At 49.9% G+C, this 137106-nt stretch overlaps 4 protein-coding genes across 4 annotated transcripts; 3 read left to right on the forward strand and 1 right to left on the reverse strand.

Moving 5' to 3' along the window:
- Positions 1-9331: 9331 nt before the first annotated feature.
- On the forward strand, positions 9332-76892 carry TSPOAP1 (TSPO associated protein 1; the record flags this gene model as incomplete). Its single annotated transcript, XM_084219305.1, has 30 exons — positions 9332-9610; positions 21310-21417; positions 22999-23127; positions 25182-25358; positions 28535-28789; positions 33247-33354; positions 34173-34256; positions 34910-34999; positions 35701-35823; positions 36215-36319; positions 37051-37101; positions 43110-43293; positions 43582-43802; positions 45966-46075; positions 48508-48617; positions 49985-50800; positions 51303-51454; positions 52953-53519; positions 55627-55926; positions 56195-56374; positions 59454-60581; positions 61190-61316; positions 61462-61613; positions 62058-62220; positions 64421-64492; positions 64852-64887; positions 65770-65873; positions 67596-67667; positions 69128-69256; positions 75703-76892. The coding sequence occupies 30 exons, from the start codon at positions 9332-9334 to the stop codon at positions 75916-75918; spliced, it is 6348 nt and encodes a 2115-aa protein (XP_084075431.1). The 3' UTR covers positions 75919-76892.
- A 5403-nt stretch (positions 76893-82295) lies between these two features.
- On the forward strand, positions 82296-101559 carry LOC311161523 (eosinophil peroxidase-like; the record flags this gene model as incomplete). Its single annotated transcript, XM_084219146.1, has 13 exons — positions 82296-82368; positions 83577-83670; positions 84914-85089; positions 86997-87117; positions 89349-89478; positions 90494-90700; positions 91943-92258; positions 94200-94360; positions 95772-96018; positions 96429-96599; positions 98566-98803; positions 100408-100622; positions 101531-101559. 13 exons carry the CDS (start codon positions 82296-82298, stop codon positions 101557-101559), a joined length of 2178 nt encoding a protein of 725 aa, XP_084075272.1.
- Positions 101560-103140: 1581 nt separating this feature from the next.
- LOC311161342 (1-acyl-sn-glycerol-3-phosphate acyltransferase alpha-like) lies at positions 103141-112812 on the forward strand (the record flags this gene model as incomplete). Its single annotated transcript, XM_084218849.1, has 7 exons — positions 103141-103219; positions 107266-107500; positions 108785-108918; positions 109270-109445; positions 109684-109779; positions 110278-110350; positions 112667-112812. 7 exons carry the CDS (start codon positions 103141-103143, stop codon positions 112810-112812), a joined length of 939 nt encoding a protein of 312 aa, XP_084074975.1.
- A 434-nt stretch (positions 112813-113246) lies between these two features.
- LOC311161343 (myeloperoxidase-like) lies at positions 113247-125279 on the reverse strand (the record flags this gene model as incomplete). The annotated part of the gene is given in 11 exon segments (XM_084218850.1): positions 113247-113326; positions 116444-116661; positions 117130-117367; positions 118142-118312; positions 119428-119543; positions 119545-119705; positions 120101-120247; positions 122295-122335; positions 122338-122423; positions 124420-124543; positions 125141-125279. Coding segments are annotated over 11 exon segments (1521 nt in total).
- Positions 125280-137106: the final 11827 nt, after the last annotated feature.

Genomic DNA, 137106 nt, shown 5'->3' on the forward strand with positions numbered 1-137106 from the left:
CTACCACAGGCCCCTGGCAAGGCAGCACGATGCTCCTGGGCTCAGAGCTGCCAAAAGGGCCTTGGGAGACATCACCAACAGCACTTACATTCCTTGCCGAATTTCTCTCCAGCACAGGGAACACAGTGTCCCCAGCCCCATGACCATAAGGGATGGAGAGAGGCACAAGGCCAGGGAAGGGTGGGAGACAGGGCTGCCCTTGGTGGCCCAAGCACAGGGCTCTGATTGTTTTTTTCCACTGAAACTCCCACCAGCCTTGGTTTGGAAAGGGCTTCCTGACCAATTCCATCTCTTGTAAAGCCTCCTTTACCTGCTGCCATCAGCACATATGCAGCTCAAGTCAAATCACTTCTGCCGGTGCTGCTGCTTGGTTCTTTTTGGCTTTGCTCTTCCCCTGCCTCTTGCAAACCTCACCAGCACAGGTTTTTAACACATTTCTGTCCAGATTATCAATGTTGAGAGTGAATTGCATTGGCCTAAAAAGAAGCCTTTGGCAGAGGCACACGAAAACCAGTGCAGGGACAGACATGGCCCCATTTTTGGTCACTTTTGGGGATTTAGTTTGTAGGTTTTCATCTAGTTTAGTGTTGGGTTTACCCTGGCGATGGGATGGGGTGGTGCTAGCTGTGCAAAATCCACCTGCTCTGTGTCCCAGCACCATCCCAGTGCCGTCACCAGGGACATTGTGACCTGGATGTGCCAACCTCCAAACCCAGCTTTCAGTTTTCTTCCCGGGGCCTCACATCCCTGTTGGTCGCTGCAGCTGCCCGAGGCCAGAGGAAGTTTGGTGCGGCCGAGCCCTGAGGGGGTGAGAGGTTCCAGGAAGCCGCTTGCGCCATGCGTTTCCTAAAGCAAGGTTTAGGGACTGTGACTCGCTGGCATCTATGTCTCCACTGCTTCACCCCAACGAGCCGGCAGCCCCTGAGTCCTGCAGCCCCTGCCACGGACTGCTGGACCCTCCATGAGCAGGAACTGCCCCCATGCAGGTCCCACCACTAGGATGGAGCGAGGGGCCACAGTACAGCCGAGCAGCCGTGGGAGGTGGAATCAGTTACTGTCACCCTGTGCAAACACCTCTTTTTTTTTCCCCCTTTCTTCTTTTTTTTTTTTTTTTTTTGTACAAACATGTTTGTCGCTGTCAGCAGCAAAGCCCACGAGAGCGTAACCGGCTGGTGCTTCCTGGCCCGGTGCTGGGCCGGCTGCGGTTGGGCTGCGGGGCGGCGCTGGGTGGGACCGGCACCGTTATCTGCTTCGCAGCGACGGCTCTTCCTGTGTGGGGCCACGTGGGCAGGATGGGGTTAAAAGCAGCCCCGCTCCCCACAGGGGCCCATTGCTCCCCGGCCAGCACCCCATGACACTGGCAGCGGCGCCCAGCACGGGCCACCAGCACCTGGCTTGGGCCACCAGCACCTGGCGCTCACCTCCATCTCCGGTGTGGGCCACTGGCATCTGCGGGTCACCCACGCCCGGCGTGGGCCGTCGGCACCCAGCGAGAGCCGCCCGCAGCCCAGCCGGTAACAGGCACCGGGCGAGGCGCCGGGGCAGCGGCATGGGGGGCGCGGGCAGCCCCGGTGCCACCGCCAGGGGGGCGGGGGGTGCCGGGGGCCGATGACAGGTAAGGGGGGCGCAATGGGGTGGCAGAGGAGGAGGTGCCGTGCTGGCAGGCGGGCAGAGGCGGGAAGTGCCCAAAGCAGAAGTGGCACCCAGGGGGTTTTTGGTGGCAGCCAGGACGGGACCGGGTGGATTTGGAGGCTGATGTGGCAGGTGAGGCTCTTGGGGCTGGGTGGTCTCAAACGTGCGGGTTACCCCAGAGGACTCTGGGGGCATCTGAAGGATCTCCGTGTGTTTGGCAGATGGGGCGAGGGGGGGGCGAAGCGGAGCACCAGGATAGCGTGCTCCTGTGACCTCTGGGCAGGGATGGGTCAAAGGGGACTTCAGGAAAGGATGGGAGAACAAGGAGGGTCTCCATGAGGACATTTCAAGAGGGACCCATTGCCATGGATCTCTGTCACAGGGACAAGGCACTGCAGGGGGTCCCCGTCACGCCGATGGCATTTGCCATGGGCTTACCACCATGGGGACAAGGTAAAGGAAACCTCTGTGGCCAGGATGCCATTTAGGTGGGGTCCCCTCATGGGGACATGTCATGGTGGCCCCTCTGTGATGCAGATGGGATCTGAGGGACCAGGATGGAGTTTGAGGTGGGATCTCACCCTTGGGGTCCAAACGTGGGAGTCCTCTGAGACTGGGGTGGGGTCTGAAGGGCAGCAATGGAGCTCAAGGTGGAATCTCCCTTATGGGGACAAGGCAAGAGGGTCCTCTGGGAATGCGATGGGAGGTAGAGGTGTCCCCATGGGGTCCTCTGTGCCTAGGATGAGGTTTGAGAGGGGGGGATGGGGTTTGCAATGTGGACCCGGCATTAAAAGCAGGGACAGGGCATTTGGGTTCTCTGTGACCAAGATGGGGTCTGATGTGCGGTCCTTCCTTGTCCCCTATGACCAGGATGAGATATTAAATGGCTTCCCTGCCTTGGGGAAAAAGTTAGGGTGTCCCCTGCACCCGGGACAGGGCTCGAGGAGGGACTATGGGGTATGAGGTAGGGTCTCACCCATGGGTAAAAGGTGAGGATGTTCCCTGTGCTCAGGATGGGGTTTTTGGGGGGACAAGGGAGGGCAAGGCAGGATCTCCCTCACAGGATAAGGATGTCCCCCATGCTTGGCATGGCTCCCAGAAGGTGACACTGCCGTAGGCTCTCTGTCCCAGGGCCAGAGCAGACCTGCCATTCATGTCTGTGGCCACACCAAGGCCGGAGGTGCCCCATGGCGGGGCCACGTGGGGTGTGGCAGTGGCCCCATGTGGGGGAAGGAGCTCCACGCCGGAGGAGAGCGGCCGCCGACAGCGACTGAGAGACAGTGCAGTCACCCATAAAGTAGAAAGCACTACTAAACAGCACTGCAGGGTGTAGTGTTTCCTACTTTATGGATGAGTGTACTGTGGGCTACGGAGAAGCGAGCACGGAGCAGCGCCAGACCCACAAGCCCATCGGGAGCCGCCACGGGCCAGGAGCACCCACCCAGAGCTCCACCACCCTCCTGGAGGTGCTCTGCTTGTCCCCACGTGTCTCCCTGGCACATGGGATGGCCACGTGGGTGGGAGAGGCCAACGCAGTGTCCCATGAACACCACTGAAAGGACACATCCCTTTGGCATGAGCCTCGCACTGAGAGGCCAGGTAGGCAGCAAAGCCTCCCATGCACATTTTTTCCCCATCTTCATTTTCCACATGGGGAAGTCCTGGGAAGACCTGGGCAGTGACAGCCACATGGAGTGTGGGAGGCATTGTGGGGTTCCTGGTGATTGCTGGGTTCAGCAGGGTGAGGGACTGCTAAATAAAACTCTTGGTATTGACTTGTGGATTCTTTTATGCAATTCCTGAGAACTGGGGAAAAGCTCTTTGCTCTGCCCAGGGCCACATGCAGTGGGGTCATTCCGGATTTGGAGCTTTGGGGACCTTGGGGGACACCATGACTGGGGGTGGTAGCTGGCAAATTTCAGCCCATTGGCACAGGACTGTCTCCTTCAGTCCCTTGACGGTCACCAGCAAAGCTGCTGTGTCCCATGGCAGCACCAGCCATGGTCACAAGGCCACGTGAAGCCAAAAAATCCTTCTACATTCCCAGTCTCCCTCCATCCACATGCCCTGGCCTGTGTTTCCTGGGGGTCTAAAACCAACACAGCTTCCACAGAGGAGGTTTGCTCCTTGTTCCCAAATGTCAGCTCCCAATACCCCTTCAAGCAATGTCCCTTTGACTCCCCATGTCCTGCCTGTGGAAGAGAGCATCTAAAAATAGTAGGAAAAAATATTCAAAATACTTTTTTTTTTTAAATAACCCAAATGCCAGTGGAAAGTTTTTACATTTTGTAAAACTACTTATGCTAGTCTCAGGATCATTTGAGGGGGGGGGTTACTGAGTTTGTGGTGTTTTTCTTTCACTGAGCTGTCCAGTAATGACTGGGGTGTTTTACTTCTTGCTGTCCCAGCTTTCTCATGTTCCCTGGCTTTGTGGCTGTTCAAAGGGGATGTGGAAGGAAAAAAAATCAAATCAAAACTGTCGTCATGGTCACAAGGAGACAAGTTTTTAAACAGTAAAAATGAAAAAGGGCTAAAAAAAACCACAAGCAGCCACTGTGGACTGCCCTGAACAGCTTTCAGTTTGTGAGCACTGGGAGGAAAAAGCAAATTCACATTTTTAACATGCAAAAGCTTCGAAAATTTACTTCCTAATAATGTGCATTCAAGTATTAGGAAGGATAAATATCAAATCTTCATGCCCAAGGTCTGTTGTGGTTACAGATACTACTCAGTGATCACTACTAGGAGAGACAATTGGAAAGATGGCTCTTGCTGAGAGCAGCAAAACAGAAAATGCTACTTTTTCCCTGTTTTTTTTAAATAAAACCATCGATTTTTTGGAGGATGCCTCAATCCTGAAGGCATTTTAGCAGGTTACTGCAAGGAAATGTGTCCTGTCCCTGTTGGGGTGAGCTCCCAATCTCCACAGGACCTCGCTGTGTTCATCTGTTCCCTGGCTGATGCCACACAGGCTGACCCAGAAATGCCCCGAGCAGGGCAGGGTTTGGGGCTGAGACCCCTCTGGGGGCAGGGGGGGGTGTGGGGTGTCCAACCCAGAACTCTCAGGATGGCTCTGGAAGGGTTGTAGGGACTGACAGAGCCCAGCCAGGCTCTTGCCAGGCTCTCCCCCACAGCCCCAGTGCCTGAACTGGTGCTGCCACACCATGCTGCAGCTACCGGGGCTGGGGCTCACTGTGACCCCTGGCAGGGCTGACCCAGCACATTACTTTTCTAGGTTATTTTTAACAGGGGTTCCATCCCAGTGCTGCACCAGAGTGTGGAGCCGTTCCCTGCCAGTGTCCATGTGCTGCTGGGGTTGGCAGGATCAGGGGGAATGTGGCCATGTGCATCTTCTCCTTGGAGCTGCTCCAGGACACATCAGACCTCAGGCTCAGGAAGTGGGAACGGGAGCTGGAGGGCTCTGCTGGCAGAGGAGGTGCCCACTTGTGTCACTGCATATCCCTGCAGCCACCAGCATGGCTCATGAACAGAGACAGGAGGGATCATGTGCTGGAGCCATTCCCAGGGAACTGCTAGAAAGAGGGTGGGAATGGGTTGGCACCTGCCAATCACCTCAGCCTGGAGGTGCTCCTGGGTGCTGACGCATGTCACTGTCCTCACACCCTGGGGACCTCCCTCAGGGCTGCCTTGGCCCCTCATGCTCATTCTTGTACTTCTTTCCCAGCCAAAACCCAGCAGAGCTCACCCTGCCCACTCCAGTCCCTGCTGGAATCCCCAAAACCAGGGGAGGACTCATCAGGCACTGACTGGACTTAATTGCCTGTAGGACCTGCAGGTGCTGGGCCAGGAGCATCAGTGAGGCTCAGCCCTGGTACTTCAGGCCTTGGCTGGGATATTGTAAGTAAAGCTCTGTTGGGTCTGGTGTCCTCAGCAGGCCCTGGATCATCACTATAAGAATCTTGTCTCCAGCCACATGTGCTGGCTGGAGCCCAGACCAACCAGTTTGTCTCTGGCCCTGCACCTGGCTGGATGCACCTTTGCTGGGGCCTTATCTATAGCCCCAGCTCTGTCTCCTCCTGATCCTGGCTGGGGTCCCTGTCCTGGTTCATCTGATCTTGTTTGGGGCTGTCCAGGGATCCCACTGTCCTGCTCAGAAGCCTGGGATGGCCCCCTGGGGTTTGAGGATGCTGTGTTTTCTGGATCACATGTGGGTTCCCATTTGCTGCTCACTGTGGAGCAGCCCTATCCTTGCTGCTCTCTGATGGAGAGCACAGGGAGCACCATGCACTGGATCCCTGTCCCTGCATGACCAGGCACAGACCCGGCTCCCTGGAGACCTTTGGAGAGCAGTGGGAGCTGCTGGAGGGTTCTCCTGGGATCCTTTGTCATCTCCCCACATTTGAGCTGTTGATCTTGAGCTCTCCAGTGTCACTGTTGCTCTTAATTTTCTCTATATCATCACCTCTTTTCCCTGAGCCTGTGGTTTCCCCTGTCCTGGGGAGTTTCAAGGATCTTTCTGGGTCTCCTCTGCAGGGAGCACAGCCCCACAGCAGATCCCTGGGACCAAAGGGACCTGGAGCACCCCATCCCCATAGCCCTCACGAGAACTTCATGACTCAGAGCTCAGGGGCCTCATAACCCACTGAGTCTTCAATAGCCCAGATAAATTTTTCCTCTAACTTTTTTAAGTAGACTTAATAAGACTTTAAGGACTTATCCAGCTGTAGTCTGGCCAAGATTTGAAAGATCATCTCCAGCTTCCCAAGCTCAGGGCCTCAGGAGATATCCTCTCCCCAGGAACGGTGTGGGGTTAGGGATAGGGTTAGTTTGCGTTAGGACACCCCATCCTTCACCTCACCTAACTGGGGCTTTCACTGAAGGCTGTGGGTGGATACAGACTTGAGCCTGGGGGATCCCTGGTCCCTCTTTCTCCAGGGCAGCAGGCCCCAGCAGTGCCGTGGAGCCAGGTGGGTCTGGCACAGACTGGTGGGACAAGGGGAAAGATTCTCGGGGTCAGTGGTGGCAGCATGTTCCAGATGAGCCAAGCAGAGCCTGTGAGCAGCACAGGGCACTGGAAGCACAAACCAAGTGGGGGAGAGCCACATGAGATCTTATCAGGGTGCATTTCTCCTCCCACTGCTGCTGCCTCTGCCGAATGAAACCTGCTTGTTCTGTCTCACTGGGGAGCTGAGCAGTGCCTGGGTGTTCTTCCACACTGGTTCAGCACCTGCAGAGCTTGCCTGGTACCTTGCTAGGGGGAACAGCCATGGGCAGGAACTGAGGGGATATGAGTGGTGGGAGACTGTGAGATCTACCCTGACCTGTTCCTGCAGCAGAAGGAGCCACATAAGCTGGTGGTTTCAGGGTACATGAGTGTCGTGGTGAGGGAAGTCTTGGGACTCTTAATGTAAGAATCAGCAAGCTCCAATTTTATTGATAAGCACCAGACTTTTATACACAACAAGTAATAAGCTCATGCATATTCTGTAAGCTAAACAATCTATTGGTTATACTACAATATCAGCTCTTCCTCGTTCTTGAGAAATTAGATTTCTACTTCTCACGTCTCATCCTCATTACTGTTATCGTACTACTGCTATGCTCAAGGACACAATGTTTTTGCAGGTGCAAGGAACTCAGATAAGCTGGGTTTGGTACTTTACCAGTTTTGGGTCCGCTAATGAGAGAAGGTCAAAGTGACCTCTACCCTGTAACCATTCCTCTACACATGAGTACCAGAAGACACAGGAAGGTGGGATCAGTTTTCTGGAATCTTCCCTTTGGTCTGTTGGCTGCATTTTCTGCTCATTACAAGCTTGGGGCTTCCCTCCACCATACACAAACACCCCTTAGGAATGGGCTCGCAGATCTGGGATTCAGGTGGGATGGCAGAGTCCTCCACACTGTGAGAGGCGCCTTGTAGCCACACCCAGACGTGAGAGAGAGTGCCAGACCCAGTGAGAACTCCCTGCACACAGGAGCCATCCAAGTGGGTCTTACACCCATGGCAGTCAGCAGTGAATTTGCTGTCTTGATGGTGCCTTGCCTGTGCTGCCTGGGCTCAGGCAGACGTGACAGCTGATGGCATTGGGTTCAAGAGGTGACACATCTGCCCATGGAGATGGGCTGGAGAAGCTGCTCAAAGGAGGCGCCTACAAAGCGGTGTCTGACAGGGGCACTGGAGACCCCCCGCTGTATCTCTTCTGGAGAAGGTGGCCCCAGGCAGGTTGTCCTGGTGGCTCCACCGCCACAAAGGGAGCAGCACGTGTGAGATGCCAAACGCCCCCACCCCCCACGCCGCAGCAGGGAGGCACCAGCGGTGGGACTGAGAGGTATCACCACACACAAGGATGTGGGGAGGCAGGACCTGTCCCAGCTGCTTAGGGGTTTGGGTTTCAATCCCTCTTGGGTTTTGGGATCAGCAACCCTGGGAACCAGGGCCAGACAGATGTCCCCCAGGGTGGCCCAGTGGTTTTCCCCTGAGCATCACTAACACTGTGCAGCCCGATGTATGATGTGATCTTTATCAAAGACACAGCATGGCAAGGAGGAGGCAGGGAGAGACAGAGCACACGCCTGCCTGCTCCGTGTGCTTGGGGACGGCGGTGCCCGCTTGGCTGTGGCGTTATGCAGCGAACTCTTGTCACCAAGGATCATATCAACCACCCTCTCCCTGCCTGCCTGCACCACTGCTTTGCCACTTGTCCTGGGCGTGCTGCAGGCGGGGGCCAGCCCTTTTCAGAAGAGGATTGTTTCCAGGACGGTGTGTCTGGGAGGTATCGAGGTTTAGCTCACACGGAAGAAAGGTGTGCAAGCATGCCTGGGAAAGAGCCAGGCATCCTGGGCAGAGCTGAGGGCATCCCCAGGGCAAAGTTGGGCATCAGCCAGGGGCAGAGGTGGGCATCCTTGCAGCAAATCAGGCATCCTGGGGCAGAGCTGAGCATTCTCGAGGCAGAGATGGGCATCCCTGGGGCAGAACGGGGCATCCTGGGGTAGAGCTGAGCATCCCCGGGACAGAGTTGAGGATTCCTGGGGCACAGGTAGGTATCCTGGGGCCAGAGTCGGGTATCCAGGGCCAGAGCTGAGCATCCCGGGGCCAGAGTCGGGTATCCAGGGCCAGAGCTGAGCAGCCCTGGGGCAGAGCCGAGCAGTTGCTGTTCCCAAACCCCCATCCCGGCGGCGTGTGGGGCTCCGAGGCTCCCCGGCCCCGGTGCGGGGGGGATGCGTTGCAGGGGGATGCGGCTCAGCGCCGCCGCCTCATCAATAGGCACCAGACCCCGCTCCCGCAGCGTTGCCGTGGAAACGGGCGGAGCCGCCGCCATTGGCGGCCCGGGGCGCGGCGCGGCCCCCCGGGGTGCCCGGCCCGGCTCCGTATTGATGACTCGGCAGCGGCTGAGCCGGGGGCTGCCCGGGGCCGCGGCGAGGGGCTGGCAGCTCCCCCGGCCCCTCCGCTACGTCATGGGGCCGGGGGCGGCGGGGGCCTGAGGGCGGCGGGAGCAGCCTCCGCACGGGGAGCCGCGGATCCGGGCGGGGACGGAGCCATTCCCGGTGCGGGACGGAGCCAGCCCCGGTGCGGGGATGTTGCTGCTGCGGCCGCCCCCAACCCCGGTCCCGCCACGGAGGAGCGCGGCCCGGGCTGCTCCCGCCGCCGCTCTGATGCCTTCGGCTTTCCCTTGCCGGCTCCCGACGCCCCGGGCAGCCCTGGCCGGTGCCGAGTGAGCCCAGCCCTGCCCCAGCCATGCAAGAGCCGGAGCGCGGCGTGCCCAGCGCGGCCCCGGGGCAGAGCAGTGTCCCCGCCGCCTCCGCCCGCCCGGACCTGGACACGCGTGAAGGCGCAGGGGGTGACACGGCCGGCTGCCAGCTATCCCCAGGGTCGGAGCAGGACGGAGCACCCCAGCCCCAGGAAGAGTCCTCGGGAACCCCCTGCGTCCCTCCGCCGGACGCCCAGCGGATTCACTCCGCACCGGAGCTCGTCAGGCCGCTGCGAGCGATGGACCGGACAGACAGACCCCCCAAGGTAAGGCGGGGATCGGGCTGTGTTTGCTCATTCTGGGGGAGAGGCGGGAGGATGTCACCTCGGTACGAGACGGGAACGGGGAATTGGGAGCGCAGGGCTGCGGCTGAGCCATCCACAAAACCATCCCCGTGAGGCCGGCACCTGCCACAGCCGCTGCCACGCACCCGCGCGAGAGAAAGGAGCCTTTGCTGCCCTTCAGCAGGGATTTCCAGCTGCGTCTGCCCTGGAAGGCGCTGGAGCTAGTGCCGGGTCTTGCCGGAGCCCTAACGGAACCAGCGCTGGGCAGAGCCCACCTGGAACAGGCACAGCCCTGCACCAGCCAAGACTGAGCCATCCTTGCAGCATGTGCCCGTTCCGGCAGCATCAATGGCTCTGCAGGTAGTGGCAGGGACATGATTCACTGCCACCCTCTTCCAGAGCATCCCCTCTCCTCTCTGGGGAGCCCTGGAGGGCTTAGGGCACCTCCACTGCAGGAGGAACCGGCCCCTGCAGTCAGCATCCAGGCACCTCAGGGTAGTGCAATGTCTGGCCCCTGCAGCATCTCCTTAAAAACAGCCCAAAAGGCTTCCTCAGGATCTCACTGCCTTGATCTAGGTCACAGAAGTTCATTGGCTCACCCTGTTTAGGACAGCTTGCCACCCTTTCCCATGGGGAACATCAGCCATCTTCCTGAGGTCTCCTGGAATCTGGGGAAGCCCTGTGGTGCTTTTAAAATAGGGAAGAAAATGATTCTTGACCTTTTCTTGTTGAGCACAGGGGAAAAGAGCTGATCAGTGCTGGTTGGGGTTTAGCAGGGGTGTTTTGAGCAAGGCTGTGCTGTGCTGCTGAGCCCAGCTGGAGAGCAGCCTGGAGCAGCCTGCGGGAGAAAGGGCGCCCCTGGAAACCCTCGGAGGGAGAACGTGATTTCACGGCAGCCCAGTTTGTTAAGGGTCCGTTCTGAAGGGCTGTTTATTGTGATGCTTAGGGAAAGACCACATTGAACCTTGGTCGGACTCTGACCCCAGCCCTGGCTGTGCCAAAACACCGCAGTCAAAATATGGCACAGCAGAATGGGATGGATTTCTTCTCCCCCCCCTCTCTTGTATCCCAGGAGTCCAGTCAGTTGTGCCAGACTTACTGTCTTCAGAGAATCCTGGAATGGTTTGGGTTGGAAGGGACCTTATGGGCCATCTCATTCCAGCCCACCTTCCACTAGACCAGCTTGGCACAAGCCCTGCCCAGTGTGTCCTGGAACACTTTCCTTTGGGAGAGCTGGCTGGCAAGGGAGGGTGTGTTCGGTCCTGGTGGAGCCTGGGTGGGAAGGCTGGGATTGGAAGAAGGGCAGGTGGCTGGTTCAGAGGTGTGTTTGTGGATGCTCCAGCAGCTGAACTGCACCTGTGGGATGGGAGCAGTGCACCAGTTCTTGCTGATCCCTGCAGGGGGTCCCCCCATTGGTCTCTATGGAGGTGACTGCTGAGCACCTGCCATCCAGTTTGCCTTGGTCCTTGGGCTGCACTGAGTGTTTTCCTGCCATCCTGAGGCTCCTAGCTGGGTGGAAGCCTTCCCATGGCATTCTGGCAGCACCATAGTAGAACCATCAGAACACCATGTACTGTGGTGGGACTGGTGGGCTGGTGGTGCTTTGATGTGCTCTGGTGCCAGACTGACGGTGCTGTGGGACCGGGGTTACTTTGCTGCATCATGGCAGTGCCACAGTGGCACTGTGATGTCATTGGGGTGGTGCTGGTGGTACCATGGCAGTACAACATTGATGTTGATATTCAGAAAGATCACCTTTTGTTTTCCTAGGAAAAAAAAATCCAGCAGTTTCTCCTGGAGCCAAGTGGCTTTAGGGATGTGAAAGGCTTCCAGCTCAGCCCCAGGAGAGAGCTCAGTGCTGCTGTCCCCAGTGAGGGTGCTGCTGGGCTGTGAAGCAACACCCTCCAACCTGACGACAAGGTGCTGTGTTAGAGCTGGGGCCAACTCAGGCTTGCAGAGCTCCCTTCCAAAGCTTGGTTGCTCCTGGCCAGGCTGGGACACACCCTGTGTGTTGTGCTGCCAGAACCGAGCTTCCTTTAGGATATTTGTCCTTGGGATGTCAGAGCTGCATTATGTGAACAGGACAGCTGCCTCCAGGGAGTACTCTCCTGGTGTGGGGAAGAGCCTCCTGAGGGCTCATCGCTGACAGAGTTGATTAAAGATGTTGATTTTATGATGAAGCTCTTGCTGTGTGTCCCAGCTTCTGGCACAGCTGGGATGGAATGCTCAGCCGTTCCCTCGGGGACAGGCTGTGGAGAGGCATTAAGACTCTCTGTAGGTCAAGTTAATCTTGGCGTCCTTGCCTGTGTCTCTCCTGAGTGCAGGGTGCAGAGAGCTGTTGCCCTTCTCCCATCTGGGAGCTGGCAGAGGAGCTCTGGAGTTAGGGAGGTGGGATGAGGGGACACACCTGGAGCCTCCCATCCAGCCTCTGCCCCCAGAAGGCTCCCGAGATGGAAGAGGCTGATCATGTTCTGACCAGGCAAGTCTTGAATATCTCTAGGGGCTGGGATCCCACCAGAGAAATGTTCTCCATAGCCTGGTGGGAATTTTCCTTGTTGAGGTTTGTGCTCACATCTCTCCATCCATTTGTCACATGTCCCTACAGCCTCAAGGCACTGCAGGCTTTCCCAGCTCCTCGCAGAGCAGTGTGTCCCACCACGGCCCCACTGGATAATGCTGCCTGGGGGGTTGTTACAAGTGTATCCTTCCTCCTGGGCCCTTGGAATTGCTCTGGTCCTGCTTCCCAAAATTTCTGTGTGGACATAAGAAATTACTTTGTTGCTGGGAATCTCCAGGCACTGCAGGGGTAGGATCCCAATCCAAATAATGAATATTAGAGGAGAAAAATGTTGTCTGTGTAGGAAGAATGGGGTTAAAGTGGCACAGATACAGTCTGTCTGGAAATTGGAAAGTTCCCAGAATGCTGTCAGATGGATTTTAGAGCACTACCCACAAGAGCTCAGTTGCCTGCATCTCCCAGGGGATGCTGCTGCAGCGGTATCTGCTTTGGCCCTGGAAAATTCAGGGTGGTTTGGGAGTGGGTGGCTGAAGAGAAGGCTCCCTCCCTGTGCCCTACACTGGACAAGGGAAGAGGATCAAAGTTGTTCACTTTCTGCATATTCCCTGCATCCTTCCCTTCCAGGATTACTCATCTCCCCAAGCTCCCCAGATCACTCATGGAAGGGATGAGCTCAGCAGCTGACCATTCCCTGTTCCCATCCCAGAACCACACAGGCAAGGGGTGCAGTTAGGGTGCTCTGAGCTATTTCTTGTGACTTCTTCTCAATCACAAGAGGTTGCTCTGGACTTGAATTTCTTAAAATCCTAGCCTCAGCTTCCCTTGAGGTCATGTGGAGCTGAGAATATTCAATAAATCTGTAAACCCAACTGAAAATGCTTAACTCAAGGAGCCCTCCAGTGAGTAGGAATTTAAATAGCTGCAAAAAAAAAAACAAAACCAAAAACAAAACCAAAAAAGTGTTGGTCCCAGTGGGGCTTAATAAAACAAAGCAGAGACACAGGAAGAAGTATAAAATGCTGGTAAATATCCTCCACATCAAGTGCTCAGGCCAAGCTGCATTTAATGATAAGCTCAGTGCCTTTTGCAGGAATTTATGGTCTTTCAAGAGCTTCAAATTTTCCATTGGCAAAGCTGAAGAGCTTCATTTAGTGTCTGGGGGTGTGCAGAGCTGCACCCTTGACTGGGAAAGGTAGGTCAGCAGGATGAAAGATGGCAGTAGGACAGGGAGACCTTGGGCAATGGAGCCAGTTCTTGCCATTTCTTGCAATCCCAATTAAAAGGTTGTATTCCATCATGCTCAAAATCTGAGTAAATTAACTTTCCTTGGCTTGGCAGTGCACAGCCTCATGCAAATGCCTTAGTGCTGTTTGCTGCAGCACTATGGATGCATGGCCATCTTAGGCAGCTGCCTGCCAGGAAGAGCCAGTGCCTCTCTATTTGTAGGAATGAATGGAAAACAATGCTAAGTGAGACTAGGAAGGGGAAGGCAATGCTCATTTTAGCTCCTTTTTTTGATTAAGCTCATGCCTTCTGTGCAAGGACACGTCCAAATGGTTTGGCCAGATCACTTGTGTGGGACGTGGAAGGTGAGGGACACCAAGCAGTGCCTCCTCACCGTGTCCTCGGCTCCTCTGGGCTGGTGGAGATAAACTGGATTTGGGACAGGGCTGTCACACCATCTTGCTGTTGGCCATTGCCATGACCAAGATGAGCAAGAACATTGATCCCAACCTCGAATCACAAAATCTCAAAGTGGTTTGGTTTGACCCTTAAAGCTTATCCAGTCCCACCCCACTGTCCCAGGCTGCTCCCAGCCCTGTCCAGCCTGGCCTTGGGCACTGCCAGGGATCCAGGGGCAGCCCCAGCTGCTCTGGGCACCCTGTGCCAGCCCCTGCCCACCCTGCCAGGGAACAATTCCTTCCTATCTAATCACGCCAAAGCCTGGGCAACTAGAGCAGGATTTTAGTCAATGTGACCCAAAATAAAATATGTTCTTGGCCCCTGGGAAGCTGCCAGTGATTTGGAAAACAGGAAGAAGTGGGTGAGAAACTGCAGTGCAGATTTCTGGGCAAAAACTGACTTGTACATACCAAATCTGCCCCTCAGCTCCCTGATGTACTCTGTGAGGTGGAAGAGCAAATATGCCTCTTCAGAGCTGAATATGTTGAGGAATCAAGTATTTCCACTTAATCAAAGCACACCTGTGATTGGGATGTTGCTGCAGAGGCTCTGTGGTGAGGAGAGTTAGTGTTGACTTTGCAAGCCATGATCCCCTTAGAGGGCTGTGGCTCTTCTGTATGGGCAGGGGATTTACTGAGCTGCAGCTCAGTGGCTTCCCAGGGTGAAGGCAGAAGTCTCATGCCTTTCTTGGGAGTGTTTCTCTGGATTAGAGTTTCTGTTACAGGAAAGATGAGATATCAGAAAACAATCATCCCTACTCCAGCCATCAAATACCAAACTTGGAAAGAAAAAAAATTTATCATTCTTCACCAGGGGTTTTTAGGGTATTTTGCCTGTTCACAAAATATAATTATCTGACCCATGGCATCCAAGAAGAGTCCAGATGCTCCACAAAGGCCTCAGGGTGGTCTGGGCCTGAGCCTGCCATTCTGGGAGCTGCAGACTGACCTCTGCTTAGAGCTAAGCAACAAAAAACTCCAGAAATGTCTTATAGTAAGCCAGTATCCATGTTTTACCTCAAATAATTTGAAATGTGCATGAGTACACAGCAGCAGAGGTTGTGAAGTCTTTCTGTGTTTGCACTGAAGTTTTTCACACATTGCTTCCCACATCTTCTACATTTTGCATTTTTTTAATATGGTGGAAATAGTGTTGCATGAGCTACTTCTCTGTAGATTCAATGATTTATTCAGCAGCACCCAGAAAATTCTGCAGTGGGGGAAAAAGACAGCTTGTCTGTCTTGGCTTCAGAATGTTACAGCCTAACCAGGTTTTCTGGTGCACAGCCTGTCTTCCACACATTCCCCAGGTGGGCAGTGAAACAGCAACGTCCCCTGAGTGCAGTGGGGATGAGCACAGTCCTGCTTTACCAAGATTGGAGCTCGGCCAAATCTTTCTGGAAGCTGGTTAGAGACAAGGGAGATACTTGTACACCAGTGTTCAAAGGGTGGTTGGGAGAACAGGCTTTGTACCTTTTTTTTCACCTTACAGAATGCAGATATCTTTCTTACAAGGTGTGTAGGGGGCAAAGACCCTGCAGGGGACACAGGGGTGGCCAGGGGTCACACAGTGGCCCAAGAGTAGGAGGGTGATGTTCCTGTACTTGAGGAGTGTTGCACAACCTTGTGCTGCTGCAGGTTATCTGATAGATCAGCTGCAGTGTGTGGCTGCACACAACCTGGGATTGCGAAACACTCTGTGCTTAACACGGAGGGAGCTGGGTCACAGCTGGGGAAAGCCCGTCCAGGGCCACACAGACCTTGTCCTGCCTTTGCTTCAGGCGGGTCGTGGCCATCTGGAAGCAGGGCCACGTCTCCATAGCCCACTGGGGAGCAGGGCCAGGAGCAAACTGGCCACACAAAAGAACTGGTGACACCAGCATTGTCTAACCAGATGAGAACCTGCACCCTGAGCAGCACCTGTCCCTTGCCAGAGTTGCCCATGGCTTCTCCAAACCCTCCATTCCTCACAATTCCCTGCCCTATTTTCTGTCTGATGGTGAAGGATGAAGAATGTGCAGCACCTCAGGGGCATTTCAGAACCACCTTCCCAGCAGCCATGAGGTATTTCAGTGTCATTTTCTCTCATCTCCTTGCAAATCCTCATGTCTTTTGGATTGGCTGTCAAATGTGAGGAATTGTGTCGCATTGCACCCTGACCCAGCTGCAGCCTTGGATTTTGGAGAGCTGATCCTCTGCCTTGGGAGTTTATTTTCCACTCACATTCCTCCCTGTCTCAGTTTTGCAGGAACATTAATTTCTCCCTGGTTGGGAGGCTGGAGAAGCTGAGCTCATCAAAGGACAGTGAGCCAGGTCCATCAGGGCTATTGAGCTGATTATTCTTCTCCTGGAATAGCTCTGTTTGTGTTCCTGGGATTCATAATAGTGCTTCCACAGAGGGTTTTAAGATAGAGAGAACCTGGTTTTGCAAGACTCCAGTTTTAGCTGCATCTCATTTTAAACACCCAGTCAGGAGCATATGAAGAGCTGGCAGTGGTCAGAGGGTGTGCAGGAGAGGATGCCTGGGGAAATGCAGAGAAACAGCAAATGTATAGTGACTGCTCCCCTGAATATCTTCCTCAATATCTTCCAATTCATGGCTCCAGCACTCCTCATGCTGGAGGCAGGATTTTTGAAGTTAATAGCCTTGGATGGATTTTTTCTTCCATGAATTTGTTACATGGGGTGATAAAAATCAGATAAATGAGGAAATCACATAAAAAAGGGCAAGTAGTAGGCTGGAAGAGGGATGGGCAGCAGGAGAAAATGCTGACTGATGGAAAGGGGAGTTGGCAGCACACAGGGCTGTGGGGAAGTGCCCTAAAGGCAAAGGCACAACAGAGATGTTTGTGTCTGAAACCAGGAACGGTGTAAAATGCAGGAAGGGAGCAGGACAAGCACAGTGGGACACACTGCCTGTCAGAGGAGTAGCAGGACAATCAAGCTTCATCCCAGGCATGTCTCTTCTCCCATACTTTGGCAGCTCTGTCCCTGTTCTCTGGGTGGGGATGTGCTGGCTGCTCGCTGTGCCGGCAGCACTTGGGCTGACTCTGTTCACTGACCCAACAGGAGGTGAGGCTATTTTTGTCTTGCTTTTGACATGCAGTGAGGGCACTGCAAAAGAGCAGCCTATGGAAAATAATTTTGTCCTGTGAGGCGCCTGATTCCCTTGAAACTGTCTGGAAGAGAAGAAAATAGATTGGCAATGACAAGCTACATTTCCAAGTGAAGAGGATTGAGAAGTTAAGGGAACTAATTACTAAAGTCAGGTGGAATGCACAACTAAAGGCCTTTGGCATGGTGGAGGCTTGGGGACAATGATTTCAAATGAAGGAGCGGTGGTTGATATATCCAAGACATCAGGAGAGCTGGGATAGCTTCACCTGGGTCACTCTGCAAGGTGTCTGCAGAGGGGGGTTGTATTCAGAGATGGCTCCTGCAAAGCAAACCCAGGAACTGGACCCTGGATCAGCTACAGATGAAGAAATCAGGACATCTTCAGATTGTCATTGGTTTATACACCTTTAAATTGTGTGTGGTTTCTACACCCTCAAATTAGGTATGTTTTCAAATCAGCTGTGTGCCTGCCTGTTTCCAAAGGCTACCTGAGACCTCCTGTTCATGGGGCCACCTGGTAAATTCCTTCTCCCTGTCTGGCTTTCAGAAGGGATTTCAAAGCAAGGCCGGGTTTAGACTTTGGCTGTTCCCCGGGGCTGGCTGGGGGAGCCCCGGGCCCGTGGGTGCCAGGCCGTGCTGCGGTGCCGGCACAGCCCCAGCCGCATTGCAGAGCACGGCCGCAGGCAGTGCCTGGCTGATTTACTGTCCCCCGATGGCCTCCTACAAGTTTTCTGCAGGATTTTAAGGACTGTGCTGAATGCTGGGTGCTCCAGAGGGATTTTTCCTGCATGACCCATTTAACAGCCTGGCTGGGCACCTCTCTCTGCAAAAGCCGCTGCAGCTCTCCGGTGCATTTGAAGCTTTCAGGTGAAAAAGCAGCAGTTTTCTGGCAGCTGCCATGCTGAGGCTTCTCTTTCTTTGCTGTTTTCTATGCACCTTGGAGAAACTTTGGGCTCTACCTGCCAAAAGAGATGACAGATGAAACAGAGGCTTCAAAGCCACATGCCTGCTGCTCTCCTCCCTCAGCATCCCTGCTGTTCTGCTCCTGCCTTCCTCTCATTTTAGAAACTTTCCCTGTGGCAAAAGACCATGTCACTTGTGTTAATTTTTAGGTTAATTTTTTAGTGGCCAAGGATGCTTCTAATCCGGGAAATGTGGCTGCCCGGAGACCCTCTCTGCTGCCCCATGGTGTCAGCTCTGCCTCTGCTCACAGAAGACCTCCTTGACCAAGGAATGCATTTGGATTCCAGCTCCTGCTGACACTTCTGTATGTCTTCATCTGGATGAGTCACTTTGGGGAGAGCCTCTGTGTCTCTCCTACCTAACGATTTCTTCCAGGTCCCCATGAAAAGCACCATGGGAGCCCTGAGTGCAGGCAGCAGCGAGGCTGCGCCGTGCAGTGCAGGATCCTTAAGGAACTGCAGAGCGGTTGATAAATTAAAAGCCATTTCATTATAGGAAATGAATGTTTAATGAGCGTGGGATGACGTCTAGACAGCCCTTCGGTTCCAGGCTCTCTGTGGTCTTGGAGGAGGGCTCAGCTGATGCAGCCAGCACTGGCTCAGAGCCAACAGGAAGGTTTGGCAAAGCTTTTGTAGCAATGAGGTCCCGGTGTGGGACAGACAAGATCCTGGCACGGCAAGGATCTCCTGCCTCCACGTCTTCTCGCTGCTGCTGTCCCTTGTGCCTCTCTGGGCAAAGCCCCAAGGAGCTGCGGCCGCAGAGGGACGTGCTGGCACAGGGGACACTTGGCCCCATGCCTGGCCCCAGCCTGGAGCACACTCCCCTGCTCCATGGCACTTTGCCTGGGGAGGCTGCCACATCCACAGAATGGGAAGGGACATGCCAGCCTTTGCCATGTCATGGGCTCTGGAGTCATGACAAGAAACCTGGGCTGAGCTGGGGACAGCCTGGCATGGTGGGGGTGAGGGGTTATGAGCCTTTGCATCTTGCTCTAATGAAATGGTTTATGGTTACAGAAATGGGGTTTCAAATGCAGAAATTTCAATGTAGGTCCCCAAAATATCCCCATGCTGTGCTGGAGGTGCTGATTGTCCACTACTGAAACCCCATGCTGCTGATGTCAGAAGTCCTGGCTGGCTGGTGGGGGAGGCAGGAGCACATCAGCTCCTCCTCAAAAGCTCTCCTGCTCCCATCCTAGCACAGAGGCTGCTGGCTCATGGTGCTCGCCCTGTCTCAGGGCAACCACAGGCAAGAATTTTGAGACCTCTTGGCAGTGGCAAGGAGATGGAAATAATGCATTTTGACTTCATTGCAGGGCTGCCTGCTTGGCTCTGGGGGTGGCAGCAGGGGATCAGCCTGAGGTGCTGCCATGCAGAGGACAGGAGATGCTTGTAGGCCCCCTCTCTTCATGAACCTGGCCCCTCTTTGTCACCTGTAGTGTTCCCTATGTGGATTTCCAGGCCGAGAAAGTGCTTTGTTGTTCCTGGAGCTGGTGATGAGGGAAGTGGTCTCTGGGACACCTCACTGTACCTGTAAAGCTACAGGGATAAGACTAATGCTGCAGGAGCTGGTACTGGGTACAGAGCTGTTGAACATGGCTCCCAGGGGAACTTCCTGGCATCCCTGCAATGCTGGGTTCAGGGATTTCCTTTGTTCCTGGGCCTAACCATCCCTGGAAGTGGCCCAAAGTTGTTGGAGAGTGGGAGAGGGAGCTCAGGTGCTGCAGTGTGATGTCCCCAGGAACAGTGGCCTGGAGTGCCTAGGAGGGAAGAAAAATAGAGGGAGATGTATTCTTGCTTTGCAAGGTGTGGTAGCAGTAGTCTCCTTCTATGGGGCATTTCACAAGCCCTGAGATATCTGTGGGGAGGGTGGGTGTCTACAAACCACTCTGTCAAAAGTCTGTCAGCTTGTGGCATGTCATATCCTGGTGTCTCAAGGGGTTGATGGGACTGGGGACACCACATGAGGCTGATGGGAAGGGCTGGGTGTCATTTTCTGGGTGGGTGGGTTTGTTGTTGTTGTTGTTGTTGTTGTTGTTTTTGTTTTGTTGTTGTTGTTGTTGTTTGTTTTTTTAGTTGCTGTTTTCAGCCTCCTTCAGCTGTGTTTTCCCTCCCTGCTTTGTCAAGGCATTTCCACACAGGTGTGAGAGGTTGGGAGAGCCATGAACATGGCACCACGCTGGGGAATTCAGTGGGAAGAGACTTTGTGGCACTGGTCTCCTGCCCTATCTCTACAATGGACACGATGGAGAAACCAGAATTGTTCCAAAGTGTAATGAGTTTTAGCCAGTCTCAGACCTCCTAGAGCTGAACTCCTGTCTGAGCTCTTGCTACCCAGAAAGCTTGGGCAGCATTCCTTTGGGAGTGAGATATGTTTCCCCAGTAGCTTTGGCTGGAAAACTGCAGGGCAGAGCTGTGCACACTGAGAAGGTCATGGCCATTCAGCGGAGAGTTGTTGGGCTCTTGAAGTGGGTCTCTCAAGACCTGCCTGGTTGCTGGGAAAACCTGCTAGACCTTCCTAAGGTACTGCCATATGGCAGCTGTGAAGCAGCAGCTCAGCTACGAGCTTTGCTTATGCCCAGAAATCTTTGCTGGGAGCTGGTTCCGGTAGAGAGCCTGCGGCGAGCTGCTCTGGGCAGGAAGCAGCAACCACAAAATTCTATATACAGGTCCTGGCAGAGCTGCTGCTGCTGCTGCTGCTGCTTTTGAGGTGGCAAAATGAAAGTGGTGTTTGCAAAGAATTTTGCACGTCACCTTCTTTTGGAGCCAAGGCTGACACGAGAGGATGATCTGGAGTCTGGCTGCTGGGCCAAACACGAGTGCTGGTGTGGGGAAGAGGGCGAGGAAGTCTGGTTGCCTCCAAAGCCATGTGGTACTGGAGGCCACTGTGTCCTTTAGCCATGGGGAGAAGCACACATGCCTGGGGTGCCAGGGCTTGTATTCTGCCTGCCTGGGTCTTGTTGGCTCTGCCTGTGTTTCACCTGAGCCAGTTTGGATGGGGCCATGGCTCCGGACAACAGAAGGGTCTGGGCTTTTTTCTTGAGTAGAAGCTGAAAGAATTCTTAAAGCTATGGAGATGGCAGCTGTCACCCTGAGAGTGGCCTCAAGGCCAGTTCTCCCCCAGTGGACATGCAGCACCCTGCCTCCTCTTAAAATCAGCCCCCACATCCCACCCTTTGCCACCAGCACCCTGACCCTGCCAGCCACTGGCACAGCCAGGACAGGCTCACCACAGGGCTGGGGCTGCTGTGAGGCTGCGGCCCCTCTGCCACTGCCCCTGCTGAATGCCTGTGGTCCTGCAGGACCCGCAGTCCCTGCCCCAGGCAGGTGAAGCCCTGTTGCCCTGCAGGACGTGCCTCAGGCAGGTGAAGCCCTGCCTTGCCTCTCCATACTGTTTTGCAGAGTGGGGCTGACTACAGCTTCCTGGTGAGCCAGAACACAAAGCTCCTGAGTGCACTGGAGGACCTGCGGCACCGCTGCTCCAGCCTGGCCGAGGAGAACAGCTTGCTGGTGAGCAGGAGTTGCTGCCATGGGATGCTGTGTGGGGAGGGAGTCCTGGACACAGAGAGCTGCTGTCTGCTGCCAACTCTAAGAGATCACAGAATCACAGAACATACTGAGTGGGAAGGCACCCACAAGAATCATCGAGTCCAGCTCCTGGCCCTGCACAGACCATCCCCACGAGTCACACCATGTGCAGGACTATTGTCCAAATGCTTCTTGAGCTCACAGGATAATCTAGACAGGGCCAGAGGACAAAGGTGGTCTGGTGCTATGAGTCCTCTGCGTGCCTTCATGCTGCAGCCATTAGCTGAAGCTGGACCCTTCCCTGCAGTGCTGAGCAGGGCTGGGCAGGGGAGGGGAAGTCGCTCTTGTTTCCTCTTTAACTGGAAAAGCAGAAACACTGATTCACAGCCTTGGCTGTGGGTGACAGTGCAGAACTGCCTCCTGCTCCCATGAGAGCCCAGCACCAAGATCCTCCCCAGCTCCACCCCAAAGCCGAGCCAGGCTGCCACAGCCTGGGCCATCTGCCTTCTGCCCCCTCCCTCATCCCTGACTCCCCAGGTGGGATAGCCAGGACTCTCAGGAAAGAGGGGATACTCCCCTCCTGCATACTCCCTGGAGAGTATCACCCCTTACCAGTTCTGCAGTGTGGGGGTACAGCCCAGCCATGCTGGGCAAATTTGATTGCTCAGCATTTCAGATTCCTATCACCCCATTCAAAATGCATATTTTATATAATTTTCTTACACTAAAAGCATAAATTCAGCATGACCTGCACCCCGAGGAGTTACCCCTTATCAATCATCTGGATTTTAGTGATTTTTGACTCTCAAAAATCAGCCTCAGCCTTCCAGCCCTTGCACTCATGGTGCACTCTTACAGGGGCAGGGAGGGAAATAATCGTGAGGATCAGTCAACCTGACATTTCTGCTGATGTGAAAAGACAGCATAACACATCTAGGTTCGACCTTGGGAGAAGGAGCCATTGGCAAGAGGCAGCTTATTGGAACAGACAGATAACAAATAAAAGGGGATTAAGAGTAAAGAGAATCAATAGGAAGAAAAGGGAAATTTGCTTTGCAAATATCATAAAGTCCTTTGTCGCCTTTTCCTGCTCATGCTTTGGTGTCAAGACAATAAGGACACAGATAAGCTTGCTGTGATGGTGCAGTACAAATCCTCAGGGATGTGTTGAGTCCTGTAATCCTGGGGAAATAAACTGGGAAGACTCTGGAAGAGAAAGCCGAAAGGGTGGGCAGCCAGGATACCCTGATGCTGGAGACATGTTGAATCCTAGCAGAGCCTGCAACAGGCATGTGGATGGAGAGGGACCATGTGGGATGGTCTGGGGTGGGATGAAGGGCATCTTATGGGGACCAAGAGGTTACATGAACAAAAATACCAGGAAAACACAGTTTTCATGGACTGGAGAGGCAACAGAGATTGGTGTTCAATGGCTGGGATAGTTCCAGGAGAACAGGCCAAGCCCTGGCCAGGAAAAGGCCTCTGTGCCCTCTGTAGGCCAGAGGCCGAGATGTTGGCTCCTGAGCAAAGGCTTCACCTCCAACTTCTCCTTCTGCTCTCCAGCGCAGGAGCTGCTTCCCCCAGACAGAGGAGAAGGTGAAGCACCTGAAGAGGAAGAATGCAGAGCTGGCAGTGATCGCCAAGCGCCTGGAGGAGAGGGCCCGGAAGCTGCAGGAGGCAAACCTCAAAGTGGTGGGTGCTGGGCCCTGCCGTGGCTGGGCAGCTGGGCTGGGAGAGCATCTCACCACCAGGATCTTTGGTTTTCTGCTTCCATTGAGCTAGAAAGGCCTTTCCTTTGCCTTTTTCTTAAACCTACAGCAAACATGCTTTGCACGTCATAGCAGAGCAAGAATCACCAACCCCAGCTATTGCCAGCTTCTCTAGTCCTCTTGGGGGCTGGTTTGAGGAATTTCTTCCTGCTTGTTTTCTTATTGTAAGATCATAGTTTAAAGTAATTAACTCAGCTTTCTTTGGGCAAGTCATGAAAATAATTCATCTGACTTCAACAAAAAGAAACAGGAAGGATTTGTATAAGAAAAGGAGTGCGGTGAAGCAAAACAGGAAGGGGTGAGAGGCAGCTCTGTCCCATCCACACCTCACTGGAAATGCTGTGCAAGCCACAGGGCTTCTGCCTTTTCCAACCCAACAGCAGCTTGTTGTGAACCCTGGAGTGTGTGACATGGCGCAGCAGCAGTGGGAGGTGGCTGTAGGGTATGGGATCTTGGCCACACCTTCCTGAAGGAAAGCAGGGATTGTGATGGGGAATTCAAGCTATTTAGGGTAGAAAGGAGGAAGTGAAAGCTGTGCTGGAGAAAAGGTAGGGGGATTTCCTGGCACTGCTGCCCTCTCTGTCCCCAGGCACTGTGTCACTTGTCTGTCACAGGGTTTTGGTACTTGCAGGGCAACAGATGGACTTGTCATATACTATGTTGAGAGAAACCATTTGACATACTGTGCAGATCCTCCAGCACCTATACAAATACTGTTTTATTTGTTTCCCCAGTGAATGTTTGGGGTGAGGACAGTTTAGGGCCTGTGCAAGTCCTGGAGAACTGACTGCTGGGCTCCTGTGCTGGCCCATGTGTCCTGACAGCAGCAAGTGCTGGGGTGGCTGCACCTTTTGGAGAGTGGGCTGGAGGTACAACCAGAGAAGGGGCCCTGAGGAGCTGGGGTTGATTTGGCACTAGGTCCCTCCTGTGCTCGCTACCCAGGTCCTGTGGAGCCATGGTCACACAGCTTCTGCACATATATGAGATGCTTGGAAGGACCTGGGGAAGAAAACTTTGCACAGAGGATTCTGTGTGCCTGGTCTGGCACCAGAGGATCCCTTCCCAGATTGTCAGGCTTTGTGCAGATGAAAATAGCTGGGCAGAGAGAGGCAGAGTTGGATAAACCCAGGGACTGGATGTATCCTCACTGCCCACAGGGCTGGGATGAACAGAGGGTTTGAGCTGCCCCTTCATCGAAGTCTGTGGTGCTGATACCCAGTGGGAGAGCAAACTCCAGGGATGGGGACATCCCAGGAACTCTGCACCGGGCAGCCTCAGCTCCTGCCTGGGCAGAGCCTATACTCAGCCATCTGCCTGTCCCTGCCTGCCCCACTGCCCCTAAACACACTGCCATCCCCATCTTATGTTTTCCTCCCTCTCAGGGAGCATGTGAACCTAAACTACTTTTCCTCCAGTCCTGCTTTTCTCCCAGTCCTCCCTGGCTGCACTGGCCCTGGATGGTCTCTCCTTAGCCTCTGCCTTTGCCTCTATCTTCTGCCCACCCATGCAGAAGCTCATTCCTACTAGAAACCCATGGAATCTCTGTTTCTCTTCCTGGTTTGGCCATCTCTACCCTTGAGCCCATGCTCATCTTTCCTACCATTCTCCCCTCCTCTCTGCTGTCTTCTCTTGTCTTTTTTACCTCATCCTGGTTTTCTCTCCTTCCCCTACCCACTTCTGCCCTGCCTGCAGCCCTGTGCTGGCTGTACCTATTGAGTACCTTGTCCTTCCCACCTATTCTTTGAGCCACTTTTCCATCCAGCCTTTCCTTTTCTACTTTTCCATAGGTCGGTCCTGCTTCTCTATCTGTCTGTCCTATGGGGCCAGGCTGCATTTTTTGACAGTGCTCCCTGTGCTGGGTGATGGGGTGGTGGTTAAGGAACACCAAAGGGTGATGGGGTGGTGGTTGTTGAACACCAAGGGGTGATGAGGTGGTGGTTATCACACACGAACACACCTCACTGCTCTCTGGTGTAGGTAACTGCTCCGATGCCTCTGAAGGGCTCCAGCCTGGAACTGTGCAAAAAAGCATTTGCCCGCCAGCGTGCCAAGGACCTGACAGAGCAAGCCAGTGCTCTCCTGGCAAAAGACAAGCAGATTGAAGCTCTGCAGCAGGAATGCCGGGAACTGCAGGCTAAACTCCTGGCAGGGAAGGTGAGACACTTTGTGGGACATAACTCTGGGGCTGGGGACAAGCACAACAGCGGTGATGGAAACCAGGCTCTGGGAAGTGATGGGAGGGAATTAGTCTCAAGTGGAAGCTGAAAACGGGAGGGGATTTGATGTGTGAGCTGAGTGGGGACACTTGGGGGAGTGTGTGGCACAGGCTGTCCATATCTCTCCAGAAGAGTGCGCTGGGGGACACCGTGCTTGTCCCTCGATCAGTTCATGGATCTGAGCTGCCATTTCCAGCAGTCACTAAAACTCCTTCCCTGGAAACCCCCAAGAAGCCACAGGCACAGGGTGACTTTTCAAAGGGCTGAACTGCAAGCAAGCTGTAGAAGCAGGGCTTCCTTTTGAAGTATTTCTTTGAAAAGCATATTACCAAAAACCAGTCTAGATCCCAAGCTTTGAGCTGCAGCTTTCTGAGGAGTCACAGCCACCATGAGACTGGGGATAACTCAGTGCCACCTGGCAGGTTTATTATGATGGCTACAAATCACCAGGCTGGGCTGGGTGTTCATGAAACCATCCACAGTGCTGGTGTCTGCTCCTGGGCTGGTGATCTGCATTCCCCTCAGTACCAGCACAGGCCGTGCCAATATAAATGGTGGGATAAAGTGGTAATTCAGCTCATCCCAAGATCTAGGACTAGTCAGATGTGTTGCTCCTGCAAAGCTCTTCTCTGTGGTGGTTCTGAAAGGAGCCTCTGCCAGCTGGGGCTGGGTGAGATGGTTCCCACTCAAGGTGACTAAAGCAACCTGTTCTGGGCATCTAAGTTGCATCTTTGATTCCCAGACTGGATGCTTGCAGTTTAGGTCAGTTCAAATCTCCAAAGGATCTCAGTAACACTTGGGCCTATGCTGGTTTCCCCTTGTTTTGCTAATGCAAATGTAGTCAAGTGACACCCTACCTCCCTGCCCGCAGATGAGCTGAACACTTGCACTTCTACCTGTCCTACTTAAGTGGTATTTAGGTGACAAACACTTCCTCACTGAAAATAGCTTTATTTTTGTCCCTGAGCTCCCCATATGTTTAGTTTCACTACAGATTTGAAGGTGGATTTTCAGTCTTTCCCTAATATAGATCTATTTGGGATTAGAACAATGGGGTGTATTGGGTGTTTGCACAGAGCTGCCCTATTGATATTTCCTGGCATTAAACCTATCCAGGTCTTTCTGTGCTCTACAGTGTCAGCAAGAAGTTTCCCTCACATTTCCTTTGATTTCAGGCCCCCACAGAAAGGGGAACAGACCCTCTCCAAAGCACTCTGATTTTCCTAGCAGAGTGTGCTGGGCAACCTGAACCTGCTAGGGACAGGTGTGACAGATTGCAAAGGAATGTGACAGAAGTGGGTGAGCAAGATTCATTCCCGGCCAAGGAAAAGCACATGGGTGCAACTCCCAGGGCTGACAAATTCAGTCACTGCCTTCCTAGGCTGACCTGGGTGAACACCCTGTCCCTGGTGACTCTGTCTATGGCACCAGCAACCAGGACATTGATGCCTGAGCAGGGAGTCCACAGAAAAGAGAGCAATATAGATCATTCTGTCTGATCTTGTTTTTCCCATTTCTCTTCCAAGCAAACTGCTCATTAAATTTTAATTTCCAGCTATTTAAAATTCCAAATTCCCCTAATCTGTCTGCAGCATGCAAAATGCATTATGCCAATGAAGGGTGTTTTATGCAGAGATATGATGTACACACTCAAGAGTTTGTAACCAAATCAATTTTAATCTTGACTATTTAAATCAGTAGAAATTTTTCAGTAGCTATGAAACAGATACACTCAGTTCCCTGGCAGTAGCAGAGCTCACAACCTGCACCCTGGGCTGCAAATGCATTGGCCTTGTTTTGCAAAGCAGGGGCTCTTAGGATGGAATAAAATAATTTCCTGAGATCATACTCCAGTGATCTGCTTCCAAACAAACCCCAGCTCCAGCTAAATCCAGGCTGCAATTTCTTGCAGCATGGATTCTTGGAAGTAGAGGACTGGGAGGAACAGATGCAGGGGATTGGTATAATAGAAACTGAGGGGAGGACTCAGCTTTTTTCTACTCCCTTATTCCCCCAGGCTTCAGAGGCTGTCTGTTGGGATAGCTGCCTTTTTGTGGTGGGGGAGGGGAGATTTTATACACAGCCCCAGCCAACTTTGTTTAAAGAACTACTACCCTGATAGCCTGAATGTGGAGGTGGCAGAGAGGAGGCCCAGCTGCTCACTTCTTGAATCTATAATCAGTTCCCATTAATGCTGCCTCAGTTTCCCCCTTGCAGCGTGAGAGTAACCATGGTTCTCTCCACAAATTGTATTTATAAAGCATACACTATTTTAGGGCAAAGAAGAAGTAAACGGGGAAGGAGATTAAATTTTTTCTGGATATCAGCTATGTCTTGAATTCTCTGGCTTAGGAGCTTTCCAGGGGAATGAACAATGTCTCCTCCAGCAGCAGATTTTTAAAGACCCTTTTCATAACCTGATTTTGTACATATGGACATGCAGGTACATGTTTCTTCAGCTTCCTGAAATCTGGAAACCTTTGAAGAATCAAACAAGCTGGTAACATATTCTCCCCAGTTTTGTAAGAGTCAGATTTTGCTGGTTTCCTTCAAAAGTTGCTGTGTTTGAGTCGTGTGTGGATAGGAGTGACCCCTTGTGCTATAGATGGGTGTCCATCACACATACTGTCTTGAGAGGAGAGAAATCAAGAATGTTAGGAAACCAAATATTATCCTGAGAAAGAACTGACCAAATTCCAGATGTTCTTCATTCCTGCAACCTATCAAAGCCCAGTGCTTGCCAGCACCCACACCGAGGAGTAAAGAAAGCAGTGAGAACTCTGGTTTGGCTGGGCTGTGAAATGACATTGTCCTGCCACGCTCTCTACTGGCATGTGCTGAGATGGCCCATGCTTGGAAAAGCCCTGCACATCATGCTGGGAGAGTTGCAGGAGCATTGCAGGCCGGGTTTCATCCTCACAAGGAATAATGTTTTTGCATAAAGGATGTAAAGCAAGTTTTGTGGCTTTGGAGACCCAGGAATCAGCCATGCGTGTGTGTCACACTACCTGGGTTTTCCCAGCCTCTCCTCTTTCAGAGTTTGTGTGTTAAATGTGAGATGTCCGACCTTTTGGAGCTTGTCAGTGCCATGGTGCCATGGTTGGTTTCCCACAGGATGACCCTCGCTGCCTGAACGTCATCGAGTTCGACCGCCTGCTGCGGGAATCCCAGCGAGAGGTGCTGCGGCTCCAGAGGCAGATCGCGCTCAAGAATTTCAAGGAGTGTCTGCGTTCCTCCAAAATGAGCTCAGGCAGTGCCATGCCCAGTGCTGCTGCATGTCCAGGACCAACCAATTCCTGCCTCAAAGGTGCACCTCAACCAAAGGAGGCCTTGGGAGACCCAGTGCTGGGAGGGAGAGCTCGCAGGGAGGTGAGACAAGTGGGTCAGCGATCAGAAAGTTTGGCTATTTAATTACTCAGTTAATTGCTGTTCTTAGGGAACTTCATTTGGAGAAGGTGAGGGCTGTGGTTCACATCCACTGCAAATACGTGCAGTGCTGGTTTCCATAGGGACACATTCCAGCGCCAAGTCTCAGGGTGAGGAGGGATGCGGATGCTGCTGACAGCCCACACCAGCACAGGGACGCTGAGCCGTGCCAGGAGCTCAGTCCTGCTTGTTTTCCCTAGCACAGGGCTCCCATGCTGTGTTTTTCAGCCTAGGAAAGCAGGTAATGTTTCTTATTTATAGAATCATGTAACGGTTTGGATTGGAGGGATCTTAAAAGCACATCTCATTCCACTCCCTGCCATGGGCAGGGACACCTTCCACTATCCCAAGTGGCTCCAAGCCCTGTCCAACCTGGCCTTGGACGCTTTCTGGGATGGGGCAGCCACAGCTTCTCTGGGCAACAAAATGTGCTAGGGCCTCCCAACCCTCCCAAGCGGGAATTCCTAATTCCCAGTATCCCATCCATCCCTGCCCTCTGGCAGTGGGAAGCCATTCTCTGTGTCCTATCTCTACATCCTTTGTCCCCAGTCCTTCTCCAGCTCTACTGGAGCTCCTTTAGGCCCTGGAAGCGGCTCAGAGCTCTCCCAGAGCCTTCTCCAGGTGAGCACCCTCAGCTCTCCCAGCCTGGCTCCAGAGCCGAGGGGCTCCAGCCCTGGGAGCAGTTCCGGAGCCTCCTCTGGCCTCGGTCCAGCATCGGAGGCAGCTCCAGGGGGTGTCACCACAGCACAGGGCCTCCGCCGGTGCCGCCGCGCTCGGAGCCGCCGGGCCCCGCCAACCCCTCCGCCCGCAGTGGTTCAGCCCGGCAGATCCGGGGCCGCCTGAGGGCGCCGCCCCCGCCGCGGCCGCGCAGCCGCCAGGTAAGGCCGGGCCGGGCGCCGGTGGGGCTGCGCTGGGCCCGGGGTGCCGCGGGGCCTCGGACGGGGCTTCGCCGCCGCCAGGTAAGGCCGGGCTGCGCCGGGCGGCTCCGAGGCCCCGCCGGGGAGCGGCCTCGCCGAGCGCGGCCGTGTCGGGCCGGGCCCTCTACGGGCCGGGCCGCGGGTGCCCCGCAGCCCTCGGGGAGGCGGGTCAGGGTGTCCGAGCCCGGGCTCCGGAGGATGTGGCTCCCAGCGGCTCTGCCGGTTTCTACCCGTGTTTTCAGTATGATTAAACCCCACATCCCCCGGTGGGAGATTGGGCTATGCATCTTCCCCCCACCTTCCCGCCAGCTGCTCTCGTTTATTGCCCCCCGGCTCTTCCAGCAGATGCATTGAATATTCATTCCTTGTCCGTCTCCTCCAAGTCACTCCTGGGTTTATAAATCCCTCTCCTTCATCCGTTTTTGTGGGTTTTTGTTTTGTTGGTGGTTTTGTGTTGTTTTTTTTTTTTTTTTTTAGGTTGGTTTTTTCCAACCTCTTCCATTATTCAGTGTTCATCATCTTTGTCTCCCTCCTTTGTGTGTTTTCTCTGTCAGTTTTGTGTTGGGGAAGCAGTGTGCGGCAGCATCCTGGACGCTGTGGCATTGATTTATATGACAGCATAATGAAGTTTTCTCTCCCTTTCCCAGAAGATCTCTTTACCTTTTTGTCTAAGCACTCTTTATTAAACCATCATTAGTCTCTGTAATCACTCAGTGTCATAGGGCCCTCATCAGTGTCTCTGCTGCATCAGTGCTTGCAGAGCACAGTTCCTGCTTCCTCATATTCCACCCGCTTATTTTTATGGAATATTTAGCCAAGAGAAAACCCTCCCCTCACCCTGTGATGGCTGAGTGTCTGCAGGCACCTGTTAAAGGACTGCGGCTGAATGTCTTCTGAGCGCCCAAGCAGGTTCCTACTGGGTCTCCCTCACCCACTTACTTACTGACATCTTAAAACTCTTTATACATCGTGAATATGTTTCTCCCTGCCACGATGTAAGTTTGTTTGGATTGTTTAAAGTATTTAAGTTTTATGCAGTTTCTATCAGTTTGCCCAGAAATGGTGCCAAATGTACTCATCTGTCTTTCTACAGATGTCTACTGGAATATGCTTGAAACTCTGGAAAACTCTTTAAGCATGGCATTTGCCATCTTCCAGGTGTTTTGTGTTAAGGCAGTGTTGGAGAAGTGACTTCCTGCATGGACTGATTCAGTTCATGCCAAATGGGGTTTTAAACCCTGGGGTGAATGCTACATAATCTTTATTGTTGCTCTTTATTTTCTTAGCTTTCACAGTTCTTATACACAGTTCAGTTTCAGAGAGGTTCTCAGCCTTATTCTTCATAGTTTGATATTTCAGCCCCCATTTCCTGCCCCCCCCAAATTCGGCTGTGGTGAAGAGGGATGCACAGATGGTTTTTTCCCTCTGCCCTGCCCTTACCTTCCTTGAATGACCCTTCCATACCTTGAGTTCCACCTGATCCTGCAGGTTTTGTCAGACAAGATGGCTTTTCTCGTGCATGTGCTTTGTTTCTCTGACTCAGGAGAGCCTGTCCTCACTGCCAGAAGATTTTCTGGCTGACAAATAAGTCAGCAAGGCTAAATCTGACAGCACTGGTGAAGGGAGGAGGCTGTTGCCAGTCCCTTGGCTGAACTTGTAATATGGAGCATCCTGGGCTGGAGCCCTGGGAGCAGCTGAGGGAGCTGGGAAGCGGCTCAGCCTGGAGAAAAGGAGTCTCAGGAGGGACCTTCTGGCTCTGCACAGCTCCTGCCAGGAGGGGACAGCTGGTGAGGTCAGGCTCTGCTCCCAAGGGAACAGGGACAGGAGGGGAGGGAACAGCCTCAGGCTCGGCCAGGGGAGCCTCAGGGTGGAATTTCAGCAGGTATTTCTTCCTGGAAGGGGTCCTCAGGCCTTGGTAAGCCTTTCTGGGGAGGCTTGGAGTCCCTGTCCTCGGAGAAGTTCAAGGAAGGGGTGGACATAACTCAGTGCTCTGGGCTGGGGACAAGGTAGGGATTGGCCACAGCTTGTAGTGGATGGGCTTGGAGGTCCTTTTCAAATCCAGTTATTCTGGTATTCTCTGAAATACCAGTTTGGTATTTAGTATGAGAAGGTGATTGAAAAGGAAAAAAGTCTCAGAAATATTTCCACAGGGCTATTCCACAGTTAAATATGGGTTTCACAGCAGACCTGAAAGCTTCCAAGCACTGGGGCCCTTGAGGTTCCATGGGTTAGGTGGAGGATCCCAAGATTTCCATGTGCTGGTCGATGCACAGACTGTTGGACTCTGCAGTGAACCTTATTCCATGGATGATAGGGAGCAAGGTTCACATGGAAGGCAATTACAGACTTTTTTTTTGTTGTTTTTTTTTTGAAGCAAGAAATGGTAGCCTGGGCTTGAGTGTGAGCTCTTGAAGCTCTCAGGCTTTCAGCATAAGAGCCATGAATATAGATGTAGATAAAACCTATGTTTTCCAAGCCAAAAATAAGTTAAAAATCACATCCTAGGTATAGTACTTAGACACTGCCCTAATGGCTGGCTGTACAGGGAGTTCAGACCTCATCCCATGGATCTCTCAGCACTGAAGGTGTTCAGAGTGAAACGAGAAACCCCATGTCTGAGGAGAGGTCAGCTAAAGCTAAGGCTGAGATGGATTCATAAAATCCTGCTGCTTCCTCACAGTACAGGTTTGCTTTGATGATCTTAAAGATCTGTCCCTAAAATCTGTTTATCAAAAATAATTTCACAGTTAATGTTTAAAACCTTATCAAGACCCTTTTCCTTCTGTGTGTCTCAGTCCTTGCCCTGCAGTCAGGGCTTATTCTGGGGAGACAATGTCAAGTCAAGTATCAGCCAAGAGCAAAAATTCAGAGGATTAATGTGTGTTTGTCTGCTACCCAAATGAAAAAGCATTTTGTTAGAAACTTGTGTACAAATGTGTATAAAGTGTCTCCTTTCATCTGATTTGGTGGTGCACAAAAGCCATGGCACTGCTGCCATTTTAGCCCTTCCCAGCTACCAGCAGAGGTGGGATGCTGCATTTGTTGGTGGTGTTTGTCTGCTCTTCCCTGCCCTTAGATTCTGACATCTTCACTTATTTCTGCCTTTTTGGGCTGTGTTCTCCCTTCTCCCCCCTGTGTTGCTTTGGGGAGGGCCATGAAAGGTGTTGCTGCTGCCTCTCATTGGGTCATTAGGTGAGGCACAAATGGGAGCTTGCATCTGAGAGCTTCCCGGAGCCCGTTGTTTCTCGGAGATGCTTCAGTCGAGCTGGGCTGGTTGGCACTAGGCTCCAGGAGATTCCCAGCACAGAGATCCTTGGTGAGCTGTTCAGCTTTCTCCATGCCAAGTGGTGCAGCTCAGAAATCAGGAGTTCCCTGTGGAGTGCTGCTCTCCTGGGTGGTACTGCCAGGAAAGTCCCTCTTCCCTTGGTGTGCCCTATAGTGTCAGGATGTCCCTGAGCTCTCCGGCATCTCTTCTGCTTTCAGGTGGAACCAGGTGTGCAGCCACTGGGACCTGCATCTGAAGGACATGAAAATTTTCCTCCCAAAAATGCAGTAACAAGCCAGGAGAGCAGCAAACAGATACAGCAGCTGGTGAGTTGGGAACCTGGTTTGGGGGAAGGAGTGTGCCACTTTCTTATTTTTGTTGGGGGTTTCATATGTGCAGTCCAGGTAGAGATTTTGGGGATTGAAGTCTTTTTAGGTGCAGCTGCCCTGCAAAAGTGGGAAGCTTGGGGAATTGGTAGAAAAACACAGGCCATCTGCATGCAGAGTGTTGCTGGGTAGCAGGTCCAGGTGCTGGGCTGGCAGCGGAATATGTCACACTCAGATGAGAGGGAAGCATGTCAGTAGGTTCTGTGCTGTGTTTGGTTTATACTTATTTGAACTGGGGACAGTGTGGATGAGGAATGTGCCCCTTGTGAATTATTCCAGCAATTAAGACACTGCACAGGGAGATTTAGCAGCTCCTGTCGATCTGAAGGGTAGTGAGTAGCTGCAGATCAGGAGGATGTCTGTGCTCTGTTAGGTGCCACTGGAATTAGAATAGGAGCGAAAATAGCACAGCTGGTGTTTAAAGATGAAAATTTTATACAGAAAATCTGTTGTTTTGTTGCCCACACTTTGTTCTCTCTAGTGGTCTGTATAAATAGGAACAGTCCATCCATGTGGGAGCAGAATTCTTTCCAGACAGAAGGCTCATGGAAGAGAGGAATAGTTGGGGTTTTTTTTGATTTACCTTACTTTCAGAAAAATCTCCCTTGGTTTCTGCATTGTTTAACTTTGTCCCAAAGAGATTTTCATAAGAAAATAAAAATAACTAATGCAGCACTGGGTCTCAGAGGCTGGGGTTGAATTTCATATGCATTGTAAGAGTGTGGGCTTCCTGATCTACTTCTGCTTGTTTTGTGCAGGAAGTTGAACTCAAGAAAAAGCGCAAAAAATGTGAAAACCTTGAGCATGAAGTGAGGAAAAAGCATAAAAGATGCAAAGAACTAGTAAGTGTTCTTGTTGCCTACTTTATGAGCATAATGAGAGAAGAGGAGCCAAGTTGTTGTATGCCTCTCTTGGATTCTCTTCAGTTCATCTGAATAAGGAATCACCAGTGTTTCTGTTCATATGAACAGGTTCACAAATTTGGGGCTCCAGCCCTTAAGGTTGGGATTGTTTATTTAGTCTTTCAGCTACCTCTGGGCTGAATACAACTACACAAATCACTGGATGAAATTCCATGGCCTTTGCTAATTTGGGGAAATACTTAACAATTTTCACAGGCACTCCAGATAGGTATTGAAATGGTAATAACACCATCCCACTGTCTTTTTCTTGGCTGAAATCCTGTTTAATTCCAGGGAAGTTTTGGAGCTTGTAGCAGAACATCTGAATTTCTCCCTTCTGTTTCTGCTTTGCTTTGTTCAAGATATCAAAGACTGGTTTGAGTTGGAAGAGACCTTAAAGGTCATCCGGGTCCAGCCCCGTCGGCTGGCCCTGCGTTCTGTTTGGCAAGTGCCGCTCACTGTTGCTTCCCAGACTTCGAGCAGCATCCCACCAGCATCCTGCACCATCAGGAAGCAGGAGCAATGGAGCTGCTCTGCAGGATAATCTGGGGGAATTAGAGGGTCTTGGTGTAATTCCTGCTCTTTCTGGACAGGAGATCCAGCTGCAGGAGGTGCAGAGTGAAAATGCACGACTGGCTGAAGAGAACTTGCAGCTGAATGAGAAGGCTGGGTGGGCAGGACAGGTAAAAGCAGTATCTTTGTCAGGTTGGCAGCACTGGCTTCTGACAAACTCTGCTGAGAAGAACATGCTGTTCTTAAGTTTCCAGCTCAGTAATGGTCATGTGCTGGTCTGGGCTTCTGTTCTCACCTTCTTCTCTGGACAAATCTAATGCACAAGAGTTAGAAAGTAATTTGTCAGTCCCATGTGTCAATTTGCCACCATGAATAAGGCTTCCTACATATTTAATAACAGCTGTAAGTGGAAATGATTGTCTTTGCATTGCTGGTAGTTGTCAAGCCCTAGTGCATCCTGCAACCAAAAATTCCTTGTTGTAAGTGAAGGAGGCAAAGATGATTTCAGCAGGCTACTGAATTTTCTGTCCTGTTTTCTGTGTTTCATCCTACAATGTAGGATTAAAAATGCTTATAGACCTTGTGCTTGTTTTTTTATCTGTTCACTATGTAGCCTGTTCCTATCCCAGTCTCTTCCTCCTTGCAAAAGGGGAGGGGAGATGAATCTAGAGAGAGAAGCAGTGTGCAAATAAATTGTTACACATTGAGGTCTGATACAAATGCTCATATATTTAAGTGAAAACCTGAGGCAGAGGAGGTTCCTGATTTTGGCATCGTTGCCAGCAGAAAGCACAGAAATAAACTGGTCTCTGTTGTTTTTACAAGGAACACCTATGGCTGCTTGTGCTCTCTGAAAATCCTTTCTCTTCAGGTTGAATCTGAGAATGCTGACCTGAAACTGCAGGTTGTTTTAGTGACTAAGGAACGGGATTCAGTAATTCAGACGAATCAAGGACTCCAAACCAAACTGGAGAATCTAGAGCAGGTGCTGAAGGTCAGTAGGATCCACATGGCTTGAAGGACTTTCAAAATACCTACTGCTTCCTTTGAATGGCATAGGTTGTCTGTTTGCTTTTTCTGACCATTCTTTGACTCTGTGCTTTCACTGGGAATTCTGCTTCTGCAGGATCCTGGAACGTGGCTTTCCAAAGTGGACAGAGGTGCTTTGGAAAGGCTGCTTCGGGGATTTGGGTGGGAGATAAGGTGGACATCACTGATTTGAGGGTTTTCTCTGACAACGTTGCTCTGCCTTGTGATGGGAATTTCCTTTTTTGTGCAATGATGACATGAAATACAGGCCCTGGTTTGGCTTTGTGGCCATTGGTAGAGCACAGGGCAGGGTTTCAGTAGTGTCACCCCTCAGCTATGTGTGCCTTCTCCTGCAGCACATGAGAAATGTGGCAGAGCGGAGGCAGCAGCTGGAAGTGGAGCACAAGGAAGCACTGCTAGTCCTGCAGGAGAAGCAGGAGGAGGTCCAGCGGTTGCAGCAGGTGTGTGGTGTGTGACAGGGACGTTTTCCTCTCTGAATGGACTCCTGCACCTTGTTTCCTAGGGAGGTGTGCATGGGGGAGGTAGATGTGAGTTTACAGGGTAAGAGTGTCTGAGTCCAGGTGAACTCTGGTACCTGAGCAAAGCGAAGGACTTTGCTTGTGAATGTCAGTTCTGACCTCTCACTGCTGTGTGTCCAGAGCCCAGAGATGTTTCCAGACTGTACATGATTTCAATCATAAAATCATGGAATCATTAAGTTTGGAAAAGCCCTCCAGGATCGAGTCCATCCGCTCCCCCAGCACTGGAAGGCAGCTACTGACTCATGTCCCCAAGAGCCACATCTACCCAGCTGTTAAACTGCACCAGGGATGGTGACTTCACCAGTGTGCTGGGTGGTCTGTGCCAGGGACTGTGAAGAATTTTCTCAGTATTTGACCTGACCCTGCCCTGGAACAGCTTGATGCCATTTCTCCTTGTCCCTTGCTCCCTTGGGAGCAGAGCCCAGCTGCCCCCCCTCAGCTGTCCCCTCCTGTGAGGGAGTTTTGCAGAGCCAGAAGGTCCCCCTGAGCCTCTTTTCCTTCAGGCTGAGCCCCTTTCCCAGCTCCCTCAGCTGCACCTGGGGCACCAGACCGGTACTCCAGTCTGCAATGGACTACCAAGATAGGATGACAGTAGAAGTGAACTCAGGTTGGCTGCTCTCTGATTTACTCCCTTCCTTATTTTTCCTTAGGCGCAGGCAGAGGCAAGAAGGGAACATGAGGGAGCAGTACAGCTTCTAGAGGTAAGACAAAAGAAACAAGAGGGATTAGTGGCTCCAGATTTGGTACTTTTTATTTATAACATCGGTTTGGATGCTCTGGGTTTTGTTGGTTCTTCTGCAAAATGCTGTAGTGCCTTGCTCGGATGCAACAGATTGCTGCAGTGAAAGTAATATTTGGGTCAAAGTTCGGGGAATTATATCCTAGCCTGCTCAGTCATTAGATTGGTTACTTCATTCAGATCATGCCCAAAAACTCTTTTAGGCGTGCATCTAGTAATCAAACTCAGATCTGCCTGTTCCATTTTCCAGCATCATGTGAAAGGAGAATACTTCTGTCCGTGGGATTGTAAATTTCTCTTGTGTATGTGTGCTCTATTTATTTTCTAAGGGAAAAATAAGAAAAGTTTATTAGGTAAAAGCAGGAAACTCTGAGCATAAGGAGTGGTGAAGCTTGAGGTAGCTGCCTTGTTCCATTTGCTCTGACTTGCACACAGGGAATGTGCTTTGGCTGATGGCTGACAGTGTACTGGTGTAGCCTGGCAGATGTGCTGAGCACTGCTCTGGGGTTGATTGGCATGAGCTCAGTGTCTGTCAGGGTGACCTTGGAGAAAACATTGGATTCCTGGAGCTGCAAAAACACAGTGCCAAACCCTGAGCTTGATGTGACAATTTAGTGACTGACAGAGGGTTGGGTTGATTGTAGTGGCAAGGGGAGCATCTTCTGCTCTCTCAGAGGTTTTCTGAGCATTGAAACATCTGATATGAGCAGGTTGTCTTGCTGTACCCCCCTACAGTAGGATCTCTTGGGGCCATGCTCCTGTCTCCAGTGGTGACAAACAGTCAGGGCTGTCAGAATGAACTCCCTGTGCCCACTGCTGGGCACCTCTGTGGCTTTTGGGAGCCCAGGACTGTTGATGCAGGTGGGAAGTGTCCTTGATGGAGATTGCTCCATGATTGCAAATAGCACCAGCTATGGATGGGGCCTGGCCAGTAGAGCCCAAGAGTGCTGGGCTCCTGCTGAACAGGATTGAAATGTTGTAGGTTGGGTGAGTACTGGGGGATGTGACATTATGTCTTGTGCCCTTGCCACACCCCTTTGGGGACCTCTGCATTTGGCTGCAAAGATGGGATCAGCTGGTACAGGTGCTGCTCTACATGACCTGGTGTTTAAGTGGGTTCTGAGCAGCTTTTAGGGGGAGGGAGGGTTGCTATGGTTCTGTTTCAAGGCCATTGGAGCAACCTGGTATAGTGAGAAGTGTCCCTGCCCATAGAGTGAGATGAACTTTAAGGTCCCTTCCAGTCCAAGCCATTCTGGGATTTGATGATTCTATGTTTGCCACACGTTTTCTCAACTAACTCAATGGGGGGTTGGAGAAGCTACTTAGGTTTAAACAAGACATCTCCCTCCCTGTTCAAAGGAAGAAAGAGACAGTCCTCTTGTTCTGTGTTTGAAGGTAATGTTCTTCTGGAAGGGCCTTACCAGTTAAATATTCTTGCTTTCATGTTACTGGTACAGAGATCACAGAATCGTCGAATGGTTTGGGTTGGAAGGGACCTTGAAGTTCATCCAGTTCTACCTCCTGCCATAGGCAGGGACACCTTCAACTAAACCAGGTTTCTGAGAGTCTGATTCAACCTGACCCTGAATTTTATAAAGTAGAACAAAGAAAGAGGAACTGTCATTAAAAGCCAGTTTAATGCAGAGCAACAGTAATTTAAATTACTTAACTATAATCATAGTCATTCCAGAATGTCAATGTATGGCATAATTAGGGAGTTTGAGATGCCTTTGCTATGTATTGTCATTTTCACATGTGCTTGAATTGCTTTTTGATGTGGTAGAAGTGAAGAATGTGTGTAGTCCATTTCCCTGTTTGAAGAGTTCTGTCCCATGATTGTCATAAGTGGAGTTTCTCCTGGAGATGTTCAGAACTGGACAGAGCTCTCAGCAGCCAACCCTGCTCTGAGCTAAGGCCTTGGATCAGGTGATCCCAGTGCTCCAGGTGATCTCCTTCAGCCTTATGTGTTCTGTAGTTCTGAGATAAGGCAGTGACAGGTCTGAGGAGAGTGTGCAATGGGGTGTGTGCAGAAATGCCATGGAGAGAAGCACCCTCTCAGCTTAGGAAGAAAAGCTTGAGAGTTAAGGTAATGGGAATGAGGGAGTTCAGTGGTTCCAAAGTACATGAGACAAGATTTCAGCTGCCTTTGGCACTGCATAGATACAAAAGGAGACAGCCTCCTTCCAGGAATCCAGTTTTGTTGTGAAATGAGGGGACCAGAGCTCAACTTTGCTTGCTTTCCCTGACCTAGGAGCAGGATGCAGGACTGAGCAGGCAGTCAGCTCTTAAGAGCCTGTCACAGCCAGGCTCTGAGCTGTGCTTTGATTTACAGAACTCCATGATCTCAGACCTGGGGAAAGATCTGAGCACAAAATGTCCATTCCATTCATTTTTGAGTGGCTGCAATGTGCTGGGAAAATGGGGCTTGAAATTTAGCAGCCACTCTAAGTATATTGTCATTTATCTCAAAGCACACTGGGATTTGGAGGCCCTCAAAAAGTGCCTGGTTATCTTATTCAAGCGTTTGGTGTGTAGGATTTAGCTTTTGTTTGGCAAGCAGATAGTTCTGGGAATGAGGTGGGAATCTCAGTATGGAACAAGGCAGACACTGTAATTTGGTGAGAAAACAATTTCATTCAGACTGAGGGTTGGATTATCTTCGTCAGTGTGTTGTAGTGTAACTGCTGATGTGGTTTGATATCTCTTTTTGCTTTTCTTCTTGCTCCCAGAGTACTTTGGATTGCATGCAGGTACTGCTCTAATGCTGTCAAACAGGACATTTTTCCCTCTGTTCTGACTTTGACAGTTGCCTGGCATTCTTGTTTTTAACTATACTCTGGAAAAGATTGCAAGAGTGTTACTGCCAAGAAATACGTGTAATTAAAGGAGCTCCCACCATGAGTTTGATGGAGCAACTACGTTTCTCTTTAAGTGCCTTGCTTTCTTGACCAACTACAATTAGGAGCTTACTTTTTTTGGCACTTCCAGATTTTTAGAATTGTCCAACGGTGTTCCTTCTCCACATTTAAGTGTCTTTGCAGTCCAAGAGTGAAGTGTTTCCTTCAAACTCCAAAAGCAGTGGTGACAACATTGCAAATGAGTGTCATGGAGAAGACGGGTCCTGCTGGCTTTGTAATTGAGTGGAAGATGGGAAGCAGAGATTGTGGATAATAGTTTTTCCAGAAGAGGTGATACTAATGAAGTTCCAGCTTGGGAGCTGTGCTAGCTGGCCTGTTCATAGGTGGTTTGGAAAGAAGGCTGGTATAGAAGTGCTAGGGTTTGTAGCTAAAAGAAAACTTCTTTAAAACCTTCCAATCTGGCAGAAATCTCAGGAGGAATGGGGAGATAAAATGCAGGTGACGTTGGCTGTGCTAAGGCACGTGGAGCAGAAAGAGCAGAGACTTAACATGCCCAGTGGTGGGCTCAGAATTCCCTGCTGGCACAGGAGGTGCAGGGTTGGAGGTAGGGGATTTTTTAAAAAAAAGTCAGCCACAAGTTGGTCAAAAAAGCAGCAAAGTGGTGGGAATTCTCAGGAAAGGACTTTATTGGGGTATGCTCACATCCTGTAGAAGTTGCACCCACACTGATGTGGAGTTGTGGATGTTCCTTTAATTCCTTTGGTGTCAGCCCTGCTTTTAAAGCAAGAGCTTGGACTGCACAACGGCAGAATTCCCTTCTAGCAAAATGGGGATTCTCTGATCTGAAAAGTACATAGCAGAAGATATGGAGATGGGGAGCAAGGGACATCTGAAAAGAGAGGATGAGCTGGAGAAGTGGAACAGATCAGCCATGAATGAGAGTGTCTTAGAGAATGGGGCTGAAGTGGTGGTGGTTGGGAGTGGAGAATCAGTTCCTGAGTTGGTGGTTAAACTGACCCCACCAAGCTCTGTTCCTGCTCTTGCAGCCTCTTCTGGAAGTCCAGTCCCTGTTGTAGGAGACTCCTCTTTCTCCCCATTTTGGGTTGGGCACAGACACAGAAGTCTTCTCTGTGTCTGGAGCTTGAGTCCTGCTGGTTCCCTGAACCTCCTGGCCACATCCTTGGGCCTCGTCTTCCTTATCCTCCTGTCTCCCAGCACTGCCCTGGAAACCTGCTGCTCCCCAGCTGTCTGCAGTCCCCTACAAAGTAGCTGCTAGAAGTACACCTTGTGTCTGATGTGGCAGTAGTACTTAAGGCATGTTTGTGTGTTGTTTGGAATAATAGATTGAAAAGACACTTGACTAGTTAGGTGTCTTAGAATTAAACTGTGAATTATCTGGGTTATTGGCTTGGCCACCAGTATAAATGGATTTAAACTGTGGTTTATGAATTTACAGGACAAGGTACTATTATGATGCTATTAAACACAATATCCAGATGGCATCTGTTGGCTCATGTCTCCAGAGAAGACAGGAAATCCCCCTCTGGTCCTGCAGTCATTCTGAACCTGTCTGTTGTTGTAGGCTCTGTCCCAAGGTGGGATCAGGGATGAATGTCAGGCTTGAGGATGCCCTCCTTTGATCCAGTGCAACTGTTCTTACTGTTGACGGTTTCTTTTCTCTGTTGAGATGTAATGTTGTAGGGGAGAAGTCTTTATGGGAAAAATCCAAACTGTAAGTAAATTCAGACACTCATATTGGCAGAGGAATCCTGTGCACCGTGGCTTAGTAAACAAGGAGTTGACTCTGAGCAAGTGGATGACACAGACACTTCTGGAAGTTGGTCCTGGCATCTGAATTCAGTTCAGAGATAGCTCTTGCCAAACTTGAGACACTTCACCAGACTTTCCTTAGAGCATGAGAGCACCTTTGGACTTGTGGAGGGAACAAGTAATAAACTGAAATGCCTAAAACAGATATGTCGCAGTCAAATAAAAATGTATGACCATCCTAAATCCATAAGGAGCGTCTGCAGAGGTTTTGTGTTACTCTGAGACCACAGAGAGAGCTTTTTCCAGGTCAGAAATGTTATTTTTAGAGCTGCTTAAAATTTTGGGCTTTCTGTCTCACATAATATTTCAAGGCATCATTTATTTTTTGAGTTGGAAGGAGAAAAAACACTTGAAATACATTTGATAGAATGGAAAATTTTGAAGAGTGCAGTCATCTGTTTTGGTGCATCTTACCTACAAGAAACAGTGAGGAGGGAAAGGAGCAGTTGCAGTCCCCTGGGAATTCATCTGCCTACAACCTGGGGGAATGTGGGGATGTGTAAAGACAGCCAGGAATCAGCAGTGTTTTGTAAGGGGAAGCTCTAGAGATGGTGAAAAGAGAATATGGGAAAATACAAATGGTTCTCTAGCAGGAATGTGTCCTTCCCTCTCCGTAGTGTTTCCCAAGGCTCTTTGGCACCTCATCTTGCTGAGTTGTAGCTTTCTTGTCCTCAGCATCCATTTGCCTGGAGTAAATCATCCCTGTAGGACCAGGGGGAAAAGTGTGTGTGCTTCCCATGTCAAGGGAGAGTTCTGCAACATGGGCCCATGTGCTCTCTGCCCTTCCTAGTGCCAAGCTCCAGAGGGACAGTTGGCAGTCCTGCCTGGAATAGTGGGGAGTTCAGATTAAGATTTTAGGAGCTTGCTGGGGCCTCTGGAGTGCTGGACAAAATTGGGAGAGCAGTTCCTTTTGGAGACATGATTTTAATGCTCCAAAAACCATGAAAAGCCTTTTGAATCTTTTTAAGGCTTACTTATCTCTGACCTATCTCATCTGGTCTTGTGCAGGGCTGAGAGAGGATATTGAAGTTCAAACCCAGAATTTTAGGGATAAGTCCTAATGGAGTTTGTAGTCAGTGTCCTCAGAGATGATGAGCCTCAGCTTTTCTAAGATAAGTAGAGGTGTGAGGCTGCCAGTTTCCAATGACTGTTCCTAGGCAGGGCTTTTAAAAGCATCCTTTAACTCCTTGGAGTCTGGGAGAAGATGCAGCAAAGGCAAATCCTGTTTGGAACCACAATGTTTTGTCAGGGGTTTGTTCCTAACCTTGTTCTCTCCTGGCAGGCCCGGGTGAAGGATCTGGAAGATCAGTGTCGCAGTCAAACAGAGCAATTCAGCCTCCTGTCACAGGAACTCCAACAATTCCGGCTTCAAACAGGAAAAATCGACCTTCTCACCTCCACTCTGGTGACTTCAGAGCTGCCCCTTGCTCTGTGCAGCTCTGCCCCACAGCCCTGCTGGGAGAAGGGTAATTACTGGATGTGTCTGAGAGGGGCTTTGCCAAATGGGTTGATATTTCTGTAAATGAAAAGAGCTAAAGGAGTTAATGCAAATGTTTAGTGCAATTTTGGCATCTCTGTTCCTATTGTTCATTTTGTATAGAGAAGTTGGCATGTCTGTGGCCAGGGAGAGCTCAGGTGTCCAGTCTGTTGATCGAGGCTCATTTGTAGAGACTTGGGCTGCTCCCTGGGATGCTCGTTGCTGACCCTGTATCCTGCCTGTGGCTGCAACTAATGGACAGCTGATTTTATTGCAGAGTCGGCTGTTCCTGGGTTGCTCCCCCATCAGAGCACAAAGAAGGTTCACAATGACGGGAGTGATGAGCTGGAGCTGTCGCAGCGAGGGCCAAATGCCACCGTGGGCTCCCCAGCTGCTCCCACCAGTGCTCAGAAACAATCCAAGAAAGGGGAGTCTCAGTCCAGCTCTTCAAAATCTGAATCCATGCAGAACAGCCCAAAATCCTGCCCAACTCCAGAGGTCAGTATGGGAGTCCCCTCTGCTGCCTGTGCTTTCCAGCCAGAAGGGAATAAATGCATTGCTGAGAGCACCAGTAAGGTTGCATTCGTTCCCTTCTAGCTGCCTGAAGAAAATGGAATAAACAAGAGAAAAACCGTAGGAAAATACTGAAATTACTTCGGATGCCATGTCTGTAATGCTCTTTTGAATATATTGCTGTGTTCCATGAAGGAAACAACTGGGTAGACAGTGCCTGGGGACTTGGAGGAGTGGGATGGGATGTGTGAGGTAGCTCTTGCTAAGCTTCCTTGTGGCATCTCAGCTGCCACTAAGACACATAAAGGCTACAAACTAGAATTTTTAGCATGGGGAGAAACTGTGTCCAGACTATTTTTTGCCTTGAGCTATGAATGAGGAACTCAAACTTCTTGTGCAGTGTTTTTAGTTACTAAGATATTACTTGGTGAAAGAAACCATGAGAAGGTACCAAGTTTGTGCTAAGAGGGAAGGAGCTAACAGGCTTTGCATGTTTGTGTCACCAAGATCTCCTTGATGGTTGTTACTGCTTCTCCCCAGGAACCCTTTTGTGGTGCCACATGTGGGGTTCACTTGAGCAGGGGTGATGCTCTTTCCTATGCGTCTCTGGAGGGGACAGGCTTTAGGGCAGAGTACTGTGAGCAGGGCTGGGTGTGGTGGCCTGAGGGGCACCTTTTGCTCTTTTGGGGTTTCCTGAGCACTAAAGCTACTGAAGTGCTGAGGTGCCCAGGTCATTACAGCCACAACAAAGGGCTGCTTAAGTGCCAGGCAGAGCCTCCCACTGTGTAAGAGCTCAGGGAAGTGCCATGTTCAGAGGCAAAGTGAAGGTCACACCTGGGGAGGAACAGGTATGGAACTGTTAGCAATGCTGTTGTAGGAAAAAAGCCTAATTTTTAGTTCAAGAAAAAGCTTGGAAGCCACCCTGCCTCCCTGGAGAAATAGATGCCTGCAGAGATCAGTGTAGGACCCTTGGAAAAGAGCCAGCGCCTGGAGTATTTGGCTTCCACAGCACATAACTGTGGGAACATTCCAGGCTAAACCCCTTTGTTTGGGTGTTACAGATTTTTATTCTCCAAGGACATGGGGTAGGATTGCATTACAAGGAGAACCTTGAAAAGATGCTCTGAACTCTTCCTGAGATTGGCTCTTCATGTATTAAAAAAATTACTTTGTGTTCTGGTGCCTGCAATGGGTCTTCATCAAAAATGCATTTGCCTTGAGGTCTGCTTTAAAAAGGCAGCTTGATTTGGTTCATTTGCGCAAGTTCAGACACACCCCAGGGAGTGCATTGCCTCAAGAAGAAGGGTTGCATTACATAACTCATTGCCACTGGATGTAAAATCCCAGCATTTCACCAGGATCAAAACAGTGGAGAGAAGTTTCTCAAAGGTGCTTTGACAGTAGGCACCAAATGCCTTGAAGGTGCAGCTTCAGCTTAGGAAGTGCAGAAGGAGCTGCTGGCTAGATAGGGAGAGGTTGTAACAGGAGTGGAGGCTTCCTGCCCTGACTTTCATTCAGCATGTGCTGTTAGCAGAGCCAGAGCTAAAACCAAAAGTTCCAATCAAAGCTCTGTCTAAAGCACATAGACATCCTACAGAAAATTTACAGGTGTTGGCGAGGTCAGAAGCAGTTAAAGACCCCAACATCCAACAGAGCTCCTTTGTTCAGATTGACATTTCTGTTGCATACAGGCACAGCTACCACTGAGAGGTAGCAAGAAACCAACATAGTGAATTATGGATGTGTGGGGTGGAAGAGGTTTCCAGATCCTCTAATCAAATCTCCTGCTCCAGTGGGACTGTCACCAGCTTTAGATCAGTGTGGCCATGGCTCTGCTGAGCTCAGGCTACAGGTTCTTCAAGAATAGAGCTTCCCCCTGGCTCTGGGAACTGTTCCCAAGGCTGTATCACCCACCTGGGCAATGAGTTTTTGCTGATGTCTGACTGGAAGCTCTGAAGCTCCTACTTGGGGCTGTTTCCTCTTATTACTACTTCCTCACCTAAAATGTCATTCTTAAAGATGGTCCTTAGCCCAGGAGCCAGACTGACACCAGCCATGAGTTTAGAGAATGTCTATGTTCAAACTCAAACTTTCACTATGTACAAACACTCTGAGTATTCCTTTACTCCTTATCTTCAACATTTTTAGGTGGACACTGCGAGTGAAATGGAAGAACTGGATGTTGACAGCATCTCCCTCATGCCAGAGCCAGGCAGCCAAGGCCCTGCAAAGCTCCAGGTGTTCTTAGCTCGATACAGGTACTGAGTGCTCATTGCTTGTGCTCTGTGAAGTTACACACATCATCCACTGTGTCTGTCCCTCTGGGAGCCTCTCAGGAACCCCCAGCCAGCCCCAAGTCAGCAGATACTGAGGAAGCAACCCCGACACAGCCGACTGCGGGGAGACACTCTCTGTGCCCCGAGGGTGCTGAGGGCAGCTAGGCCAGTCACCTTTGCAGCAGATGAGACGCTAGAGACATTGGTGGAAGAAAGGGGCCGACTCTTAGCAGGGGTAAATCCAAGGTTTTATTCAGGAGCCAGAGGAGCTCCTGCACCTTAGGGGGCCTCCTGCCGAGAGCCCGGGGAGATGTGCCAAGGTTACATTTAAAGGGAGGTGGAAACCAAAAGTAGATAACATTTTACCAACCAATAGATGACCCTAAGGGATGGGTACTGGGGGATAGACATTTAGGACAGTGTACAAAGCAAAGTCTTGGGGGGCTGACCCCGAGACTTGCTCATCACTTGATGTCTTGAACCGAAGCTTCTAGATTGAGGGGATGGGATGCTGAGTGATTGACAGAGAGCCAGGGTGGGGATTTGGGGATGATCTCATCAAGGGAGAGGAATTACATAGGTAAAGGGAAAGGGGTACAATCTGGGGTAAACTATTTGGGAAAACTACAGGGATACAAAACCCAAACTACTTCAAAGTATTACAAAGTATAAAAACACACTCCAACAATCCACAGTTCCCTACTTTGCAATCTTCTCTAGGATTCACCACTGTTAGGAGTGGATAATAATAGGTTAGACCTTTTATCTTATTTCTCCATGGGATTTTCACACTGGGAAAGCTGGGTGTCTAGCCTGAGGAAGAGAAGGTTCTGGGGGGACCTTAGAGCTCTTTCCAGTGCCTAAAGGAGCTCCAGAGGAGCTGGAGAGAGGGGATAAATACTTGGAATGACAGGACAAAGAAATGGCTTCCCACTGCCACAGGGCAGGGATGGATGGGATATTGGGAAGGAATTGTTCCCTGTGAGGGTCGTGAGGTCCTGGCACAGGATGCTCAGAGCAGCCGTGGCTGCCCCTGGATCCCTGGCAGTGCCCAAGGCCAGGCTGGACACTGGGGCTTGGAGCAGCCTGGGACAGTGGACACTCCATGGCAGGGAGTGGAATGAGGTGAGCTTTAGGGTGCCTTCCAGCTCAAACCATTCCATGATTGAGTGATTTGAGACCTGTTACTTCCTGCACAATCCAGGCTTAGCTCAACAAAAGCACATTAAGCTCAGTAGCTGTTCAGTGAACAGCTCTGTGTGAAACTTCAAATATTGGTCTCTGTTGAAAATTAGTTCAACCTGACATATTCATTGAATTGTCTGCTTTTTTCAGAACAGTAAGAAGTTTTCCCTAAGAAATCTTATTCCAACGATTAAGAAAATTTTAGCTTAGAATTCCTGAAATTTTTGGCCAAAATGCTTCTGGCTGTAATTTTAAAGGGGAAAAAAAAAAAAAAAGCCAGATGTTTTGATAATTGTTGGCATTCACTGTGCCATCATGGTCGAGCCCAAGTTGCTACAATTCAGTGTATTACCTGTCCTTCAGCTTTTCCATTGGGAAGAAGAGAACGGGGATGATTCTGTGCTTGTGAGGAGCATGTCAGATGTGGTCTGTGCCTTCATGTCAGTCTTAGGCCCACAAGGTCTCAGTCAGATCACAGAGAGATAAACATTGCTTTAGCATGATTAAATCCCTTTTAAGGGGTAAAGAGCAGGAATTGGCAGTAGGTGTTCGTAAAGATAAAGGTTTTTCATGAGGCATTTTCCTGTGAAATAAGACCCTTGGATTAGTTTGAGTATCCCTGGGTAGGCAGGTTAGAGCTGCCTGGAGTTCAAGCCATATCACCAATGTATGTCTAATTTTCTTGCTGGTGCAGTTTTTGGAGTGCTGTTTAAAATGTGGGGTTAGAGCAGGAGGAGACATCACAACCTCTCTGTGCAGCCTCTTCCAGTGTTTGCTCAACCTCAAAGAAGTTTTTCCTCAGGGTCTGGTGGAATTTCCTGTTTGTTTGTGCCCACTGCCCTTTGTCCTGTTGCTGGGCACCAGTGGAAAGCATCTGGCCCCCTCCTCTTGACACCCACCCTAAATATACCTGTGCATTGATAAAATCCCCTTTCTGTTGACTTTTCTCCAGGCTAAATAGGCCCAGCTCCCTCAGCCTGTCCTCAGAGAGATGCTTCAGTCCCTTCAGCATCCTTATATCCCTTTTCCTTTGGATGTCACAAGGCATCTGTTAATAAATATTTTTATCTGTAAACTACAGTTTACATGTAAACCTTTGTCTGTGGAATTTGCTGCTTGCCAAAGTGGATGCATTCCCAGTGAATTGAAAGCTTATCAGCATCACAGCTGCAATGTGTTGCTGGGAAAGTTCCTATGCAAATTAAGTCTTCCAATTGTAAATATTTCAGCTACAATCCTTTCGATGGACCTAATGAAAATCCAGAGGCAGAGCTTCCGCTGACTGCTGGAGAATATATTTACATCTATGGGGACATGGATGAAGATGGCTTCTTTGAAGGTGTGTTTTAGTAAAATGAAATGTGACTGAACTGCTGTGGAGAGTTGATTTCTCTCCAGAAAATGAGAGAGAAATTTAGTGAATCTTGAAACCTCAAGGTAAAGGGTTTCTGCCCAAAGTTAGTTTGTTAGACGGATGAGCAGATCCTGTTGGAAACTGCTTTATTAATGTTATGAATAAATTAAGTCTAAGCTATGAAATCCTTGTCTAGTGATTTCAGTGGAAATTTTGCCACTACTTTCAGCAAGTTCCAGGTTTCATCCCAAATGGTTTCAACTCCCATATGGTTCCTCCCTCACCATGGAGAGGAACATGTTCAGCCCCTTTTGCAGATGGGCTGTTTCCCTCTTTCCAGTGCCTGTAGTGAGCCAGGGACTGCAGCAGGTGATGGGCTCCATTGCCTTGTGCTCTTTTGGCAAAGAGGGGACGCAATAATCAATTGTGTCCCTTGCTGGTGTTACACAGTGTTGCTGTTTTGGTCCCTTTGCAAACATGATCCTGGTTGACTAAAAGGTGGATGGAATTGAAACCAAGATTTGTGGCCTGTAAGTTTGTGCTGAGGTTTTTTTTGTGGAGCCACTTGCTTAAGGGGTGATAAATTCCTGATTTCCTGAGGTGCTTTGCAAGAGCTGAGACAAATGCATGTGTGTTGCACTGCTTGCTTTGTGACTGCTCTGCCTCATTTTTCTTTCTTTCTATTCCCAAGCTTATCATTTATTTGTTTGTTTATTGTTTAGAAAGATTATTCTTTACTAACCTTTTCTGCTTTCCCTGCTTTCAGTTGGTTTGCCGTAGGTAGAGTTTGGAAGGGAGAAGGCAGTCAGTCCCTGTGTGCTGCTCATCTGTGGTTTGATGGGTCTGCACAGACCAAGTTCTGTTTATCTGTTGTCCCCCCAAAAGAAAGAAGGGAGCTAAAAGGAAGGCCAGAGCTAACTACAGAGCTGGGAAGATGGACTTTTTTGAGGAAGTACTGCAAACCCCAAATCTGTATGGCTGGGAGAAGACGTAAAATCATCCAACTGCATAGTTTGGGAAGGCTAAAAAAGTTAGTGAAAGAGCTGTGATGAGGAAGAATGGGATAATGAAGAAGGAGAAAGCCTTTAGCTAGTTACACAACCCAACTTTTTACTTAGTTGGCTTTGAAATGTGTGAAGCAGTGAGTTTCCCCACTGTGTCCTTTGGGACCTAACAAGGGAAGCCCTAGGAAATCAGGAAACATTGCCAGGAATAACCTCCCTGAGATCTTTTCCGCTCTTGACTGCAGAGCAGTTGTACCCTGGCAAAGATGATGTCCCATAGTCCTGACAGCTGAGCTGGAAGGCTCAATGGCAGGAGCAGTGGTAACAGGTGTCCTGTTTTTTGTTTAGGGGAGCTGATGGATGGCCGGCGAGGGCTGGTCCCCTCCAATTTTGTTGAGAGAGTTTCAGATGATGACCTCATGATGTTTCTGCCTCCGGAGCTGAATGATCTCACCCATAGCTCATACCAGGAGAAAAGTTTGGTCAGTACAAGCACCAGCAGTGGAGATAAGAGTGAGTTTTCCATTGAAGAGAGTAGCATCAGTCCGTTGGCCAGCAGAGCAGAAGGAGACCAGGAGGAGCCTATTAGTCACACAGCAGTGCCTTACCCAAGAAAACTGACTCTTATCAAGCAGCTTGCCAGAAGCATAGTTGTAGGCTGGGAACCACCTCTTTTGCCAGCTGGCTGCCCAGACATACAAAGCTACAACATCTATGTGGATGAAGAGCTACGTCAGAACGTGAAGAGTGGTCTTCAGACCAAAGCAGTGATAGAAAAGCTGGATTTACACAGCAGGGCTTACCGCGTGTCCGTGCAGACGGTGACGGAGCACGGTAGCTCTGATAAACTGCGCTGCACTTTCTTTGTGGGGCAGGATTTTGGTGTGGCACCGACAATGCTGAAAGTCAGAAGCGTCACAGCCACGTCAGCAGAGGTCACGTGGCTTCCCTGCAACAGCAACTACAGCCATGGGGTGTATCTCAATGGGCAGGAGTGTGATGTGACCAAGCCAGGCGTGTACTGGTACACCTTCCGCAACCTGCAGCCCAGCACCCAGTATGTGGCCAAGCTGGAGGCCCGGCCCATGAAAACTCCTTGGGAAGAGGTGCCCAAGGGGCAGGAGCAGGACTCAGCCGTGATACACTTCACTACCCCTCTAGCAGGTACTGCAGGCCTGTGCACATGGAGAGGCTGTGCTTAGCTGGCCCTTTGCTGGGAAGCCATAGGGCAGAGGGAAGCAAGGTTGATTAGGTCCCCAAAGCCTGAGATGCTGCACTGTTTTGTCTTAATGTTTTTCTTACTTTATTTTAAAATTTGATTAGCCCTTTTGCTTTCATTTGCTCTGGGATGACATCCTCTGTGCTGGTTGGAGCAGCTGGTTGGGCAGGGAAGAGATGGTTTACCATGACTTTGTTCCAAGGATTGCTGCATCTTGGCCTCAGCTACTTTTGCAAAGTTCTGTTTTCTGTGCATTAAAGCTTTCACAGAACAAGAGCACCTTATTTTCTCTGGTTCTGTCTGACATTTCCCAATACTGGCCTGGCTGTTGTAGTTCAGTTCTGCAGGGGCAAGTCTGGTTGGGAGTTTGCTCTTTAGTTCTAACCAGGGTTGAGCTTTATGCTGTAGCCAGATAAGCAAGAGGAAATTGTGTTTGGTCTCTCACAGGCACACCTGATGCTCCTTTGGATGTCCAGGTAGAAGCTGGTCCCTCCCCAGGTATCCTGGTTATCAGCTGGTTACCTGTCACCATTGATGCTGAAGGATCTTCCAACGGGGTGCGGGTCACTGGATATGCCGTATACGCGGATGGACAGAAGGTACTGGCTGTGCAGGGGGCTGGGGCTGCTGCAGGGGGGCACGAAGTATCAGACCTTAAGACATGGAAAGCTGCATCCAGGAAGGTGTCCTGAAGAGGCAGTGACTGTCCTCAGCCCAGAAGGGAGTGACATCAGAGAAGGGACATTGCTTGGGCTGTGTGGTGCACACTGCAAAGGACATCTGTCTGGATTTTGGAGGCACTCCTGGAGCAGGACCCCCCAGCAGCAAAACAGCGTCCTCTGCTCAGCCCAGGCACTGGCCTGATCCTTTGGCAGACAGTCCTCAGGGTGTGGACAGAGTACAAGGACAAGTACACAGCCACCACCAGGGCTTTCTCGTGCATGTGAGGACTGACGTGTAGTGGTCCAGCATAAAGTTGGCATCCCCACAGCGTGGGCAGAAGAGTGGGGGGGGAATCTGCCTTTCTGCCATGCTTAGGTGAGACCCCACCTGCAGAGTGGCCTCCAGCTCTGGGGCCCCCTACATCAGAGGGGTGTGGAGCTGCTGGAGCGAGTCAGACCGAGGCCATGGAGATGCTTCAAGGGTTGGAGCCTCTCTACTCTGGAGCCAGGCTGAGAGAGTTGAGGGTGTTCACCTGGAGAAGAGAAGGCTCCAGGAGGATCTCAGAGCCCCTTCTAGGGCCTAAAGGGCTTCAGGAGAGCTGGAGGGGGACTGAGGACAAGGGATGGAGGGACAGGACACAGGGAATGGCTCCCACTGCCAGAAGTCAGGGTTAGGTGGGATACTGGGAAGAAATTGTTCCCTGTGAGGGTAGTGAGGCCCAGGCACATATTGTCCAGAGAAGCTTTGGCTTCCCCAGCCCTGGCGGTGTCCAAGGCCAGGTTGGATGGGGCTTGGAGCAAGCTGGGGTGCTCCAAGTGGAAGGTGTCCCTGCCCATGGTGGAGGCTGGAATGAGATGGTTTTTAAGGTCTCTTCCAACCCAAACCATTCCATTGTTTTAACATACAAACACCCCAGTGTTCTGTTTGTTCAGTACTGTTACTGATATGAAACATCCAAGGACATTCTGTATTGAAAATGTCCTGTGGTCTTATGCACACATGATGCTGCTTGAGGAGCACAGTGCAAAACAGAATGATGCTGTGGTTGATAGTTTGAGGAGCACAGTGCAAAAGAGAATGATGCTGTGGTTGGTAGTTGCTCTTTTGTCATGAAAATGCTTTTTCCTCTTCACAGGTGAAAAAAAGGAGTCTGGGAAAGTAGTTGAAAGAGCAGCCTAAAAAAGGGAAAATCTCTTTAAGGCTTAGGAAACGAGGCTTAAAATCTGGAGTAAGAGTGAATATATTCATATTTTGTAGACTGTTCAGTTTCTCAAATTTCTCTTTAACATTCATTCTTCCCAGATAGTGTGCAGAAGGGTGGGAATTCTGCACAGCTGCTCTCCAGAGCTTTGGGTTCTATCTGAACTTTGGGTTGGGAATTGAAGGGCTGAGCTGTGCACAGTAAATAATTCCTTCCTGCTCTTTTGCTTACAGGTGATAGAAGTTACTTCTCCAACCGCTGGGAGCGTCCTCGTGGACTTGTCCCAGCTTCAGATGTTCCAGGTGTGCCGTGAGGTTTCCGTGAGGACGATGTCTCAGTATGGGGAGTCCGTGGATTCAGTTCCAGCCCAGATTTCTTCGGTCCTGCTGCAGTCCTCCCACTGCACTTCCCCTGTGTGCACCACTGTCCCCTCCAGACTGCCCCGGGGGGGCCCCAGGGCCTTGCTGCCTACCCGCAGCCCACAGCACACGCTCCCGCTCCGACAGAAAATTCCTGCTGAGAGCTCAGATGCCAAATTGACTGATCCCTCCTCCAGCCCTGTTGGCTCAGCGCGGCCTGTGACAGAAAAAGCCTCTTCCCCACCACACCTCCCCTCCCCTAGTGCTTCCTGGGCGCAGGCTTCAGGCACTTCCCCGCAGGGGTCGGGCGCTGAAGGAGACAAGAAATGCCTGAGTGTGCCTCCCCAACAGGCTGGCACAGTGCTCCCAGGGCAGGGCACGGAGCCTGGGCCTTCCCAGAAACCGGGAATGCAACAGCCGGGTGAAGGGACAGAGGTGCAGGTAAGTGCTTACATCTCCTGCCCAGTGCCAGGTGTGCAGGGAAGGGCAATGGATCCTTTCTGGGGAGTGGGATAAGATGCCACTGAGCACCTTTCTGTGACACAGTGTTGCCTCTGGGCTATCATCCAGCAGTAGCAAACTGTCAGAGTTTTGGCTCCTGTTGTGTACCTGGAAGATGCAGCTCACCTCTTGATTCTGCTTGCTAGCATATGAGGAACAGAGTGAGAAAAGGAAGAATTTGCAGAGTTAAAAGGATGTTCCCATGTTAATCTGGCATTCCTGTGCTCTCTGACTTGAAGGGACTTTCTCCAGTCTGGTGGGTTTGTACAAGACAGTGGTAGAGCACCTTAGTGGATGGCAGAGCAAGGCAGCCGTGACTGCAGAACTGGCAGAGTGTTCTGACACTGGCTAGAGTTCCCAGTGGTTGAGTGAAATTCCCAGTGGTACTTCCAGTAGGGTGGGTGAGTGCTTTCAGAGTTCTTTTAGGACAGTGGTGAGGATGTCTGAGAGCTGTATAATGATGGTGAATGATTGTTCTGTGACGATGGGGAAGTGGGCCCTCCTGTTGTAGGATGTATTACATCAGAGAAAAAGGTCTATTTCCCATTCTGACTTCTGACATCAGAACTCATAGGAGTGCTTCAAACTGTTAAATTTAGCACAACTTTATTAATCATGGCAGTGTGACCTTGTGAAGAGTCAGAGTTAGGCTGAGACTTCTGAAAATTCCTGAAGCAAGAGCACCATGGTGGGCCCAAGCCCAAAGGCCAGCTCAATACCCAGAAGAACTGAGATGTTGAGTCCAAAATTTCAGTGATCAGCACCTGGTCATTTGCAGCTCACAGTACCTTGGGTCAGCTGCTGGATTCCTTTGCCCACATTTCATAGAATCATGGAATAGTTGGGGTTTCAAGGCACATTAAAGATCATCTGGTGCATGACAGGGACACCTTCCACTAAGCCAGGCTGCTCCAAGCCTCATCCAACCTGGCCTTGAGCACTTCCAGGGATGAGGAGTGTTGTGGTGGATTTGTTGCAGCTTCAGATGTTTGTGATGTGCCAGAAGGTTTCTGTGAGAGTGATGTCTCAGCCAGTGGATTCAGTTCCAGCCCAGATTTCCTTGTTTTCCTGTGAGACTCTTAGTGCACTGCACCTGTACCCAGCAATGTTGCCTCTGGACATTCAGGTGTCTGGTGTAGATGGCTGCACTTGTGGTGGTTGCTTTGCCTCCTTTGTGGAGAGGAGTGAAATGAGTGCTTCCAGGATGCAAACCATCCTTCTCACTTGAGGTGTGTCTCTTCACTTGGCTGTCAGCAAAGGGAATCAGGGCAGGAAATCTGAGCTGTGAGATCAGGACTTGCCTGGCTTTTGTCCAGGGGACATTGAGAAGCTTGACGCTGCAATACCTCAATGTCCCTGGGGTCTGATCCTTCAGTGTTTTCAAAGTGCCTGGTACATAAGGACAGGGTTGTGCTCCATTGCAAAATGCAGGGAGGCTCCCTTGGTTAGAGTAAGAGAAAGAGCTGGTTGATAAGGCCCACCTGCCTTACCCTTCTTGTTTCTGGAACTCCACTCCTCCATCTCCCAGAGGTTTTCTTGGACTGGTTGGAATACAGATGAAGATTCTCTTTAATTCTCACTAGGTGATCTAATCAGGAGCTTGTTGCACTCTCTGTATTTATTGTTCTTCATTAATTCTCCTTTTCTTCACACTCCAGGAAGTCCTGGAGTAGTATCCTCCAGCTCAGCCCAACGTTCTGGGTGATGTCTAGGCCATTCCTCTGGCAGATGACAGTGGGAAATAACATTGTTGTATAGTTTGGGCTCTTCTTGCAGCCCTGAAACTTGATACTGTCCATGCCTTTGTGGGCCTGTGCTGAGCTGCAGCACTGGGGGCATCGTGTGTCTCCTGGGACCTGAGGACAGGGAGGGCTTTGTCCCAGGGCTGGCCAAGATTCCCAGCTACAAGTTGCCTGCCAAAATACTCATATGCCTAGAGCAAAGAACATATCAGAGGGTCAAAGAGTTTGGGGTGATAAGACTCCATTTTGGTGCATAAGTAGTCTGAGACACCTCCCCTTGATTTTCCTGTTGGTTTGTTTCCCAGACGGAGCAACCAAGAACCAAAGCAGCGGAGCTGGGAAGCGCGATGGACAGCGGGGTGAAAGTCCAAACAGAAACCTGCCACGTGTGCTCTGTGCACGAGGCACCCAAAGGTCCCAGTGCTGACATGGAGAGAAAGGCAGAGAAGCACCTGAGCCCAGAGCCTCCATCCTCCCCCAGCCAGGATGGGGGGATGCAGGACACCTTCCAAGATGGAAACGCTAGTGGGAGCAGCTGCCAGGACTTCCTGAGGTTGTCTCCTGGCAAGGAGGTGATGAAAGAAATGTCCAGAATGAAAAGAGAGGTTTGTTTAACCCTGACTGAATATTTGTGTTGATCGAGGAATGTGAACTGTACTTGACCTCCTGAGTTTTCCAGCCTTAGACAGGGCTGTTCAGCAGGCTGTGAAGTGAGGCTGATGGTTGTGTGTGTCCATTCACTCCATTGGGTGCTGCCTGCTTCCTTTCCTACCATACCTGAGCTGTGTATGTGCTCAGAGAAAGGAAAAATACTCCTTTGTTGCTGATATAGAGTCTGGGGGAACTGAGAAAATGTGTTTTGCTTTTCAGCAGCAAGAAGAAAAACTGTCGGAAATGGGCCGCCGACAGTTGACCCTTTTCACTGAGCACAACCGGAGTTCTGACCTTTCAGATATTTTGGAAGAGGAGGAAGAAGATGAGCTGTCTTCAGAAGCTCTGGAAGAGAAGAAATGGGACCAGAGAGAGCTGTGTTCCCAGGAGAATGGGGAAAAGGTAACTTGTTCTGAGTGCTGCTTGTGGGGACCGCTGGTGCAGCCATCCCATGCCATCAACTCACAGGAGGAGGGGCTGGCCTGAGCCTTTCCCAAGGTCCTGCTGCTCTGCTTTTACTCCCACTGTTGGCTCAAGGTAGTAAAAACACAGGTTTTTTGGGAGAGGGAAGCGTGTGTGTTTGTTTGTTTGTTTGTTTGTTTGTTTGTTTGTTTGTAACAAATGGAGCCAGGGTTTAATTAGTTGGAAAAACACACAGTGTGATGTGGTGTTTAAAATCATAGAGGGTGATTGAGTTCTTAACACAGACAGCAAACAGGGAACAGTCAACGCTCTCAAGCACAGGGTGTGATTGTTGGGGTGTCCTATGCAGGGCCAGGAGTTGGCCTCGATCCTTGTGCGTCCCTTCTAGCTCAGGATATTCCCTGATTCTCTGATTATTTGGCTTAGGCCTTGATGCTTTCTGTTGCCAAGGATGGCATGTAGGAGGAGAGTTGTGGCTTTGTAGTTCAAATGCTGCAAGGGATGAAATCCTGCCTGAGGTAAGCTGTGACCAGCTTAATTCATGCTCAAAGAGTTAAATCTGATCTGAATGCACCTATGGAATTGTGAATCCAACTGCATGGCCTGGAGCTGGTGTGTAACCATACAGATTACAGCAGTTGGGATGAATATCCATGAGGGAAAGCACTGAGGGTGAGAAACTGGAAAATTAAAAAGCTTTGCAGGAAATGCAATATGCCTGGATGGCAAGAAAGCACCCTCTCTTTAATTTTTCACGTAACTGAAGAACATCTGTAGTTGATGGCCCCCTGTGTGCCTGCTGGTCTGTAGGGATGAGGCTGGTGAGCACTAAATGGTAGCAGACAATGTAGTGACTCTGGAGCAAATTTCCTTTTCTCCTTCTGAAGGGTCTTCTGCTTATCAGATGAGGGATTGGACCTGCAGGAACCCCAGGAGAGCCTGGTGGCTGGAGGGGCTGGGGCTACCTCTGAAGGTTTTGGAAGGGCTTCCAGTTGTTGGGATTGGACTGGGAAAAAATGGAAGAAAAACAAGTTTCCTGGAAAGAGAAAGGAGGAAATAAGAGAAATCAATAATGCTATTCTTTGTTTGGTTTTTTTTTTTTTCCCCTGGGTATTTTATTTGCCTAATGTTTTTATTTGGTTGGGCTTTTTCCTGAAAGGAAACATCAAAATCCTGCTCATGTGCTGTTGAGCTGAACAAACTGGTGTTTCTTGACTGGATAAAGTGGTTGTTTTCTGTGCTGGCAGTAACAGAGTGAGGGTGACAAGATGCTGGATTGGGAGAGGATGTGAGGGGCAGGAGGCTTTAGGGCACAGAACTCCCATTACTGCCTTATGCGGACTGAAGGGGATTGGACTGGCTGTTTTCTAGGATTCTGCATATTTAACTACATTTTCTGTTACCTCAAGACTCCTCAGCCAACTCTTCCAGGATCCAGAGGATGAAACCACGGAGGGGTGGTGCTTTGAAAATGTTTATCCTCAAACAAGTTGTTAAATCACTGAAACCATTTATTATATTAAAACTCAAAAGCAGAAGCCACAACTTTGCAAACAGCTAAAAGAAGTCTTACTGAACTTTTTTTGTATTTATGAATTCTCCATATTCCTAATTGGTGCTAACAAGGTAGGAGCCTTGAGCATGTGTTTTTGTAAGGAGAGTTTGAGAAAATTGAGGGGTTTTCGGTCTAGAGGAGTTGAGGGGGAGATTTGTCACTGCCTATTTGCGTGATGGTTAAAAGGATGAGAGCCAAAGTAGTCTTGTTTCTGGGAGATGGTACATTAAAAGAGGCAGAAATCATGAGCTGCTGTTTGGGATGTTCCTGTTGGACATGCGTTCAAACCTCTTACCCAGGAGGACAGTGCAGCCTTGGGACCGGTCCCCAGAGGGTTCAGGATCTCCATTCTTTGGTGTTTTCAAACCTCATCTAAGCAAAGACATGGATTTATTGCTGGCAGCAGTCCTGCTGTAATTAGGAGACTGAACTGGAGACCTCTGGAGGCCCCTTCAACCAATTCTAAATATAATTCAAGGCCTAGTTTTGCTTGGAAAAAGCTGTAGAGGTTGGAACTATCAGCAGACAGCTTGCAACTGCCTTTGTTTCTCACCCATTCTGGTTCAGTTTTTAATTATCTCTGAACAGGCCTGCATCTGGCTGTAGTATAAAGTAGCTACACATGCTTTGTAATCTATTTATAAGTGCCTTCAGAACGCATTAATAGTGTCACTTGTCAGGGAAGTTGAACAAGAGACCTCCAGAGGTATCTTCATACCAAAATGACACTATGTACCTGGGGATTTTACCTTTTATGTTACTGTTAATGTGATGAGAAATAAACCCATAAATTCTACAGTTGGTCTGCAACAAATTTTAAAATTCAGCAGTGTTGTCCCCAAAATTTTCTGTAACGTGGTAGGCTCTCATGGATCTGCAAGTGAAAATCATGTCTGTGTGGCCCTTTGAGGTAAAGGGTTTTCCTTTGTTTTTGTGGGAACTCTGCTCTGGATTTGCAGACAGGAACCTGCAGTAGGGCTGCACTTTGCTTGGAGATGGGAAGGGCCCAGGCAGCAACATCTCCAAGGGGTGTCCTACAGCACAGGGCCATTGCCTGTGCTCCAGGGAGAGGACATAGCTGAGGGGGACCCATGGCTCTGTGGGTGAGCCCTGTGGACAGAGGAGCCCACTCAGCTCTGCTGTGGAGGGACAGTGCCTCTCCTGCCCCCATCCCACCCCAAGGGTGTGAAGCCAAGAGGAATCATTGCTGTGGGAGGATGAGAGGTGCTGCAGGTAGCTGTGCCTGTACAGGAGAGGCTGGGAGGGAGCTCTTCCATGCATTTGCCTTCCTCACTTCCTGCTGCATTGCTGGTTCATCCGATTGCTTTTGCCAGAAGATCCATCGCTCCCTCTACCCCCTCCCCTTGCTTTGCTGCAGCCACAGCTCCATCCTGCTCTGCTGGGAGGGAATCAGGGTCACTTTGCCTCTTGTTTTAATGTTTATTTCCTCTCTTTTTTCCTTTGCTTGTCCTGGCTGTGGCTTTTCTCGGGGTCTGGGTACAGATGGATCTTTGTGATACTGACAGCGATGAGGAGATTCTGGAGAGGATCCTGGAGCTCCCGCTTCAGAAGAACCACAGCAAGAAGTTGTTCAGCATCCCTGAAGTGACTGAGGATGAGGATGAAGACGAGGATGAGAAGGGTGTTATAGAAGAAAAGACAGACCCTCAAGACTCCTTGGAAACACAAACCTACCATTCAGGAAGAACAGAGAAACCACCCAACGGCAAGGAGCCATTTCTAAAAGAAGATGGGAGTAACACCTCCATGGATGTCTCTGCTCAGACTCCTCAGGGGGAGCACAGTGCTAAGGAGAGCAGTGCAGAGGCTGACTGTGCGAATCCTGCCTTTGGCCAGGTGTCTTGCAGTCAAAAGAAGGCACACTGGAACTGGGGCTACCAGGAGAGTGATCCAAAGTCTGGGTGTGGGACAAGTCCCTCTTGGAACAAGAAGAAGGGAAATAATTATCGGGAGAGAATCCGGAGTCGGCCTGAGATAAGTAGGAAGAGACAGAGTGATCTAACAGAGCACTGCAGTCGTCTGCTGGGCAACTGCAGCCAGATGGGGAGTGGGTTATACAGAGCTCCCAGTCTCAGGGAGGAGTTGAATGTTGTCAGCAGTGCTGGTGGGAAGGACGGGTTGGATATGTACAGCCGGGCCAGACAAGGCACCTTACGGAAAAAAGCCCCAAGAGCTGTGGGATCAGGGGGGGCAGAACCAGCCGTGATAGCAACACACTGCCCCAGCCCCAGGAGCCTGGAAATAGACATCGAGTATGACTCCGAAGATGATCAGGATTCAACCTGTGCATCCTCCCTGGAGAGCAGGCTGTGGCCAGAGAGGTCCCAGAGCTGCCAGGGGGACTGGAGTGATTGCTCCAGTCAGTCTGAGGTTGCCCACCTGGGTGGCAGAAGGGACCTGACCAGGCTGGAGATGATGGAAGAGCAGGGTATGGAGTGGGCCGGGTCTCCGAGCCGGCACCTACGATTCTTCTGCCGGGAGAAGGAAGCCCCGAGGTGTGAGAGCAGTTCTGAGGAGCAGGGCTGGGAGCTGGACTGTAAGTCACCTGGCTGGAGAAGGAGGCTCGAACATTCTTCGAAGGGGATACGTAGCACCTCCTTGCACAAAAGGGTTGGGTGACTTTTCCTATTCTGGCTTTGAAGCAGCTTGCAGTGGTGCTGGCTTCCCTCTGCTTTCCTGGCCTGCCTGTATCTTGCTATGTTCAGTGTTGTCCAGAGAAAGGACCCTCCTCTAGGATTGTCTGGAAGAATATCTGAGAGATTCTGTAGTTCTGTGCTGCTCCATGGCTTTTCTTGTAGTAGCTGCTTCTGCTTTTCCTGCTCCCTGACCGAGTGTCACCGATGCAGTATTCCTTTTCACTCTGGTTCTTCCTCCCCGTGGCAGGAGGCTGTGGGACCCAAGCGAAAATCCCTGGTGCAATAAGCTGATTGGTGAAAGCTTTGTGTAGATGCTGACTGTAATGTCATTGTCTCCCCTCGAAATGCCCTTTCCTGCATCTTCACCCTCACCAAGGGGATCGTCACTGGTTCCTGGCAGAGTGCCTGCCTGTCCTCAGTTCTGTTTTCCGATTCCCTTGGTCTTTCCAGCTCTAGAGTGTTCCTGAAGAGGAATGTTGCATTTGGATGCACTGCTCTTTGTGGAGTGCGTTTGGGCTGAGCGCTGTTCAGGGAGTTGGAAGGCAGAGGCTGCTACTAATTCTCTGCTGGTTCCAATTGCAGGCATCCAGTCATAAAGATTCCAGGGGCCCGGAGCCGCCTGGCACAGCCGCCTGGCAGGCTCCTAGCAGGAGACGGAGCAGGAGCGAAAGAAGAAGCCAAATGCAGAAACCTTTGCTCTCTAGTCCAGGTGAGCAGGAACGGGGAGCGAGGTGGGCTGCAGGAGAGATGGAAGCTCCTGGAAATGGCTGGGGAGAGGCTGGCAGGCAGTGCCTGGCCCATGCAGTGCTGGGGCAGGGCTGATGTTCTCTCTGCTATGTTCCCCCTGTGCACAGGCCTTCCGAGGAGCACTGCTCCCGAGAGCTCTGGCAAAGATGATGGCATTCGGCTCTTTGTGGCTCTCTTTGACTATGATCCTGTCTCCATGTCCCCTAACCCTGATGCAGCAGAAGAGGAGCTCCCATTTAAGGAGGGGCAGATCTTGAAAGTAAGGATTTAGTGAACATCTCCAACTCTATGGATCTGTCTGGTGTTCCAGGGGAGCATAAACCTTGGGAGGTCTGGAGTTTCCTCACCAGGGAAGTAGAGGGGCACACGCTCATATCTTCTCTCTGGTGACCTTACGGAATGACTGGAGCTGTGTCAGGGAGGGTTAGGTTGGATATCAGGGAAAGGTTCTTCCCCCTGAGGGTGCTGGGCACTGCCAGGCTCCCGAGGGAATGGGCAGGGCCCCGAGGCTGCCAGAGCTCCAGGAGCATTTGGACACGGCTCCCAGGGATGCCCAGGGTGGGATTGTTGGGGTGTCTGTGCAGGGACAGGGGCTGGACTGGATGGATGATCCTTGTGGGTCCCTTCCAACTCAGGATATTCCATGATTCTTTCTCTGTGCAGCTCAGTCCCTGCGGCATAAACAGTCTATTTCCTTTTGCAGGTTTGTGGAGACAAGGATGCTGATGGTTTTTACAGGGGGGAATGTGCTGGAAGGGAGGGATACATTCCGTGCAACATGGTGTCAGAAGTCCCTGTGGAGAGTAGTGAGCTCAAGCAGCAGCTCCTAAAGCAGGGGTTCCTGCCTGCGGACATGGAGAGCCCAGGTACTGTGTGTGTGTGTGTGTGCCCTGCTCCTGTGGCTCTTTGCTGGAATGTTGGAAGCTCGGTCCTGCTATCGTGTGTGGCCAGTGCAGCCACCAAACCCATCTGGAGGGCTGTCCCTGGATCTGCAGCCTGATTTAGTGGCTGCTCCTTAGCAGGGGCATCTGGCTGGATGTGGGTGTTCCGAGCTCTCAGTTCCTCCCTGACTCCACTGCAGCATTTGCAGATGCTCCTGGGCTTGAGGTGTGTGAATTCAGCACAAAGTGAGGCTGAACCTTGCTAGGGACAGGGAAACAGAAGCATTTGAAGAGCAGCTGAAGTATGTGAACAAGAGTTTTCACTCTGTTCCCTCCTTTGCTTTGAAAGCCTGTGAACTGAACTCTTGGGATGACTCTGCTCTTGGGTGAGAGAACCTGTGACTTGGGAATGGAAGTGTGAAAGGGGGAGAAAAGGTGTGAGACAGCAAGGTAGACAGACAGGAATGTACAAGGAGCAGATATGGTGGTTGGGTTCCTCCTTACTTACTCCCTGAAGTATGTGGTCAGTGCCTTGTACACTGCAGTGGCTTTCCTGTTCCCTCCCTCTCATGTACTCAGAGAGGAGAGGGAGCAGCCCTGGGATGTGCAGCCAGCACAGCTCAGGCTGAGTCAGGCTCAGTGGCTGTGAGCTGCCCCTGCTGTGAATATTGGGGTCCCTGTACCTCTGACCCTCATGCCTCCCATCTCTAATCCTGCACTCCTCTGTGCACCCTCTATTGCCAGTGCCAATTGTTGAATCTGCTCCACTTGTTAAAACACCAGGATATTCCTGGTTTGGCTGGTTTCCCTGCCAGTTCAGCAATGAAAAATAGCACAAGTGTTGGTCATGGCAAAGGTAAGCCCTGACATTGCCTGAACTGGGAAAAAAGCCCAAATCAACTTAAAAATAAGAAAACCCAGGTTAAAAAAAAAAAAAAAGAGAAATCCAAATTCTTCCTATTTTTGTGGAGGGAGACTCTTAACAGACCTTTAAGGTCCTTTCTCACCCAAACCATTCTATGATTCTGAGGGACTGACAGTGCTCAGCTCCTAAATGTTAGTCCCTAGAAACTTGATCCTGAGGAGCACAGGGACTGAAGGAGCCTGATGTTTTCACTGTGCGATTTCTTGAATACGTTTTTAAAGGACAAAAATTCGGCCTCTCCTGTGTCTGAGGAGAGGAGATTTGAGTAAGGTGTTTTTCACATCCATACTCTTTCTCTTGTGTGTATGCCAGAGATGGCTGGATGTCTGTGGTGGCCTGTATCCCTCAGTGGATACACAAGGGGTACTCTGCCCTGCCCCACTGCATAGTCTTGGAAGAGTAAAGGATTTTAATAGCTCTGGGACTTCATTAAACATGATGGGTTTGAAAGTTTTGAGGAAGGTGGTGGTAGTCAATAATGTGTGTGTGCAGGGAGGGACTGTAGGTTTGGCACTGGTGGGGACACACCTCAAATCCTAGGGGCAGTTCTGTGCTCCTCTTGGTAAGGACACTGAGGGGCTGGAGCATGTCCAGGGAAGGGACCAGAGAGCCCCAGGAGCAGCTGAGGGAGCTGGGAAAGGGGCTCAGGTGCGGGAAAAGGAGGCTCAAGGGGACCTTCTGGCTCTGCACAACTCCCTGACAGGAGGGGGCAGTGCGTGCAGGTTGGACCTGATGGTCTTTTTATAACTGTAGTGATTCTTTGATTCCTTGGCAGTCGGGCTGGCTGTACCTCTGCGGTTTTCCTCCTGCCATAAACCCCTGTCACAGCCTTGTAACTAAGGAAATGCTTTGGAGGGGTTGGTCTGGGCACTCCTCAGGTTCATTTGGGATTTCATCCAGTCCTGACCCTGCTCAGTGCAGAAGCTTTAGCTAGGTGTTAATGGTACAAGGTTTTATTTTGTCCTTATGGTGCTGCTTCTGAAAGCTAAGGAGCAGCAAGGTCTGTCTGCTCTGAGCTGTGGAATGCCTAAAAGGTGTAAGTACAGTGTGGATTTCTCTGTGTATTTGGGATGTGGATCAGAGCTCATCTGAGTCCACATATGAGGCCCAGAGGGCTTTGCCCACAGAAATCCTGTTGTCAGCCTCCCAGGGGAGGCATGTCATCTCTGTCCCCTGTTCACTATTCAAGATGCTTCTCACTTTCCATTCACTGTCTGTTTCTCTTGTCTATTTATTTGCTTTTTTGGTGTTTTTATTAAGGAAATGGCACATTTTCTCCACCTCCACGCCGCCAAACCGTCCCTCCTCCAAAACCCAGACGCTCCAAGAAAGGTCTGTGTCACCCACTGCTTCCTCTTTGGTTTTTGCTATAGGATTACAGACTGCATTGAATTTTTACTACTCGCTTTCAGGACCCTCAGATGTTTATATGACTGCTAGGAAGTGGAAAGAGAGCCCATCCCTGTGCTGGTGTTAAGTTTTTAACAACAGTGATGTCTTTTATAGTCTGGAGCTTGACCTGTGCTTCTTGTTATATTCCTGAGTCCTGGTTACTGGTGTAGACTTTGAGTTGCATGAACAGTTTGCTTCTGTTGTTTGCTGTCTTGGTGTTCTTTTTGCTGTTTATCAGTTGTGTCATGTGGTCACTGTTGGAGATGAGCTCTTACTGATGAGGTATTTTCTTCCCCCAGCAGGACTGGACAAACAGGAGTGCAAGTCTCAGCCAGGTGAGAAGTGCTTTTACTGGGGAGTAGGTAATGCATGATCGAATTACAGATGTGTTTTGTGGTCAAGGCCCAGTGTGACACCCTGTGGTGCTGCTTCTAAGCACTGTCACAAAAGGTTTTAGTTCTTTTTGTTTAGTGGTGGGTGCAGAATGGTTTGGGTGAGCAAGGGATGCTTGCAGGGGGAGTGCATCATTGTTTTGCTGTAGGAGGAGCAGGGCAGTCTCTCACTCATCACATGCTGTGGTCCTTGTGATCCAAGGGACACTGAGAGGGTGCTCCCTCTGCTGAGGTGCATCATCTGTTGATATCTAGAGGCCAAGTGTGGAAATTCTTTGCCAACCCATCCAGTGCTGACCCAAAGGAGGGTTTAAGTCCATGAAGGTGTGTTTTCTGTAGCACCAGACTTGGCTTTTGTAGGCTCAGGGTGGGTCTGTAGGTAATGGGTTTGAGCAGGCAGGAGATTGTGGATGGCAAGGCCTGGACTTCCCTGTGTGCTGGTCCCTGGCTCTTGGAGGATAAATTTTGTAGCTTAATAGCAGAACATTGTGTAGTGGGAGGAGAAATGTCCTTTCAAGACACTCTAAAGAGACAGCTGTTCTCTGTGTGTGTGTGAGTAAATAGGAAAAGTAAAATAAAACATTCCTGTACATACACACAGAGCACCAGGATGAGGGGATGGGGGGATGTCCCCACTTTGGTGCTTATGAGGTGATGAAGAAGATCAGAAAACTGCTTTACCAAATGCCTCCAAAGTCTCTCTTCACTCAGTTCCCCCCAGTATTCTTTTTGTTCAGACCACTTTGAGAATGGTGAAGGAATTGCTGTGATGTGGGATTTTGTCCTAGTATTTCCATCTAAGAATATTTTATTTTTCTCCTGCAGGACAGAAACATAAAGACATTGAAGCAGAGCTGCTGACTCCTCGCAGGATGGTGGCTGCCTTTGACTACAACCCAAAGGAGAGCTCTCCGAACACAGATGTGGAGGTAACCACCAGCTGCTCCCCCCTTTTCAGAGGTTTCTCCTTCCTATCTCTTTTTCCTTCTCTTTCAAGACATTCAGCACTTTGGTCCAACCAGAGTCTCGGGGAAACTGTGTGAGTATTCATTGCATCCTTTAGTGATCAGACAGGACTGAGCAGATCTGGGGCCAGAGGAAGCAGCTCCTACTGGTAGCAACTGATCCAGGAAACACTCTGGGAAAAGGAAAAACCTGCTTAAGGGTTTGAAAGCACTTTTGACACTTAATTTGAGCATGACTTTAGTGTTAAGTATCTGCGTAGGTCTTTGTTCAAGCAAAAAGATTTAGCTCCAGTTTAATACACTAGTTTGCAAAGTTCTTGTTTTCAAGCAATTTCTACATATAGAATCACAGAATCATGGAATGGAATCATTGGAGGAGATCTTAAAGCCCATCTCATCCCACCCCCTGCCATGAGCAGGGACACCTTCCAGTAGACCAGGTTGCTCCTTCTGGCCTGCTCTGGACACGTCCAGGGATGGGAAGGGGTATAAACTAAGCAGGGAAGGATACAATCCAAACAGTAATTTTGTGGATAAATCTGTTCCAGGTAGGAAGGTGGCAATGCAGAATCCTTTCTGCAAAAAGAGATGAGCACAAGCTCTGTTCTCTGTTTCTCCAAGCTGTGTTAGCTCTCTGAGCAAACATAAACATGGGGTTTGGATTCCCATTGTTTCCCTTCACCCACCAAGGTGTGTCTGGCCAACAGAGGGCACAGTTCAGGGAATGCTTGCCTCCCAAGCTGTGTCTCCTGCCCAGACAGACACAGCTGAGGACAGAGTATTTTAGCATGGTGGAATATCTTGGGAGAGACACAATGTGAGCATGTATCCAGCCACTGAACACTTTTGAACCCTGGTCACTGAGGAGGTGACTGTGCTTTTTGCAGTGATTTGCTCTTGTAGAACTTTTTTGGACAAGAGCTTAAATTACTGAAACAAGCTGGTAGAGTTCTGTGGGAGATGCTCCACAGGAGCAACCTGCAGCCTCAAGAGATTAAATTGAGGACTAGGGATATATTATGGTAAATACATTGGAAGTAGATCCCTTCCAGCTGACACCTGTGAAGTGCCAGAGTGTCTTAAGTGGGACTCAGCCTATTTGGAGCCTCCACTGGGCAGCTTTTTCCATTAAAAGAGACTGGTGACACCTTTGTCTTTAGCCTTATGCCCCATGGAGCATGTGCTGGTGTGTCTGACAGAACAGAGGGTGTGACAACGAAGGGTCACTGTGTGCTGTGCTCCTGTTCTGTGTCCAGGTTAAACCACCCTGTTTGTATGCATTCCTGCTAGTGAGTAATCCCTAAGTACTGCATACAGAACAGGCTCATCCAAGGGAGCAGCATTTGTAATTATATTTAAAGAAATTGAAGGTATTTCTGGTGCTTGCTGAGCTGGTCCTCAGTGCACCTTTCCAGAGCAGGTGGTAGATACTATTTTGAAACCTTATTAAAATTGGTTTTAAAATGGGCTTTGCTCTTGTCTTAATTTATGAAACGCTTCCCTAGCAATGAATTACAGAGTTATCCACTTCAGCTCCCCTCATGCATCTTGGTCCTGCAAGGCCAAACATAGTGGGCTCCCTCCCCTGGAGCAAGACTGGGCAAGAAGCCGAGGGGAGCCTGTGTTCCTGGTGAGTAATCCCAGGCACTGCTTTTCCTGTCACCTCTGTTCTCTGGCTCTTTGCAGGCTGAACTGACCTTCAGTGCTGGGGACGTTATCACTGTCTTTGGGTCCATGGATGATGATGGATTCTACTATGTAAGTGCAGGGCTTGGGAAGGTCCTGTGGTTACACTGGAAATCACTGGAGTTCATGGAGTGGCAGGGAAGCAGAAATCAGGGCACAGTGTATCCTGCTTTTGAGAAAAACATAAACTCCTCTCTACTTAGTGCAGGGCAGCCTGTTTGTGGAGCTCATTTCTCCTGCTGTAAATCCAATGTTACAGAGTCTTGGAATGGCGACCTTAAAGCTCATCCTGTTCCACCCCCTGCCAGGGGCAGGGACACCTTCCACTGTCCCAAGCCCTGTCCAGCCTGGCCTTGGATGTTTCCAGGGATCCGGGGGTTGCCGCAGCTTCTCTGGGCAGCTTGTGGCAGGGCCTCAGCACACTCACAGCCAGGAATTCCTTCCCAATATCCCATCTATCCCTGCCCTCTGGCAGTGGGAAGCCATTGTCCCTTGTCCTGTCCCTCCATCCCTTTTCCCCAGTCCCTCTCCAGCTCTCCTGGAGCTCCTTTAGGCCCTGGAAGGGGCTCTGAGGTCTCCCTTGGAACCTTTTCTCCTCCAGGTGAGCCCTGGGGTATCCCAGCCTGTCTCCAGAGCAGAGGGGCTCCAGCCCTGGGAGCATCTCTGTGGTCTTTAAACATCCCAGTGGTTCTGAGTTTATTTTTTGGTATCAATTGCCTGCAGGTTTCCCAAAGCCTTGCCTGCATTTTTCCATGCACACACCAGCTGAACCAGCACCTGCTCCGAACTCACATTTCACCAGGCACTTGGACACTTGGGTCAGAGGCTGGAATAGTGATCCAAGTAAACAGACACATTCCTGGGGCTGTGCCTGCCCTCCAGCTGTGTGCCCAACTTGAGCCTTGGCCCTTGGATCATCCACCCTTTCCTGCATGGGAAACAGTGTGCCTTCACACATCTGACTTGAGGTTGAGCTCCAGGTTAAGTCTGAAGGCATCACTGAGAATGTTTTGTTTGATCCTTTTATAGTGTTGGACAAGCAGCATTGGTGGGGTGGGTTTTGTCTCACCCAAGCACCTCCTGTTGAGCTGGATAAATATTTGTAGGAGTACAATACTGCAGCTCTGGGTCTCTGTGATCATGGCTGCAGTGCCTACAGGACATTGTACCAGTACTGCCTCATTCTTTAAAGACATCACTAAATACCAGGGCAAATCAAAGGCCTCTAGGGCACCTATGGCACAGTCATATTGCAGTATGGTAGGGGAGATTTTGAGTTTGTAGAAGTCACCTTTGTCACAACTTGCTGTCATCTCTTCTTCCTTTACTCTCTTCGGTGTTTCTGTGCTCTGAATTGTTCCACAACTAAGCAAGGATGTGAGTTCTGGAATTTTCTGAGGTTCCTCCCTATGTGGGTGTGTTCTCGACTTGTCTCAGCCTACAGCCCAACCTTCTCTGCAGGGCACTGCACCTCAAGTTGTTACTTATGTCTCCAGGAAAGCTGATGTGAGAATTGAATGTTGATCTTGCAGGGAGAGCTGAACCAACAGAGAGGGCTTGTCCCATCCAACTTCCTGGAAGCTGTCCCTTTGGATGGCAGCACGGCCAAGGAATTCCATTCAAAAGAGAAAGAAGCTTCTCCACTTAGTGCTGAGAGCCAGGTGAGATGTGTGACTGCATGGCACTGCCACCCAGGCTGGGATGTGGCTGGAGCCTGGGCATTGCACGGCATGCAGCACCCATGGGATCACTGAACTTACTGCATGCAGCCTGTTCATCCCAAGGGAGTGCCAGGAGCTCTTCCCTAAGACTTACTTGTAGTGCAGAAAGTGGCACAAGACAACACCTGCTGGGGCCTCAGTGTGGTCAGGGAGGCAGGGAGTATTCAAATCCTACCAGCAAATTGTTTAGATCCACTGAAAGGTCAGTGGGAAAATCGTACTGGAAGGAAAGGTTCAAACAGCTCCCCAGGCAGGTGAAATTCCTTAAATATTATTATATCCATGCCAAGGAGTTCTGGAATTAGCAACACCCAAACACCCAAGTTCTTCCATCCACCCCAAGTTAGATATATCTTAATCCAGGCTGAGGTGCTTCTGGATAAATTCAAAACACACCGAGGAGTTTCCCAAACAGATCTGGGAGATGTATCCTATGGTTTCAAAAGCATTCCCAGAGTCAAGGAATTCAAAGGTTTAATTAACCTCTTGCATTGTATTGCTGAGACTCTTGGAATAAAGGCTTAAGTGGGAGTCTGGGGTCATGTCAGGGGCTGAGGCTAAAAGTGCACCAGCTCCTTTGTCATTCCTGGATCCCCAGTGCTGTCTCACTGTGGAGACGGAGGCAGAGTCACCCAGCTTGGTCCCACCTCACATGGGCTCAACCTTCAGTCCTTCTTGGGAGGTTGTTGGCACTGTCATGTGGGGTCAGACCCACATGAGTCAGAGCAGGTTGGCTTTGAGCCATCCTTAGGGAAGTAGGTGGCCCTGAATCCCTGAATCCTGCTGTGTTGAACTCCCCACTGGTGCCATCCCAGCTTTTTACTCTCTGCAGCATTTCTTGGCCTTTTTTCATGCTCAGCTCTTCCTGTTCTCTGTATCTCTATCTCTGTCTTCAAATGCTGCCTGGACTTCCTTCACCTCAGCCCTATCCCTTGCTTCCAGGCTTTGTGGGTACAGGATTTGCACTCCAGCCTTGAAATCTTCTCAGGCAGAGCAGCCTGGCTCACATGATGAGGTTTGTGGGCAGTTTGTTGGATCATCTGCTGACCTCAGCAGCTCTCTGGGGTCCTTGTACTCCCCTGTTGGGGATACTGGTCCTTGCTGGGGAATCACAGGTTAATCAGCTGTTACTGCCAGAGTTTAAGAGCCCAGAGGTCACCCAAGTCTAACCTCCCTGGGACAAGGATGCAGAGTGGGGTTCTTTCTTCAGTTTCCCTCTCAAAATTATTTACTCTTACCAAATGACTCATCTGTTGAAATAGAGGGTGCCAAAGGACACCTCAAGCAGTAAATTAAAAGTGGAATTCTAAGTGTAATTTAGTGCAGATCTTCCCCTTCCCTCTGGCATCAACTGGCAGCCACAGGGCCTGTTTCAGATTCCAGGCATTGTTATTCTAGCCCCAGCCCACATCCTCCCAGGGACCAGGGAGAGTTCAGGTAACTTTGTCTGCCACTGGCAGGTGTGAAGGGTTTGCAAAGCCAAACCCACTTTCCTCTCTGTTCTCTGCTGCTGAGTTCAGCAGGTGACTGATGCCCTGTGCAGCCCTTTGGCCCGCATACCCCTGCATGCTGAAGGTTGGAAGCTCTTTTCCTATGTTTCATGACATTTTTTTAAACAGAAGTGCCTTTCAGGTGTGTTAAAGACAGCCCACATAAAACAGACACGTTTCAGGTTTGCCTACCCTTCAAGACCTTTCCATTTGTTTCTAGTCCTCTGTGCCTGAGATCCAAGGGAGCCTCCCCTTTCACTGGCTCTGGCTTTTGGGTGTGCAGAGCAGGAACCTGTTGGTTTTGGTAGTTTTGCTACTTTCCTGATCCATGAACTGCTGTTCTCTGTCCGTAGTTGGAGGACTGGAAAATTCAGATAATGATGATTAAACCAATTTTATTTCAGTGGGAATCAGCTTGAGCTCCCTAGGCATGACTGTGGCTGCTTCTGCATTGTGCCAGCCTGGCTCCTGTCCTGCTGCCTCCCTGCTTCTCCTGGACACCCATCCCAGGGGATTCTGGCTCAGCACCCCCAGCACTCTTCCCATTTGCGCTTTGCAATCCAGACTTGTCTATAAAGCTTCCAGACAGGAAGGGCACGTTTCCCCTCTGTTAAAAGTGGTATATTTACCCTGCTCAGAGACAGAGTGGGATTAATTAGCTGCATTTAAGTGTGTTTAATGATTCCTGAAGAGACAGAACCTGACCCCACAGTGGTTTTGGCTGTCAGCAATCACAGCATCCCACCCTGTGGGCAGAAAACCTCATGGGAAAGGCAGAAGAAAGAAATACCTGCTGTAAAACAGACATATTCCATATCCATCCCTGAGCTGTAATGAACTCCCCCAGTGATACAGTCATGCCTGAGGCTTTCCAAATTCCTGTTGCACTTTCACCCTGCAGAATTAAGGAAAACTTGCTTGTTCAACTTGCTGTTAGCAGAGCAGGCTCCCTGCAAATTTCCAGTCCCAGCTTGAGCCCTGGCACCTCGGGAGGGATGTGTGTGTACCGTGGCAGAGCTTTGGACTTGGTTACAGCTTGTTCCAGTTGCAACAGAAGCTTCTCCATGAGTGATTTTTAAATCACTTGTAATTTCTTGGATGTGATGTTCTTACCTTGCCTGTTCTTCACACTTCCCTTCTCCCTGCTGCCCTTCCAAAGGCCTGAGAATAAGGACAATTTATTTCCAAATTGAACTGGGGAAGGTGGATCATTTTTAATTATTTCTGAGTAAATCTTAAAATGCTGGCAACTGAAAAGGCAAAGTAATTGAACTTACAAACTGACAACATTTTGGGGTTAGAATAAACAAACAAAAACAGCATAAAGGGGAGAATCCAAGAAGTTCTGGTCACAGAACCAGGGCCCAAAACACTCATGCTTACCAACTCAGAGCAGCTGCTTTAACACTGTTCCTGTTGATGGAATATTTTTCCATTACTAACACATGGTTTCTGTCAAAGACTGATTGTAATGCACCTTCAGAAAGTGTTTGATTCTAACTGATTTCATGTATTTATTTCTGCCTGTGTTATGCACCCGGGACGGTTCTTTTCTTCAGAGAATGAGGAAGAGAAGAGTCCAGTGATAGATATGAATGATACATAGAGAGAGCAACCATGTAAGTGTGTGAGACCTTCAACCTCCCACCCAGCCCAGCACTCAAAGGCTCCTGCACCTGGAGTTGGCTCCTATTCTTGCTTGTAGTTTGACAGGCTGGTTTGGGGCTGTGGTGGCAAATCCACCTTCAGGTCTGATGTCAGACCTTTCACTGCCACCTGGGTTCTGTGGTAAAGACAAAGCATTCAGCACATGAATGCTGTAACAGTTATCTGGTGGTTTGGGGACTGGGATGGGACTCTGCTGGATACTGAGGTTTGAGAAGGACCTGCTTTGTAATTCAGCTTGGGTCTTCTGTTTGCATCAACAGCCAAAGCATCATTTGGCCTTTGCACGGTCCTCCTCAGTCTGAGCACACTTCATGTTCAGCCTGGGGTTTTTTCCCTCTGGATTTTACTCCTTCCTGAGAATAGACCTGAAAAACTCCTACACACCATCCGTTTAAGAAAATAGTAACATTTAGGCCCTAAACCCAACCTTGTGTGGATAATTGTTCTGGGGCTGGGTGGGTGAGAACCCTGGTTTTGGGGGCCAGTGGGTGCAGTCTTTGTTTTCCTTAGTTTCAAATGTTTGTTTTTCAGAAATTGTGTAAATCAGTAACACCTGAGTGAGTACTAAAACCATTCCTGAAAACTGACATCACTCTTGTGTTTATCACTCTCATAACTTGTATGAGGATTTTGACAGAGCAGTTTTTCCTTTGTTTCTCTTAGAGAAGAAGGCCCAATTTTTGTATGATTTTTCTCTGATCACATGAATCTGTGAGCTGGTTCTGTTGCTTTCCTGCCACATAGAGACCTCTGAGAAGAGGAGAAATTATTTGTGGGGCCACTTCAGGTCTGTCCTGAAACTGTTTCACCTTTACCAAAAAAGTGTTTTCCAATGGTGCATGGACAGAGCCTCCACTGCCCTGGCTGCACAGGGGCCTTTACATCCCTCCTACATCACTCCCTGAGTGTTGGTGAGCCCCTTCTGGTGCTAGCCCACTGCTTTTGGACATTTTATCCAAGGATTCTTTGTTGCACAAATCATAGCTTCTGGAGCAGAACTTGGGGATTCTTTCTTTTATTCCCAGCTAAGAGAGTGGGCTCCAATTTACCCCTCCCCTGGCTTTCTTTGTCTCTTTGCCTCCATAAATCTTGAATTTCTGGCTGCAGATGGTTCATCTGGATTTATTTGGGTTTACTCCCGTACTCCTCTGACTCCCTGACTAACACTGGGCTTATCAGCACTGAGTGCTGTTCTTTGCTCAGTGGAGCTGCCAGGATAGACAGAGGTTGCAGCTGTTGCTGCAGCATTGGTTGGAGTGGACCATCCAGGCAGAATGTGGCTTTCCCAAGGGCCAGCCTGGGCTGTCCATCAGCATGTGTGACATCCTGCAGCATGTCCTGAGCAGCAGCTGGCCTTAGGGCACAGTGCTGCACACCTGGAGTGTTGCTGGAGTGCCTTGAAAAGCAGCATTTTCAGGTGAACAGAGAGGGTGAGCTCAGGAAAAGTCAGCTGTGGGATTGGTTATTTACTATCATGGGGAGAGGCAGAGAGGAGTTCCAGCTCTGTCCTATAGTTCAGGTAAGTGGGAGTCTGATGGCACTGGCACAGCTCAGTGATTGCTGTGAGGCAGAAGTTAACTCAGCTTTGTGGAGTTGGGAGAGGTCACAAATTCACTCCAAATGGAGCTCCCTGTGCTCCTGCCCACTCAGGACTGACTCCATGGGTATTGTAGGTGCTGAGTCTGACACAGAGCAGAGGTTTGTGCTCATCCTGGGCCAGAAGTGTTTCATGCCTGCAGCAGCCTGGACCAGCACAGCTTCCACCTGTGAGGGGAGGAGAGGTCACAGCCACTAGGTGCTCCTGGTCCCAAAGGAGGTGGGTGCTGAACCAGCATTAGGGTGGCAGAGCAGGGCTGCTTTGATTTTCCACCCAGGGAGACTTAAATTATTTAAGGTCCCCACAGGGCATGAGCATGGCTGGGCTGGAGTGAAGCAGCAGTGCTTCGGCTCTGCTTCTGCCTTATTCAGCTGCTTGCCCATGACACAGAGCGGGACCAGTCCTGCCTAGGGGCTGCTGCTGAGATCTTCACAGAGTTCCCAGCTGGAGTCTGATCTTCAGGAGTGCTTCCATTCAGGCAGAGAGTCCTGCTGGCACTGTCACCATCTCACATCCCCACTCACATTGGCTCCTGCAGACCTGTGAGTGACTCAGTGGGGCCCAGGTACAGTGATGCTGAGGGTGTGATGTTCCAGTGTCAAAGGACGCTTCCCTGGCACAGGTCCAGCCACTCTCACCTTGTATTTTGGGGAATGCCAAGACAGGGTGTACAGCTGGAGTTTGGAAGCTGTTGCTTTGTGAAAGCTGTCTGGAAGAGAAGGCAGTGAGACTAAGGCTCTCCTAGGCCTCAGAAACCCAGAGCCTCTTCCCTGAGGAGCTTCACAGCCTGTTGGGAAAGCTTGACCTGCCAGACTGGTAATTGTCACTGTCTGCACAGCTAAGCCTAGTGAGAGGAGGTTGTGGAAGGAAGGCTGCTGATAGGAACTGATCTCTCAGTGCTTTGTGAAGAGCAAACTGAGCCCAGGACTAGGGCACATTCTTATTTCCAGAGGGAACAGCACTATTTGAGACTGGTGGGTCCCAATTAACCATCTCAAGCACTGAGGAACATTCCTGTGTGCCACTTGATCCAAGATTTCTCCATGTCCTGCTCCATTGGTGCCACTGCAGAGCAGCAGACTTGGCTTTCTACCCCTCGTCCCTCTGGATCTGCTGGATGCTGAGCAGCCTTGCAGGACCCCCAGTTCCTCTTCCTACCATGGCTACTGTTGAGAAGCCTCAGGGCTTGGCCAGTCTCCTTGATCTTCTGGAGGTCTTGCAGAGCACTTGTTCTTAGGAAATGTGGTTTTGTTAATGTCTTGGCTTCTGTCCCAGAGCATGCTGAGAGCCCAGCGTGCTCCGTGGCTGAGGCATCCATGGACCATCAGTACCTGTCCCCATCCATGCTCTCAGGAGCTGCTTCACTTACTTAGCTGTGGAGCAGCATCTTTCACCATGTACTTAGTGGGTCTTTTGTGCTGTCCTGTTCTTAGCCCAAAGTTCAGGAATTTCAGGAATTCTTAGCTAAGGAAGGGTCTGGGTTGTAAGTACAAAATTTAAATCCACTGGAAACTTCCTAAGTGGAACTGCATAGAGGGGAGAAGGCCAGGTTCTCTGGCTGAGGTTTATGTTGGTGTGATCTCCTTCAGCAGCTCTAACTTGTGCTTTTGTCTTCTCTCTTTCCCACCCAGCTAAATCCAGAAAGGTCTGTTGATCAGAGCGACTCCTCTCCATCTCCTCCTCTGCCAGCACCTTCCTGCCTTGTCCCAGGCGAGCAGAGTCCAGAGCAGGCATCACTGGCCCTCCTCACCTGCAGTGATGCACCTGGGCAGAGGAAAAAGAAGAGAGGCTTCTTCTTCAAAGGGAAAAACCTCTTCAAAAGACTTGGGTCCAATAAGAAAAACTAACAAGGGATTTGTTTATTCCATCCAGGCTGCCAACACAGCCCCAGAGACTGAGAGTTAAGGAGAAGCCCTCTGCAATAAGCTGATTATTTTCATAGGGAAGAAGTATATGTTGAATAGAGAACTCTGGAGGGTGTGGGAGCTGAGAGCCCCTGGGGAAAAAGTGTGAGGTGTGAGGGCTCAGCTCTGGGATCCAGCATGTCCTGCTCCATGCAGCCCTCGGTGCACTGGTTCCCTGTAAATATTTTAATTTAATGATTATATTCTGGCTGTAAGTTAGCTAACTGGCTTTTCCCAGCAAAGCCCCAGCCCCTTAGGAGAGATCCCTTGTACTCCATACCTTGGTATTTCTCTGCTCCAAAGGAGATCACGTGAACTCCTTCACTTCCTGCAAAGAAAATTTGCACTTTTCTGTTCCCTTCGCTGTCTCTGGGCTGATGAGTGAGTTCTTATTTGTACTGTAACCCTGTAAATATGCAGCTGTGCCTCGGAGCATCCCACACTGCCTCAGTCAGCTTCCAGCACGAGGATCCCCGGGGAGGAAGGAGCGATGCCCCGGGTGGGCTGCTATCAGCTGCTCTTGCCTGGTTCACCTTGACCATGCACTGGCTGGGGACTCCGCCTTATGATTTATTTATCAATTTATTTATCAATTTATTTATTTATCTACCTACCTATTTATTTATTTATTTATTTGTCCATCTGCCTCTCCATGGTTCTGTTCAGCTGTGTCTGTGAGCTGCTCCCTAGCCAGAGTGTTGGGAGAGCAGCGCTGGGGCTGGGCAGCTTGCACTGGTTTTGTAGGAGACAATGTGTTCCTGCAGTTGAGATGCTGCCCTGTCCAAGCATGGAGGGTTTTGTATGCCATGGTTTCTGTCCCTCCCTGTGTTTCTTTCTCTGCATGTTCCAGTGGGTCCTTGTTCTGAGCAGGGCATTTCCGTGAGCTCCGTGAGTGGTGCCAGCACAGCGGCCATGAGTGGTGGTGGTATGGTATGTTTTTATTTAATATCAAATTTTATTATAATAAAGTCTATTTTCACAAAAATACATTTTCCTTAAAAAAGCCAAAGATTCAGTGATGCTTCTTCGGGGGGATGGGTGAGTAAATGATACCAACCCCATGCACTTAGAGAGTGTTCTGCACCTTCTGTGTCCCCTGCTCAGAGGGACACATGTGGCTGTGGATACTCCAGGTGTGAGGTGAGGGCAAGGGCTGAGGTGGCAGCCCTGGGGATGCAGGACACCAGGGAGGGCTGTGGCATGAGGCTGCCCAGAGTGCCTGGGCTGGATCCCTGCACTCCCAGCTCCACTGGTGCGTGAGCATTGGGTCAGGGGTGGGGTCCTGCACCTGGAGCCTCTGGGAATCCAGCCAAGGGGCCAGAAGTCACTCTGGGATTTTGGGGGGATTCTGCAGGATTCCCCGGACAGGAAGGACTTGTTTGGGAAGCTGCTGCTCCCTAGAGAGAAATACTCCATGAGGATCTTCATACCATAGTAAGGCACAGTGTCCTGTGGTGGATGGGAGTCAGGGCAAGGACAGACCAGAGGCTTTGAAAGGATGAAGTGCTGCAGCTCTGCTGGAGTTTACATGGCTTCTGGAGCAGCCTCAGTGATGAAACTCATCAGCAACCCTGAGCTTTATCTGCAGCCTGTCCTCCCATGGAGGAAGTCGTTGCTGTTCTAACTGAATTTACCAACTGGAGTTTCTTAAGTGAGTTGTTGAAGGTCTTTTGAAAGAAACTGTCATTGCTTTTATCAGTTCCTCAGGGGATGAATTGAAGAGCAAAACTTTTAGGACGAAAAGCAGCTGCTGGAACATTCTGGGGTGTGCCCAGTGCCAGAGGCCCTGTGAAGCCAGTGCCTTCCTGGCTCCCTTGCTCCTGGTGCTTCCATCCTCCCGACCCAGCTGAGCATCTGGGACCACAAGGTGTGTGTTGTGTCTCTACCTCCCGTAAATTTTGCTGGGATAGACCCAGACCCATTATTTATCAGTCTCCCTAGTTCAGCTGGTTCCCCAACACCAGACAGGCTGTACAGTAAAGCTCAGAGAAGTCTCCATGAAAAAGATTTAAGATTAAGAGCTTTAAGCTGATATAGATAAACATGAAAAACTACGTGAAACAAAAAAAAAGGGCAAAATAAGGATGTAATCCAGATGTTCTGTTTTGCATCCTCTGCTTCTAATCGCTGTGCCACAGCCCAGGTGTGGATGGTGCCTCTCTGCTTGGGGGAACTGCTGGTGGCATCAATATATTCCTGTTTCCATTCTCCAGATAAGCAGCATGTAGTCTCCGAGTGCAAGGGTTTGGTGCTTGTGTTGGTGCTCACTGGAAGCTCAGCCAGGCCCATGGCCTTTCCCATTCATCCTGATCTGGGAGCAGGGTCACAGTCTCCAAGGAAAGTAAACATTTGAGAGACAAAGCATCTCGCAACCCCCCACTTCCATGGGTTCTGAAGCAGTTGGAGAACAATTTTTTTTTGAGAGAGAGTTTGCTGTGGTGTCTTTCAGGGGTTGATGTAGGAGTTTGTGTGTTTAACATCTTTCCCAGTGACAAAGACGCTCATGGGCACCTTGGGCAGTGTCCTGGTGGCACCAAGCTGTGTTGGTGGGAGGTGCCCTCCTCACACACGGGAGGGCCGGGATGGGGCATCCATGAAAACAATCTGGACTGCCTGGAGAAGTGGAGCTGTGCAAAACTCATGACACTTAACCAGGCCAAGTAAAAGGTCCTGCATGGAGTTGGGGCAATCTCAAGCACAAGTACAGGCTGGGAAGAGGATGGATGGATAGATGGAAGGAAAGCTGCCTTGAGAAGGACTTGGACATGCTGGTGGATGAGAAGCTCAACACAGAATCACAGAATGGCCAGGGCTGGGAGGGACATTAAGGTCATCTGGTTCCAAACCCCTGCCATGGATGTGCCCCAGCCATGTGTGTCAGAAACACCCCATGCCCTGGGCTGATGTCCCTCTATGGGCAGAAGAGGAAGGGGAAATTCTGCCCCTCTGCCTTGCTCAGGTGAGACCCCACCTGCAGAGCTGCCCCTGCCCTGTGGCCAACTGCAGAAGGACCTGGAGCTGCTGGAACCAGTCCATAGAAGGCCATGGACCTGCTCCTGACCTGGAGCCCCTCTGCTCTGGAGCCAGGCTGGAGAGCTGGGGGTGTTCACCTGGAGAAGAGAAGGCTCCAGGGAGAGGTCAGAGCCCCTTGCCGGGCCTGAAGGGGCTCCAGGAGATTGAAGAGGGACTTTGGATAGGGGTGTGGAGTGACAGGACAAGGGGGAATAGCTTCCCACTGCCAGGGGGCAGGGATGGATGGGATACTGGGGAGAAATTGTTCCCTGTGAGGAAGAAATGGCTTCCCTGGCACGAGGTGCCCAGAGAAGCTTTGGCTGCTCGAGCCCTGGCAGTGTCCAAGGCTAGGTTGGACAGGGCTTGGAGCAGCCTGGAATGGTGCAAGGTTTCCCTACCAAAGGCAGGGAGTAGAACAAGATGGTCTGTAAGGTCCATCCCAAGCCCAACCCTTCTGTGATTCTCTGAATTAAGTTCCTCATTGTGAAACACATTTCCCAGCCCTGACATGCACTAACTGTCCATAGCCTTTGAAACATCCTCATCCTCCTCCTCTGTTCCCCCCCAGCAAAGGAGGGACTCAGAGCTTTGCAAATCCACCAGCTCTGCCCCTTTGCACAAGAGCCGTGCTGTGGTCTCTGTTGTGCAAGCTGCTGGTTCTGGAGCTGCTGCTGGATCTGTTTCTGGTACTGGAGCTGGTTCAGGTGCTGGAGCTGGAGTTGGTGCTGAAGCTGGGACCTCAGGCAGACGTTCTGCTTCTGTCTCACACTCTGAAAGGGGTGGGCTGGAGACCTCTTGAGTCTCTTGGGTTAGGGTCACCCTGAAGGCTCAGGGTGTCGTTCAAGGAAGCATTATCCTCAGGGATGCAGGCCCCACCTCTGCTCTGGGTCCTGTCCTAGCACTTCACCACTGTCCTGGGTGTTTTCGTACATCTGTTGGGAATTTTCTTGGCAGTACCACTTGCCATTGCCTCTTGTCCCATCCCTGCACGCTCTGAACAGCTCTGTCTGCTCTGCAGCCCTTCCGTGAGACAATCAAAGTCAAGAGTAAGGCTTCCAGAGCCTTCTTCCCGTCAGGCTGACCAAACCCAGCTTTCTCCTGGGCTCAGGTGGACTCCCTCCAGGTTGTCAAAAACCAGTCTGCAAACAGGACCAGCCTCACTGGGCCTCACTGCAAGATTTGTAATTTGTTTCGTGATTTTTTTTTTAAATATTAAAGCACCAGGACCGTCATCCGTTCATGGTTCCACTTACAAGGAGTCAGCTTTGGGTATGGGGATGGTGGATCCCAGCTTTGGGGATGAGCACACCTGTGGAGTCACTGCCAGAGGCACTGCAGCACCTGTCCCATTCTACAGCCACTGTGGGCCTGGGGTGTCCATGCAGGACAGTCAAGGTGAAGATCTTCATCCAAGCAGCCCTGGGGAGCCCTGGCAGGAACTCGGTTGCTCCGAGTCTGTGCTGCTGATCCAAGGGGTTCTGATCCAGGAGGGCAAACACAATTGCAATGTGCAGTGAGGGGGAGCTGAGGGGCAGTTCCTCTGCTCCCCGTGCGCTTCCATGCTCACACACATCCCTCACTGATCCCCCAGTATCCCTCTGCCCTGTCAGCATTTGTCCATCAGATGCTCTTGCTCTGGGACAGGGAGAGGAGCTTTGGCCCGTGGGAGAGGAGATGCTTTGCCAGCTGAGCTCCTGGTGCACCAGCACTTTGGGCAGACCAGATGCTCCAGACCAGCAGCTGGAGTGTGATGTCTGTTCAAACCATCGACCCGGTGCCTTCTCCTGTGCAGGAAGAAGGAGCAGCTCCTGTGGACCCCCAGGGGATGTGGGGCAGAGCACGTCAGGAGGTGGGATGGGGAGTGCTGGGCACTGCAGGTGTCTCCGGGGGTAGATGTAAAAGCCTTGCTTTGGCCTTTAAAAGTGGCAGAGGATGAAGAGCACCACGGGGGAAGGAACCTTGTCCCTGGAAGACACCCCCAAAAGAGCTCAAGACTCTTAAGCCACCATGAAGTGGTCAAATCTCCACCTTCAAAAAATCCCGGGAAAGCTCTGGTGAAGCATCAGGCGTGCAAAGGAGCCTCCCCGGCGGGCACAGGGTGGGAGGTGAGGTGAGCGCGGGCCTGGCCTGGCCCCAGGCCGGGGGAGTGCCCGGGGCAGCCCCGCTGATAACGCCGGGCAGATAAAAGCGGGCGCGAAGGGGCCGCGGGCCGGGAAGAGGCGGCGATCGCAGGTGAGAGCCTGGCCCGGGCACAGGCGCTTTTCTCTTGCGGAGAGTTTGTTTCTGTGCCGGGGGTGGGACTGGGGAGCTGGGGCTGAGTTTGGGGCTGAGCACCGCGGGTCCCGCTGCTTCCCCCTCCGGCTGGCGCCGGGCGCGGCCGGAGCGCAGCGAGGGAAGCGCCCGGAGCGGAGCGCGGTGCTGCTGCTGCCGGGGCTGCCCCGCAGGCAGGGGCTGAGCCGGGTATTGTGGGTGCCTTTGAGGCAGCTTCACGGTGGGTACTCAGCCCACAGCTCTGGGCTCATTCTGGGAGCTGATTGCTTGGAGCAGTCTTGGGAGGTGAGTGAGTCAGCTTTGGGGAAAACATCCCAAACATCTGTTAAATGGCTATTCAATACTTCCCACTCTTTCCGCAGCCCATGTTAAAGGAACAGCTAGGTAATAACTGAATAAATTCCCATTAGAACACAAATACAAATGCCGTATTTTATAATTATGGGGATAGAGTGATACCCAGCTCATGGTTGGCTTCACTCTGGCTCTATTGAGGAACACAAACAGTTCACTCGTAGTGATTTTGTAGCAACATTTCCTCCAAATTTTTGGTGTAACTTTTAATCTGAATATCCTCAATCCCAGGCTAATCAGGAATAAAGAGAATACAGTCCTTATATGTTTTTATGTAACATTGTATGTGGCCTGACTACTTGCAAGGAGGACTCTTGGAATTTAAAGGCAGAGAAACAGAGGTGTAGAGGACCTGCTGTGCTATCCTGGCTCTTCCCTCTTCCCCAGCAGCTCTCCCTTGCACACTCTGGGTGCTGTGCTGGCAGCAGGTTTTGGTCCTTTTGTGTTATCCCCAAAGTCCCAAGCAGGCACGTTCCCAGTTCCCACCAGTGCTGGCAGTCCCTGGGACAGGAGACTGCTCCTTTTCCACTGACAGGAGCTCTGAGGCAGTGCACTCCCTCCTGGAAGCGTTGCATTGGGCAGGGGATGCTCCATGCACTCCCTTCCCATCTTCCACCTTGGCATGGACCTTCCTGATGCATCCATATGTTCTTGGTCGTCTTCACATACATTTCTTTGCAGGCATGAAGGCAGAAACCTTCCTGGGGCTGCTGGTGATCCTCAGCCTGTACCAGGCATCTGTATCCTCTTCCTACGGTACTGTCCTTCCCTCAGGCTTTGCAGATCAGGGGATTTTCTGAGGGGGAAAGATCAAGCTATGTCTGGAAGAGACTGTCATTCTACAGCACAGCCCTGAAAAGGTGCCAGAAGGGGCACAGTTTGTACCTCCTATGGCACCAATCTTGGCTCTCTCAGGTTTTTACTACTTCACATCCTGTCTGATTCCTTAAAATCAGGTAAGGGAGATCAGTTCCCAGCACTGGTCCATGCCCATGGAACCAGGATCTCCCTCCCTGTGCCAGCACCTGAGAGAGCTACCAGAGCCTGTGGGGTGTAGGGATGGGGCAGTCACTCCGCCTCTTCCAGCCCTGAATCACTGCTCCAAAATAATGGAGACCTCCATCTGTTCATTTACAATGTCAAATCCTTATGAAAAGCACATGCCTGGCTTTTCATTTGTCTCAAAAGGTGGTCCAGGCAATAATTTTTCTCATCAGGATTGTCCAAGAGGTGAGCTCTGGGTTGATCTGGGAAGATATTTAAAAGAAACTGGGGAGAGTTGGGAGATACGTATCCCTTTGTGCTATTTTCTGAAGTTTTTCTCTTTCCCAGAAACTGTAGGAAAGTGCTGTCACTCAGAGAAGCCCTCAGGGCCTGTCCCCTTCCTTTCTGTGACCCCCAGACAGCAGATGATGGAGATGAAATTCATTTTGGGAGCTCCCTCCAGGGCAGGAAGGGGAGCAGTGAAAATGGCAGGAGGTTGCAGAAAGGACTGGGGAAAGACGTGGGGAAATCAGGCTGCTTATGGAATCAGAGAACCACAGAACAGTTTGAGTTGGAAGGGAGCTTAGAGTTCATCCCATTCCACCCCCTGCCATGGGCAGGGACACTTTGCACTATTCCAGGTTGCTCCAAGTCCATCCATCCTGGCCTTGGACACTGCCAGGGATGGGACAGCCACAGCTGCTCTGGGCACCCTGTTCAAATTCTCTGCTGTGAAAGCAGCACAGATGGTGCCTACACCTCTCACTGTTTGGGGCTGTTTGAAGCCTCCACTGATGGAGGGATTCTCTTCACGCACAGGAGAGACTCTCAAACTCCCCTGAGGAATATATCTGTATGCAGACCTCTGGAGAGTGAGCAGCACTTGCCTCCAGCACTGCCGTGTCCAATTCCCGGGTGGGGAGGTGCAGGGATGCTCCCTGCCGGCGCCCTCACCTCGGCCCCTCCCTTTCCCTGCCCAGATGTGCCGCTGCAGCTGTCGGACACGTCCCTGCTGAGCAGCGTGGCCGAGGCCCGGCAGATGGTGGATGCCGCCTACAAGCGCACACGGGAGCGGTGAGACCGGGCTGGGTGTGGCGCGTCCCCTGTCCCTGGCCCCTGTCCCTGTCCTTGTCCCCTGTCCCCTGTCCCCTGTCCCTGTCCCTGTCCCTGTCCCCTGTCTCTGTGTCTGTCCCTGTCCCCTGTCCCCTGTCCCCTGTCCCTAGTCCCTGTACTCCATCCCTGTCCCCTGTCCCTGTCCCCTGTCTCTGTGTCTGTCCCTGTCCCCTGTCCCTGTCCCCTGTCCCTAGTCCCTATACTCTATCTCTGTCCCCTGTCTCTGTGTCTGTCCCTATTCCTGTCCCTGTCCCTGTCCCTGTCCCTGTCCTCTCCTGCAGCTTCCCCTGCCTCTCCTCCTCCCCGCAGCGCAGGGACAGCGGTGTGGGGAGCTCTGGGAGCACAGGGGCTCCCATCCAACTTTTGGCTGCCCCCCCCGATTTTACACCAGTCTGTGGGGTCACCGGGAGCTGTGGCTCCTCTGCCTCGGTTTTCAAAGAATCACAGAATCCTGGACTGGTTTGGGTTGGAAGAGATCTTAAAGCTCATCTCGTTCCAGCCCCTGCCATGGGCAGGGACACCTTCCACTATCTCAGGGTGCTCCAAGCCCCATCCAGCCTGGCCTTGGACACTTCCAGCTCCTCTTGGCATCATGTGCCAGGGCCTCCCACCTTCACAGCTACACCTGGTGCTATTGCTGGGCTATGTTGCACCCCTCAGGGTGCTCTGAGCAGGAGCCCTGACTTGAGAACAGCACAGGCTCCTGCTTATTTCCAGTGCTTCCCTCCACTGGATGCTGCAGTGAGGACATTTTGTGGTACTCCCAGCCAAGCTTTGGGAGCATCCAGCTTCCTACCAGCCCATACCTGTCCTCCACCAGCAGCCACACTCTGAATCCCCTCCCTGGCTTGGGGACTCCTCCACCTGAGAGGAGGCTCCAGCAACTTTAGGACAGGGTGGCCTGGAGACATTTGAGGCCTCTGGACAGTGAGAGATACTGATGATCTGGATACGAGCTGAGCGAGGTTTGGTGCCTCATGGATGTTATTTGCCTTCTGGCAGGTGGAGTTGGGCAGTTTCAGGGACTCCCTTCCTGCAAGTGTCTCTGCTGCTGTGTGCAGGGTGCTCGGAGCAGCCCTGGCCTCTCGCAGTGACTCTCTCCAGCAGCCCAGACTTAGGACATGCTGTGCCTGATACTCAGGTGTGCAACTGCAGTATCCCTGCCCCTGCTCCATTTCAGATTGTGGTTTCCTGTCCCTTGCAGCATAAAGAAGAACCTGCAGAACAATATCTTGACCCCAGCAGAGCTCCTGAGATATTTCAAGCAGCCAGTGGGGGGGACACGAGAGGCTGTCCGGGCAGCGGATTATCTGCAGACCACCCTGAGCCTGCTCAAAGAGAGGCTGAGATGGGCTGTGAGGGGGGACTTCAACGTCACAGGTAGGATCCCCCTTTGCTGGGAGGAAGGCAGAGGAGGAAGACACAGGGCTTGGTCAATGGGGCTTGGGAGGAGCCAAGGAAAGGGGGTTGTGGTGGGCTGTGACAAATCTTTCCCATGTGGCTGCAGTGAAGCAAAGCTGAGTTATTTTTCTGTGCTCTTTTTCCATCTTAAATATTATTTGGGGGTTTTTCAGTTAGTGAAAGTGCTTTGTGCACTTCCCTGATTCCTTCTGCTGTATGGAGGTTCAAGATCCAATGGGTCAAAGCTTGGAAGGCTTTGGTAGATATTCTGCTGCTTGAGTAGGGAATGAGCAAACCCAGAGGTGACTCGCAGCAGCTTGGCCCCAAGGAGGGCAGTTCTTCAGCCAGACCTCAGACAGCACTGCAGTCACACCACAGACAGGACACTGTCCAAATAGAGAATGGGGAGATGTGAGAGGACATTTCAGTGTGTGTCTGGAAGAGGAACATCCTCTGTGAGATGGAGCCAGGCTGCTGAGAGGAGGCAAATCAGGGCCCGTGAAAGGAACAGCTCAGGGACACATGGGGATATGAACTCATGGGGATCATGGAAAGGTTTGGCTGGGAAGGGAACTTAAAACCCATCCAGTGCCACCCCTGCCATGGGCAGGGATATTTCCAGTATCCCAGGCTGCTCCAAGCCTTGTCTAGCCTGGCCTCAAACACTTTACCAACATTACAGTAAAGCACTGGCAGGATAAGGCACATCAGGGGGTGCTCTGGCTTTGCTCAGGGACAGGATGAGTTGGAAGGTGATGGCAGAACTGGCTGTGCAGAGCTCCAGCCTCTCCATCCAGGAGGATGCTCCAGTACCACTACAGACCCTGTGAGGGCCACCTGGCTGCCACCTCTCACCCACCTGCCAGGGGCTTTTTAAACCATGCTGTGACCCAGACTGTTGGTGGCAGCAGTGACCAGGAAACCTCAGAGGGCTGGGACAGGGAGTGAGCAGCAAGAGCCAAGAAGGAGCATCTTCCCTGTGGAGATACACTGGGAGAGCTGGGGGTTAGCCTGGAGAAGAGAAAGCTCTGGGGAGACATTAGAGCCCCTTCCAGCGCCTAAAGGGGCTTATAAAAAAAGAGGGAGGGACTTTTTACATGGGTAGATAGTGACAGGAAAAGAAGGAGTGGTTTTAAACTATAAGAGGAGAGATTTGGATTATATGTTAGAAAGAATTGCTGGCTGGGAGTGTGCTGAGGCCTTGGCACAGGTTGTCCAGAGAAGCTGTGGCTGCTCCTTGGAAGTGTCCAAGGCCAGGCTGGAGCAACTTGGGAAAGTGTCCCTACCCTTCCCAAGGGAAGGGGGGTGGAGCAAGATGGTCTTTAGGGTCTCTCCAACCCAAACCATTCCATGGTTCTGTGATTCTGTAAGACTTTTCTTGCTAAACTCTGCCACTTAACTTCCCTTCAAAGGGAAATGTGCACAGCAAAACACAATGCCCTCGCTGAGCCTAGCCATAGGATGGTTCTTTCCCAGGCATCTCTGAGCAGGGGCAACACACACTGGGAGCTTCTTCCAAGGGGAAAAACTTGTAACAGCTCCTAGGATAGCTGTGACTGCATTTTATGGTGGAGATGAAAAGGGAGAGGAGAGGAAATGCCAATACTAGAAAACCATTCTGCTGCTGCATGAGCCTAACATGTGATTATAAATAAGATCTGACCATAGCTTTGCTTGGTTTGGTGCTTTCCAAACCAGCAAAAGCATCTGCTGCTCAAAGAACATCCTTGGCATGTCTTAGAGCAGGAAGAGTTAAATGACAGCACATTGTGGTTGTGCAGATGATGCTAGGTTCAGGTACTAGGTACAGGAAAACCTTTTCCTGAGCAAACCCAGCAGGGCCAGTGTGTTTCTGCATGGTTTTTTTCTCCCTTATTCCTTGCCAGACTTGCTGACTCCAGCTCAGGTGGAGGTGATTTTCAAGGCCACTGGATGTGACCAGCAGGATAAGAAAATAAATTGTGCATCTTCTGGCTACAGAACCATTACTGGAGAGTGCAATAACAGGTGAGGGGCTGTGTCAGCAGGAGGATGGAAGGATGGATGGATGGATGGATGGATGGATGGATGGATGGATGGATGGATGGATGGGACAGGAGGAGAAGAAATGGACTCAAGTTGCACCACGGGAGGCTCAGGTTGGACATCAAGAGGAATTTCTTCCTGAAAAGGGTGGTCAGGTATTGGAATTGCCCAGGGGACTGGTGGAGTCCCCATTCCTGGAGGTGTCCAAGGAAGGACTGCATGTGGCACTCAGTGATCTGGGCTGGTGGTTAACCTAAATTATTCTATGGATGGATGTCAAGCATCCTCCATAAGTAGAACTAGGCCCTCTTCCCCAGGGAAGATTCACACAGGCACCTTGTTTTAGAGTTTCCCACAGTATTTCCCAGTAATGTGTGGAGCTGTTAATTCCAGTCCTGTTTGGAAGGCTCCTGGTGTTGTACCTGAACCAGCTCTTTGCCAAAAGAGGAGGAGCTCCATGATGGGGACAGACTCTTTGTCTGGCCCTGCCCCTTGGCAGGGTCTCCAAGGGTTTCCTGACCTAAATCCATACTGGGCACAATCCAGCCACGTCTTTGTCCCACACTGTGTGGGAGGAAATCTGGGCTTGTAGGCTGGGAGAGCACCTCCTGCACCTCCCATGGCTGGAATGGGGAATGTGGGAGACATGGGAAATTGCTGAGCATGGGGCGTTTTATAGGGACATTTCAGAAACATTCCCTGTAAAAACAGAGCTGGGAAGCTCCTGGGAGCAGCTGAGGCAGAGGAAGGAGCTCAGCCAGCTCTTCCTGCTGCAGGGTGCTTTAGCCTTCAGGGGATTGTATAAGAACAAAGGAGAGACCTTCCTGCCTCCTTCCACTTTAGGGGAGGATGTGGGCTCTGGATAAGGACAGGTCCATTAGACATGATCCAGACCTGGGCCCTGGGGAAGGTGGTCTCAGCTGTGCTCTGTTTCTCCACTGCCTGGGGCAGTGCTACACCCCCTGGGAGTGAGAGGCCACCACAGAGCACACTTTGGACATGCACTCTAAAGAAGGTATGTTAGTACTCTGATTAAGGATTTAATGGTGTATTTGTCCTGGTTTAGGGCAAATTTGGGAGAGAACCTCTGAAGGGGTTCCTCTAGAAAGTAGATTCAAGCTGCCCCTCCCCCAGCCAGTTTGGGAAAATATTTCCTTGGAGAAAAGTGGAAAAAAACTTAATTTAACAGGCAAAGCATTCACCAGCACAAAAAATGAACAATATTAAACAATAAACCCCCTTGCTGCTCCAAAAGAGATGACAAAATGAGAAAGTCCCCTTCCTGGATGGCAGGTTCAGCTCAGTCAGTCTCTTATCAGTCCCTGGAAATGTGGCCTGGCCTGGTGAGCCACAGGTGCGAGCTGCTGCTGCTCTGCTGGGTGTTCAGTCCAGAGCAGGTTTAAAGAGGTCCAAAGAAAAGGGAAAAACACCCACAGTCCAGGGAACTTCTTTGCCTCAGCCAGCTAAAGCTAACTAAAAGCAGAGGAGAGCTCTGTCCCGCTGTCTGTTCATCCGCAGACAGTCCAGGAGCAGGAATGTGGAGGAGTGAGTGCAGGGTCTGAAAACAAACTGCACGCTTCTCTCTCCACCACTTCGCTCTCAGAACCAATCTTAAAGGTGCAAAACTTATTTCTGGGCTAAACAGACTAATGGGGATACGAGCATCATGAAGTCACTCTAGGACAGCTAATCAAACTACAGTCATAGAGTCACAGAATTGTTTACTTGGGAAGTGATTTTGAAAAGATCCAAATCCCCTGCAATGGGCAGGGACATCTTCATTAATGACCTTCAAAAAAATCACCCAGCACAGTAACCTCACAATCCAAATCCCCCAATTTATGTTCAAGACCATAGGTAATTCCATTCCAAGGCTCTTCTCCTTTTCCATGGTGTTCAGCTTCCAACTTTGTTTTCCAACCACAGTCTGAGGGCCTTTTTTCAGGCTGGATGACATCAGGGGCACTTGAGTTCTTGCCTGGGAGAAGCTGAGAATTGGGGCAGATTATTGAAGGTCTTTTCCAAGCTAAACAATTCTATGATTATTGTTGTTGTTGTTGTTATGAATCCTGAGGTTTACTGAGGTTTACTCAAACCCATAGAGCTGCAGCAGCTCCCCAACCATGGCGTGCTCCCATTCCAAGGTCCATGTTTCTCCATATCCACGAGCTCCCAGCTCCAACTGTTTGCTGTTTTTCCATTGCCTCTGACAGGAGGAACCCATCCCTAGGAGCTTCCAACAGAGCCCTGGCCAGGTGGCTGCCCGCGGAATATGAGGATGGCGTGTCCGTGCCCCGTGGGTGGACGGCAGGAAAGCGTTTCTCTGGATTCCCCCTCCCACTGGTAACGTTTGTAGCAGAACACAGTGTCAGGCCTAGGGATTGCCAGTTCTAGGACAGACTGCAGGCATCAAAGGGCTCATCCACCAGCTGGAATAGTGGATCTGGTTAGAGGGACTTAAATTTACCAGCTGCAGGGTGATGGTCTGAGAATATCCAGGGGGTCTATCAGGAATGCTTTCTAAGTCCCATGCCTTCAGGAAAAGCAAAGGAAAATTAATATGATTGCTGCAGAGTCACAGGAGGAATATAGAATTATACAATATGTTCTTTTAAATTGAGTGCATTTAAGCGAAATTATTTTACTTACCTTTTTAATTTGGTCTGTGGCAGTTGTTTCCCAAAAAGCAATTATGCCAGAGGATAAAGTGAGCCAGGGAATCCCCAGAACAAAAAATGTATGACCAGAAATGCTATGTGGGGTTCCTGGGTGGGTGAAGAGCAGGGGTTGTGGCTCTTGTGGCACCTGGATGTGAGCAGGGACACTCTGAGGTGGCTTCTGGTCACTTGAGCTTGGTGGAACAACAGCTCTGATGAGGAGGAGCTGAGGTTGTGTTCATGGATTTCTTGTACTTCCTAACCTTCCTCCATAACACTGTGTCCACTTTTTCTGTAGTAATACATGGAGGTGGGAGAGCTATGATTGCTGAGGAAGGGATGAGAAGGGAGGAGAACTTCAAGATAATTTTCAGAAATTCCCTGGGGCTATTTTTTCTACACTTCTATTTAAAAAAAAAGATCTTTTAGTCTCCCTTTCCCAGGCTTGCTTGCTATTTCCCTAAGTCCATCCAGAGACAGTCTTGGCCTGGAGGCTCAGAATCCTGCCTAGAGCCAGAGCAGCACCGTGCTCAGTGAAGGGCACTTGGTGGTGGCGACACCTTCCTGCACAGACAGATTTGGGTTTTTTTGTCTGCAAAGCACAAGAAGTACCCTGGGAATTTTTGCTGATGACCTCACAACAGGGTGCACCCATTCACACACCCATTTCCCACCGATGTGTTCTGCCCCCACCCCTGCAGGTCCGGCAAGTGTCCAACGAGATTGTCCGCTTCCCCCCGGAGCAGCTGCGCATGGACCAGCAGAGATCCCTCATGTTCATGCAGTGGGGCCAGTTTATTGACCACGACCTGGACTTCAGCCCAGAAACCCCAGCCAGATTCCCCTTCAGTGGTGGGGCAGACTGTGACACCAGCTGTGCCAAGGAGCCTCCCTGCTTTCCCATCCAGGTACAGGCAGACTCCTTCTTCCAGGGGAGGAAGGGAGAGGGCATCTGCTTTCCAACCAGGAGATGCTGGCGGCTCTCACGCTCCTTGGCCATGGAAGAATATCCTCCCAGAACGGGCCAAGGAGGTCAGAGCACTCTGTGTGGTGGCAGTGCTGTGTTCCAGGGGCAGTCCCTGGGTTCAGGCACAGGCACAGACTTTGCCAGGTTTCCAGGCATTTGGCCATCTCCCTCAGAAATGTGATTTTTCTTTGGAGCTGTTGTGCAAAGGTAGCACGGGTGATGCCTGGAAAACAGGAAATGTCACAGAGAGGCACTAGGGAGTGTCAATACCCCAGAAAATCCACGGGACTTTCGTGCTCTTTGCACGGGACAAGGGAGTGCTGAGATCTCCCAGCACTGCCTGTGGCATTTTCAGGAGTCACATCCTGGTCCCTGCTCCAGTAGATCAAAGAATCACAGAATCATTGGGGTTGGAAAAGCCATCCAGGATCCCCCAGTCCAAACTGTGCCTGATCCCCACCTTGTCCCCAGCCCAGAGCACTGAGTGCCACGTCCAGTCCTTCCTTGGACTCCTCCAGGGATGGGCACTCCAGACCTCCCTGGGCAGCCCCTGCCAGTGCTGAGCCCCCTTTCCATGGGGAAATTCCTCCTGATGTCCAACCTGAGCCCAGCCTGGGGCCGTTCCCTCTCCTCCTGTCCCTGTTCCCTGGAGCACAGCCCGACCCCCCCGGCTGTCCCCTCCTGGCAGGAGCTGTGCAGAGCCACAAGGGCTCCCTGAGCCTCCTTTGCTCCAAATCCTGTCCATGTCCCTCCAGCAGCCCTGCTCTCCCACCTTTGAAGTTCTGCTGCAGCTCTGGCTTCCACATGTCTTCCTAATTCCTCTCAAGGAAAACTATGATGGGATGGAACATCACTGAGTGTTTCCCTGACATACATTTGAGTGTTGCTGGAAGGAAGGGTCACAAATTCTGGATGGCAATTCTCTATGGTGTAGATATGGAGATAAGAAAGCTGAGTGTTCAAGATGCAATCCAATATATTTATTTTCAGGGGAAAGACTTTAGTAATCTATAGGACTTTAGGCTCCAGGCTGTTTGGGACTTGGGCTCCTAGAGCAGCACCTCTGCTGTCAATCTGACTCTTCATTTCAAGATTTATGCTGAAGGTTTATGCCCTGTGAGAGGGCTCCTGCCTGGCTCCATCTCCTGAGCCACTGATGAATTTTCCCTTTCTGTCTCTGCAGATCCCACCCAACGACCCCCGAATCACCAACAGGAGGGATTGCCTCCCTTTTTTCCGCTCAGCTGCCGCCTGCCCGCGGGGCCGGGCGGTGCGGGAGCAGATCAACGCGCTCAGCTCCTTCCTGGACGGCAGCGTGGTGTACGGCAGCGAGGCGGCCGTGGCCGAGCGGCTGCGGGACCGGAGCCGCCGGAGGGGGCTCCTGGCCGTGAACCGCAACTTCACCGACAGGGGCAGGGCGTACCTGCCCTTCGGGCCCATGAGGAAGGAGCCCTGCCTCAAGGCCAGCGGGGCAGCTCGAATCCCTTGCTTTCTTGCAGGTGAGTTGGGTGCTTGCACCCCAAACCTGGAATCTGGAGCAGACAATGCCACCAGCTCCAGCTCACTTCTTCAGTTGTTTGTTTCTCTTATTTAAATAGAAAATGGGATGGAGCAAATAATGAAGGACTGAGGTTGTGCTAGGTAGGAGGAAGGTCTTCACCCTCTCCAAGTCTTGTTTGTGAGGATAAGCCTGGAGTGAGGTGTCTCATCTGTGCTCAGCAGCTCTGGCGTAGGGCCAGAGTGACCGAGGAACCCGTGCCGGGATGGAGCCAAGCAGGCACAGCAATGGCAGCCTGGCCTGGAGGCAATGGCTGCTCTGTACTTGTCCTTCCGTGGCTGTCTCCACCCCAGCAGGATGGGAACAGATGTGCAACTACTGTGCTGGGTGACAGCAGGAAACATTTGCATGTCCCTGCAGCAATTTGAGAGGAGATTAGATCCCAGCTGGAATGAGGATGAGGCCAATACCAGTCCAAGGTGGCTTTTTAAGGTGTGTTCCCACCACTGTGAAGGCTGAGGGAGTACTGGGAGTACTTTCCCCAAACCTGTGGGACCCCAGAGAGGGATGCTTCTGATATAACTCATGAATTAGTGTCTCCCTGGCCTATTTCTTTTGGAGAGCAGGACTTCCCAGCTGACTCCTGCTGGTTCTGGCCACACCAGGCTGCTTGAGGCAGTGCTGGAGAAAGCTTCAGGGCACAACAGATCTTGTCAGCTGTGGAGCTGCTTTCTATTCCCTCGGCCCCTCTCACATCTGGCCAAAGTTCCTCTGAACATCCCCATGGTCCTTGGAATCTATCAGCTCTCTCCATTAAAGCTCATGGTGTTTCACACTCCCTCCTGCTCCCCCAGTTCTGTGCAGGTCTCTCCTTGGTGAGGACCACGCAGGACCTGTGGCCAAAGGCAGGTACCCAGTGAGAAGCAGAGTGGGAAGGAGCATCAGGTACTTCCCAGGAGGGGCTGTTGGCCCCTGCAGACTCTCAGCAAGGAGCAGTTCCTGTTCCATGGCTGGAACAGACCCATCAGTTCTTTTATGGGAAAGTTTATCAGTTCAGGCTGCTTCAGAAGCGCCTTTGAAAATTCAAGTGTCTTGTTTGTGACTTTTCCGGTCCCTGAGAACTGGGGGAGTTTTACATGTGCAGTTGCCTCCCAGGGCTCTGTTGGAAGCTCTGGCTGGATGCATTCTGCTCAGGGAAACCTCACAGTGCTGCATTTGTTCCTCCTTCCGCAGTCCCTCACAGGCAGCCTTTGAGAGTGGATGAAGAGGGCTCTGTGCCAAGTGCAGGAGCAAATGCCTCTATTTGCTGTGGGACAAGGGGACTAAATACGACATATTTACTTTTCTCTGAGTGCTTGCCTATGCTCTCATCACCTGCTTGCTCTTGCGTTTCCTGCCCCAGTTGTTTGAAGAAGAATTTGTTCTTTTACTGTGATGCTGTTTGTTATTTATTCCTCCAAGTTGACTCATTTTGCTTTTCTTTTTACTCCCCAGAGAGCCTGTTTGTGACTGTCACCTTGCTTTGGCCACAATTTCAGCCGGTTTGAAGGAGACCTGCTGAGTTGCAGAGCTTCCTTGGCCATTTTGACTTCCCTTTGCCCATTTGCATTTCTCTCTCGAGCTGTGAGACCAAACATCTCTGATATGGGAGCCTGGAAAACACCTACTTGTATTTAACATTTTAAGTTAATGCTCCCAGCCCTTCACTGAAACTTTCCCCACTTCTCTGTAGATCTCAGAACACCCAGAACAGCACCTGGCTTTTGTTGCCTCAGCAGAAATTCAGCATTTGCCTGGCGCTGTCCAATCCTTGGTTCCCTCTCCTCCTCTGCGTTTCTTACCCACTTTCTTCACAACACAAATATTGAGACATCTAAAAATTCCTCCGTGTGTGCTTCCCAACGTGACTTTGCCACTCCAGTGCCGTGTGTGCCCCTCCCAGGTGACACCCGTGCCAGTGAGATGCTGGATCTGGCCTGCATGCACACGCTCTTCCTGCGGGAGCACAACCGCCTGGCTGGGAAGCTGAGGAGCCTCAATCCCCACTGGAACGATGAGAGGCTCTACCAGGAGGCACGAAAGATCCTGGGAGCCATGATCCAGGTACCAGCCATCATCCCACCTGTTCCTGGCTCTGCCTGCAGTCTCACAGGGTTCACGTGTTAGATTTTGCTAGTGCAGGGTGACCAAAGGGTGCAGCATTCTGGGGTGAAAGGACCAAATTCTTTCCTCCAGCCCCTTTTGACCAAAGCAAAATCACACAGAGATACCTGAAATGACAAGCACAGAGGGGTCCCCCTGAATGTTTGATGTACCTCTACTGTTAAATTTACAAAGTGCTTGATGAGGTTTTTAATGGCACATTTTTGTTTGAGGAACAGATGGAAAAGTCAGAGGGAAAGCTTTTCTAACCGGCGTTTTGTACCTGGTAAAAATGGTCCTGGAAATTTGGATTAAAATTCCTCGGGCTGTGACTCCTCTCATCTCAATGATTCCCTGCCCATGGCAGGGAATGATCTTAAAGGTCCTTTCCAACCCAAACCATTCTGGGATTCTATGACAAAGCGCCATGTGCTGGTGGAGCCAGTCATGGTGTCTCCTTGAGATGGGGCTGCACCCTTTGGCACCCCACACAAGCTTGACTAGCTTGACACACTACCCCATCCCTGAATGGGATCCTGGGGTCACACAAGCACCTCTGTGCTTGGGAGGAACCTCCCAAAGTCTCTTGTCCAGCCTCCAGTTTCGAGCAGGAGGGGCCTCAAAGCCAGATGTGGTTTTACAGCTGGCAGGAAAGCCTGGATCCTATGAGAGAAAGGGACATTGGGTTTCCAAAGGCACTGCACCTCCTTTGAGGTGGTTAGCTGGTTCAACAAAAATAAAAAGCAGGAATATCAAAATGTTTATGTTTTTATGCTGTTCATTTAAATACTATTGTATTGTTGAAAAAAATAAACAAAACATGTTGGGCAAGGCAAACACTTAAAGGATTGTCTAAAAGCATCATCTCCATCATTGTGTTTACATCAATGGTTTCATCTTCATGCAGTATTCAGACAATTAATCCATTTTCTCCTACTGACACAGAATTTGATTTTTCTTTTTTAAATTATATTGGGCTGCCTCCTCAATATCCCAGAGAGACATGAGAGCAGGACTGAAAATCTCTGCTGTGGGAGGACTCAGGGAGCTGCCTGTGGGTGGTGCTACCCCCGTTATCTGTGATGTTATCTTTGCTATCTGAGGCACGAAGGGTGCAGTTCTGCCTGCCTGATGGGAGTGGTGCAGTTACAAGGAGCCAATATTTGGGAGGATTTGGCAGGCTTTTATCTTCACAAAATCACAGAACCAATTAGATTAGAAAAGACTTCTGAGATCATTGAGTCCAACCTATTATTATGTTGCTCCGACCTGCCAGAGTGTTGTGGCAGAGAGAACATGAAAATCAACTTTGCTTCCACAGAAACTGATGGCCAAGACATTAACAGTTCACCCTTTCCTTGTTTCCCCCTAGATCATAACCTACAGGGACTACCTGCCTCTCCTGCTGGGGTGCAGGTTCCACAGGCTCATTCCTCGCTACCGGGGCTACAACGAGTCTGCGGATCCTCGGATATCCAATGTCTTCACCTTGGCTTTTCGCTTTGCTCACGCCTCAGTCCCTCCAACTGTTGGCCGCTTAGATGAATATTACAGACGCATAACTCCTGAAATTCAGCTCAGAACCTCCTTCTTTGCTGTCTGGAGAATCATTCATGAAGGTAAATCCTTTTCTGCAGTGTGGGTTTATTTCATTCATCCTTTCTGCCCTCTCTGGATGAGCTCCTGCTTCAGCCAAATTCAAAAGCGTTTTGTGTTCAATGTATTAAATGGCCTTTACTACCAGCCAGAGCTGTCCCAACTGAGCTGTCCCCTGTAGATGAGGGCAGCCCATCGTGTTCCAAAGTGGTCTGATCACTGCTGTTGTGGCCTCCAAGAACATTATTCAAAGTATTTTCTTCTTAATTCTTTAAGTGCAGGGAAATTGATTCTCATGTAGTAGAAGCTTATAATTAAATACGAGCTGTGCTCCCCTCTCTGGGGCCTCAACCACACATTGTCCTCCCTGCACTGCTCACATGTCCCTGCTTCAGGTGGAATTGATGCCAGTTTCCCTGTGCCTCCTCTGCAGGTGGGATTGATCCCTATCTCCGGAGCCTCATGGCCAGCCCGGCCAAGCTGATGACGCAGCAGCAGATGGTGGTGGGCGAGCTCCGGGACCGGCTCTTCGAGCAGGTGGAGAGGATCGGGTTTGATTTGGCTGCACTCAACATGCAGCGCAGCCGGGATCACGGCCTTCCAGGTAAGCCAGCTGTGGGAGCAGAGCCTACAAAGAAAAACAAGTGGAAATCAGGCATTTTTGTGATCAAACCTTGGGAAGCTTCTCCAGCCCATGGTTGGCTGAAATTACTCAGGAGTTGGATTCAGTGATCCTTATGTATCTCTCCCAATGCAGGATATTCAGTGATGCTCTTTCCCAAACTTTTTCCTTGTTTCTGAACAACCACAGGTAAGTGGGTGGAGGTGGAGCACTGAAGGCAAAGCTTGGCTGAAGCTGCATGAGAGACGTGGAGGCAGAAGAACACGGGGCATTGCACAGATCAGAGCTTGGTGTTCAGTGACTGACTTGTTTCTATTGTCCAAGTGAAAAAAATGGTAAAATAGTTCAGCAACAAGTTTGCAGGAGTGGAATTAGGGCTGTAAGTCCTCTGTAACTTCTCTGCAATCATCTGTAGGGTCCAGCCCAGCCATGCATTACTGGAAGAGCAGATTCCAATATGTAAAGAAAATCTCATCATAATTTCTTTACTAAATCTGTGTCCCAGAGAAAAAAAAACCAGCCAAGCATGTCAGAACCACTCTCAGGGCTCTTCAAGGTGCAAAACCATTGTAATGGCATTGCAAGATGGTCTTGAGAAATACATTGTTGATAGCACTTCAGAGCTGGCTCCTGAGTGGGTCCTTGCACAACAGTGTCATTATACTGAGGTAAGAGCCCAGAGCTGCTGTGTCAGCAACATCCTGAGAGATGCAATAGGGTTCTGTTTGAAACTGGGTTGAAAACTGAGCTGGATCCATGGGTTTTAAGCTCAGTCAGAGGCTTTGCAGTACATGCAGGGGCATCATCAACTCGCAGGATTGCTCCGCCTCGGCCACAACATAAAGTTGTGATTTTTCCAGGCTTTATTGAAGAACACCATCATGCAGACCTGATCAGAACTGCAAATCCTGGGTTTTCAGACCGGACATGGTGGGAGTGACATATATTTCTAGTGAATTTGGGTTTAGCTTTCCGTCTCAACCCACCTATGAGTGCTGTACTCCCTTATATTAGACATCCACAAAGGTGTTGATGGCATAGCAAGGTCAAAAACCCTCCCTAACTATTTTTCTGATTAAGCAAATTCTCAGTGTCTTGGAATTGTGTGATAGTGGTGTCATCTAGGCACCATATGCTGTGTCTTTTGCTTCCAATGCTCCCTGTTTTTTAGACATAAGCCAGTAGGTTTGGAATGGATATCAGGAAAAAATTTTCCTATGAGGTTGGTGAGGCCCTGGTACAGGTTGCCCAGAGAAGCCATGGCTGCCCTCAAGTGCTCAAGGCCAGGCTGAACGGGGCTTGGAGCACCCTAGGATAGTGGAAGGTGTCCCTGCTCATGGAAGTGGGTGGAATGAGATGAACTTTATTATCCCTTCCAATCCAAATTGTTCCATGATTCCATAACATCCTGCTTACAGCAGAGGTGTTTGCTGCAGCATCATCTCATCTCCCCCACCAAGATACAGAATTAAGCCCCAGTTATGGTACAGTGGATTTTTGGCTGTTTAAAGTCCAGACAAATTAGTCCAGCTGGCAAAGTCTGGTGGCTGAAGTAACTTGGGCTGTGGGCAGTGGGTGGCTTGTCCCCACGGCTCGACAGGGACCAGCTGTGGAGAAGGACTTGGTCATTCTCCTGTTGTGCAGAGAGAGGGGCCATCAACATCTCATCCTGGTTTGCTTTCAGGGAAGGCAGCATTGTTTGCATCCCTGCAAACAGAACACTGCTGGAAGGTGGTGGTACAACTCCCACCTGCACATACATGGCTCTCCAAAAACAGGCTGGGGGAGCTGACTCTGGAGGAGTGGGAAGGCAGCAGCATTAACAGAAATATAGAAAAATGTTTTAAACATTTCTGTGCCCTACTGGTGTCCCAGCTTTGGGAAGGAGAGAGGAAAATCTTTCCAGCACATCACTGCTCTGTCTGCTCTGACATTCGACTACTTGCAGGTTACAACTCCTGGAGGAAATTCTGTGGGCTCTCACAGCCCTCTGGAGTGAAGTCACTTGGGCACGTGTTGAGGAATCGGAACCTGGCAAGGAAATTCCTGAAGCTCTATGGGACACCAAAGAATATTGACATCTGGATTGGGGCCCTTGCAGAGCCCTTTGTGAAAGGAGGCCGAGTGGGGCCTCTCATGGCTTGTCTCATTGGCACCCAGTTCAGGAACATTCGTGATGGGGACAGGTAGGAGGGGAGCTGGGTATCCCAACCCCAGAGCACAGGGAGTCTGGAGTTTATGCAGATTTCTTCACACAGATCTGAAAACTACAGATCCAACTCCAGTTGTTTGTTGCTTTTTTTTTTCAGTACTCCTTCAAAAGTTTCATTCTCTCCGTAGTCATGTTCTTATTCCCTGTCTGATGGTTGAGATCCTGGGCTGAGATCCTTCCCAGCAAAGTGATGTCTCACTCTTTCTTCTTCCCTCTCCCAGTTCTGAACTGGAACCCTCTGCTCTGACATGTGGCAGTGTTTGATCTTTGCTTGTGATGGATATGGTAGGTTGGGGTTTTCTTGTCAGCCAAAATCACTTCAGCAGTGCTGAGATTTCAACACACCTGAATTCCTGAATTCCTCCTCCTCCTCCTTGAGGTTGCTCAGGGGCTTCAGGTTCAGCGATGAGTTACATTCCCCATTTTAAGCTGGATTTCTGAAGCAAGATCCCTGTAGCTGCCAGCAATATTGCCTGAAAATGGGATCACAACCCAAGTTTCTGGGAAACAGTTCTCCTGAGAAAGACTCAGGATGAGCTCAAACTCCAGGATGAGTACCTTAGGGTCAACCCGTCTGTTGCACATCTAGAAATCCTGTTCTTATGGCAGGAAACAAACCCTTTTCTAAAAAATTGAGTAATTACAGGGCTTGTTCCAACATGGCACTCATTTGGCTGTAACCACAGCCTGTGCACAGTCTGTGCAGTCTTTCCTATTTGAAAGAGGGTACCTGTGCCTCACCTGAGGACAATCAATTCAATTGCAGCTTTGTCACCTGTCCATGGCCAAAAGAAAAGCAAGGTAATCGTGGGAATCCTTCAAAACAGAGGGTTTTGGGAAAGCTGCAGAAGGCAGGCCTCAGAGACAGCAGAACTGTGATCAGAGCTAAGTAGTAGCCATAAGATTTGTCAGCAGAAAAATTATAGAAGTAGAAAAGTAAGGACAAATAGAACAATGGTCTGGGTATTAACGTTTGTCTAGAATAACTCCCTAAGCTGCAGAAAAGTTTGTCTAGTGAGATGTTAGGAAGTTCTAAGCTCAGTAATGGAGCTCTGTGTGTTGTGTTTTAAGGCTTACAAGCAGGTCTTTTATTCAAAATAAGTAAGCATTGTTTTCACCAAAGGTACGTGTGCTTACAGTGATTGGCTAGTACTACTGTTAATGTGCTTTTGCTTTGTGTGATTGGTCAAAAAACTTTTAAAGTAAATTGTAACATTAAGTTCTTTGTCTGCTGCTGGGGACGTGAGCTGCTGGCATCTTCCCATTGTCATAACCATGGAATGAGACTGATGCTGGAAAATACAACAGCTTGAGACTCCTTTCCCTCAGTCCTGTTCTGTTGGTGATTTGTACACAGACCCCGGCCGGCCATAAATGTGTGAGGATCAAACTCAGAACCTTCAGAGTGTGAGACTGACAATTATCCAGTCCTCAAGTCAGGGCTCTTGATTTAAATAATAGAAATTCAAATTTGTTCTTTGCAGAAGAAGTTAGTGTTAATGGGAATTAATATTGTGGGAGTTGTCAATTTGAAGAAGGCAGAAGGCAAAAATCTGGTGTGTCTTCTTTCTCCTTCAGGTTTTGGTGGCAGAACCCTGGGGTTTTCACTCCTCGCCAGCGCTGCTCACTGGCCAAAATCTCCTTGTCACGAATAATATGTGACAATACCCACATCACTAAAGTATCAAGGAATATTTTCCAGGCTAACAGATACCCCCGTGGCTTTGTGAGCTGCAGTCAGATCCCAAAGCTGGACCTCAGACCCTGGAAGTCAAAGAGGACCGAGGAGCAAGGTATGGTCTGCAGACTGCAGCAGGTCCTGCGAAAGCCAGACCCTGGAGTTTAAAACTGAGCTGCCAACATGGAGCTGGACCTGTGTGCCAGCTACAGCTTTAGATGCTCCAGTTCACTAGGTGTAGTTTGAGTGGCTCCTACAAAATGTGGATTTTCTGGCAGAGCAAGCCATGTGCCCTATTCTGGGAATTTTTTCTAACAAGGAAAAGCTGAGGGAGCTGGGGCTGCTCAGCCTGGAGAGGAGCCCCAGTTGAGAGGGGCCCTCAGCCCTGGGTGTCCCTGAATGTCCCTGTGTGTCCCTGGGTGCCCCTGTGTGCAGGGAGGGGCATAGCCTGAACAATTCTGCAATTCTGGGATTTTTTCTCATTAATAGACTTTCCATTTAGTTCTTTAGTATTGATGCCAGGGTTTACTCCATGGGAAGCAATGCCCAGACTGGGAAGGGTGCTCTCTCTCTCTCTGTCCAGATGCTGTTTATCAGCACATCCTTGTAAGGCCAAAAGCAACTCAGCATTTGAAAATTAATTCCCAGTCTATGGAAGGGTTTCTGGTTTTGATCTCTGCTTGTACAGAGACACACCTGAATCTATTTTGACACTATTTCTCTCACCTGCCTTCAAGATTTGTAAAATTCTTAAGATCTAACTCCTTCCAAAATGCTCCCTGAAATCCCTGGGAAGTAGATGTAGGGAAGAGTGGCTGTCCCTGGAGAAGGGCAAGATGTTCCCGTGTATTTTCCAAACAAAACATCCTTCCTTTCCCCTGACAGTCAGGTCCTGCCACACTCTCATAACAGCAGGTTTTGATCCCTCCTTTCCAGCCTAACCTGTGGAAATAAAGTCCACAAAGTATCAGGGAGATATGGCAGCTTCTTATCTATTAACACAATACTTTTTATCTCCTCTAGAAAAAGATTCTGGCGACTTAAAATGCTGAATGTTGAGGATTTCCCAGATGTTCAGACTTGGGAAGCTGCTGAGGTGGATGATTAATTTTTACTGTGTTTATGCTTTCACTGCCTGCAATGTTTGGGCTTGGTTCTGTCATTTGCTCAGCTTGAAGCCTGCATAGTGGGATGCAAGCCAGGAATAAAAGAACTTAATGAAGATGTATCCCAGATCTGTGAAATCACTCAGTATCACAAAGCCAAGTGAAATGACTTGACCAGAGGCTGCTCCCAAATCACACCAGCTGCTGGCTTAGGCCATGGAACCTCACAATGCTTCACCAAGATTTACCGTCAAACACGTTTTGGACCTTTCTTTTAAAATTTTCAACCCTCAAAGAATGATCAAGGCATTGCAATAACAGTAGATTTTTGTTCTCTGATTTTTTTGTTTGAAAAAAATAAATTCATCAATTTTCACAGAAAATGTACTAATGGCAGGATGCCTCTGAGAGAAGAAGAAATAGTTGTCCTGCACCCCAAACACCCTGTCCTAAAATGCCCTGTGTCAGGTTTTGCTCCAATATGGAAGGAAGAAATTTGGGTGAGAGTTTTCTCACGATTATTTCCCATAGTCCAGAATGCCCAGAACACCCTCTGATGTGACAGAAACCTGTGACAAGTTTTTCCTGAGGCCTGAGCTGGTGGGATGTGGCCTGGCAAAGATAAAAGCAATCTGAACATACAAGAAAGTAATAACTATTCTGGTTCCAATCCAGCTTTTTCCCTTTTCCTGAAAGGGATCAAACCCACTTTCTCCTCCCTCTGCAGTCTGCTATATTCATGTTATTGCTTAATAAATTGCAGTTTTGGGTTGAGGCCAAAATGTTTTTTACATTTCATAAAAGGTGCAGCAAGCACACGTGAGAGGAGGATGGTGGTAGGTTTTTGTGGGAATGTTGGGAAAGGGCAGTTCCAGAAGCTGTGTGTTCTTAATGAAAGAAGGTATTTCCTGCTGAAGCCTCTGACCCCAACTCCTGTGTGAAAGTCAGCACTGATGGGTGGGAGGTGTTGACTGGGGTGTCCCAGTCTCTCCAGCTCTGGCTTGCCCCTCCTGGTTGTCTGATTGTGACACGGCCCTGTGTCTGCTCAGCCCATCTGGGACAGCACAGCATTCCTTACCTGGGGGAGGATGTGACTGGCTCAAAATCTCCCACAACCCCTCTGTGTGCACTGAGCACAGATAGCTGATTTTTTCTTTTTAGCCAAGCTGAAATTTGGACAATTTGACTTACTTTATCAACTTAATCAAACATGCAATGCTGGTACAGCAACCTGGGGACTGTCCTCAGGGTGCCTGGCGTGCGCCTGCCTTGGCCAGTGGAGCTCCTGAGATGGGAGCTGCCTCCTGCAGGAGCTGGGGTGGGATGGTTTGTCCTGATCAGCCTCTGCTGCTGGTTTCAGAAGGGCAGCTCTCCCTCACAGCTCTGTTGAGGCCTCATTCACTTTCTTTCTCTCTACCAGCAGCCTCCCCCAGCTGTTTCAGCTCAGAACTGCATGTCCATCCCAAGTTCATCCTGGCAGGTCCTTCTACCAGTGCCAACTACATTTTTCCTCAGTGGATGCCCACCATGGTGGTCACTGGGGTGCAGCACATGGAGTGCAGGGACAGGTTGAGAAAGCTGGATCTGCTCAGTCTGAAGAATGAGAGTGGGAATGATTTATGTCTCTCTAAGGAGCAGCTGTGAAGGTGGACACTTCCCAGAGGCTCACAGGGAAAGAACAAGAGGTAATAGATGCAGGTTACAACAAAGGAAGTAACCTTCAGACAAAGACAATTTATTCCCTGTAATAGTAGTATGATGCAGACACAGGGATGAGACAAATCTTGGGATCTCCAATCTTGGGTATTCTTTCAAACTGTCTAGGCCTTGAGCAAGCTCTCTGGATTTTTCAGTTAACCCTGCTGTGAGTAGCTGGTTGACCTACAAACCTCCTGGTGTCCTTCTCCACTTCAATTTTCCTGTGATTTACAGTGATAAACTGTTGTACTTCCTAGCCAGAGCTCACCTGGCTGGGCTCTAAGCTAGCCCATGTATGCAAGTCCTGCAGCCCAGGCTGTTGGATTCTTTTCTCTCAGGCCTGTCTTGATACCACAGAAATCTTGATGAGCCAGAACACCTTTTCTTGTATAACCTCCTTTCTTGTCATTACAAGCACTTCCAGACATGCCTTTGCTCATAAATTGGTCTCTGAAGGAAATATGTGCCCTGTAAAACTGAGGGCTATGTAGATTCATTGTGGAGCTGCAGCCAGAGCATCATAAACAGTTTCCTCAGTCTTGATGACCTTTCTCTAATATCTTTACCCTGGAATCCCCCTGAAGGTTTTAGTATCAATGTTAATGCCTCTAAGTGAGGAGTAAGGGATGAATTCCCTTTTCACCTGTTCACCATTTGGAGGCTGGTGACTGATTCTGTCCTTGGCCAGACCCAACACTGCCCTTTGATAACTTATCATAGAAACATGGAATATCCTGAGTTGGAAAGTCCCACTTCTGGCCCTGCACAGACTCCCCAGCAGTCCCACCCTGTGCCTGAGGGCATTGCCCAAATGGTCCTGGAGCTCTGGCAGCCTTGGGGCCATGTCCATTCCCTGAGGAGCCTGTTCAGCACCCTCTGGGGGAAGAACCTTTCCTGATATCCAGCTAAAACCCCCCAACACAGCTCCAGCTGCTCCCTCGGGTCCTGTCCCTGGTTACCAGAGAGAAGAGGTTGGTATCTGCCCCTCTGCTTGTTCCAATCTGTTTCAGAGTAGATATTTATGCCAGCAATTTTCAGTGGGAATCACTTCCATCTAAAAATCCAGTCCTCATATTTTGTGTTGGAACCACTTCTTTGCATTTGGAAGTCAGTGTAATCTTCAGCCTCACCAACTCCTCTCTCTCACACATCGCCGTGCTGACAACAGTCCATCCTCTTCTGAGCCTTCCTAGGGTGAACAAGACAATTTTCTTGGCCTTTCCCACCACATTGTCCCACAAAGGATCACTTGCCCTGCCTCCCCTCTCTCTTCTGGCCAATGTGTGGCTGAGCAGATCTGGGGAGTGGGAGAGTCATTAAAACTTGGGGACAAAAGCTCACGCTGTGAGCAAGTCCCCATCTCCCTATCTCAGAGTCACTTAAATTAAGCCAGGTTCTGGAAAAGGTGCAAAGACCCAGGGGCAGAAGGGAGTCAGCTGGGCATGGACACACTTGGTCTGGAGATTGGGATCTTCATTAGAGCTGCAGTTTCTGAAAACACCTTGCAGGTTAGGCAAGAGCTGACTGCTTCTGAAATCGGAGCAGGATGGGTCCAGATGCTGGGGATCCTTGTAACGGGAGAAAATCACAGCTGCAGACTTTGCTGTCTGTGGGTTTGGAGCCTGAATGTTGTGTTAGATCAGAGCTGCCTGTCTGTCCATGGTGAATTGGGGATGTCCTTGGCTTTCTCCATACTCATCAGAGACACTTACCAGCTGTTGGAATCAAAAACCTCCCTACTCTGCACAACTCCCTGACAGGAGGGGGCAGCCAGGGGGAATGTGGGCTCTGCTCCCAGGGAACAGGGACAGGAGGAGAGGGAACGGCCTCAAGTTACACCAGGGGAGGTTCAGGTCGGACATCAGGAGGAATTTCTTCTTGGAAAGAGTTGTCAGACACTGGAAGGGGCTGCCCAGGGCAGTGGTGGAGTCCCTCTCCCTGGAGATGTCCAAGGAAGGACTGGACCTGGCACTCAGTGCACTGGGCTGGTGACAGGGTGGGGGGATCAGTCACAGGTTGGACTCAATGATCCTGGAGGTATTTTCCAACCTCAGTGTTTCTGTGAAGTCATTGAAAGTTGCTGACTGTGACTTAAAATAAACCTTTTCAGTGGTCTGTGAACTGTTGTGAACTTGCAGACTTCCTTGTACCTGACATTCTGGGTGGGTGCAGAGTTGTGTCCAAGGTTTCTTCTGCAGCAGGAGCCTCACAGCAGCACCCTGGTTTGGAAACCACTGCCATTAGTGCAGGACAGCCATTCCACTCCTTCCTTTCACTGGCTTTACATTTTAGGAACCTCTTTCTGGTAGGTCAGGATGAACCAGTTGTTCATCAAATCAACCTCCTCCCAGTTGCAAAAGGCCACAATTTTGTGCAGATGAGATACAGGAAAGGTTGGCAGACACAGAAAGGGAACTGTTTGCTGGATCAAACCTTGGAGAAGCAGAAAGAAGCCTTGGTTTGTCTCTAAGCACTGGCTCCCCCAGGGACCTGGTCTCTGCAAGCACCAGTTCAGAGGGTCCCCGTGTGCACACATGGGGCTCTTGTAGTGTCTATGTGCTGGTGCAGGGACAGTTCAGAAGCTGTGGAGAAACTCTTTGCTTTGGCTGCCTCTCCTGTGGTTGCTGGGAAGCCTTGGGAGAGCTGAGAGGTGAGGCTGCAGTCACCTCTCTTCAGTTTTCCAATGAAAATCAGGAGAAGAAGGGTCCATGGCTAAGCCAGAGGAGCAGGGAGCACAGGCAGTGTCTTTCTGTATTATTATGTCTTTCCTCAGTTTCTTCAGGAAATATCACTGAGTTTTGCCCATTTTACTGTTTTAAGGATTTGACTTTGTTCTTTAGGTTTTAGGTGATGGTCATTGTGGTTTTATGGGTCCTTGGGCTATTGCCTTTTGAGAATCTGCAGCTCTCAGACCTGGCTGGAATTGAGAATCATTGCTCCTTTGAAGTGCCAGCTGCTAGAGCAAGGGCTGGTGTGCAGATGATGAATCATGAAACATTTGTTTTTCAGCCCAGTCATTCTGGCTATTGCAAAATTCCTTTTCACGCAGTTGTTTTAGGAGATGAAACGCAGTTGGAGCAATCCAGGTTATACCTGCATTTTCCTGATTTACTCCTTGCTTATGCAGATGCTGTCTGAACATGCATGTGCCTCTTGCCAGGAAAACATTGGGAGTCACTGCTCTTGCTTTTTTTTTTTTTTTTTTTTCCCTAGACTTGTGTCACTTTTCCCACTTTTCCCCCTTTTCCCACTTTTCCCACTGTGTATGTGGAATGCCCAGCTGCTCAGCTTGGTCCCTCCAGTGCCTGGATGTGTACAGCAGGGTCTGACTGCTCAAATCACTGTTTTTCTCTTTCTCCCCTGAAAATACTGATTTCTGATTTCCTGACATCTCGCGGCCACCTTGCTTGGTGAAGATCAATGTTTGCACAAACTGAGACAACCTGGGGTCACACAATCATGGAATCACGGAATGGTTTGGGCTGGAATTGACTTTAATATCATCCAATTCCACCCCTGCCATGGGCAGGGATACCTTCCACTATCCCAGGTTGCTCCATGCCCCAACCTGGTCTTGGACGTTTCCAGAGGTGAGGCAGCCACAGCTTCTCTGGGCAGGCTTTGTGCTGTCCAATACATCCTGCTCTTCCCCACTAAAGATTTTCTTAAAATTCCTCAGGGTTCCTATTCCCAGAGTCCCCTGAAGGGGCTCTCCAAGCACTGCCAGCCCTACAGCCCCTGCACACAGACAGTTTTGCTGCTGTGTTTGCCCTGTTGCCATCCAGCCGTCCCAGAGCTCTTGCAGTGCAGTTGCTAAACCAGCTTCCCACGGTGAGTGCAGCTCCCAGCAGAGAGCACAGCCTGGCTGAGGCCTCACTCCCAAACCTCATTCCAGCTTTGCACCACCCACACACAGCTGATGGAGGGAGTCTCACCTCTGCTCTACATCACCAGCTGCTTGTGACTCGCTCACTGCTCTGCTCAACACGCTCTGGGCTGGCAGGATGGAGCTTTTCCTCCTTCACTACCCCTTTACCTGTCTGCTCATTGCCTTTCTAGTCCTCTACCAGGTGAAACCTGCATTCAGATTCTTCTGCAAGATGACCTTCTATAAGTTATGGCTCTTCACCATAAGCATTGGGGTTGCCATCCTGAGTATTCCTCGTGGACGTAACGTGGACAACATGATGTAAGTTGTCTGTGGCTCCTTTCTGCCCTGAGCATGGATGGAGTCCACTCTCTCCAGTGCTTTGATCCAGTGCTTGGGGGTGTGCTGTGCAGGGAGGGATTGGTTTTATATTGATCTGGGGAGATGACAGATGCTGTAATTCAGATAAGGGGTGTGGGTTTTAATACTGGTTTGGGGTTGATAAAAATAATAACAAATTAGGGAAAGAAAGGATGTAAAAGGTGGCATATATTTGTCAAAGCAGGTAACAGCAACTTGGATGTAATACATATTGCTATTTTTACTAGAGCTCTTTCATCTGGTCTTTGGAGTTTTATTTCCCTCTTCCCCATGGCTAAGCACTTTATTACTAACTTGTGTTGAGAAAGCCACTCCAGGGGCTCTTCCCATTCTCTACTCTGAGCCAGTGCCCACCTGGGACATCACCACAGTGCAGTGCTGGCCCCTGCACAGGGCCTGGTATTCCCAGCAGCTCAGTGACAGCCTGGTGTCCCAAGTCTGGCAGTCCCCCAGCCCATCCCATAGCTGCCCATCCTATCTCTCCAAGTTCTATTCAGACTCTCCAAGACGTGGTCTCACCTGGAGGCTGCACGGGCTGTTCAGGAGTGATCAGTGGTGGCAATCAGGAACCTGGGCTGAGTGGGGATAAAAAGATGACTCTGCTACACGGTAGCACAGTGCTTGAACCCTCCTGAAGTGCTGCAGAAGCAGGACTTACTATTCCATTTTATGCTTCAGTGGGAATTCATATCTCCTAACTGAGCATCAGCCTTTTGTTTTGAGAAATTTTGTTCACCTCTTAACTTTGGTGCCTGATATTTTTTTTTTCTGGATGTTATTTTAGCAATATCTCTTCAAATAGGATTCTCAGCCTTGCAGCCTAATGTCACTAAAGGCAAATCCCTCTCTTTCCACAGCCAGCAGGGTTAGGCACAGGCTTACTGCAGCCCGTATTCCCAACCCTGCAAGGTGGGGAGAAAAGCAGAGTACAAAGGTGTGCTGTGAATCTGGTAGTATTAGCTAATATTTGGTTGATCTGTGGAACTTCTGAAGCGGTGGTTGCTGGGTCATTGGTCATGTATGGCTTGAGGGAAACCTGCAAGGTATATTTTTCTTCTGTAATTACATAATTAGCTGTAGAGGGACACTAATTGTTCTCCAAGTCATGGTCAAAGCTGTGTCCGTGGGAAACCAGAAGCAGAATGTGAGGTGGGCTGGTTTGGATGCAAAGTTTGGTCCCAGATTTCAACATCTCTTTGGCTAATTTCCACTCCTCTTTTCTAGATTTTTGCGCATATTGACCATGCCACTCAAATACATCTTTGGCATTCAGATAGCGGTGAAGGGCAAGGAGAACCTCAGGACTAAGAAACCTTTTGTCCTGGTGCTGAATCACCAGACCTCCCTTGACATCATAGGTATGTGGTGATCCTGCCTCCTCCAGGCAGGCAGGAGGGCAGGAGGGGCTGCTACACAGCCCCAAGCCAGGGCTGGTCTCCAGGGCATCAGAGGCATTTCCAAGCTACATCAGCTTCACCCTCTCCAAGGGAATGGGGACAAGGCTCTCAGCTGACCACAGCCCTCTCATAGCTGCTGCATAGCTGCTTCAGTGCCAATCCTGAGTGGGTGATCAGGAGACCCCCAAAATTCCCCAGGGATTCTACGAAGCTTCAGGCATGGCACCCCTAGAGCAGAGGGCTGTTGCCCAGAATCTAGAGGGACCCTGAGTGCAGATGACCATTTGTTCTGGCCTTGCTGTTGCCTTGCAGTGATGATGGAGATATTGCCAAGACGCTGTGTGCCCATTGCAAAGAAGGAGATCCTGTACATGGGCACGTTCGGCCTGGCCTGCTGGCTGGCAGGGGTCATCTTCATCGACCGCAAGAGGAGGGAGGAGTCCATTGGCACCCTGACAGAGGTGGCACACTCCCTGCACAAGGACAATGTGAGTGGGGAGGAGTCCAGTGAGGAGCTGCTGGAAAACAGGAATCTGAATGTGGGTGGAAAGAGATCTTTGTCTCTGGGCTGGGCAGTGAGCAGAACAGAGTGAGAGCATCAGTGTGTTCTGTGCCCATGAATGGAGGTCAGGGGTACAGAGATGAGCCCCAGAGCACCATCCCTCTGCAGTGGCTTAGAATTGTACCTGGAGGTCCTTCCTCCCTAATGTCTCCTCCTTCCTGCAGCTGCGTGTCTTGATCTTCCCTGAAGGAACTCGCAACCATGGTGGCTCCATGTTGCCCTTCAAACGTGGGGCCTTCCAGCTGGCTGTGAAAGCCCAGGTGAGACCCACCTTCCTTCTGCCCCTGGAGTGGGATTTGCCTCCTGTGGTCCACCAGCAAACCAGGGTACTCCTCCCTGGCTTCCCTATGGATTGTGTGCATATCCAGGAGCCCTCGGGGTTTGCAGGTGGCACAGGAGGGGTCTGTCTCAGAAACAGAGAGACAAGTGGAACACCTTTGTTACAGCTTGGGATAAAAGTGGGGGGATCTTGACAAGAGCCCTGGACCTCCACAGGGAAGTTTCTGCTGAGCTGGCCTCTGTAGTTCAAAATTTGACAATCCACTGTTGTTGGCCTAAATACAAAGATGAAAATACAAAATCCAATGGCGAGGACATGGGGCGATACAGTTAAATGATCTAAATATTCAAATAATCCTCCGAGTGTCTGCTATGACACTGATGGTGGTAATTATCAACAAGGTGCAGAATTCATTACTTGAATTTTGGAGAAAGGATAAGGAGATGTGCATATTCACTGCAGATTGCTTTTCCTCCAGGTCCCCATTATTCCTGTAGTGTTGTCATCCTACAACAACTTCTACAACCAGAAGGAGAAGAAATTTACACCAGGTGAGAATGACCTGGAGCAAAGAATGGTCCAGGTGGTGGTGCAAGCTCAAGTCCTCGGAGCCATGACTGGGGTGGGCAGAGGAGCATGTGTAATATGGAGATGGCACCCAGAAAACAGCAGTTTCTATCTTCTTGGGAAGAAATGGGACATTTCAGGCATCACTTTTTCCTCTCCCCTTGGATTTCTCACTGCTCGTCCAATACCTGTCCAAGAGAACTTGGAGAAGCAGCAGAGTCCTGGGGCAGGTCCTGCCCCTGACTCCCCCTCCCTGCCCTTGGATCTGCAGGTGCATGGAGAGCTAGGAAAGATTTATAGTAACAAAAATTTCTATGATAAAATTTTAGGGGAAAAAATAACACAGGTCTTGGACTTCAGAAGGAAAATGCAGGAAAAAAAATGGCACAAATGCCAATAGAGAAAAGTAACCCATCATGTTCCTTCTCTCCCTTAGCTGCCACCCACCTTAGAATGGACTTCTGCCACTTGCCACTCTTTCCCAGGCCATCCCTGGTGCTCCCTGAGGAGACAATCTGCATCTGAAATTCTCATTCCTCCCATTGTTGTGCCTGGGCGTAGTCATTCCCTTGCAGGCAGACACCTGGAAGGAGAGAGTGGTGCAAATATGGAATTGCTTTTCCAGTCATCTTTCACCTGCGGGGTTTATCCTCTCCCTGTTCACACACAAAAGTTTTTTGGATCTGGAAGTGGTCCCCCACTTGAGGGTCTATAGGAGCATGACCAGGGATTCTGACAGACTGTTCCTCTCCCTTCACATCCGTGTTCTGGGAAATCTGAGAATAACCTCATGGGGAGGGATCTTGGAAGAGGCTGAACATTTTGCTTTAAGAGAGCCAGGTCTAAAGACAGATGAGTTAGCTTTGTGACCAGTTCACAAAATGTTGTATTAACTGCAAGGATGGAGATTCCAAGAATTCCCTGAGCTATTTAGAAAAGACTTTTTGCAGTCACATGTATATTTGCCTCTATACAACTTCAGTCACCCTGGGAATTCATGGTTAGCTAATTCCATGCTCAGCAGGTCTCGGAGCCATTTTCCAAGTGGCTGTTAAACAGCCAGGACCTGAACTGCTGACAAAAGAACCCTGGTTAGCTTTCCTTGTACTCTCCCATTTTGCCCACCTGGAAGTTTTGCCAGAGCTGATTCTGGAGATGGTGGTCAAGATTCCTGCACACCGAGCAGCTCCATGGGTCAGGGCAGCTCCCTGTGTCCGCAGGGCTCTGGCTGTGCTGAGGAGCCTCTTGCAAGCCTGGCTTGGTGCCGGGTGTCGGACACTGTCATTCATGGAACATGTCTGGTGCTTGCTGGAGGTCTGTTCCCAAGAGACCTGAATTTTCAGCACAGCCTTGTCATCACTCTGCTCTTTTAGTAGGAGCAAGTGAAGTGAGGTACCAGCCTGGCTTTGGATGTAAGATGTGCTGGCAGATAAAACAGAATCATGGAATCACAGAAGGGTTTAGCTTGGTAGGGACTTGAAGCTCATTTCATTCCACCCCTTATCATGGGCAAGGACATCTTCCACTAGACCAGATTGCTCCAAGCCCCATCCAGCGTCACAAACCCTTTTCTTTTGTGAAGTTCTTCTCTAAAGCTTGTTTTGCCTCCTTCCCACAGCTCTGCTGCCAGGACTGCTGGATTTCTTTCCAGGCACATGTGTTAAACCATGTGATTATAACACATCACAGACTCCCCCCAGATCCCCAGGTTCCTGTCTGTGCAGGCACTGTCTTGGCTCCACTGGCCCAAAACAGGGAACTCTTGGTGCCAGAACAGAAGAGCATGATGGCAGCTCCCCAGTATGTTCTTCCAGTTCACACCAGTCCAATTGCTCAGATGCTTCCCCAGAGAGATCTAACATACCAGGGAATCCTGGCCACAATTTCTCTCATCCCAAAGTGTGTTTCTGGAAGGAGGGACCATGCTAAATTTGGTATTCATAGACAGACCACAGCCAGTTTGGATGTGTTGTATTAAACATCTTTTTGCCCGTGATCTAGACAGACCCTGCGCGACCTTTCCACTGTGAAAACCCATCCTATATGAAACCCATCCTATATTGCATTGTGTTGGAGGAGAGATTCACCTCTTTCCATATTTATGATTCATATGTTCCCAGTGGATGGGAAAAGCCCAGGCTGGGTTTTTGCTGTGTACATTTGGGATGTGACTGGGCTCCCACACCACCGGTGTGGGAATGAGAGCATTTCCTTGGCTGGCACCAGCCCTCCTGCTGTACTGCCTCTGGCTCTTCTATACCACTCATGAGGGTTTTCTTCCCCATCTCACCTTCTTCCAGGAAAGATGATCATCCAGATCCTGCCAGAAGTGGAGACGCTGGGCCTGGGCCCAGAGGATGTTCCCAAGCTGACGGAGCAGGTCCGAGACTCCATGCTCGCTGCCTACCAGGGGATATCGGGAATGACGAATGGAGCTTCCCATTAGCCATCCCATCTTCCAGCTCCAGCCGTGTGTGCCACAGTGCAGGGGAGGCCACAACAACCACAGGAAGGTCTGGCAGCAGAGACAACTCTGGACTGCAACACTGACAAACCAGAGACAGGCAAAACATCCACCAAGAAGAGAAGCTTCCAATGGGAATGTTCTTGTGTTCCTCCTAGAGAACTGTGCCACCCAGCCAGACAGACACACAATGGACAGCTGGACATTTCTGTGTAATCATATTGCTGAGAATGTCCCACCAGCTGGACCTCAGGCAGAGCTGGCCCCTTCCTGTGATCATTGCTGCCTGCTTCTAACCACCTTTTCCTGTTCAGATCCACCAAGGTGGAGGCATTGATCCCAAGCCTGTGACCATGCTGCCTGGGAAGTGGCTGTCTTGGGGTTTGAGGGTTGCCCACAATTCTACTGGAATACACTCAGGAGAAGGTGCTGTTGTCTTCCTCTTCCATGGAGGATTTGGGAGGTACCTCTGCCATGAGAGACAGAACCAAGGCAGCTTTGGGAGAGGGGAATTAAAGACCTTACAGGTGTCTACAGGGCTTGGTGGTTTCTTTGGCATATTTAGCCTTCCTTTTAAGCTGTGGAAGATTTTACTTTCAGGGCTGAGCTCTTCAAAGTGCAAGAGAGACATGTCTGGGGGCTCAGAAACCAGAGGCAAATCACAGGAGTATGCTGCCTAATATCCTTGCTATGCCCAGATGGAATCATCATCCCTGGAACTGTTCAAAAGATATGTGTATCTGGTGCTTAGGGACATGGTTTAGTTGTTGACCTGGCTGTGCTGGGTTAATGGACTCGATGATTTTGGAGTGCTTTTCCAGCCTTACTGGTTCTGCAGTTCTGTGATGATTCTATGATAACCTCATGATTTTTAGCACAACCTTCATATCTTTCAACTCACACACTGGGAGCTGCAGCTCCTGATTTCTGAGTCCAGCCTTCTGTCTTCTCTGTCAGAGGATGCACACCAGCCACGATGTGATTTGCTTTTTTGTGCTGGTATGTTTAGCTATGAACCATAGCCAAAGACTGTTTTGAACACAGGTCTGACTTACACAGAATCACACACAGATTCACAGAATCCTTTAGGTTGGAAAAGCCCTCTAGGATCATAGAGTCCAACATGTGACTGATCCTCACCTTCTCAACCAGCTCAGAGCACTGAGTGCCACATCCAGTCCTTCCTTGGGCACCTCCAGGGATGGGGACCCTACCACCTCCCTGGGCCCCTTCCAGGGCTTGACCATCCTTTCCAAGAAGAAATTCCTCCTGGTGTCCCCCCTGCCCCTCCCCTGGCCCAGCCTGGGGCCGTTCCCTCTCCTCCTGTCCCTGTTCCCTGGAGCACAGCCCGACCCCCCCGGCTGTCCCCTCCTGGCAGGAGCTGTGCAGAGCCACAAGGGCCCCCTGAGCCTCCTTTGCTCCAGGCTGAGCCCCTGCCCAGCTCCCTCAGCCCCTCCTGGGGCTCCAGACCCTTCCCAGCTCCATCACCTTCTCTGGACACGCTCCAGCCATTCAGTGTCTTTCTTGCAGTGAGAGGCCCAAAACTGAATGCAGAATTTGAGGTGGGGCCTCAGCAGATGGGGACAGGCACTGCCCTGGTCGTGCTGGTCACAGTGTTCTGGCACAGCCCAGGGACCATTGGACTCTTGCCCACCTGGACACACTTGGGATCTTGTTCAGCCACTGTCAGCTAGCTCCCCCAGGCCCTTTTCTGATGGAAAGATTTCCAACCTCACTGCCCTCAGCCTGTCATTGATGCCAGCTGTAGGTGAGTGCACAAGGATGTGTTTTATTACTGCCCAGAATACCCAAACCACACAGATTCACTGTAGGATTTAAATAAAACCTGTTTCAAGGCTTCAAGATGCAGCTGCCATGCTTCAGTGACTTCAAAGGCTGAAATCTCACTGCTGATTAGAAGCAGCCTAAACAGCTCCTTCTCTTGTGCAAAACCAGAAGATTGGGAATGTTTGGTGAAGATTACAGAAATGTGCTAATTTCTGAGCAGGTAAAAGGATAAGGAGTTTGATTTTGCAATGCAAGTATGCCAGCCTGCAGGTTTGGCACCCATTCAGGATGAGACGTAAAAAATCTTGTCATAATTACACTTTTAGAGAGTCAGAAAGCCTCTGATCAATTCTTTAGGGCAACAGAAAATAAAATATCGTTGCCCTTTCATCTGAAGACTTACATTGCTGGAAGTTTTTTTGAAAGAATTTTTTTTTTTTTAAAATCGCATTACAGGAAGTAAAACAGATTACATAGTCTTGAGCTCCCCTCTGGGAAACCATGTGCTGATGTTCAGTCAACAGCAGCCAGTGGAGCCTGATGTCCAGGCAGGAGTTTCCCAGGAGCAGCTCAGTGCCACCATTAGGGGTTTCCAACTCCAGTCTGATGAGTAGGATTAGAAACTCAATAAAGCAAGAAAAAGCTGCTGAGAAGCACAAAGTCTTTCCTGGACACACCATTTTTGTCCACCTTTTTATCATCCCTGTATCCTTGCACCTCTGAGACACCGTGGTGCTTCCAGCCTTAGGATGAATGGTTTGGGGAAAATTCCTTGACATTTCAAAAGGTTAAACCTCTAACAACTGCTTTTAGCCCTGGAATTTAACTCTCTCTGGGTTACACAAACACTTTGACTTCCCCCAAACCTGATGAGAAAAAAGCCACAGGAAGCAGCTCAGCACATTTTAGTGACCATAAGAATATGATTTAAAAAAGAGATGAAAAACCCTCTGTTGTATAGAGAGAAGGTAAGCTGGACTCAGGTTCTAAAGAATGGGGTGAAGCCACCATAATTTAGCCTTTAAGTGCAAATATCTGTCTTAAACAACAGAGTTTCCCTCAAATAGTTACTCAAACTCAATACAGGAACTGCATGGAGATGCTTTGTTGTCTGTACCTTGCAGAAGGACAATGTAGGTGATCCCCAGGTATTGTGATCATCTATAAATTGGTTGTCAGAAGGAAAAATAATCCAGTCTGGTCCATTCTTCAAGTCTCTGTTCTCCCACATCATTTCAGTTGGGAGACCCCTAGTCAAAAGTGGTTTAGTAGGACACTGAGTGTCCACATCTCTGATAAAGACATTGTTTTACCGTGGCACACCATAACCTTGGATCATGTGTGTTCAGCTGTTGGTGTGTGAGGCCATACAGTGTCAAAACTACTCCAGATATACCATAAACTGATTTAAAGCTTCGGGGAAGATGAGGAGAGAACAGGAGCTTGGAGCAGCACAGTAAGACTTTGGAGCAGGCTGGTTAATTCTAGTTGCTTTTTCATCAACATCTTTCCTGTCAGAAAAGACTATGGAATAAGGTCTTTAGAGGACACATTCCCAAGGTCCAGAACAGGCTGGATTTTGAGGAATTTCCTATCTGCTTGAAAGGAAGAGGCAGGGAATAAGGTATGATGAAAGTGATGGATTGCCTGGAAACCCAGTGAACAGCACCTCTGCCTCCAGTGCTGTCTGAGTGTAGCTAAATGGACAATCGTTGTCTTTTGGGGGTAGAATCACTGTGGAAACCTTAATTCTTTCAATTTTTTAGGTGTGGAAAAGACCTATTAGTGCATTGATTATTTTTGACAGATCTTAGACCACTGGTACCTTTTGTGGCACTCTCAGGCTCATCTTTCCAGGATGAGAGGTCAAGCACATCAATCTCTTGGCAATCAGTGAAGTCCTCAGGATAAGTGTTGATCTTGAACACATCCCTGGGTATCTTTTTGATATGAGTATTGTCACAGATCACCCTTGACACTGAGATTTTTCTCAATGCTTGCAACTGTTGTGGAGTGAAAACTCCCGGGTTTTCCCACCAGAATCTGCAATAAAATTTTCAGAAGCAGTTTTTAATCTCTGGTTACTTGCTGAGAGGGGAACCTGACCAAGGTGAGTCTGAATGGTGCTTAATCCACTCTCCCTAGGATCACCCCTTTAGAAAGAGGTGTCTCCAGTGTGGCCAGATCTGGGTTTGGCCAGTGCAGAGCCTGCCTCTTCCACACAGCATCAGCAGGCTGCTGGGATGCAGGGATTTATGCCCTGAGAGCAAAAGTCACGTCAGGCAGAGGCCACAGCAGATCCCCCACGGTCTGGAGCTGGTACTCCTCAGCCACATTAATCTAGAGAAACAGGCTGACAAAAACAGTCCTTTGGCAACTGGGCTAAAATGAAGGGATGAGCGCTGCCGGGAGCACTCACTGGAGTGCTGTAAATGGGTTGGATTAGTGTGTCACAGGAAATGTCAGCATTTCCCCCCTAAAAAATGCCACCACAGAGAATGTATCTCTCACCTGTCCCCATCACACAGGTTCCTGAACTGGGTGCCAATAGTGCAGGACAGGAGGGGCCCAACTCTGCCCTGGGGAACCACGGGCTCTGCAGCTGCCCCAGTCCAGAGGTCAGTATTGTACAGTGTCCCATACACATCCATGAACTTCTTGGCCACTTTGGGATTGCCCAGCACCTCAGATAATTCTTCAATAGTTTGGGGTTGGGAGAGCCCACAGAAGCCCCTCCAGGCACTGTAACCTGCAAAAGCAGGAGCAGTAGATGACCAGGACCCACCACCACATCCCCACAGCACCTTTCTTGGACCATGAGAACTGCCTGCTTCTTCTCATGATATTAAAGGATCTGGAAGGCACTATTGTCTGGGCAGTCCCAACAAATGTCACATTTTCAAAGGTCCTTCTCATGTGTACACTAAACAAACAGTTTGGGTCATCTTTGTGACTACACCTCATGCTGGTGGTTAAATCTTTCTACTCCTGTGGGTGAATGCATCAGTCCTGGCAGCTTTGGGAGGCAAAATTTCTAGAATCAGATTCTTACAAAAGAGTAAATTTGGTTGTGTTTAACCCAAGAGCACTCGTTCTTCTCTAGCACCTGGGGCAGTCCCACCTGTGGGTGCAAGTCACTTCTGCTCAGAACTCTGGCTTGTCTGGGACGTAAGACAAGATTGATGGGCAAAGAACAAAGCCCAGGGCATGTGTCCAAGCCCATGTGAAAGCTTCATTTGGTCACTTGTGCCTACCTTCAGTCTCTCATCCACTTTCTTACATTATCCCCAATATCATATTTGATTTCTAAGCCTTTTGTCCTTGTCGTACACATCTCACAAAAAGGTTTTTATCATACAGAAGCCTCTTATTCCCTGAGCTTAACTGTCTGTCCATCCTTCACCCTCAAATCAGGGTGCTGGTTCTTCCCATTAGTATAGAAAAAGCTTAGTTCATTCATGGAATAAGCAGAAGAAAGAAAAAAGGTCTTATTCAAAGGAGGTGTGGACTTGTGTCTCCTTACCTGGAAGGCCGTGGTCTCTTCCCCGCTGCATGTTCACGGTTCCTAGATCCAGACCCATCACCTCTGTCTGTTCAAAGAGGTGGTTCTGGAGGTCCTCAATGAGCATCTGGCTCTGTTTCATGAGTTTTGCATGGTCCACAACCATGCCCCAGATCAGGGGGTCGATGCCTCCTGCAGCCATGGCAAATCAAGGAAAGATTTTTGTGCCAAGGTGCAGCTTCGACGGTCCCTTTCATGCGGCTGAAACAGTCTGCTATGGGCTGGGTGGGGCTTTCATCTTCATATTTTCATTTCACCATGTCTGTATGGAATCATAGAATCACAGAGTGGTTTGGGTTGGAAAGGACCTTAAAGCCCTCTCATTCCACCCCTGCCATGGCAGGGACAACTTCCACTGTCCCAGGTGCTCCCAGCCCTGTCCAGCCTGGCCTTGGGCACTGCCAGGGATCCAGGGGCAGCCACAGCTGCTCTGGGCACCCTGTGCCAGGGCCTGCCCACCCTCACAGTGGTACCTCTATGAACCTGTACATGTCTGAGGGTGCCAGTAAATAAAGTCTCACATAATTCTTTATCCTTCCCCATCCCTTAGCTTTCCCTTCCACACCCCTGAATTCCCTTGCCATGCACCAGTCCCTTTCCAAGTCTGCTCCTCAGCCTGCCAGGCTCCATTACATGCTGGTGCTTGGGAATCTGTCCAAGGTTTTAGATTTTACAACAGATTTTGCTTGTAATTCACTATTAATTGACAGATATTTATTAAAACATTAAATGTAGTGATAGCATTAATTAATGTCTGACTGTCCACATCTTTTTGATAGCAATTAAGGAGACAGTATGAGCAAAACCAGGAAAATTGGCTGCACAACTGTAATTATATTTCTCATAATTAGTTAACCCATTTTGGAAGAGATATTTGTCTTCCTCAGAAGGACTTATCTGGAGATCTCAGCTGTGTAGTAGCAGGACCCCATAACTCCAGTTAGAGGCAGGAGGAGGAATGGGCACCTCTAGGAAGGAATGATGCTGCTTCAGTTCAGTTAAACTGGATGCATCACCCTCTGTCCATGTCTCCTGATTAAAGGAGGATATAAGAGCTTTGATTGACATAGACTGAACATGCTGCTCAGTGCTCTTGGCTGGGTGACAAGGTGGGGGTCACAGGTTGGACTTGATGGTCTTGTAAATCTTTTCCAACCTAAATGATTCTGGGATTCTGTAATTCCATGTGCCTCACCAACTGATCTCCACCCCAGGACCAGGCCAGGACCACTGTTTCACATTCTTACCTTCCATTATAATTCTCCACAGGGCACAGAAGGTCAAATGCAGAGGGACATGGGAGGAGGCACACCGAGGCCGAAAGTTCTCATTCAAACGGGACACAAAAGGCGGCACCGAATCAGAAAGTCAGGGAGAAAACACCTGAGGCCCTTGGATCCACCTTTTCATGGTAACCACTGTACAAAGGGATCCACTTGCTGGTCTCCTCAGCCAGCAGGAGTGGGAGGTAATCTCTGTCTGTTATGATGTGAAAAAGCACAAGAGCACAGCAAGTCACCAGCAGCTGCAGCAGAAATGGCATCAAAAGTCAAGTGCAGAGAATGAACGTGGACTCTGTGCAGCAGAATTCATTGAAATCTTCAGAAAAGAGCTGTAGCAATGGAACAAGTTTGGCATAATGGATTTAAATTATTTTAAAATGTGAAATTATTTTATCTAATAATTAATTTGTACATTAATATAATAAATAATTGATAAATTAGTATCATGGTGTATAAAAAAGCTCTGGATATCCATGCTGTCTCAGACTGACTATCCTCATTCTCAATTTCCAGCTCCTACAAATAACTCCACTGATTCAGCAAAGTACTTTCCTCCTTTTGCCTGAAGGAAAAACCATTTCTAAGTGTGTGGATGGTAAACATGAACAGTAATCAGTGCCTGGTTTATGGCAATCACAATCTTTTGACTTTCCTGGTAAAGCTTTTCCCCATCCCAGTGGGGATTTGATTTCCTCAGCTCGGTAGCCAGGCGATTGTGCTCTCGGACAAAGAGAGTGTGCATTGCAGAGAGTCCCAGGTTTTCTGTCACCCATTTGTCCCCTAAAATGAAAATATTTTATAAATTTTGGACATTGCTTTCAATTTCAGAAGGAAGTGTTTGTGTTAGGACAGACAAGTAACAAGTGGTGATGTTCCTGGCAATAATGCTGTGCCTGCCCCATTCCTGGAAGGGTCTGGGGTGAGGCTGAATGGGGCTTGGAGCAACCCAGTCAAGTGGAAGGTGTCTCTGCCCATGACAGGGGGTGGAACAGGATGGTCTTTAAGTTCTCTTCTGAGCCAAACCTTCCTGTGATTCTATGAAAACTGGAGGGCACTCACTGAAGACCCTCTGTGAGATGATGGAAGAAGCTGTGAGCATTTCCTCACTCAGTAAGCAGCCCTTCTCACAGGCAGAGAATGAGGAAATGTGAACACTCTGTACCCTTATGATTGATTTTGCAAGCTTCACATTTATAAATATTTTTTGTTGTTGTTATTCCTGTGATGGATCACTTCAAATTTGAATAAGTTCTGTGTTTGTCTTCAGTTTTTTTACATTTCATACAAATGTCTAGACTTTTCTTCTGATGTAGGGTGGGTTAGTTAATTAATCAATTAACTAGATTCCTTGAGAGTGTTTAACTGTTAGTCTTGATGAGATTGCAAACTGAATCATAGAATCACAGAATGGAAAGGACTTTAAAGCCCATCCCATTTCAACCTTCCACTACCCCAGGTTGCTCCAAGCCCCATTCAGCCTCACCCTGGACACTTCCAGGGATGGGGCAGCCACAGCTGCTCTGGGAAACTTTGCCAATGCTTTACCACCCTCACAGGGAAGAATTTCTTCTGTATATCTAATTGATTCTACTCTCTTTCAATGTGAAGCCATTCCCCCTTGTCCTCCCGCTACAGTTGCTAATGCAGTCCCTCTCCAGCCTCCCTGTAGTCCCTCCAGATCCTGGAAGGTGCTGTGAGGTCTCCACACAACCCACTCTTCTCCAGGCTGAACAGCCTCAACTTTCTCAGTCAGTGCTGATAAACTGACAATTGGCATTCAAGTAATGAATGGTGAATTCTAGGTAGAAGAAAAAAAGCTCCAGAGAAGTTTTAAACACTGGTGGCTATTCTGTTGAAAATTTCTCATGCTTTTGAAAAGACTTTATAAAGGAAGATCAATTTGCTGTAATTTTTTGGGAAGTTAAAATAATTTTTATGTTTATTGATCGATTATAGCTTGATTGTTTTTCTTTTCTAACTGGGGGGAGGATTCCCTGTCTTTCACCTTACATGGTCATGTCTTGAAGTGAAGTCCCTCATTCAAATATCACAGAATCACAGAATATCCTCTGTTGGAAGAGACCTACAAGAGACCTACAAGAGTGTCCTCATTCCCTCTAATTCATATTGAGAATTGCCACGTTTACCTATTTTTGAACACCTTCAGGGATTGACTCCTCCACTGGCCTGGAAATCATGCTCCAACGCTTAACCACTGTGTCATTGAAGAACTTCTTGCTAATATCCTAAACCTCCTCCAGTACAATTTGAAGTTATGTCCTCTTGTCCTGTCACTTGTTCCCTTGGAGAAGAGGCCAACCCACACCTACTCCTTTCAAGTAGTTGTAGATCATGCACAAGATTATCTTAGATAAATTACTAAGAGTTGTGGGCATTACACAGCTCCATGTCATTCCTCAGCTCCATCCAATCAGGTGTAAAAGTGGATTACACAGTCCTTCAGCCAAACCTGGCTTCATGGAAAGCCCTTTCCAGCTGAAACTTGTTTGTGAACACCAGAAAGTCAAGAACATGGCTGAGGAACTCCCAAGCCTTGTGGTTTGTACAAACCTCCTGATGTCCTTGGGCACTGACTGCAGCAATCCTTGGGATGTACACTTCAGAAACTGCTTAGGAAAGCATCCACAACATTTTTCTCATGTCTTTCTCCAACAACAAATATTAACCTGAGCAATAACTCAGTTGTGGAAAAGCTGCCTAAGATCAAAGATCAAGCTATTTACACTTTAGATGTCACCACTGCTTCCCTCCTGAGGGTGCATTGAGGGCAGTGTCCGTAGTCATGGCTGGATTAGGATAACAGCTCTCACCAGTGGGAGTGGGAATCCATTGTAGTGGTCTCCTTCACTGCTCCTCTGGGAACAGACACTCCATCTTCGTACACAGCTGGGAGCCAGCGTGCAAAGGCGCAGTCAGAGGACCCCAGGTGGGAGGGATTTCTGCAGCATCACCAAAAAACAATTTCTGTTATTTTTTCAAACATCAGCAGACCAACATTTCACAACCCTTTATTCCATGTCTGAACACTCTGGTAAGAGGGATGAGACTGGCAAAAGAGAAGCAAAGGAGCAAATTTTACCAAGGTTATTACTGTGGAGAAAAATCAACTTTTTTAAGAAAGGTGCCTTGTGTCACTCTATTAATTGTGTCTGTCAGTTAAACCTGAATTAATTTTATCTGGCATTTAAATCTCTCTACCACCTCTGTCATCACTGCCCTCTCAAAATCAGACTCACAGCAGGGCCATCAGCACAGTGAGAGTGGCCATGTCTTGTCCAGCTGGGGGCTGGAAGCTTCCAAGGATGAAGATTCTCCACTTCTGTGGGGATCTGTGCCAAGGCTGCCCCTTGGGGGTGTTTTTACACAGAACCTCTCAGCCTGCAGCTGTGGCCATTGTGTTGTTTCCTTGCACAGCTCCAAAAATTTGAATTGCTAAAGTCAGCATTTTATGTTCAGAAGAAAAATAATTCTGATTGAGCCAATGATCTATGGCCTTGTGGGCACAAAACTCAGGCAATGTCTGTCTATATGATGTGGCACTCAGGGTTCTGGTCTGGTTGATAAGGTGGGGATGAGTCAAAGGTTGGACTTGATGGTCTTGGAGGTCTTTTCCAACTTAAATGATTCTGTGATTCTGCACTGGAAAAGAAAGGAGTACCCAGTGCCCACAGTAATGTGCTGTGAAATAAGAGCATGTCCTAGGAAAATGACTGCCAGAGCTGAAGCAATTCCATCAAATATTAAGAACTCAGAACCACCAGGGTCTCGTTCTGATTCTTATTAGTGTCCTTGCAGGCAAACAATTCTCATGGTGTGCACCTCAAGCTGAGCAAGATCCTTGGGAAAATATTAACACCACAGGGATCCCTCAAGCCTCCCTCCATCTCTCTGGCAGCACAACAATGTCAAGGACAATCCCATCCTGAGCCTCAAATCAACATGGACACAAAATCCCATAATGGGTCAGGCTGGAACAGACCACACTGGGGTCACCTGGTCCCATGTCCCTGCTCCAGCAGGGTCATCTCAGACCACATGGCACAGGACTGTGTCCAGATAGTTCTGGAACATCCCCAGTGAAAGAGACTCCATACCCTTCCTGGGCAGACAGACAGTGCTGTCCTTGTGGGGCAGGAGGCCCTGGAGTCCAGGGGGACAGACTGGAAAACCCCAGTGAGAGTGAGCTCCCCGCACACTGCTGCCGAGCTGTGCTGTGTCATCACATCTGGCACATCTGTTTCATGCCAGGTGCACAATGGATGCAAGTCCAACTCAGATTTGGGGCTGGCACTGACACAGCAGGACAAGAAGCCTTGACTGTCATTGTCAGAGTAGGAATTTGGTAATTTTCTGTAAAAAAAAAAATTTAAAAAAAAATTAAAAAGCACAAAAGGAAATAAATGTTTGATACGAGCTTTGAACCTGGAGGGAAACTATGTGCAAAAACACCTGAAGAACTAATTTTCTCAGATAAAGGATGTACAATACACAAAGTTGGAAGAACCAAGAATTAAAGTCTTATTTAATTCCCACTCTTACTCATCACAGACATACATCAACAGCTGAATATTATCATCTGAATCAGCTGGGGAAATTAGTATTGTCCCTATGGAAGAGTGGAGGGATGATTTCCTGTAGCCTCCAGCAAAATGAGAGGCTGAGTCATGGCCTCAAAATTTTCTCACCTTCTTACCTGCCCCCACCCCAAGACCCTTTTCTTCCTCCAAAGCAGCACCTAAAGGGCAGTGGGTGCAAATCTGAGATTTTTAAGAAGTTACATCTTTTTCCTGACAGGCACAGGCAGAAATGAATCCTCTGTTATAGGTTCATTAAGCTGAGCATTTCACTCTTCTTGCCCCTTTGAAAGGCACTTTCACAAGTCATCTACCCTGGGTCAGAATAAAGACACTCACCTTGTCCACACACAGATCCCACCTGTTGTTGTGCTCCTCAGTAATGGTCCTGTAAAAGTCCCTCTCTGGGCATTTAATGGAATGAGTCTGACAGTCACAGCCAGAGCCCTTGGAAATCATCTCCTTCTGCCTCCTGCTTAGCAGGTCTGCAAGAGAAACCCTGTAAAGAAACATCTGATGATACTCTTTTGTTGTTTTAGCTTCTCAGTGTTCTAGGTCAGCATTTGAGACAACTGAATTGGAGCTGTGGATATAAAATATCTGGATTAGAATTGTTAATTTGATGCCTAGATCCTTTTGTGGATCAGCCTTCCCATCTGGACCAGGGAAACTGGGTGGGCATAAAGCAATTTTTCAGGGGAATGTGGAGAGCATCATCACCAGGAAGGTTCTACCCCAGCTGGGAACAAAATGATGAGTTTGCAGAGTGGTACAACCTAGGTGTGCAGAGCAGAAGTGGAAGATGGAGGGTTTTCAGCGATTACAGTCTCCAGTGGGCTTTGTCCCAGGTTTGTTCCAGGTATTGTTAAGCTGATTTTAAAAGGATAGGAGAGATGCACTCTCAAAGATGATGAATAAAACACCCAGGAGTCTGGTCTGTCTCTGAGAAACCTTCAAATCTATTCTCCTGTTGGGGAAGGGTTTTATCCCTGGTTATTTGGGTCATGGCAGAGATGCTCCCTGCCACCTGCTGTGGCACATTTCCTGCTCTTTGCAAGACATTTTGATCTAAATCACGTTACCTGTGACATTGAAACTCTGCTCCTCAGAGAGATGCAGCTTCCTTTTGAGGAGTTTCAAAGTAGTTTCCAAGTAATCAGCAGCATGGACTGCAGATCTGGTTCTTCCTATGGGGTCCTTTAGGTGCATCAGAAAATCCATCGGGTTAACAATCTTTTCCTCCAGTTTTCTCTTTAAGCTGAACATAGAAGAGTTCCATGAAGCACCTTCTCTGAAATCAGAGCTCCTCTGTCATGCTGGACTGGGTGTAATTAGCTGTGACACCACTGCAGGGTCACACACAGGCCCTTCCCAGTAGGACCAGCTCTCTGCACATTAGCAAGTCAGCTCAGATGGTTTTGGCAAACAAAGCACTGTAATCCCCTACTTCAAGTTTGTAGTCACACTTCCCTGTCACAATAAACTTTGTTCTATCATGGGGAAATCCAGATCAATGAACTGTGTCTGGATAAAATTTTACATGTATTATGTTGCAAGGTGTATTCTGTGAATAGAGGGACAACCTCGCTCCTGTTCCATCTCTTTCTGGTCTCAAGGTTCTGTCTTGCTACTTCTGTGGGATGAGTGGAGAGAGGCTCCTTCCCAAATCATCTCCCTGCCTGGAACCAGCCTTTGGGGACAATCACAGAGCACACCTGGGGTTTGACTTCCATGTCTGGGGCAGGGTGTCCATCTGCACAACTCCAGTTGTTCTGGAGAGGGGCAGAACTCCTGCTGCCAGGAGAGGACTCACACGTGTCCAGCATGTCTGAACCATTACAGACCAGTGAGAGGTGCTCATGGCAGTGTAGGTGAGGAAACAATACCTGGAGGTCATGGTTGGTGGTTCTGGGACCAGAATCCAGCCAAACTGGGCAAAAGGATCCCTCCAGCCATGACAAAGAGAGCCCTGGTGCTAAGGCTTCCCCATAATAAATATGCATTGGAAAACAGAAAAAAACACACATATATTTAATCTTACTGCCTTAAAATATCGGGGCTGTCATGCAGGAAGAACTCACCTTTTCCGGGCTTGTAAATATATAGCATCTACCAACTGCCTGGCCTCAGTAATGATGCTCGGGAGAGACAAATCTGACAGCACCTCTGAGACCCCTGCTCCACAAAATAAAAGAAGAAAAAGCAGAAATTTTGGATACTCAACTATACAGCAAAAGCTTTGTTCTCAACCAAACCATGTCCCCAAGCTGCCACATACACAGGTTTTTTTAACATTTTCAGGGATGGTGACACCATCACTGCTGTGGAAAGCCTGTTTCAATGCTTCCCAATCCTTTCCATGAAGAAATTTTCCCCAATATCCCATCTAAGCCTCTGGCACAATTTGATGCCATTTCCTCTCCTCCTGTCCTGTTCTCTGGAACCAGAGCCTGACCCACCCCCCAGCTGTTCCCTCCTGTCAGGGAGTTGTGCAGAGCCACAAGATCCCCCAGCCTTTTCTCCAGGCTGACAAAAGGAGCTTTCTCAGCGCCCTCAGCTGCTCCTGGAGCTCCAGACCTTTCCCCAGGGAAAGTGCACAGAAGAAGTCAAAGATACAGTCTCTGCCCCAAGTTTCCTGTCATAAAAGGATGATTTGCTCAGATGGGGTGTTGGTTAAACAGGGAGTTTCCTTAGGCAAATCTCTCAGGTATCATCTTCATTTTTAGTGGATCAATCTACAGGACGTTTCAATTTTTTATTGGAGCTGTGTCTAATTGGGAACTGCAGCTGAGTTTTGACTCACACCCTTTGCAGCACAGCAGCAGCCAAAGGACAAACAGGAACCTACCATGGCCCGAGGAGCCCATTGCTCCAACTGCACAGAGAGTGACCATGGATCCCAGGAGAGTCAGGATTTGTGCCTAGGGAGAAATGCAACATTAATCCTCAACGGGCAGGGAGGGCTTCACTGAGGGGTCAGAAGATATTGACATGTTTGGTTTCAATAGCTCTTTCAGGATCCAGGAATAAAACCAAGCTGTCCTCTAGCCAGATCTGTCAGTGGGACTGGGGCTGGGGCTGTGGCTGTAGGTGCTGGCAGGACACAGGGACACCTCTGAGAAGTGGGACCCTCAGCACACTGGGCTGAGTGCTGCCCAGGAATTGGCAGTCAGGTACAGGCCAGCCTCAGGGGTGGAGGATATTGGGATTGGAAGAAGGTGGTGTCCTGGGGTCCTGTCTTTGGCAACGTCCACAAGCAGCTGGTGGAAAGGAGCCTGACCCCACACGTCCCTCTCTGCCCCCTCCGCCTTGATGCTGAACAAAGCAAGCTGCCACGTCTATCATCACTTTCAAACCTGCCAGTCCTCCTGCTGCTCCCTGAAATTTGTCTCTATTCCTGTTTCATGTTAATAGCAGAAATGTGTCTGATCTGTTCCAGCAATATCTCCCACTGTGGCACAGCCCCTTCCCCGAATGGAGATTTTTAGCCCAAAGGTTGTAGCTAGATTTATTTTAAGTCATTTAGTCATTTTATTTAAGTCATTTATTTTAAGTCAACTTTAAAATTGTTTAGAACAGGACAGAGACAAAATTTGGAAGAACTAGCAGATTTCTCACCGTGGGAGAGATTATCTTACATTTACAATCCATGAAAATTCTTGGACCATGTTCCTGGGGATTGAAAGCTGCTTATTCCTTGCAAACATACATTGCAGGAATTTTCTGCATGAGAAATAAATCAGGCTGTCTTTGCTCACTTCTCACAATAAATTAAATACACATCAAGGGAGAAGGAGGAATGAAGCACCACCCAGGCCCAACACTCTGCTCTGCCTCCCATCTCCTTGGGTTCACCTGTGGAATGCATCAGTATCCACACCAGAAATATCAAATGCAGAAATAGAATGAAAATGCACTGATCTTACCTGCCATCTCTGCAGCACTGGCAGGGCTGGGAGAGAAGTCAGTTCTTTATACACCTGCACCAGGGCAGAAATTTGCCAGGTCTAAGATGGGTGTGGCCAAAAAGCTGGGACCTGATTGAGCCAAGAGGAAATATCTGCTGGTTTTTTCTCCTGGAATGATCTAGAAAGTGTACACTTCTCCATTCCTTCTGACTTCCTTCTTGAAAAATCAGTTTAAAAAGGAATGAAGATGCATATTTCTTTCCTGCAAGTGAAAGAGGTCAGCTTAACTTTCTGACGGCTAAAGACCATGGTGGAATTTGGAATTCCTTGTTGGTTGACATCTGTGAAGGTTTGGGAAGACAGAAATGGATCATTTTGCCAATGTATTTGTGGAGCATCCCGAGGTCCACAGACAGCATGTGTGAATGGTGGGTCTGCCACTGTTTGTGTCCAGGCAAAACAAAGTTGTGTCCCATCAGGGATTTGGAAATTCCTATAAAATAATTGCTGATTATTGGGGATGACACAGACTGGGCAAGGAAGGAGGCAGCAGTACAGAGCAGGGTCAAGCTGTCTCCAGCAAAATCACATAGACAGAAATAAGGACAATCCCAAAATTACAGCTGTGCCCATACTTAGAATGCAGCAAAGTCTTGAGCCAAGTCATGTAATTTCAATGTGAATTATGAGAGAGGGTTAGGAGGAAATTGTTCCCTGTGAGTGTGCTGAGGCCCTGGCACAGGGTGCTCAGAGAAGCTGCGGCTGCTCCTGGATCCCTGGCAGTGTCCAAGGCCAGGCTTGGAGCACCCTGGGATAGTGGAAGGTGTCCCTGCCCATGGCAGGGGGCAGAATAGGAGGAACTTTAGGGTCCCTTCCAACAGAAACCATTCCATGATATGCAGGAGGGAAAAGGACTGTACTTCAGTGGACCAAGGTTGTAGAAATAATTTAATCCTTTGAACATTGGTGGCACATAACAAAAGACAATGCTGAATTTTCTTGCCATCAATCAGCCTTTTAAACTTCCCAGGATTAGGGATCCAATCCTCCCTACTGTTCAAATATTTTCACAGCTCTTATTAAACCCAAAAAAAAAAAGAAAATCATATATGATAATAAAGGAAACTGCTACCAAAAATATGCTGTTTTAAATCAGCTGAGGGAAAAAAAGAAAAAAAAGAGAAAGATGTGTGAAGGCCAGGTTTTCAGAAACTGAAAATGCTAAGTCAATACTTCTCCCCTAAAGAGAAGTTTGAATCCAAAGCATGTGGGCCCCAGCACCAGAGGGACTCTGATCACCCTGCCATGTGCTCCACCTTATCTATCCAGCTTTCCTTGCAAAACGTGCAGAGGCAGGAGTGCAGGTACCAGCTGGGTGGCCTTGCTACTTTTTCTGTGTTTGTGGCAAGTTATCTTTTCCATTAGTGACTCTTAAGGGAACTTCCCTGTCTGAGTACCCAGGAGCCACCCTGGCAGTCCCAGTGGCACCACCTGAGCTGGGACCAAGACCCTTCCCAGGAAGGAAACAGGGACCTGTGCACAGCCAGGTGAGGACACTCAGAGACACGGCTGGAGCCGATGACTCCAGACTTTCCTGTGCTTGGACTGGTGGAGTATAAAGCCCAGGGCTTTGTTTGGATCCCTGCTCAGAGGCACCAACTCAAGCTGTTGTGCTGTTGTTAGACCAAGATTAAATGACCCTGAGTATCCAGACATTTGTGACTCTGCTGTGAGGAACCTGGGGTCGAGCTGCTGAGGAGACTTGGTCCCACTGGGGGAGTGTGAGGGCTGTGGGAGTCCAGTAGGGTCACTGGTGCCACTGCTGGGAAGAGACATCAGTCCCAGCTCAGTGGTGCAGTGAGACTGCCAGGCTGAAGGCAAGGAGTTGCCAGGTCAGGCAAGGAATCTTCCTTACACCTCAGGGGCAGGCTGGTGACAGGAGCCCCGAGGACACACGTGCTTTGGGCAGGTGGCCCCACGCTGCTCCATGGCCCCAGTGCCCTGGCAGCAAAGGCTGCATTCCCATCACAGGTCGTGTCCATCACTGGTCTGTGTGCAGTTCCCAAGGCAAGCACTCCCACGTCACCTCCACTGGGATTTGCGGTGCAATCTTTGGAGCCTCCAGAAAACCCAGGGCATCCTGCTCAGAGACCAATGTACCTGCAGCAGTTTACAAGACATCAGGCAACCAGTGCAATAATTATCCATTACTTATCTGACCAAGCAGCAGATCTTCTCTATCTTGAGAAGATGCAGATTTCTTTTCTCTCAGGCTCTTGGTATTGCTAGCATTACTTCTTGGCCCTGTTCAGGCTGCAGATCTTCACCCTTTAAGGGGTTTATACCCCAGTATAAACCCAGAGCTTTGCAAACCATTGATGGTGTTTGCTAAAAAGTAGCTGTAGGAACAAGGGTTCATTTAACTCCAGCAACAAAAACAAAAGAAAGAGCTTATTATTGCATTCCTATTTCCCATCCTAACAGCAAAAGGCAAAATCCTCCCCTTCTTCATTTGACACCTCTGATATTCCTGCAAGCTCCTTCAGCTTTGTTTTCATAGAAATAAGAGAATCACGGAATCCCACACTGGTTTGGGTTGGAAGGAACCTTAAAGGTCATCTCATTCCACCCCATCCCATGTGCAGGTACGCTTTCTACTAGACCAGATTGCTCCAAGCCCCATTTTACCTGGCCTTAGGTGACAGAGACACATTTAAATCCCAGGTGTAAACCATGAGGTCTCAAGTTTAATAATGATTAAGGACTTCATTTGGGTACAACATCAAACATACAAAGTTTCCCCTTCACCTGCCAATGGTGTATTTTTCCCATATTTCAAACCGTGGATTTATTTACAGACTGAAAGCCAATAGCCTGCACAAGCCAATCTGTCCCTGTCCAGGGCACAAGTTTGCATAACTGTGTCCAGTGCATCTTCTGCTCCAGTAGATGAAGGGCAGAGCTTATAAACAGATGCAGTGAGCAGGATGAAACAGATAAAAGTGAGAAGTAATAGGTTACAGTGCAGAAATTGTAGGGCAACAAGAGGAGGAAAACTTCCCAGCAGCACCAAGGTGCCGTTTAATAAAACCAGATTGTCCAGGATTAAAAATAGAAAGGCTGCAACACTAAAAGAGAACTTTAACCCTTTATGGATAAGTGACAGCAACAGCCAAGGACGTTCAAGAGGTGGCACCACAGAGGTGGCAGCACAGAAGGGGCAACACAGAGGTGTTCAGGGGTGTCTTCAGCTGTGTGATGCCCAGGGGTGACATTACCACCTTTTCTGGAAGCTCTCCTTTAAAGACTCAACACCCAAGGCCATGAGGCCTCCTTGGTGCACCTCCCCACCTGCCATGGAGGTACTTCATAGCCGTGGCAGGCGCTACAGGTGAGCCCAAGGGTCTGGGGAGACACTCGTGAGGACAGGCTGCTTGGGGGCTCCTTCCAGACCTCCCTCAAGCAGGAGGCATCGTGCCCAGGGTTGGAAAGCCATGGAGAGGCATCTGTGACTTTCCAGAACAGTGGTAGGACCCACCACACACAGCAGGACAGGCTACAGCACATCTATCCACAGAAAATGCTCATCTTGCAAGGCCTAAACGGGACTCCAGTCCAGAGCAGCAGCTAGAACACTTCTTCCATAAGAACAACAATCCTTCCCCGGGCACTGAAGCTTTATATTCCCTTCCCATGGACCAAACTCCCTGAATAAAAACTTCAGCTCCCCCGCAGGAACCAAACTTCTTCTTGCCCCATCCTTTAGTAAACCTTTCTTCTATCCCTTCCACTTCTCTTCCAGACTGTGATGCAATGCTCAGGTGGGAAAGTGGGAGAGGGCTTCTCTGGAGATGGGGCTGGCAGGAGTAAAGGCAGAATGCAGGAGGAAGTTTTCTCCATTTTCCATGTATCTTCCTGCTCTGGAATCAATTCCTATCTTATCTGGAAATATGGGATGCAGCAGAAGCAGTTGTCAGGCCTCTGGAAAGCCACTAGGAGAACACATGGCTTCAAACACTCCAGAGGTTTATTTAAGCAAAGAGAGTGGAAGAAGCTCTAGATCCCACTGCAGTTTTCATTGTGCCCCTGTCCTGGTTTAGGGAACATAATATCCAGCATAAACAGACACACGAATGGGGATACAAGCATCCTAACGTCAGCCTAGGACAGCCCCACAGCTGGGAAATATGGGAGTCATCCCCATAGCCATGGATGATTTTTCCTGGACTGCAGCTTAAATTCTTAAGAGGCTGAATATGTGAATAGAAGAAAAAAGGATCACAGATTTTGTGGCTTGATTCAATGCTTAACCCTGTGAAGGAATGTCTGTATGGACAGAGCTTGCAGGGGTTCCCTGGTATTCCAAGGCTCCTCTGGATCATCCTATGCCCACACATTGCAACCAGTGACAGGCTGGTTTATGTGAGAGCAGTGTCTTTAACACTGCATCAAGTGATGGGAGGGAAAAGTGAATCACAGAATCACAGAATCATTTAGATTGGAAAAGCCCTATAAGACAATTGAACCCAACCATTCCTCCAGCACTGCCAAAGCCACCTCTAACCCATGTTCCCAAGAGACACATGTGTTTTGAGCAATTCCAGGGATGGTGATTCCACCGCTGCACTGGGCAACTTGTTCTAGTTAGTGCCTGACCACCCTTTCAGTGAAGGAATTTTTCTTAATTCCAACCTAAACCTGCCCTGGCACAACTTGAGGCCATTCCCTGTCCTCAGGAATGGTGAGAGCTGTGTGCTGGGTCCAGCAAAATTGATGCTCAGGTAGGGCTGTCACTGTTTTCTGAAACTTGGAAGATTAAAGGGTGAAAACGAGAGTCTGAACTTTTCCTTGATTTAGAAGCTCTGCCTCATGACACACCCTGTGGTTTTCTCTATTGCATAATACTGCAAAGTGCCATTTGTTACAAGAGAAGAGCTGTCAGCTCTCTGTTGAACTCAGACTTTTCTGTAAACACATCCTGTTCTTTTCACCAGGCAAGATTGTTTTGTCTGTAAATATGACAAGAATTGTAGATGAAAATAGCTGTTCACTGCCACTGACACAAGATTAGATAAGGAAAAAAAGTCAATAAGATGAAAGATTCAGAGTAATATCGGGGCAATTCTGAACAGTGCAACCAAAGTGTGAGTCCAGCCAGGTTGCAAAATCACTTGGGCAGCATGGTGTCCTCCAGTCTCCTCCAGATGCTTCTGTTGGAGCTCTCCAGACCACAACTTTCAACCTCCTTAACCCCCTCAGACCTCTTTTTCTCAGGTCTAGTCCCTTTCAACCTCCTCTGATAATGTACCACTGCTCTCCAGGTGCCTCTGCTCCCACTCTGGTTATCTCCAGGTCCTTCCACTGTGGTCTCGACCTTTTGATATCATGGTGGACCACTTCAGACACCATTTTGGGGTCTGGTAATGTGCAAGTCCCTGCTGATAAATCCCCATGGGAGGGCCATGGAGTGCCAGTGACATAGGCAAGCTCTTGTACAGCTCTTGGACATAACTCCAGGAATCCTGGGGAGGGCTTTGGATGTCTTGGGATGAGTCCCCAAAGCCAGCTCCCACCCAAACTAGAAGCATAGTGCTTCTAGGACTGTCCTCCAAATTGGATTTATGCTCCAAAGGAGAGGCAAAGCCACTAGCAGACCTTGCTCAGCAAGGATTTCCTCTTGACAGCCACCTTTTTCTCCTTTCTCCAAATCCCCTGTTCCAAAAGCCCAAATGCAGGCAGAAACCTGGTGAGAACCACACAGCCTGGAACATCTCCTCCCAGCTGTAGGACAGAACCTGCCAGGTCCATGGCTCAGGCTCCCTCCAAGCAGCCTGGACATGCTGTCACAGAGGCAAAAATAGGGATATTGTGGGAAGAGGAGATGGAGAAGGCTGGGATACTACCAGGCTAGAAATGGAGATTGGGGACAATTGTCCTGGGACAAGTTTCCTGGTGGATACAAGGAGATAAGACAGGACACAGACCTCCCACCAAGTCCATCCCCCATGTCATCTGCACTGATGTTGTGGCCAGTGCCCAGCTCCCATTCCCAGCACTGCTGGAATGCTCTGTGCAGGACGGGTGGCAGCAGGATCAGCAGTCCCTGAGCTGGATGTGAAGCAGGGATAGCAGCATCCATGTCCAGGATGGGACCAGGTCCTGCTGTGCCCCTAGGCAGGGTTACAGCCAGGGGCTCTGCAGACACAGCTGCTGTGATGGCCGAGTGGGGAAGCTGTTGGACTGGAAATCCTATGGGGTTTCCCCACACAGGTTCAATTCCTGCTCAGAGCAGGAGTGTCAGTGTCAGTCCCTGTCCCCCTGGCCCCAGGAGGGACAGACAGACACAGGGCAGTCACACTCCCTCGAGGGGACCCTGTGTTCCCATCCTGCCTCTGGCCCTGATCTCCAGGGACTCTTTACCTTTAGGAGGTGGTCAGGAGGGTGTTCAGAGGAGCAGCCTTGCACCTCTTCTTTTCACAGGAAGAAATCCTGCAATAGCATGTCCCCTCCCCATACAGCCTTGTCAGCCTGTTCCCTAAAGCTGTGTGATGCTGTTCCCTGTTGTTGTGTCACCCTTTCTACCTCCTGTCACCCTGCTCCCTACAGAGGTGTCACCTTGCTTTCTATGAATGTGTCACCCTGCCTTCTGCAACCCTTTGCCCAGCTCTCTGCACCTGTGTCACCCTGCTCCCAAAAGCCCATCCCTGCAGGCAGCACTCCGCAGGGACAGACTGAACTTTGTTAGAGCCCCGTGACTTATTGTGTCACTGACAGCCAGAGACGAATCTCTTAAAGAGATAAGGGCAAAGGCTGATAAGAAGCAGATCCTGGGGGAGCAGGGGAATGTTTTTAATCATGTCAATTCCCTCCCTTCCAACAACTCCCAGCTGGCATCACAAAACATTTGGGAGAAATGGGGCCAAACCACGGCCGTGGTGTTAGAAGGGGACACAAGCCATCATAGTGCCTAGTGTTGCATCAGACGGTGTAAAACCCCTCCCCAGGGTACGTATGGGGCCATTGGCTTGTGAGCCCCCACATCCCTGTCACACCCTGCTCTCCACACCCCACCACAGGGCTATTGCCCCGCCGGCAGCTGCTGCCTGATGGCAGTGGGAAAACAGGAGGCTGCTGCCATCCCTCCAAATCCATCCCACCCTGACCTAGCCCCACATACTGGGAGCTTCTGAACCCTGAACTGAACCCCAGGAGCTGCTCCAGGACAGCACAGCCACCCAGGAAAAGACTGAGACCTGTGGTGGCTGCAGGAACCCCTTCCCTGGCTGGGAATTGAACCCGGACCACAGCAGTAAGAGTGCCAAAACCTGACCACTAGACCACCAGGGATGAGTGGTGACCACCAGGGAGGAGTGGTGACCACCAGGGATGAGTAGTGACCACCAGGGAGGAGTGGTGACCACCAGTGTAGAGTGGCCAACACCAGAATGACCTGCTGCTGGCATCAACCAAGCCCTGAAGGGACAGGGACACTTGCTCCCCACAGTTCAAGGAGAGGACCAGAGAGGATGGATGCCACAGCCTTCCTGGAGGAATTGGCAGGCATGCCTGTGGCATTGGGAAGCCCCTCTGTGCAAGGGGACCCCACTTCTGTAGGCCAGGGAAGCAGGAGATGGAAGTGCTGTGACTCTGACCACCACTGAAGGCAGGCTTGAGGCAGGCAGTGACAGCAAATGGTTCAGGAAAAGGTGCAGCATCCTCTGCAAGTTCACCAGGGAGGTTTTCCTGCTGCTAGATCATGGCCCCCTTGGGGCAGCTGTGCACTGCCAGGCTGGTGTGACACACACCACACTGGGCACAGTGTCATGGACACAACAATACTGACCCCAGTGCACAGCCTGAGCTTCCCCAGCGTCACCTGGGGAGAGCAACAAAAGTGCAGGTACAGGCTGACTGTCAGCAGAGCCTTTCCTGAGCAAGGAAAACTGATCTGAGCTGGGCAGGGAGTGTGTCTGGAGCCCCATTCCTGCTAGTTTCACAGTAACCTGGTCATCTTGTTTGTCTGTGAGAAAACAGCTGGTTGGGGACAGCTTTTGGAACCTAATGTGGAGCTGCGAGGAGCTGGTAACCAGTTGGTGATTCTCTTTCACAGAGAGTCCTTAGGGGGAGGAGTAGAGACCTCTGTCTTCCTTTGCCCCACAGAAGGGGATCAAAAAGTGGCTTCCTGAAGAACAGGGGGATGGAGAGGGGCTGGAAATGGTCCCCCCACTCCCCAAGGATTTGCTACCAGCAAAGACAGGGCATTGCAGAGCTGTAGACCCCTGCCCAGGACAAAAAGCACAAGGGAGAGCCCGGGGCTCAAGGGGACAGTACAAGTGTCAGCTGCACCTGCAGCTCACAGCACAGCAGGGCTCTGATTCAAGGGGAAGGAGCACTGACACAGAGGATGGAGCTCCTGGGCTGTGCAGGGAGGAGACCCCAAGAGGGGAGCACGGGGGCGTCTCCAGGGCTCCTCAGCAGAGGGATGACCCGTGGCTGAGGTGGAGGTGAGTGGAAGGGCTCCAGGAACACTTCCCCTGGAGGACAGCAGAGGGCCCGGTGGTCCTTGGATGCTCACATGTGGCTGGGAGGGGAAGTAAATGGACAGAGAGAAAACCTCCCCGGCTTTCAGGGATCAAGGCACACAGATTGCAGAAACCTCCCTGTGCTTTGCCTTGTCCCATGCAGCTCCAAAAAATGGCCAGTGCAGATCCCGTCTCCATCTGAGGCCAACCCCACCATGGTCCCCCTCTGCAGCCCTTCCATGACCTGGTCAGAGGTCCCAGGGGGACTCTGGGCCACCCCCGGGTCCCTGTGGTGGCACCATCTCTGCCCAGGTTCCTCTGCAGAGCCTGGTGGATCCCAGCTGCTGCTTTTGCCAACACCTTTCCTTGGGGAGCTGCCGTGCAAGGAAAAGGAGAAGGAGAAGGAGAAGGAGAAGGAGAAGGAGAAGGAGAAGGAGAAGGAGAAGGAGAAGGAGAAGGAGAAGGAGAAGGAGAAGGAGAAGGAAGGCAGCTTTGGGGAATGTACCCTGGAGAAAGGATGGAGCTATGACAAATGACCGGGCATCTTTCCAGACCTCTGGCATCTCTGCTATGAGGACCAGGACTGCAGAATGCACCTTCAAAAACCCTGCACAGCCA

Source organism: Fringilla coelebs (genome assembly GCF_963513975.1).
Source record: "Fringilla coelebs genome assembly, chromosome: 20".
NCBI lineage: Eukaryota > Metazoa > Chordata > Aves > Passeriformes > Fringillidae > Fringilla > Fringilla coelebs.